The following is a 144,179-nucleotide window of genomic DNA, read 5'->3' as shown; positions in this document are numbered from 1 at the left end:
TATTGTTTGTATGTTACCACTCTCCATGGTTCTGAGAAAGATGGAAGTTGGTTACAAATTCAAGTTCACGCTGAGAGTTGCTGAAGCATGGAACAAACTGCCGGCATCAGTTGTTAGTTGTCGGAGCACTGCATCCTTCAAAACTTCCATGCTTTCTGAGATTCGCCAACACTACACCTGATTTTCTCCCCTCCATACACACACAAGCATGTATCTGACTCATACATTGTTCGCTTTCCAGACATTTGTACATTACTGCATATACTCTATACGCACTTTCTGACAAGTTGTGGTGCACCTGAGCACTGTATACAATAATTTCATTATTATTATTATTATTATTATTAAAACATAAGACCAATCAATCACCTACAGTTTATAAATGATTTGAAGCTCTATGGAGCTAGCAGCAGTCAATTGGATTCCATTATCCAGTCTGTACAAATTTTTTCTCAAGACATCCAGATGGCATTTGGTGTAGAGAAATACACTGTTACAGAACTGAGGAGAGAGAGAAAAGTCAACAGCAATGGAGTACAACTTCCAGATGATGAGGACTTGTATAAATACAGAGAAAAAGTCAAAACATATAGTAGTAGTAGTAGTAGTAGTAGTAGTAGTAGTAGTAGTAGTAGTAGTAGTAGTAGTAGTAGTAGTAGTAATGCCCTGATGCAGTGGCTCTCATGGCTTTTGATCTTAACTGATTAGAAGTGTTATCATGTACATTGTTTTGTATTGGTATAAAAGATGGGCTATAGCAAATATTCTGCTCAGTACCACAGATTTGCTTGTCAATTGTTTGACCATAATCAGTTGAGCTTGTCCTTTAGTGGCTAACAATATGTGCATATCTGATCATGAGCAGAAGTAGTGGAGGAGCATCATAGCCATGTGCTGAGAGGAATTCTTTGGAGTTTGGATAATTCACCTTTGGAAACATGGGTGTTTCATTCAACATACTTAAGGAACCCTTATTCAGGAACCTTTTGAGTGGGGTGGGCTACTCAACCTGAAGAAAATTCTAACTGGAAACCTCACCTGCAAGGTCATGCACTGTTTATTTTGATATGAAATCACCATGTCACACACATATGGTTGTGATGTATGTGCCTGGTGTACCCTTACCAGACGGGTATCATGATGGGTATATTGGCATGCACTGCTCTCTCACTCAATAATAATAATAATAATAATAATAATAATAATAATAATAATGATAATGATAATAATGATGATAATAATAATAATAATAATAATAATAATAATAATAATAATAATAATAATAATAATAATAAGGGCAATACTCAAGACAGAGCTAAATGCAAGAAACAGGATTGAAACAATCAATACTTTAGCCATACTGGTCATGACTTACAGTTTCAACTGGTCAGTTACTGAAATATGTAATCTTGATAGAAAAATATGAAAATTGCTGACAATGCATAGAATGCACCACTCTAAGGCAGATATAGAACAACTTTACCTGCCAAGAAAAGAGGGTAGCCATGGACTTTTACAACTTCAATTAACAATGAAGATTGCCACAATTGGCCTAAACACCTACCTGAAAAACTCTGATGACTGGATGTTAAAACTTGTCTTATAGTGTGAAAACAAGAAAACATCATACTCAGTAACAAACAGACAAAGAAATATCTAAGTTAATACCAAATACAACAAATCCCAGAATTAGACGTAGTGGAAACAAGCACAGAAAAAGCTAACCATATGAAGACCCGTGCTAAAACTGCTGCCTTAGATATTCTTACTGGTAAATGGCAAGAAAAACCTTTCAATAGCAAATACCTAAAGAGAACTAATAATACCAATATTGACAAAGCCCTTACCTATCAATGGTTAGTGTCTTCTGGCTTAAAATCAGAGACAGAAGGATTTATCATAGCAGACCAAGATCAATGCTAACCTACAAGGAACTAACAGGCCAACACATTAAAGAACAGCAATAGCCCAACATGTTGTGTATGTAAACAACAAAATGAAACCATCAATCATAGTGTCTCCATGTGCAGTCTTCTTGCACCTACAGAGTATCTCAACAGGCATGAAAGAACAGTGCAGGATATTCACTGGGTAATTTGCAAAGACTTTGGACTTGCACCATGATAAAAACTGATGGGAACGTAAACCACTTCCAGCGCTTGAAAATAACCACATCTCACACCTCTGGACAGAAAAATAGATGCAATTAGGCCAAACATTATATTGAAGGACTTCAGACAAAAATCATGCCTCCTCATTGATATAACTGTCCCAATCGACATAAATGTACCAGTCAAGACCTACCAAAAACTGAGCAAGTATAAAGATCTTAAAATAGAAATTAGCAAAATGTGGTACCTCAAGACTAAAGCAATACCTGATGTCATAGGTGCCCTAGGAATGATAGTAAAAGAGGCTGATTGCTACCTAGCTCAGATACCAGGAAATCCAAAAATGGCAGAAATTCAAAAAATAGTGTTCATGGGAACTGCCTACATCCTACGTAAAATACTGTCTATTTATTCCCAAATTTTAAAACAAACTTATAATTTTCTTATGTTTTATCAAACATTCTCTAGAACTATGTGCAAAACCATATATATGGCACCCTAGTCATAACACCAACTTGAATGGCTAACTTGTTGTCTCTTGAGGTCTCTGGGTGAGACTTGGAGTCATCTTGTACAAATGCTAAACAAAAGTCAAACATACAACAATAATAATAATGTATGCCTTGATGCAGTACCAGGCACAAGTCTTCATAGCTTCTGATGTTAACTGATTGGAAGTGTTATCATATACATGTTTTGTCTTGATACAAAGGATGGGCTGCAGCAAATATTCTGCTCAATGCCACAGATTTGCTTGTCAGTTGTTTGATATCTGCATCTCTGATCATGAGCAGAAGTGGTGAGGGAGCATCATAGCCATGTGTTGAGAGGAATTTGTTGCGGTTTGGATAATTCACCTCTGGAAACATGGGTGTTTCATTCAACATCCTTAAACAACCCTTATTCAGGGACCTTTTGAGCAGGATGTGTTACTTGACCTGAAGAAAATTCTAATTTGGCCCCACCTGCAAGGTCATACACTGCTAATCTTGATATGAGATCATCATGTCGTGCACATAGGATTGTGATGCATGTGCCTGGTTCTCCTTTATCAGACAGGTAGTCATGATGGGTATATTGGGCTTCATATATTTTACCCTAGTGTCACTTTAATGGCATGTGCTGCTCTTTCACACACACAACAACAACAACAACAACAACAACAACAAATAATTATAGAGCAATCACTTGCTTACCATTAGTGTGGAAGCTGTTAATAGGAATACTTTCAGAAAGCATTTATGAGCACCATGACAGCCAGAATTTACTACCTGAAGAACAGAAAGGTTGCAGAAAGAAGGCCAGAGGAACACATGATCTATTATACATAGACAAAGCAGTTCTAAATTAAATAAAATCTGGAAAGAAAAATTTAACAATAGCATGAATAGATTATAAATTTTAGCAGAAGAATGGGAAGACTTTAGCAGAAGACTACTTTAGTGGAAGAATGGCCAAAAATTCCTTTGGAAACAATTCAAACTTTGTACGAGTCCATACCTCATAGAATTCAAGCTGTAATTACTGCCAAAGGCGGTCCTATCCCATATTAAAATAAATTTGTTTGAAATTTTAAGGTGTTTCCATTATTTAGTCCATCCCCTGTAGATTGTATTTAGACATGTTTGTATTAAATAAACATAGCATCAATAGAAAGTAATCATGTCTTAACATAGAAAGGAATTACAGATTTTAGCAATAGACTGGAGATAATTGCTGAGATATTCTGAGTATCAAAGTGAGAAGGTATTTAACTTACAGGGTTTGGTCTGAAAGAAGTGACTAAGCCCTTGGCATTCATAACCCTCTAAGAACAGTGAGATCAAAGCTGAAAATGTTCTTCTTGAACAACAGCAGAAAAGACATGTGCAAGGAGGGAACTCCACACTGCTGATATTCAGGGGAGAAAGACTTGGGTATAAAACTCTGTGTGGGGCTTGCAGGGTTTGACACAGTATGGGTTATACCTGTTACACTTTTATCTAGTGAAGTGAGATGGAACATCTAAGATTATGATAGAAGACTCTTGTCCAATGTGTAGCACAGTGGTATCAAACCCAAACCATGTTGTTATGAAGCACACATCTTGACCATATATACATGCCTACTGCCTCAAACATAACATTTGTTGTCTCAGTTTGTTCACATATATTGTTGTTGCTGTTGATTAACTCTAGAGCAAGCAAACCTATGAATAAAGATATTTCAGTCATTACAATTCTTTTATTTTCGGGCACAATGTACCCATGACTCATAACCCTGTAGGGTCTCATTTACGTGAGATTTGGCTGCTATTTCTAACAGAATGTGTGATCATATAGAGGCTCACATAGTAGCTGGTTTGTTTACATATCATATCTTAGTAGAGATTTAGAAAATTAAGTGTTAAAGATATGACTCATAAAAAATCTTTAGAGTATGCATAGCAATCAAGATATGCAATGAATAAGGATCACAATAGACTGAGCAGGATCTCATAGAAACTTGAGTTTATTCAATATTATTAAACTACTTAGATTGCATAAACAAAGTTGGTGGATTATTTTCACACTTCAAAGGGATGGTTGTCAAGTTATGTTAAAAGTAGAAATAGCCTTGATGTTAGGTAAGGTAGTACTTATAAAGCTCTACACAGTATAGAATTTATTCAAAGGGATTTTAAGTACTGGTACTATAAACCAGTTTCATAAAACAGATAAAAGATTTTTCTCTGGATTTCTCTGAATAAGACACTAGTTCATCTCAGGTAATACTCCCAGCTGATCTACTATTTCCAACAAGGTGGAATAAGAATGTAGAATTGTCCTGACCAGATATACATTAAAACCCCTGCAGTAAGCTGAAATCACAACCTATTGGTTGGTGGCTCACTACAATATCCATTCAGCCATTTCTGTATCCACTCTATACAAAGTAGAATTAAGGGATGTGAAATTTATGAAGAGATATTTAGACTAGTCTTCAGAAAGTTATGCTACATTGTCACCATCACCATTTAAGCATCCCTTTCCCATACTTGCATGGGTCGTACAGGTCTCAATGCATCTCACTCACTTTGTAGCATGAAGTGGCTTTACCATACTACAAGAGAGGCTGTCTGCAGCAAGACTAAAGAGCTTCCTCTGCTAAATATGAGATTTTATTTGGAGTTACTTTTCTCCTAGATGGATTGTCAGCAATGCAGCTTGAGCAGCCCAAGTTTCCTTCATTTGTTGGAGAGGGTGTTGTTTTCCTTGTATAGTTTTTACAACTGAATATCTTTCATATCACATAGTGGGGATAAAGACAGCTCACAAAAGTGAGATAACACTGGACAGTCATGTTGAAAACTACATTGGAAAGCATGGTTGATTCTTTTATTAATTGGTCAGGAAGAAGGGGCTGTGCCTATGCAATTCATAGTCATCAGGAACAGTGAACCTGAGCTATTAATGTTCTACTTAGATGGTTGCAAGTCAACTACAGTAGTAAAGAAAGGAAATTTTACAAAGTCAAAGATCTGGGCAGAAAATGCAGTGTATTATGATTAGTGTGTGTCTAAGTGACGGATAATGGGTTTAATATGAATCATGAAAAGAGGAGAGATGAGTAAGTCAGGAAAACCTGAATGGAGATGGTAATAAACTGGGCAGCTCTAAACAACAGAGTTTACTGTAAATGCAACAGAAAAGTCAGAGAGAAGACTGTGCATAAATAAACCAGCCGTTGGAGTGTGTTGCTGAGCAATTTAATGTCAATCAGTCAAGAAGTATTCTTTTGAATGTATGTCCAGCAGTATCACCATCCTAAATGTGGGGGCAATACTCTACTGTAAGTCTCTCCTGAGTTTTGTCGAGAGTTAAGAGTTATTAGGGCTTAAAGTTGTTTTTTTTTTCTTTTTGACATTAAGAGAAAGTCTATTATGATATCAAGTCATAAGATGACAAACTAGTAGAATTATTAGAGTGTCAGAAAAAATACTTTGTGATATTTGTTCTGGTTCCTTATGTTCTGAGTTCAAATGCCACTGACATCAACCTTGCCTTCCATCTTTTCAGGCTTGATAAAATAAAATACCAGTCAAGTACTGGAGTCAATGTAATTGATTAACTCCATCTCCTAAAAATTGCTGGCCTTGTGCAAAATTTTAAACAATTGTGACATTAAGTTAAAATCTATTTAGAACAGTGGTTCTTAACATGGGGGGTGTCCCCTCCTGGGGGGGGAGCGTCAGTAATTTCCAAAGGTGGGGGTGTGAGCCCTTGAGAAAAAGCAGGAATTTTTCCAATTATATTTGTTATTCTCTTAATAAGAGCATGGTCAAATAATAATTTTATGAAAAAATGAAAAAGTATCGCCTTATACCTTTAGTTTTCTTATTCTACTAAGTACCACTTACCATTTTCTGTATTTCTTGAACCCCCTTCATATCCCTCAAAACCCTCACTAACTCTGAATTGTAGCTTTAACATTTTCCTTTATTTTGTAATTTTTTTTTTTTTTGTTACAAGACTCAGGTTAAGAACCACTGGTATAAAGCTTAGATATTATTATCATGTAAAGACAAACATCTTTTTTAGTTAATAGATTATAAACAAGTTTGATCCACAGTTTTCATATATATGAAATAATGTGGTTCTTAAAAATCAAGAGATGTGCTGAAACATTATCAAATCATTATAGTAACACACTAAGAAATATTAACTTAATTAAAAAAATTGTGAACTAGTTTTAAATTTTAGCAAGAGGAAAAGTATGATATATTTAAAAATAGGAAATAAAACAAAATGTATGTAATAAGTTCTACTATTGCTCAATTTAATAAAGTCTCAAAAAAATTAAAACACAGATTGGAAAAATAAAAAAAACTTTAACAATAAAACCAAAATTTTTAATATTAAATGTTAATGTTGAAAATATAGTAATTTTTCTTTGTAAAAAAAGATTATTATACAGAGCCAAATGTTAAACTAAAGTCCTGATTTTAAAATTTTAGAAAGTACTAGGTAAAACTAAAAGCTATGCAAAGTTTTTTTTCTTTTTTAAAGAAACTTTTTTTTATATATTTTCATACAAATAAATGCAATATTTTATTGTACAAATTTTTCATTTAATTTAACTTTTATTCCAAATTTTTTTGTTTTAATTTTTTTCAGAACTTTTTACTCCAAGTGTTCTAACTTGGGCCTTGACTTTACCTTACACATGCCTGATCCTTTGTTCACATATCTGTGTTGTCCACTGCACATCAAATAATTCACAACAAGTGCAAAGAAATGGAAGTATCTTCACGAATATATTCGATTTGGATTCATGTCCTTCCAAAAGGGTGACACAGAAGTCCCCCAGTGTGTGATATGTTACAAAACTTTGAGCAATGATGCAATGCGACCCTCACACTTATAATGCCACTTGAGTACAACACATCCAGCTCTTACAGACAAGCCCAAGGCATTCTTTGAAACAAAAAGACATTCCTTGAAGCAAGCTAAGTTGGACAGTAATGGGGCATTTTGGCAACAAATTTCAATGGTTGTTAAGGCCTCATATTAGGTCACCATATTGATTACAAAGAGCAAGAAGAGCCTTAACATAGGAGAGTCTCTCATAAAACTAAGTCTACTCCATGCAGCAGAACTCGTTCTGGGGCAAGATAGCATAAACAAGCTTTCCTAGATTTCACTATCAAACAATACAATCAAGAGAAAGATCAACAACTTGTCTCAAGACATCAAAGATCAAATTCTCGATCAAGTAAGAGATTCTCTTGTCTTTGCCATCTAGTGTGATGAAATGACTGATATTGCTCAGTGTTTTCAGCTAGTGGTATATGCTCGTTTTGTGTCAAGTAACTGTGTAAAATAGGAAATGTTGTTCCGTCACCCTATGGATAGTTGTACAACAGCAACAGCTATATCTCGTGATGTATCAAACTTCTTTCAGGAAAACCAACTTTCATGGGATTCACTGGTAGGGATGTGCACTGATAGAGCTCCAGCCATGCTTGGTCTGCAGTCTGGATTCATTACTAGGGTGAAAGAAAAAAATCCATCTATTGTAGGTGCACACTGCATACTTGACCATGAAGCATCCAGAACCTTACCTACTGAAATGAGAAATATCCTAAATGTGGCTACCAAGGTTGTCAACTTTGTTAAAGGTGGAGCCTTAAACAGTCATCTTTTCAAACTGTTGTGTAAAGATATGGAATCTGAACATGATGCAATGCTTTTTCACACAAACATACAATGGCTATCAAAGGGGAACATGCTTGGATGGCTTTATGAACTACAAGAAGAAATAGCAATATTTCTTGATTTTCAGCAGAAGACAGATCTTCATGATAAGTTCCAGTCTGAAGGCTTCCAGCTATCTCTAGCTTACCTAGTGGACATCTTCAAAGTGTTGAATGCTCTCAACCTTAAACTACAAGGAAAACATCAACATTTTCACACACCATGACATTATTCGAACTGTCATGGCCAAACTCAACCTCTGTAGATGTTGAATTCAGCTGGGAAATAAAGCCACTTTTAGTTACTTTGATTCTGCTCTCATTCACGGTAACCTTCATTCTGAGTTAAAGAAACAAATAATCACTCATCAAACAGACTTGAAAACAGAATTCATCAGATACTTCCCAAATATAAATGAAAAGCATGAAGCTTGGAAATTCATCAGGAACCCATTTCAGTGTGAGGTGACTGATGTTTTGGATGAAGTGCAAGAGGAATTTCTTGAGCTGAAGTTCAACTCTCCAGCTAAGGAAGACTTCAAAGAACTGGATCTTGAAACGTTCTAGATCAAGTAACTTCCTGTTTACCTTCTGATCTCACATCAGGCTCTTCAGATTTTAGCTATGTTTGGATCCACATATCTTTGTGAAGCTGCATTTTCCACGCTCATTGTTGTCAAGACCAAGTACAACAACAGGCTGAACGTTGAAAGGGACTTACATTGTGCACTCTCTGGCATTCAACCACGCATTCAAGATCTTTCAGCTAGGCAGCAGTGTCAAATATCTCATTAATGTGACTAATTCATATTGAATAAAAACACATTTTTTTTTTTGCTAAGAAGCAGTGTTAAGTACCTTACTTTTTGTATAATGTGATTATATATAAAATTATACATATTTTGTATAATGTGACTAATTCATATTCAATAAAAAGACTAAAAGCATATTTTAGATTTTATTTAAAATCTGAGAGGGAATTTTATTCATAAATGCAAGGTGGGTGGGTGTGGAGAGAAGGACAAATTCCTAGGGGAGGCATGGTAGTAAAAAAGTCAGAATGATGAAATGGAAAATGCATGATCTTTTCACTTCTACAGTATTCTTCTTGCTGCTTGTACTTGATAGTCTATCAATATTCATCATCATCATCGTCATGTAACATTCTTTTTCCATGCTGGCATGTGTTGGATGGTTTAATAGGAGTTGGCTAATCAGAGGACTGCACCAGGCTTCACTGTCTGTTTTGGCAAGGTTTTTACAGCTGAATGCACTTCCTAACACCAACCACCTTAATTTTGTTTTTTATTTTATTTATTTATTTATTTTTAATTCATCACTTTTGATGAATGAGGGTTCAGCAGGACACAACTGCACAGTGCCCATAGTTCAGTTTTGCTATGTCATCTCATGTGGGAATTCAGATCTGATTTCAGTAGTGGACTCCATCATTTGGGGGATATATTGGATTTGGCTCTATGCTGGGCTCTTTTCAGTGTTGTCCTCAACTGAACATGGTATAATCAAGGTGAAAGATTTGTGAGTCACACCATGTTGTTCAGCTTTCCAATCACATGGTTTACAGTTTAGTCCCACTGCATGGCACCTTGGTCAACAGTCTTTTACTATAGCCCAGGGCCAACCAAAGCCTTATGAATGGATTTGGTAAATGGAAAATGTAAAAGCATAGCTTATATATATATAAGCTATGCTTTTACAATTGGAATACAATGATTACTTAATGCACTTTATATATACACTTTATATACTACATGCACAATTTTATAGACTTAAAACACAGCACTCATAAAATAAATATTCACTCTTATTTTTCCATTTTTCCCATAAACAAAAAAAATCACTGTACATATGATACAACCTTTAGTTAAATTGTACGTATCCGCTATGTAAATGAGCATGAATATTTCAAGGAATTGCACTTCTGTGCATGCATTGAGTGATAGGTGATATTAAAAAATGCACTTTTCACTAAACACTCATCACCACTACTATTATCATCTCTCTCTCCACTTTCTCTCCCTCCTCTCTTTTCTCTCTCTCTCTTTCTTTAACCTCACCATCAGAACAGTAATAATTTCGTGCTGATGCAAGATAATGATTCTAAACATACTTCTAAGCTATGCAAAAACTATTTACAGAAGAAAATGGATGAAAAATATTCACTGTAATGGAACGGCCAACCCAATCCCCTAATTGCAATCCCATCAAAATTGTGTGGGATGAATTGGATCACAGAGTCAAAAAGTGACAACCAAGTAGTGCAGAAACCTTCTGGACACTCTTACAAGAGGAGTGGCAAGATGTAGCCAGCTAATATCTGCTTTCATTGGTCAAAAGAATGTCCAGATTGTGCTCCATAGTGATCAAGGCCTAGGGCAAATATTTCGATGAGTCTAAGATTTAGAGTTTTTCTCTGATTTTTTCAGTTTTGTTTAGTTGCTGAGTTAACTATGTCATTCATTGAATGCAACTCTTTCTCTTTTCTCTTTTACTTGTTTCAGTCATTTGACTGTGGCCATGCTGGAGCACCGCCTTTAATCGAGCAACTCGACCCCGGGACTTATTCTTTTGTAAGCCCAGTACTTATTCTATCGGTCTCTTTTGCCAAACCGCTATGTATTAATAAAATATTTCACCAGAATCTCTCAGTTATTTCCATTTTGTAGATGTTTTTTCAAAGTAAGTTTAGGTGCTCTTAAACTTTTAGATAGTAGTGTATGTATACATATCAATTAGGCATTGCAAGACTAATAACCTGATGTAGAACTCAATATACATATGCTTAAGAATAAATTCTTAGATGAGTATAGAGCAGTAATACGAAAATAAGATGACACACGAAAAAAACGGTTGTTATGAACTTCATAAACTTACAGCTGTTTCTGCTATAAGATGCAGTGGATGCAGTTGAGTGTCTGAATAACATTCTATAACTTCAACAGAGTCACAAATATGAAGTGTAATTCGAAAAAAGAATTACATTTGTGCAATATATGGGGAAGACATTACCTGTGAGAAAGTCAGTACTGATGCATATAAAAAGTGTATAAAAAGTGTATATCCAAAAAGTAGTTAGATTTAATACCAGAAATATATGTGTGTATACTCATACACATGCACTCAAAAATACACACAGACAGACATACACACAGACATATACAGGGTGACCAAAAAAAAAGAACCCACAATGCAGAGGGATAGACAGAGATGAACAGTGGTTCCAGCAAGATGCCCCTCACCCCCCACCCCCACCCGCATCAAATTACTTCTTAGCCTGACAGAGAGAGCAATGTCAAGAGAGACTGATCAGCAGGAAGTGTGATGTTGAGCGGGCACCATATTCACCAGACTTAAACCCGACAGATTTTTATCTGTTAGGGTGTCTCAAGGATGATACTTACCAGAACAACCCTCAAACGATTGGTGAACTGAAGACAGTAATCACAGCAGAAATCAGGGAAATCTCCAAAGAGGAATGTGTTTGAGTAATTGACAATTTTGCGCAATGTATGCAAGTGCTTGCGCGATGTATGCCATTTGGAGCATATTTTGAAAAGAACATGACTTTTATGTAAAGGGAATGATCCTACACAGACCAAAGTTTAAGTCCAACAAATTCCAAGAAGCTTGCTGGACCTTTGTAGGATTTAATAAAATTTTTATGGGTTCTTTGTTTGGGTGGGGGTCACTCTGTACATCACACAGATGTACACACACACATATACACATACAGACATGTGTATGTGTGTGTGTGTGTGTGTGTGTGTGTGTGTGTGTGTGTGTGTGTCTGTGTGTGTGTGTGTGTGTGTGTGTGTGTGTGTGTGTCTGTGTGTCTGTGTTACTGTCTCTTTGTCTTAAAATTGCATGATAGTAGTAAATGAGTGCCACCATCATGCAAGCAGTGTTCCAATCTTCCATGAAAACATGTCTGGTCATGAGGAAATATTACTTTATTTGGAAACAGATGATGGTTAGTGACAGGAAGGACATCCAGCCATAGAAAATCCATCACAACAAATTCTATCCAACCCATGCAAGCATGGAAATGTGAATGTTAAAGCAATGATGGTGATGGTGATGATGATGAGGTAAATTAATATCTTACATGTATGGCCATGCCTGGAGAAATATTATCTTGCTTGGAAGCAGGTGGGAGTTGGTGACAGAAAGGGCATCCAGCCATAGAAAATCTGCCTCAGCCTGTTCTATCTGACCCTTGCAAGCATGAGAAAGTGAATGTTAAATGATGATGATGAAGATGTCATTCATGGATTTTACTTAAACTTTTAAGTTGATGTATTGTGATAACTAAGCTAAAGTAAGAAGTGTGAACTTAACCTACCATTTCAAAAAATTGGAGGGACACATTAGATACATACGGTACTTCATATTTTACATGTTCAATCTGAAAGAAAGGGCAGTGCCCGTAATATGGCTTTTTGCAGGTCCTTCTACATTGGTGTACTTGGTGCCATTAATGTTAAACTGTTGCAGGTAAACATTTTCAGGAAAGCTACAAGCAGGGAAAAGATTTCAGAAAGACAACTTTCTGGGGAGGAAGGACTGAACATTGCAGTCTGGGTGGTAACAAGGGTGATAAAAGGTTGAGAGATGGGTGGAGAGAGAGAGTGTTTAAGTGGAGGAGGTATGAGACTAGCCTGATCCCAAGAACAGAGTCCATTATAGTAGTGACAGAAAAGACACAGAGATGACAGTACTCTTGTAAACCAAAGGCTGAAACATGTCCATTAGCAATTGATCAAATCAGTCAAGTGACTTTTCTCTTGACTCAGTTTAGAATGTTTGACCACATAGCATCCTAGATGCACTATGCTTGAAAACAAAAACAACAAAGGGTTGGTTATAGCTGGAATACCTTTTATCATGGGTCAAGTTCAATCAGGGCTGAATATAGTTAATCAACAGGAATATAGTTGCTTTTGAAAGAAGTCTTGTTGTATTCCATGTTAACTACATTCTATCCCTATAATTTTTAGCTAAATAAATGCATTCCACAATCTGACATCATTCATAACTTAACTTGGTGTATTTTCAAACACATTTACTTCAAGAAAATTCCTACATTTATGTGTACATTAACACAGTAAATATGAATCTACACAGCTTTATTTTAATGATCACTGCTTTGAGTACCTTTCATTAATTAATTCCAGCTTAACAAAGCTTTGCACATGCCAGTAAATTAATTTTTTCCTGTGTACATATAAGATAGGCAGTTCTTAGTGGGTTATAAATGATGGATTCAGTGTTTGTAGCTGATGAAGGCTAACAATGCAGAAATGTCTCCTACAGTCTGATGTCTCAGTTCAGTGTGGTTTCACACACACATTGTCTATAAGGAGAATTTCTCTTCCAAGACATTTGCCACAGTGGAATTCTTTCCACATTTGAGTATACACAAGCATATTAAGTATAAACATAAATGTACCCATTTTATTGTAATCATTATTGTTTAGTGTACTTTTAATTAAATAAAGTCCATTTTTTTATCTCTATAACAACTTTCGTGTGACACTTTTCTAGCAAGCTATGGTATGCAACCACATTCTACCTGTGAGCTATAATTATATAACATTAGCTTTTATACTGTGTAGAATTACATGAGAGAATATCATGTGTAGACTATTCATTACACAGATACCCTCTGAAACAATATACCAGATATAAAAGATATTTTCTAAATATAGAACTTGAGTATGACTAAGGCACTGATTATAGTTGTTAGTTATGTGAAAAACATTGTTGCTATTGTTCTTGCTGATATCTAACCCAAAGTCAGCCCTGATTCAGCAAATCTTTACCCAGCACAATAGTCAAATAATTAGATATAATTCACAGATAGCTTCTGATAAACCTTGAATATGCCTTGTTAAAGATAGCATTGCACATTTGGAAATTGCATGGGGTGCAATGTGATAGTCTGGACATGTTATACTCTCTCCTCAATTCAATCTATTTCTGCACACCTGCTCTTGCGGTTTGACAGCACCACCACGCCAACCCCAGTCAGCACTTGTCAAACTGACCAATGATCAAAGCATTCCAGCCATGTCTAGTTTATCTAATATTCAAACAATATACCCAAGACTATCAAATATATCCTCCCTCTTTAAAGCTGGTATGATGTGGTTTAAGAGGAATTAGGTTGCTATTTTTAACAGGTCAAGTGAACATGTAGAAGCACTCTCCTTAGCTACAGACATGGGATTAGAATGTCACAGGAAACAATTGCAAGACAGCTCCTTCAAGCCAAGCCAATCAGCAGGAGATCTAGGGGTAGACCAAGAATAAGCTGGTTGGGTAATATCCATAATCTCAGTGGCCATGTTTAGGAATGCAGAAAGTCTAATTATAATTACTTCCAATAGGACCTCTTGAAGGGAGTGTCTGAGGACTCTACCCTCATGAGCCTCCCAGAAATAGTAAGCAGGGAAGATAGATTGATGGCTGGTTTAAACTTTTTACAAATGGATGTTAAGAGACTTCATTTATAAATGGTTTCTAATTTGAATACCATTGACATTTTGCCCATGATTAAAGAGTTCCACACCCCTAGTCTTCAATGAAGGAAAGAGATAGCGTTTTCAGGATGGAGTTGTAGTAGTGTGTTGTAGCTGCTGAAGGGACTATGAGAGTTGATGCTTACTGCAGCAAAAGTAAAGCAACATTAACAGCAATAAAAAAGTAGTAAATACAAACAATGAGAGAATTTTTATGCTGTCGTTTGACCAAATAGTGAGCAACCACATTTTCTTCAAACTTTGCATTGGTATTCTATAAATGAATGAATATAATGAATAATTTGATCATGGGTTTCATTTTTTTATCAATCTCCTATCCTGTCCTCAAAGACCAAGCCATTTTGCTAAACATCTTGATCCATCATTGTCACCTTCAGTTTGTGAATAGAATCCAATCCTATGTCCTCCTTCAGATTGTCAATAAATGTAAGATGACTTCTCTCACATTTGCCAGTATTGTGCTGTCAATTCCAGAGTACAAGCTTTGATGTTTGTTCCTGGTGCAACATGCAATGACTTCATATGTAGTGACATCGTTCTCTGAACTTGTTAGTCATTTTTGGAAGGCTTCCAATACATACCCAATGCTCATTGGGCATGTATTGTTGCCATTTTTTATCTAGGACTATTCACAGTGTCCTTGTGAAGCAGTCTTCTCAATTCTTCTTTGCTTGTTTGATAAGTGTCCATGCTTCACTGCCTTACTTAACAGTACTAACTCAACAGTAGTAAAGAAGCCTGATTCTTATTCCCCTTGACAGTCTTGACTTGCATATTCTCAAGAGTGAATTTGTGGCACACTGTCCAAGCTTGTGCTTTTCTGATGTTGTCAGTATCAGAACTGTTTACCCAACTACCAAGATGCCTGAAATCCTCAACTAAATTCATCTTTGACCACTTCATTGCATGTAGATCAAGATCTTTGTTTTGATTGCAGGATACATACACTGTTCCCTTCACATTTGTATGTGAACCAATTTTACACCCATGCCAGCATGGAAAACAGATGTTAAACGATGATGATGATGATGAGATGAAGTTCCAGATATGGAAGCAAGAGCTTTGGAGTTAACCTAGTAAAAACCAAAATCTTAATAAGTAGGAAGGCAGACTAATCGCAAATCCCTTCAGGTAGATGGCCTCTATCCCTAGTTTCTGCAATGACCACCAGGTAAGTTTGTTCCTTCTCGAGCCATACCTGGCTTATAAGGGCTGGTTTCCCAGTTTCCTTGGTGTATAGGTTCCCCACCTAGATGGGACACCAGTCCATTGCAGGTGAGCTGCAAGATGCAGGGGGAAAGAGTGAGAGAAAATTGTGGTGAAAGAGTCAGCAGAAGTTCGCCATTACCTTCTGCCAGAGCCGGGTGGAGCTTAGGTGTTTTGCTCATAAACATCGCCCGGTCTGAGATTCAAACCCACGATCTCTCGACCACAAGTCTGCTGCTCTAACCACTAGGCCATGTGCCACCACACCACCAGATAAGGGAGAGGGGAATCCTGTTGAAGGCTTTTTCCATGTCAACAAAAGCCAATTACCAAGGTTTATTTTTGGCTAGGTACTTCTCCTGCAGATGTGTTACCAGGAATGTAGCATCATTGGGGATTCTCCCTGACACAATACCAAACTGCATCTCATCTAGACTAACTCTCTTCCTAATTAGTTGGGTTATGACCGTCTCCGCAACTTTCATTACCTGATCCAACAATTTGATACTTCTGTAATTATTTTTGTCTAAGACATCACCTTTGCCTTTTTAGTATTTGACTATGGTGCTGCTACACCAGTCACTGGATATGACTCCCTCGTGTACAACCTGTTTGACTATACAGGTAACTAGACCATAACCCACACTGCCAGATATTTTAAGCATCTCAGCAGTGATTTCTGATGAGCCATGGGCTTTCCCCATCATCATATTCTTCATGGCTTTATCTACCAAGCTATTGTCTATTCAAATAGCTGGATCCACATTACAAAGACTCTCCTTCTGCTATGAGTTCTCAACATTTTCACAGTGGCACTTCCAAGCCTTTTTCTATGCAAAGTCACTAACTACAAGCAAACCATCATCCATGCAAACTCACATCTCTCCAACATCACAATTTTCCCTGACACATTGTCTTGCAAACCAAAACACTTCAAGCCACTGGTCCACATGCTGCAGAACATTGGCAAACTTCTTCCTTTCTGCTTCACACTTGGCTAGGTATACCCGCCTCCTAGTTTCCTTTCTTGCTACCTCATACAATTCCTTGCTATCACTACTCTTTCAGACTTGTTTCTTTGCTCTAATGGCCCTGAACTACATGTGAAGTCTCATCTTATTTTATCTAATTACATAAATCACTATCAAACACCATAATATGGTGTCACAATCAAATAACCTCTCACCACAAAAGAAGCCTGGCACAAACATAAAGATGAGCATATATTCTCTCCATTAATTTTATTTGTTTCCTGAATATTGTTTACACCACATATATCTTCCCAAAGATGAAAATGCACCTCAATAACTGCTATTTTAATACCATTGTTGAGATCCCAAGCAAATAGTAGAAGGTCCTTGACTCACTAACAGTAAATGACTTCCAGGCCAAATTCCAAAAGGGACAGGAACACTGGGACCAGCGTATGTGCAAGGTGACTATTTCAAAGGTGATGATGTTAAAACAGATAAATAAGTTATCTTTTATTAAACTTAACTAGTACGGGAACCTTTTGATACCTACACTCACATGCAAAGAATGACTCTGAATGTCACTTGGAGAGATCATCTAACCAATGAGTGATTGTGCAGGAACCTTCATCCAGTATCAGACAACATAAAAAGTACATTATTTATATTATTTACATTTGATGGATATTTGTCCTCATTTTGTTTGTTGTTAACACAGCATTTCAGCTGATATAACCTCCAGCCTTTCTTGTGGAAATTTCGAACCTGGGTTCTCATTCCTAATGCATTTTTCGATGTTGTTGTTGTTATTATTATTATTATTCAGGTCACTGCCTGGAATTGAACTCAGAATCTTGGAGTTAACCATTACGCCATATGCCTGTCAAATGTAAATGATGTAAACAATGTACATAATTCCTCATCTCTTAAATATAGAACTGTATCATAAAAAGTATAATCAGATTCACAAGGCATTTCTGGAGAGCTAAATATGAAATTGCTAGTGAAGGTCTTCTGTGAGAGCCTACCAAAGGAAGAGCTAGCAGAGGACAACAAATCAAGATTTATATCAAGCAGATTTGTGATGACATAGATTGCAATCCCTTTGGCCTGCCAAATGTGATAAATGAAAGAAATGAATGGCGACAAAAAAGTTACAAGAATCTGTTCAAGCAGTGCAAATGGATGATGGTTTCTGCTTAACTGCTTATGATTCCAGTGCCCCTTTTGTGTGTTTGTATTTTAGATTTAGTACATTTCTATCTATTACATTTCTACATATTAAGCAAGGGAGCCAGGCAATAACAGAGTCCTGTCTGTTTTTCTACTTTCTAATATTCTAGTCTTTTCTAAGTTTACTTTGAAGCCTTTTCATTTCAGATTTTGTTTCCACACCTAAAAGATCTACTCTAACCTTACAACAAATTTAGCTATAAAAATGAGGTTCAACATATAGGAATTCCCACAATATAGTCTTACACTCCTCTGTTGAAGCATGAAGGATTATGATAAATAGAAGAGGACTGAGCAATGGACCTATTATTATGGCCAGGTTACAACCCAGGTTGCAGAAACAAAGTCCATCTGCCACACTTCTCAGTCCATCATCACAGCCTCGAGATCCTGGATATTGAATGGCCAAACTGACAATGAACTTAGTTGATCCCTACCTATATATTAAACTTGTTGCTGTACTCATTGCTAACTTTCACTTTGCTGACAGCATCATGTATATGGCTTGGATGGATCACACAAGCCATTCACTTACTCCTAGCTTCCTTAGTGTTAGCAAGAGGCTCTTTTTAAGGCCTTTTCCAGGTTAACAACTGCTACATACAATATCGTTCTCTTAGCTAAGTACTTTTCCCATAGCTGTCTCACTAGGAACATGACATCAGCAGTACTTCTCCCTAGCACAAAACTGAACGGCATTTCATTTAGGCAAACCCTTTGCTTAATCAATTGAGTTATGGCTTCCTGTGACATTCATGATTTAGTTCAGCAATTTGCTACTCTTATAATTACCTCTCATAAAGCCATTTGCTAGTCTACTAGTTGTTTTAAACCTCTCAGGGTAATCTCTCATTGGCCAGGGATTTTTTTCTGCAATCATATCCTTAATTGTTTTATCTCTTTACTAAAAGGGCTGGTCCTTCAGCTGAGTCTATGCTGAAAAGATTCTCCCATACATTCTCTATATTTAATAGCTTTTCATAATAGTACTTCCAAGCCTCTTTCTTTTCAGAATCACTAGGTACAAGAGTACCATTATCTATCCATACTCATCTCTTACAATGTTTTGATTCTCTCTAGATTATCTAGCAATCTGAAATATCTCATGCCTCTGATCCTTACACTGTAAAACATGGGTAAACTTCTCATACTCTGCTTCTCCCATCAATAAGTACACCTGTCACTTAGTATTCCTTCTAGCTACCTGGTATAGATTACTGATGCCACTTTCTTTCCAATCTTTCTAAGCCTGTCTCTTCTTTTTTATTGTTCTATCAACCTTGCCAACAGTGTCAATTCCAGCAACAGCAGCTGCAGCGACGCTGACACCAACAGACACACCACCATCAACACCTGACCACAGAGATACATCAGCTGTTCCAGGAACTCATTTAAGCAACACCTCTCCAACCACAAATTCTCCTTCAGGATACAGGAAAGGAGATTCATCATGTCATTAGCTAGCCATGTATGGCAGCTAATAGACAACGGGATTCCATACATAATATCATGGAGAATCATAGAAAATCCGCGCCCCCTATATCAGCAGGACCAATTGCTGTAAATTATGCATAGTGGAACAGGTGAGGATCTTAAAAGACTCCCTTGACGCAGGGAACATCCTGAACTCCAGAATGGAGGTCTTCAGACCATGCTTACATTTCAGGAAATTCCTGCTAACCTATTGGAACCCATGGGATAATAGGGTCACCAGCAATCGATAGACAAAGGGACACAACCCCTTTTGTTGATATCAGCAATCAAAAGCCATGAGAAGACAATCCCCTTTGTTGACATTAAGTAACGGGATCCTTTCCTCCTCCCTCCATATTCTAGAGAGGCCACTTGCTAGAAAGGCTTTTAGCCAACAGGTTTTGGGAGTTGATGACACGCCTTAAAGCCAAGCTCTTTAATGACATGAAATCTAAGGTAATTCCATAAATCAGCCTTATTTAACTTCAATATATATATATATATATATATATATATATATATATATTTATATACACCAATGCCAGCATGGAAAGCAGAGATTAAATGATGATGAATATTATAGGAAGATTCTTGAATTAAAGATCAAAGTGACCAGAAATCTGAAATTAAATATAACTACAGAGCAAATATTTTACAGACATAATGTTTTAGAAAAGAATCCCCATTTCATTAATTTATAGATAACTCCTCTAAAACAGAATGAACAAATAAACAACCATACATACATATAGACATAATGACATACTTATATATGTTAATCACATAAAATAATTTATTGTGTGTTTTTGCACATGATCACCCTAGTAGAGATGTCTGAAACGACAGACGGAGAGAGAGTGAATGACAAATGGAAATATTAAATGCTGGATAGTTGGGTCCACTCTGCTGGGTTGTTGGTGTTAGGAAGGGCATCTAGCTGTAAAAACCATGCTAAAATAGACACAGAAGCCCAATGCAGTCCCTTGCCTAACCAGCTCCTGTCAAATCGCCCAACGCATGCCAGCATGGAAGACGGATGTTAAACAATGATGATGACGGTGATGATGATAATGATGATGATGATGTAAATGAAAGAATTGTCGTTACAGTGAGCTGTAATGAGAGATTTTGCAATATATATATATATATAGAGATGGTCATCATCATCATTTAATGTCTGTGTTTCATGCTGGCATGAGTTTAACAGTGTTACAGGATCCAATGGATCCAAAGACTGCATAATGTTCCAATGTCTATTTTGGCATGGCTTCTATGGCTGAATGCCCTTCTGATGCCAATCACTTTACAACATTTATTGGGTTCATTTTTCATAGCACCAGTACTAGTGAGATAACCATACAGCTTGTAAGGCTAAGATTCTCTTTAACTGAATGGGGCTAATGTAGTGGGGAGGTGGATTTATGCTAGAGGATCCAGGGTTAGAGTGTGAGAGGAAGAGCCAAAACAAGTTTTTGCTGTAAAAATGCTACATATCTACTCACATAAAAGAACAGTGGGTGGAGCTCAAAAGAGATAAAAATAGTGGAAGTGAGTGGGCGCAGGAGACAAGAAGTGTGTGGTAGGTAAGTTGAGGTTGTAAGCATGTATGGCAGAGTGAGAACTGGTTTGAGTTAGGAAAGGGAGGATGTAAAGAAGCACAAGTGAGGGAGAGAATATTATGAGGGAGGAATATTATGAGGGATGAATATTATGAGGGATGATAAATTGGAAAGGTAAGGAAAAGGGAAGAGAAGGGTGATCAATGATACACATGGTTGCTGCGGTAGTAAGGGAAAGGAGATAACTTAGAGTGTGATAAAAGTGGGCTGAAGAGCAGCAAAACAACAATAATAATAATCCTATTTACTAAGGCAAAAGGCCTAAAATTATGGGAGAAGAGGCTAATCAATTATATAGACCCCCAGTGCTCTAGAGATATATTTAATTTATCGACCCTGAAAGGATGAAATGAAGTCAATCTCAACAGAATTTGAACTCAGAATGTAAAAAGCTGAAAGATTAGCTGCTAAACGTTTTGCCCAGCATGCTGACAAAACATGGCTGTGTCATAAGAAGTTTACTTCACAATCACATGATAGAAAGAGTGTGGTGGTAACTGTAGTAAATGAAAAGAGAGAGAGAAATATATGGAAATGGAGAGGATATAATTTGGCAGCTCAAGACAGCAATCAATGTAAAAATAGGCTATGAGGACAGAGGACAGTATTAAGGAAGAAGGATAGGCATCAGGTAAAAAGGTTCTGGGTAGTATGGTACGTTGGTGAAGTAACCAGTTCCACTGGTATTTAATTACATCAGCATAATACTGCAGTAAGAGAGAGATGATGTTTGGTGGAAATGTCATGAAGAGAAATTGGCAGAGATGGTCCCCAGTGGTGCATCATCATCATCATCGTTTAACATCCATCTTCCATGCATGCATGGGTAGAACAGATATATATATATATATACATACACACATATAATAATAATAATAATAATAATAATAATAATAATAATAATAATAATAATAATAATAATAATAATAATAACTGGTACATCACATCTTAACTGGTACATCACGTATTGAGAAGAGCATTGTCGATGTGAGAACTGTTGCTGCTCATGTATTTTAATTTAACTTTAAAAAAAAATTTTTTTTTAAATGAACGAACTATTGAGTTTGGTTTAATGGCCTACCAATGTATACTATGAGTTTCTTTGCCCTAGGAGTCGGGAAGACACTCGGCAAGAAATGGAAGCAAATTTGCCAACCACTCCGCGAGTGTAGTGGGTGCTTTTTACGTGCCACCAGCACAGGTGCCATTGGAGTCTGGCATCGGCCACGTTCGGATGGTGCTTTTTATGTGCCACCGGCACAGAAGCCGGTCGGGGCTTCTGTGCCGGTGGCAAATATATATATATGTATGTATATGTGTATATAATATATATATATATATATATATATATATATATATAATTAATCAATATAGGGTGGCAAGGAAAATTTTGTAGAATTTATTGCCACCAGCGGCCCAGTGGGAAAAATTAAATAGTCATAGACCATTTTTAAGTTCAACATTAACAATTAATTGTTAATGTTGAACTTAAAAATGGTCTATGACTATTTAATTTTTTCCCACTGGGCCGCTGGTGGCAATAAAATTCTACAAAATTTTCTTGCCACCCTATATTGATTAATTATGAATTTTTTGGTTAATTCCGTAATGGAATCGACGGCTGATATTTATTTGCTGCCGATAAATTTGGCGCGAGTGCGACGATTTGAAAATTTTAGGTCAGATATTGACTTGGCAAGATTGGGTATGCCTCGTGTAAATATCTGTTCCGACTTGAGCTATTTCTTGCTGAAGAATCCGAGGGCTTATGGAAGATTGGCTTGATTTAATTTAATCAGGTTAGTTTACCATTAAACAGCGGATGAAACGGTATATACCGTACAAGAAATTACAGGGTAAATGTTTTTTTTAATTTTCTCCTGTTTACGGAATTAATCTTTATTTGCGGTAGAAGCTTTGGCTGTTATTTCTAGTGGGTGAATGGCCTTAATTGTTAATATATATATATATATATATATATATATATATATATATATATATATATTATATATATATATACATATATGTATATATATATATATATGTGCATATATATATATATGTATATATATTTGTATATGTATATGTGTATATGTGTATATGTATATATATATATGAATATATATATATATATATATATATATATTATATATATATATATATATATTATTGTCATCTGCTAGCCCCCCCCCCCCCCGACCTGGTTGTTCTATGCATACACAAGAAAACTTTTACCTCACCCTATCCCAACAAACCAATCTACATTTCTTTTCTTTCTTGCATTTCCTCCTCATTCACTATGCTTAGCTCTCACTCTCCAATCCTTTCCTCATGCATCTGTTCATCTGTATCTTTGCTATATATATACCCACGTCCTTTGTCACTTACTCACACTCTTTAATTGCACTCCCTTCACAATATCCTGTCACTTATATTATGGCATTTGAACCTCAAGGGTATGCCCTGGCTCTTGCCACTATCTATATGTCTCTCTTCCTTTACTCAACCATCTCATTTATACTCTGACCCCCCCACCCCGTTCCTTATGAGTATGTCCAGCATTTTGCCACCCTCTCCATACTGCGGTCTCCCACTCTCTCTCTTCTTCTCCTGCCCTTCCCTCAGGTTGAGCAACCATTTATTTTCTTTGCAGTAACACACCTATTTCTGTCTTCATTCCTGATTTTTCTCTATCCAGCTGGGTAACCTTGTACTTCCTCTAAAACAAGATATCAGTATCTGTCTCACTATAACCTTTTCATCAACACCCTCCAATGCCTCCTCTCCGCCCAAAAGTTTTTGTTTTTTTTTTATGTTTTGCAAGTTCTTGGTGACCCTGTCAGTGCAAGTGCCACTTAAAAGCATCCAGTCCACTCTGCTGAGTGGTTGGTGTTAGGAAGGGCATCCAGCTGTAAAAATCCTGCCAAAGCAGTCACAGAAGTCTGGTTCAGGCTTTGGCCTGGCTGGCTCTTGCAGTGCCATCCCACTCATGCTAGCATGGAACACGGATGCTAAATGATGATGATGATATTTCAAATTAAAAGTGGCTCTAATAATGTACACATTATCAGTTAAACATTTATAGAGTATGTGTTTCATTTATATGTCACTTTGCTGCAGGACAACATCCTGAGAAAAATCCCTACACAATGCTTAGTGTTAAAGAACACTGCGTGTCTCAGATTAGGCAAGGCACCTCATTCTGAAGGTGAACAAGAATGACAGATGTTGATATTTAGCTATCATTTTAACTCTTCAGTATCTTATACTCATCTCACCACAAAATGAAATAAATCACTGTTCTGAGACATTTATGCAAATAGTGTATTTAATTTTCTTTCACTTGTGCTATGCCACAGCACATCACCCAATAGATTTTACACTATTTGAATATATGTCACAGACCAGCAATTCATTTCATTTTGAGTATACAATACTGAAGAGCTGAAATGATAGTGAAATATTGATTTCTATCATTCTTGTTCACCTTTGGAGTGAGTTGTCTTGCTTGGTCTATGACATACAATGTTCTTTAACAATTGGTGTCATATAGAGATTTTTCTCTGGATGCTACCCCACAGCAAACTGGCATATACACAAAGCACATACACTATGTATGAGTGACCAATAATGTACATACATGTATAACCATAAAATATACATACATGCATGTGTCTGTATGTGTGTGTGTGTACATGTACATGTATGTGTGTGCATGTGAGTGTATGTGTGTGTGTGTGTGTGTGTGTGTGTGTGTGTGTGTGTGTGTGTGTGTGTGTGTATTATCAAGCCTATGTTTTCTGTGTCTTTGAAACCTCTCATCTCTCTAAAATGGTATCACTCATCCATCCTTTATACCACTTATCTCTCTGTTAATTATACTTTTATCACTCATCTCACTCTTCTTTTCACCTTCTTTTCCTTCTCACCATATTATGGTAAAAAGTTCTCAAGTCATGCCAACTCATAAGAACTGGTTTCCCAGTTTCCATGGCATATAAATTCCCCACTTGGATGAGACACTGGTTTGTCACAGGATTACTCAGATTTTGCCAGCTGAATGGACTGGAGCAATGTGAAACAAAGAGTTTTGCTCAAGAACATAATGCATCACCCAGTCCAGGAATCAAAACCACAATCTTACAATCATGAGCCCAACACTATAACCACTAAGCCATGTGCCTCAACCACTATATTATGCTATTCATATAACTAAGGATGACAGTGACTCTCTTTCCTCCTCACTATATCCATGCTTCCAGTCAGGGGTGGACTGAGAATATTAAGGGCCCTCGGACATAACTGTTTACTGGGCCCCTTTGAATGTGTGTTTTAGTAGAGTTAACATGTAGAGTGTGGGCCCCTGATGGCCCAGTTCGCCCCTGCTTCCAGTGCAGTTAGGGATGTCACCATCTTGGTTCTTTTGTCATTGCTGTCTTTCCTAATTGCCTCCTCAGTCACAGAGCCTTGAGTAAATGAATACATTAGAGTGATGAGGGCACTCTGATCTTATAGGTATAAGGCAACAGCACTAAAGATGGTGCCACTATAAATCCACACAGATCATTTTGCAAAGTGGGTTAATGAGCAAGCAAAGATGTGGAGCTGAGCCACAGCAACTTCTCTAGCATTAGTACCATGATAACATGCAACACATTGTAAAGTGATTGGTATTAGGAAGGGAATCTCGCCATAGAAACCACCCCAGAAGTATAACATATGAATAAGTTGTGGTCTTCTAACTGCATCAAAATATTAAACCCAAATAAAAATTCATATGTATGAGTGTGTAAATATACCTGAGCACACACACACATACATACATATATGTATTATGTGTGCATATGTGTGCATATGTGTATATGCATGTATGCATGTATGTATTTGTGCATATATGTATAAATGTATAATTACACACACCAATGTATGTGCGTGTATTTGTGTAAACTCTATTTTACGTTTCTATGAATACCTTTGTATCTTCCAAGAAATACAATCAGGTCAAGGATGAATAGTTCAGCTACTTGTAAAAGTAAAACTCTGATTGGTCAATAGCTTCTCGAGGTTCCTGGTTGTACTTCGACTACTACTTAACTGGTTTATTTATATTTGCATTTCTTTTTATTTTGATTTCATTCCAAATGGGATCCAGGTAAAATTATCCCAGCAAAATGTTGTTAAAGAAGCATATACAAGCAATATATAGCAACAATGCTTCAGATAACCACAGATATTTCTTTGTAAGTTTAATCGTGCTGCTAGCATGGATAGGCTATTTGCAATGGTGTGTGATAAACCTTTCAGATAGGCTCCAGCAACTGAAAATCCAGGATAAAGTGCAACCAGTGTATGAAGTAGTCTTGAATCACAATAACAACATTGCAGAAAATACAAGTAGATCTGTGGGAATACAGCAACAGAATATAACTCAAGCAGTGAGTTGATATTTCTTTTCATATTATCATTGTTTATTTTTTTGTGCTGCTACTGATGACGGTTGCAGTGGTGATAGTAGTATTAATCAACTTCAAAGGTTGTTCTTTGTTGTCCTATATTATTTTCATCTATCCCCTTATGTTACCCTACAGACAATAATAGACATTGCTACTATTATCATTTTTATTATTATTATTTTATGTTTGACTTTTGCTTTACATTTGTACAAGTTGGCTCCAAGTCTCACCTAGAGACCTCAAGAGACAAGTTAGAAGTTCATGCTGGTGTTATGCCTAGAGTGCCATATATTTGGTTTTGTACATAGTGTTATTATTATTATTATTATTATTATTATTATTATTATTATTATTATCATCATCATCATCATCATTATCATTATTATTATTATTATTATTATTATTATTATCATTATTATTATTGAGTGAGAGAGCAGTGCATGCCATCAAAGTGACACTGGAGTAAAATATACGAAGCCCAGTATATCTATCAGGACTACCCATGCACGACATGATGATCTCATATCAAGATTAGCAGTGCATGACCTTGCACGTAGGGCCAAATTAGAATGTTTTCAGGTTGTGTAGCCCATCCTGCTCAAAAGGTCCCTGAATAAGAGTTGTTTAAAGATGTTGAATGAAACACCCATATTTCCAGAGGTGAATTATCCAAACCGCAAAGAATTCCTTATGGCTATGGTGCTCCCTCACTACTTCTGCTTGTGATCAGAGATGCACATATCGTCAGCCACTAAGGGACATGCTCAACTGGTTAAGATCAAGCAACTGACAAGCAAATCTGGTATTGAGCAGAATATTTGCTGTAGCCCATCTTTTATACCGAGACAAAATAATGTTGTTATTATTATTATTATTACCTTTGTATAGCTTCTAATGTTGATGTACTACGGTGTCAGCTGTTCACTACCAGTGAACTAAGGTAACACCTCTTATTTTTTAAGTAACTTCCAGAGTATTCAAGTGGTTCCATGCTTTAATTCACACAAGCTGCACCCAAGTCTCAACCAGAGACATCCAGAGAAAGAGGTTCTTTGGCATCAAAAGATGCAGACTGGAGAGGCACCATGCAGCTGAAAATATTGTCTGCATCTTATACAAAAAAAATTCTCTTTATAAAATTAATAATACAACTGACTGTATAAGATTGCATTTACCTAGAGAGAATTTATGTAAACTATGTGCAGTATCAATGAGTATGATCGTTTACAATTCACTTATTTTGGGGTTACCAGGAATTTAGTCTACATATTTGATTTTTTTTATATCATTTCAAGTGTCCCAATAACAATAGATAATGTTGTTGCTTTGAGATTCCACATTCTTTTGATTTCTCTCTCCAAGAAATGAGCTGAGAGAAAGCTGCCTCTTAAAGGTTGGGCAGGGGTGATAAATGCATACACTGTCGTATATAACCACCTGGCCATTGTGCCTTGCTCCAGTTTATGCCTGACCAAACTAGAGCACATACTCTTCCACTTTTTGTGGAAGGGACATTTTCCACTGGTCGGGTGCTTTATTCATTGTCAACACCCACTGACTGGAGGACTGGGGATGTCATGGGTGCTGATGTGCAGACATCTCTAATATTTCCTTAATCGTAATCAGGTGTGGTCACTATTTGTAAGACTTGCTCTTCCAAGGCTCATTTCTTTGATTGAGCTGCAGTTCTGGATTAAGCATAGACCGCAACAGAGCACCAAGTACCTAGAGTGTCATAAAGTGCTCACAGTTGTCTGTCAGTTGGGCAATGTGATCAGTGGAAGTTCTACTTTGGCATTCTCTAGAGGGTTAGTGGTAGGTAAGTGTGACAGTGTTCTTAGGGAAACTCTGAGCATCAGTGAGAATCAACTGGCTGGTCTGTTCCAGAGGGCTTTCAGGCCAGGGGGAATAATAATTTCCAGAAATCCCTGGCATGGCAGTGCTACGAGGAGAGTATTGTCAATTCAGAATAAATTGTACAGGCATGGAAGTGTCATCAGTCAGGCTTGCTCAAGATGTGCACAGAGTAACAAAACTGTTCTGCACACTCTCATCTAGTGCCTGAGCATTACTGACTTGTGGGTTTATGTTCAACACCTGCTGTGTAGGATGAATCTGGCTGTTGGCTGAGTCCATTGTGAAGATCATCCTGCTACTTTCCTTTGGTAAGAAGGGCAGGCAGAGTTTGGTGTCATTAGCAAAAGAAGTTATTTGGTGGACTAGATTGAAAGGGTTGAAGATAGAAACATTCCTCTTTGACCAAGCCCTCAGCCTTTTCAAGTTTCACTTGAAAAGAAGGTGAAGATGGAGAGGGAAGTGCTGCCTCCCAGCAATTTTATCAGAAGATGAGTGAATGTGGCACCAGTGGTCCACATGAAAGGGCCTACTCTAAGAATGCACCTGTAGATTGAAGGAAGACAGTGTGGAGAGGATGCTTGCCCTAGTGGTCAGGATGGCCATGGTTTTGTGGAGTTTTACAAACAGTCCTAGGAAGTTTAACACTTTTGGGGAATTTTTCATTGTAAGAGTTTGTTACCATTATTTATCATTTACACTCTTTTATTTATGGAACCCCACATTGTATTGCCCACTACCATCTCCAAAGTTTTTTCGTTAACCCTTAGTGGCAAATAAAGAAAGCATTGTTATTGTTGTTGTTGCTGCTGTTGTTGTAGTTTTTGTTGTTGTTGTTACTATTATTATTATTATCATTGTTGTTGTTGTTATTTAGGTGATGAGCTGGCAGAACCTTTAGCACTCAGAACATAAGGATGACATTTTCCCTGTCCTTATCTTCTGAGTTCAGATTCTGCCAAGGTCAACTTTACCTTTCATCCTTTCAGGGTCGATAAAATATTATAGTATCAGTTGAGCACTGACAACTTAGCCCCTCCCCTGAACTTGCTGGTCTTGAGCCAAAATTTGAAATCATCACCATCATCATCATCATCATCACCACCATTGTCGTCATTTAATGTCTGTTGTCCATGCTGGCATGAGTTGGATAGTTTGGCCAGAGCTAGTAAGCTGAGGGGCTGCACCAGACTGGTTTAATCTTATATCTCTATGAAATACTCACGAGTCATGTTTTACTTGCTGTATTGGTGTTTATTATTTAATAATTGGCACAAACATTAAACACATTGCAGAGTTCAAGTATATTTTAATGGATGATTGTTTCACTTCAATATATATTGGTATATTTTAATATAGTATATGTTAAAGAAGAAAATAGAGAGTTTTAACAGATAACAGCAATTTCTTAACATATTGTCAATTTTCATTTGCCTACAATTGTTTCCATATCCAACTCATACAAATTACAAATTAAAATTGCATTTTGAAAATTGCGAGTTACATATTTCTTCAGAGCAAAAAATTGACACAAAAGAAGTTACATCTTAATTGATTGAGTTTTCTCAAGACTCATGAGAAAACTCAATCAATTAAGATATAATTCCTTTTGTGTCAAGTTTATGCTTTGAAGAAATATTTAACTTACAATTTTCAAAATGCAATTTTAATTTATAAATTTGTAATTTGAATGAGTTGGATATGGAAACAATGGTAACCAAATGTAAATTGACAATATTGATGTTATCTGTTAAAACTCTCCATTTTCTTCTTCAACATATACTATGTATGCATGTATGTATGTATGTATGTATGTATGCATGTATGTATGTATATGCCCGTGGTTATAGTAGCAGTGTCATGCAATGGGATTGAACCTGAAACTATGTGGTTTGGAGGCAAACTTTTTACCTGCACAGCCATGCTTATGCATATGGCTAGTAGGTCTGTATGGTTAAAAAGAAAAGGAGACTTGGAATAACGAGAGAGAAGTTCTCTTCTTTAGCAATTTTTTTAATAGGTAAGAGTGATAAATATAATACAGAGAATGGTTGACCTTGAAGTTTTGTCTACAGAAAACTGCAAAGATTAGACACTTTTCTAGAAATAAGGGTGATAAGAGAATAGAGTTTCATTCTATAATAAAAATAAGAGCAGTAATTTACTACATTTGCATAATACTGTTTCTGTTCTTAAATTTAAGCATCAATGAGCAATATAATATTCCCACCTTTTTAAAGGATAAGATGTTTCCAGCTAAGAATTGAAAATAGATCAAGGATTTAATTAACTGAAACATAGATATTACACAGTAACATTCATACTGTCAATAGTAAACTATTAAAGTAATGAAAGGGAAAATAGTCATGAATCAATAATTGTTAAAGCAAGCTAGAATAAATGTGAGAGGTACAATGCACTTTTAAGTGTGCTATTTGCTTAATGGGTTAGGAAGGTTTATGAAAACTATTTCAACAATGCTATAAGATGCTTTATGTAAAATGAATTAGAGTTAAAAGTTAGACCATGTCTACATGCCTGTCTATACACAATTTTAATGCTACATGTAATATATAAATAGAAATCTTTAATTACATAGAAAATAAGTATACAAGTGGCAATATTTTAATCATCATCATCACCACAACTATGATTTCACTTGGCTTAACAGGTCTTCTCATATTTCCCAACATTCAAAGAGTGCCTTTTATGTGTCACTAGCACAAGTGCCAGTTACACAACACTGGTATCAACCACGACTACAATATCACTTGGCTTGAGAGGTCTTCTCAAGCATGGCATATCACCAAAGGTCTCAGTCACTAAATTTAGTAATAAAGTTTGTTGAAAGGTTTCAGCTTACTTAAGAGCTTATCTTCTGTTCTCAAGAAATTACCAGTATATAAACATGCATCAGCACCCAGAGTGTAAGAGACTAATAGAACCTGCATCATGAAATTACAACCTTGCTGTTTTAGCACAGAACTACTCTAACTATCCTTCATTTCATTAGAATATTTAACTTATATAAAATATGTAACAACTTTCCTGTCACAGCTGATATCAAAATAATGATCTTTGAAATCTCAAACTATAATGAGCTGAAAGTGATCTATTGATCTAAATTGATCATATCTCTTCAGTCAGAGCAGGGAAATGACATAATCAGTACAAATGCCATGCAGTATTAGTTTCATTCCTCTACATTCTACATCTGAATTATGCCACAACTGACTTTACCTTTATTCTTTCCAAGATTGATACAAAAAAAAGCATCAACCTTATATTGGTGTTGGTTCAGTCAACAATATTTATTCCTTAAAATAATGTCAGCTTGTACCAACATTAGAAATCATTATCTCTTCAGTTAATAATAACCCAACTTCATACCCAAAATCCTTTCAAAAATAATTTTTATCAGATAAGTTTTATCAGATAATTTACAAATATTGGTTTCAAAGTTTGGCACAAGGCCAGCACTTTCGGGGAGGTTATATATGTAATTGATTACATCGACTCCAGTGCTCAGCTGGTACTTATTTATCCACTCTGAAAGGAGGAAAGGCAAGGCTGACCTCTGTGGAATTTGAACTCAAAACACAAAGATGGATGAAATTCCTTGCATGCTGACAATTCTTCCAGCTTGCTGCCTTGGATAATTTACAAATACTAACTGATGAGCAAACTAGAGGATTTCTAGGCATTCATTAAATTTGCACCATCTTTATCATCATCATTTCATCATTATCATTTAACATACATTTTCCATGCTGACATGGGCTGGATGGTTCATCAGAAACTGACAAGTCACAAGAGTACACTAAGCTCTGCTGTCTGCTTTGGTATGGTTTTACAGTTGGATGCCCTATGCATTTTACATGGTACCAACAGCAAGAGAAGACCTCACAATTGAGGTTGAGAATAGTATTGATGGACAGAAAAAGGAGTCTTGCATTAAAGGGGTTAACATTGTTACTTCAAGTGGGGGAAGTGAAGAGAGAGAGAAAAGAGTGATAGATGAGAGAGAAGATGGTAAGGATGTAATTGGTGGGGAGGCAGGAGCCATTCACCCAAGTTACTGAGAGGTGTATATAGGCAACAGATGGCATAAACTGCATCTTGTGTTTATCATATTATTTTCATATATATATATATATATATATATATATATATATATATATATATATATACATATATATATCAGATGTAGTATGCAAGATAGATGACTGCACTGATATGACCATGTAATGCATATGAATGAGGACAGTTGCATCAAGAGGTGCCAATCACTAATTGTAGTGGGAACATGTGAAAGAGGCAGACTCAGGAAGACGTGGGACAAAGTGGTGAGAAATGATCTACAAACATTGGGACTCACAAATGGCATGACAGGGAACCAAGACTCCTGACAGTTTGCTGTGCTTGAAAAGACATGCCAAGCTAAGTAAAGTGTGGTTGCCCTTGCATCAAGATTCATCCTTTGCACCCTTCTCCAGCTGAACATCACTAATCTTGTGGGCTCGTAAGTGCTGGTGCTATGTAAAAAGCACCCTTACCAGTGCTGTGTAAAAGCACCTAGTATACTCTGTAAAGTGGTTGGTGTTAGGAAAAGCATCCAGCTGTAGAAAACACGCAAAAACAGACATGGAGCTTGAACAGCCCTTCAATTGATCAACTTTTGTCCCATTGGCCAACCTGTGCCAGCTTGGAAAACGGACGTTATATATGTATACTAGACTACCCATGAGCCATTAAGTCACTGAGAAACTTTCCCAGCAACGGAGTTTTGTTTTGTGAGGTTATTTCGCATGCTTTCAATTAATGTGACATCGAAATCACGTGTGAACAGCTCCTTTCTCCCAGGAAAGGGAAGATTTGGCAGCTATTTCTGGCACACCCTGTTACCACGTAACAGGTACGTTGGATCCTTTATCACAAATAGCTGTCACATGGTAGCAGGGTGTGCTAAAAATAGCAGCCAAATCTTTGGAGATGAGATAATGTTGAATACACTGAAAAAAAAACCTCATGAAAAAAACTATTTCACACCGAGGTTACAAAGTTCATGATATATGTGTTTATGTATGTATGTATGTATGTATGCATGTATGTGTGTGTGTGCATGTATGCATGTACATATGCATGTGTACATGCGTATGCATATGTACATGCATATGCATGTATATACGCATGTATGTATGTATGCATGTATATATGTGTGTATGTAGGTATTTACATGTGTGTAGATGTGTCTGCGTGTGTATATGTGTATGTAAACGTATGTTTATGTACTGATATGTGTGTCTGTTCATTCAATCTCTGTCAAAGATTTTTTTAATTAATGAGTGGCTGTGTGATAAGTAGCTTTTTTACCAACCACATGGTTCCAGGTTCAGTCCCACAGCGTGGCACCTTGGGCAAGTGTCTTCTACTATGGCCTCGGGCTGACCAAAGCCTTGTGAGTGAATTTGGTAGACGGAAACTGAAAGAAGCCTATTGTATATATGTATATATATATATATGTATGTGTGTGTATATGTTTGTCCCCCTAACATCGCTTGACAACCCATTCTGGTGTGTTTATGTCCCCATAACTTAGCGGTTCGGCAAAAGAGACCGATAGAATAAGTACTAGGCTTACAAAGAATAAGTCGATTTGCTCGACTAAAGGCGATGCTCCAGCATGGCCGCAGTCAAATGATTGAAACAAGTAAAGAGAGTAAACAGTTTGAAACTTCGGATATTGGTTGAATGTGTCACGTAGAACATGGTTTACTCTTAACGTTTTTGAAGTTATTTCATGTTAAAGTTGTCGTATTTGGGTAATTTTAACCAATCAATGATGTGTATTCAGCTGAAGAAAGTTACTGCAGTTTGCGAAAGTGATGGAAGAGCAACAACTTCTGAGTCATCAGGTTATGAAAGAGAGAGAGAGAGAGGTGGGAGAAAAGTATAAATAAGAAAGGCAGGTGAGAAAAACAGAAAGTTCTTTTATGGAAATGGGTGATGTGTGTGTGTGCATTTTTTTTCCATCTTATACAATGTGTCCTTTTGTTTATGTAATGTTAGCATGTGACAATGAGAGAGATTTGGCTGTTATTCCCAGCAGGTCAAGCAACTATACAGATTCTCATCTTTTCTCACACACACACACATACATATATGCACATACATACATACTTACACACATACATACATGCACACATACATACATGTACATACACACAAATAGGATCTGTTCAATATAATTAATTTTTTTTAACTAAACAGTTTGAAATTTTGGATACTGGTTGAAAGTGTCATGTAGAACACGATTTACTCTTAGCTTTTTTGGCAAAATTAAAATTAATTGAAGAATCTGTGCATGAGATTGAAAAGGTCCCAGTTTTGACTAAAAAAAATGTAAACATTCAATTCAGTAGTTTCTGTGACCATGTGCTGAGATGTCAACTGTCTGTTGCCGTATGGAAATGGGAAGAGAAAGCGAATGGGTTGTGCTTGCATGCTTGTTCTTGTTTGTGTGCGTGCTTATTCCTCTGTGTGTGTATGTGTGTGTGTGTGTGTGTGTGTGCTTGCTTGTTCCTCTGTGTGTGTGTGTGCTTGTTCCTCTGTTTGCGTGTGTGTGTGCATGTGTGTGACACAGAGAAACAAGCAAGCACACGTACACACACGCACACAAGCAAAAAAGAACAAGCATGTAACACAGAGGAATAAGCCCGCACGCACGCACGCGCACACACACACACACACACAGAGCAACAATCACGTGCACAGACACACAAAAGAACAAGCACACACACACGAACAAGAACAAGCATGTACACACAGAGAGAGGAACAAGCATGCTCACACACACACACACACACACATAGAGAGGAACAAGCAAGCCTGAAGAACCCATTTGCTTCTCTTCCCATTTCGATACATCAACTGACAGTTGACAAGTCAACATGTGGTCACAGAAACTATGGAATTGAATGTTTACATTTTTCAAGTCAAAATGAAGGATTGCCTATGTTTTAATCGCTTTCAGTTAACTCATTTAGTGATTGCGCCTGATATTTTTCACATGACAAATTGGAGAGAGAGTGAGGGATGGGGAGAGAAAGAGAGAGAGAGAGAGAGAGAGAGAGTGGTGGTGTATTGCCGATCTGAATGACAGCTTATATAAATTTACCAAACCCCTACCACTGCATATTGATTTATTAAACCCTCTCCTTTTCCTTGCTTCTATTTGGGGTTTTATCAGTTTTACATGTGTGTGTGTGGAGATGGATGTGTGTATTTATTGGTGTGTGTGTCTGTGTGTATATATATATGTATACATGTGTCTGTGTATTTATGTACATATATTTTATGCAGCATCACGCCGGGCAAAATGCTTAGTGGTATTTTGTCTGCCGTTCAAATTCCGCCAAGGTCGACTTTGCCTTTCATCCTTTCGGGGTCGATAAATTAAGTACCAGTTACGCACTGGGGTCGATGTAATCGACTTAATCTGTTTGTCTGTCCTTGTTTGTCCTCACTGTGTTTAGCCCCTTGTGGGTAGTAAAGATATTATGATATTATATGTCAGGTGTGGAAACAAGGATTAGAATCGAAGGGCCTTAGAATCAACCTAGCCAAAACCAAAGTCCTAATAAGTAGGAAGGTGGACCAACCACAAACGACTTCAGGTAGATGGCCCTGCTCGATCTGTAAAAAAGGTGTAGGTAGAAACTCTATAAGGTGCACCAAGTGTAAGCTATGGACACATAAGAGGTGCAGCAATGTCAAAGGAAGGCTAACTAAGAAAATAGTTTTTGTCTGTGGCAGATGCTCAGGAGAAATAAACACTGGAAATGTGCAGAGTCCAACTTCTACCACGTTCCAGGGAGACAAACTAGAAGTAGTTGATAGCTTCCGCTACCTAGGAGACCAAGTCAGTAGCGGGGGTGGGTGTGCTGAAAGTGTAACTGCTAGAGTAAGAATAGCCTGGGCAAAGTTTAGAGAGCTCTTACCCCTGCTGGTGACAAAAGGTCTCTCGCTAAGAGTAAAAGGCAGACTATATGATGCGTGTGTACGTACAGCCATGCTACATGGTAGTGAAACATGGGCCGTGACAGCTGAGGATATGCGTAAGCTTGCAAGAAATGAAGCCAGTATGCTCCGATGGATGTGTAATGTCAGTGTTCATAATCGTCAGAGTGTAAGTACTTTGAGAGAAAAGTTGAACCTAAGAAGTGTCAGTTGTGGTGTGCAAGAGAGACGGCTGCGCTGGTATGGTCATGTGACGAGAATGGCTGAAGATAGTTGTGTGCAAAAGTGCTACAACCTAGCAGTTGAGGGAACCTGTGGAAGAGGTAGACCCAGGAAAACCTGGGACGAGGTGGTGAAGCACGACCTTCGAACTTTAGGTCTCACCAAGGAAATGACTGAAGACCGAGTCCTATGGAAGTGTGCTGTGCATGAGAGGACCCGGCAGGACTAGTCAGGCCATATCCCGTGGCCCCTACCTGGGACGTAGTCGATCCACCTGTGCATACCTTCCTTCTTGTGACACTTGTGAAGACCTGCTGAGGCAAGTGAAAATCAATCAAAATAGATGAACATCAATGGAATTTGTATCTTTGTGGTACCAGAGCCTGTGGCACACAAGAAAACCATCCGAACGTGGCCGTAGCCAGTACCGCATCGACTGGCCTCCGTGCTGTGGGAACATGGTGGCACATAAAAACACCATCCGAAGACCCGGCAAGACTAGTCAGGTCATAACCCGTGGGCCCTACCTGGGATGTAGTCAGTCCACCTGTACATACCTTCCGACTTGTGAAGACCTGCTGAGGCAAGTGAAAATCAAATCAAATCAAAACAAATCAAAATAGATGAACATCAATGGAATTTGTATCCTTGTGGTACCAGTGCCAGTGGCACACAAGAATCCATCCGAACGTGGCCGTAGTCAGTACCGCTTGTGGTACCAGTGCCGGTGGCACACAAGAATCCATCCGAACGTGGCCGTAGTCAGTACCGCTTGTGGTACCAGTGCCAGTGGCACACAAGAATCCATCCGATCGTGGCCGTAGTCAGTACCGCATCACTGGCCATCGTGCTGTGGGCACATAACAAACACCATCCGGTCGTGGCCGTTCGCCAGCCTCATCTAGCACCTGTGTCGGTAGCACATAAAAAGTAGTCAGTACCGCTTGTGGTACCAGTGCCGGTGGCACACAAGAATCCATCCGAACATGGCCGTAGTCAGTACCGCATCACTGGCCATCGTGCTGTGGGCACATAACAAACACCATCCGGTCGTGGCCGTTCGCCAGCCTCATCTAGCACCTGTGTCGGTGGCACATAAAAACACCTTCCGAAGACCCGGCAAGACTAGTCAGGCCATAAACCATGGCCCCTACCTGGGACGTAGTCAGTCCACCTGTGCATACCTTCCTCCTTGTGATACTTGTGAAGGCCTGTTGAGGCAAGTGAAAATCAAAGCCCTGTTGAGGCAAGTGAAAATCAAAAAAAATCAAAATCAAATCAAAACAAATCAAAATAGATGAACATCAATGGAATTTGTATCTTTGTGGTACCAGTGCCGGTGGCACACAAGAGAAAACCATCCGAAAGTGGCCGTAGCCAGTACCGCATCGACTGGCCTCCGTTCTGTGGGCACATGACAAACACCATCCGATCGTGGACGTTCGCCAGCCTCATCTAGCACCTGTGTCGGTGGCACATAAAAACACCATCCGAAGACCCGGCAAGACTAGTCAGGCCATAACCCATGGCCCCTACCTGGGACGTAGTCAGTCCACCTGTGCATACCTTCCTTCTTGTGACACTTGTGAAGACCTGTTGAGGCAAGTGAAAATCAAATCAAAACAAATCAAAATAGATGAACATCAATGGAATCTGTATCTTTGTGGTACCAGTGCCGGTGGCACACACTTTGGGTACCAGTGCCGGTGGCACACATGAGAACCATCCGAACGTGGCCGTAGCCAGTTCCGCATCGACCGGCCTCCGTGCTGTGGGCACGTAACAAACACCATCCGATCATGGCCGTTCGCCAGCCTCATCTGGCACCTGTGTCGGTGGCACATAAAAACACCTTCCGAAGACCCGGCAAGACTAGTCAGTCCACCTGTGCATACCTTCCTTCCTTCTTGTGACACTTGTGAAGACCGGTTGAGGCAAGTGAAAATCAAATCAAAATAGACAAAATAGATGAACATCAATGGAATTTGTATCTTGTGGTACCAGTGCCTGTGGCACACAAGAATCCATCAGTGCCGTAGTCAGTGCGGTGGGCACATGACAAACACCATCCGATCGTGGCCGTTCGCCAGCTCATCTAGCACCTGTGTCGGTGGCACATAAAAACACCATCCGAAGACCCGGCAAGACTAGTCAGGCCATAACCATGGCCCCTACCTGGGACGTAGTCAGTCCACCTGTGCATACCTTCCTTCTTGTGACACTTGTGAAGACCTGTTGAGGCAAGTGAAAATCAAATCAAAACAAATCAAAATAGATGAACATCAATGGAATTTGTATCTTTGTGGTACCAGTGCCGGTGGCATGTGGCACATAAGAAAACCATCCGAACGTGGCCGTAGCCAGTACCGCATCGACTGGCCTCCGTGCTGTGGGCACGTAACAAGCACCATCCGATCGTGGCCGTTTGCCAGCCTCATCTGGCACCTGTGTCGGTGGCACATAAAAACACCATCCGAGCGTGGCCGTCTGCCAGCCTCGTCTGGCACTGTGTCGGTGGCACATAAAAACACCATCCGAGCGTGGCCATCTGCCAGCCTCGTCTGGCACCTGTGTCGGTGGCACATAAAAACACCATCCGAGCGTGGCCGTCTACCAGCCTCGTCTGGCACCTGTGTCGGTGGCACATAAAAAAACACCATCCGAGCGTGGCCGTTTGTCAGCCTCGTCTGGCACCTGTGTCGGTGGCACATAAAATCACCCACTACACTCTCGGAGTGGTTGGCGTTAGGAAGGGCATCCAGCTGTAGAAACACTGCCAGATCTGACTGGACTGGTGCAGCTTTCGGGCTCCCCAGACCCCAGTTGAACCGTCCAACCCATGCTAGCATGGAAAGCGGACGTTAAATGATGATGATGATGATGATGATGATGTATGCAGCATCCAAAACAGATGACCTGATGACCCAGAAGTTGTTGCATTTCCATTACTTTCGCAAACAGCAGTAACTTTCTTCAGCTGAATACACATCATTGATTGGTTAAAATTACCCAAATATGACAACTTTAACACGAAATAACTTCTAAAATACAAAATTTTGTCAAAAACGTTAAGAGTAAACCATGTTCTACGTGAGGCAGTCAACCAACATCCAAAGTTTCAAACCGTTTAGTTAAAAAAAATTAATTAAAAAATCTGCGACTGAGATTGAATAGATTCGTTGTATATATGAATGTTACCCTGTCAAAGGTTGTATGTATGTATATTTACTGTAAAAAAAACAAATTGTATTTTTTTGTTGTTAAATCAGTCTAATCGAAAGGTTAGAGTTCCTTCACATTTTCCCATTTTGCACTGTTTTGGGGTATTTATTCACCCAAACCCCAAATATTTCAATAACTACTGCTCCAATTTACATGAAACTTGTTTCATTTCATTCGTATTAACATTTCAGGGTAAACTTAATTCATAGTATTTTCCCATAATGGCCCAGTTTGGCTGGGTAACATTGTAAGCAAGCAAGATTGAAACTGACTTTTAATGTATTAAATATATATATATATATAATATATATATATATATATATATATATACACACATGAAAGAAGTAAATAGACACCCCTATAATGAGTGTGTTAATAATAAGGCACAAAAAGAAAATGACTCTCCCCGGACACAATAGAATATGCTTCAACACATGAACTCATATAAAGAATCTTGCAAACCAAATCCAAAAACGAAATACATACATACATACATATATATATATATATATATATATATATATAGGGAGATATATATATATATAATGCAAATAAGAAAAACAGAACTCAAAACATGACTATAAACACACACACACCCACACAAAATACAGTATTAACAGATCCAATTCAGCTGATTTTACCAATCTATTTTGCACGTTAGTTTGGGGAGGAATCCTAATACTAGTTGCTCACCAGAAGAGCTAGTATGAAAAGTATGGCAACAACTTTCTACTACTTGAGATCATCTATCTTGTAGGTTTGGGGAAAAAGAAGAATAAAAAAAACCTGTGTTGAAGAGTTCAGAGGAGAATTCTTCTAGAGTGATGTCCCTTGCACAAGAGTCTGAATATTTTCATGATGTAAGATAGTGGTTCTCAACCAGGGTCCATATGACCCCAAGAGTTCAGTATAATATTTTTAGAGGTCCACACAAGCAAAATAATGAATTGGGGAGCCACAGTAGTATTTTAGAGGTCCATGAAAAAAATTTGCTTTAGATGCATCTATTACAAGAAGCAGCTAAGTTTCTTTCTGTAACATTATACATAGTGCAAACTACACAAGTGAATGCCTGAAAAAAATAAAATAAGAATTTTGAAAGAAGTATATAATGTATTGATGAGAAATACTGATAGTGGAGGAAGTTCTTACTCTATTATCCAAGCACATATTGCTTTTTATGTGGGCAGGATTGGAAAATTTCGCTAAATTCTAAAAACATGATAGGGAAGCAAACTTCACAGAATCTTGTCTATGCCTATCATAGGATTATAATTTTAAAAAAAGGCTCTTTTATATATTCTGGAATATAAGAAAGACAGGTCAAGTGAGAGATGGTAATTGTCTTATAACTAAGAAGATAAGATGTAAATAAACTATTTTTTATATAGATATGAAAAGGAAGTTATTATTGTTTCATCCCACCACAAATATATTCGCATGATTCAAAACAAAAGCCTATGACTCAGTTATCCAGTAGAGGTATTTCTTTATAAGATGGTAGTGTAAACTTTAAATGAGTTTTGATAGCTATTTCTAGAGCCTGATCAGAGTTGATCTGAAGCTACACAATACACACCTTACCTGTGAGGTTTAGGTACAGGATGACCAGTTATATGTTCATGAGTACAAATCACTATACCAGAGCCATTGCATTGTCATCTCTCTCAGCAAGGTATACTTATTACAGTGCTTGTTTCGATTTACTTAAATGACATTAGCTTCCACTCTTTCTTCATCTCTTATATAAAATCCGTTCTGTCTGTCTGTGTGTGTGTCTTCTCGAATCTCAGGCATCCTCCATCCGATTGCGCTCAAATTTGATATGTAGATACCGACGGTATCAGGGCATGTATAAGTCTTGAAAAAGTTACAAAAATCGATTTCAGGTGAGAATGTGATCGATAAAGCCGTTTTTGTCCTGCTTTTCTTCCGTCAACCTGTACATAACTGCACCTTCCATTTTTTGTTGTTTTTGTACTACTTAAAGGCATCTTTCTTTCCTGCCAAGCTTACTGTTTAAACTACGTTTGTGTTCTCCCAGTCAACAGCCTTATCATTACTGGTACTTTAAACTCTTCGGTTGCATATTTGTGTGAATAAAATCGTTTTTCTTTGGAATAGAAAAAAGTCTATCATTATTTCTTCTTTTGCTGGTGTCTCAAATTTAAGTTAAATCAGTGTTTCTCAAAGGGGAGGCCTATGGGACGGTCGGACATGTTGTTTTGAGAAAATTTGGTTTAAATGTTTGACAACACAGCACCGTCCATTGGATGGGGGCATTTTACTCGTATGTAATGAATATCATCTAGCAGCAAAAACAATTTCTCTAATGTTAGTTATACATGCTCATATTTCTTCCATCCATTCCTTTTCATATGCCATTAATATATATGCTTAGCCTTCACTCATAAGTAAGTATAGAAGCTAGTACCATGCTTTTACTATTTTAGATGCCTGTGCAGTTGCAAGCAAACATATATTGGCTCTCGTCTTTCCTCACCTTTGTTCTACAGAACATCAAGGGTGTGACAGCTAGAGGAAAGAGTGCTGCACCAGCACTAGGATGGTACCCATTTTCTACTAAGTAGACTGGAGCAACATGAAATGATGTGCTATGCTCGAGGATACAATGCATTACCTGGTAGAAGAATTGAACCCACAACATTATGGCTATAAGCCCAAAATCCAAATTATTTTCATTGATAAATGGATATATAGTAGTAATGAAAGATGACTTTATTTTCAAAACCTTTTGTTATAGTTGATCAATTCTTTATGAGTGGAATTTAGTAGACAATATGCATATTTGTAGTTGGATACACAAGTGATAAGCTGCATTCTTTTACATCAAAAGATAATTTAGCCAATCAAAATAAATCAATAGAATAGACACCAGGGATGATAAGATTGAATAAGATCCTTGAAGAGGGAATTGAAACATCAATCAGCATGAATCTAATGACTGTGACTAGAAAAAAAATTATTGGTTTCAAATTCTAGCTCAAGGCCAACAATTTTGGGGAAGCAGGTATTTCAATTAAATCAACCCCAGTACTCAACTGGAACTTATTTTGTTGACTCTGAAAGGATAAAAAGCTAAGACAATCTCAACAGAATTTGAACTCAGAACATGCTGTTAAGTATTTTACTTGGCATGCTAACAATTGTACCAGCTTGTCACCTTAGCCAGTAAAAGAATATTAAGTGCACCTTACTAATATAACTTCTTTTTTTTTTACAGAAACCACATATGAGATTCCGACGAAATAAGAAAAAAAGAAGTATGTACTGATTTGCTTTTATTACTTTGCATCTGTTATTTTTCCCCAGTGCTTGCATGGAGTGAATTTATTGAGTGGCTGTTGACTCTCAAGAGTACCTCCGCCCTTTGACGGGTTTTGTTTTTCATCCCGCAGGGTGTCCAATAAACACCCTCCTCGGTGGGGTTGCCAGTTTAGTCGCCGACGACCCGACCATGCAACAGGTTGTACTGGGTTACATGTTACCAGTAGCATGCATCCATACATGGATGCATACATACATACATACATACATACATACATATATGAATTTTTCAATGTGTACAAATAACATTAAAAAAGGAAATAAACAGTTACCAGAGTAGCAAAACTTCACTTAAGTGCCAAGGATATTACAGCCTACTTATAAAGGTAGAAATTCCAGGGTTAAGTGAAATGTTTTTGTATGACATAAATAAATTAAGAAATGGAGTCAAATGCAAGTGTTATTCAAAGCTTTATACTTCCGACATAAGTTTCAAAGAAAACATTGATATCATTCCGGAGGGAATAAAATGATGTAAAACAATGTAATCATCACGTCAGGAAAAAAAAGAGAAACAAAACATATCAATAAGTCATTTTAACCGAATGTGATTACTGTGTATATGATGAAGGGGAACGCTGGCAAATTATTTTTTAAAAAACCTTTAATAGATTTAACGTCAAAGGCAATTTAGAGGAAGAGAAGGAGGAGAAAGAAAGAAATTAATAGAAAATTAAGAGAGAAATATAGTGTGACAGATGAATGGGAATAAAGCTTAAAAGTGTGAAAATAGATATATGTAGTGGAAATGAAATGTAAGAAGACAGTTAAAGGTAAAATGTTATAGATTGGCAGAAATTATTTATAGGAACTAAAGGTATGTTTTTACCAATGTTTGCAACAATGAACATATTCTTTAAACATGTTTACAAAAGAATTCTCAGAGAACAGGGTGAGAAATTGTTCTTTGTTACAGAGCAGACAAAAAGATTTACCTTTATCATATGGGAAGGATCTAGATAGAATATTCTATTCCAAATTAAATTGTTTATTATGTTCCTTTAGAGACCAAATTAATTTACTAAGCCCAGTGTTGTTGCATTTATTGATATGTCTAAATGTAGAGTAATGGTTAGATATTCTTTTTGACAACTCAGATGATGAATTACCTATGTAAAAAAAAGAATCAGAACTGGAAGTAATTTTTATTGATAAACAGAGTTTCTAGCCTTAGAATTACTGCTAAGGAAATGAATACGATTTGAATTTATATCAGAAATATTAATATTGCTGTTATTATTGTTCAAAGAATGGTTAGTGCTAATAATATCAATATTATTATTTTCATTAATTGAATTTGTATTTAACAACTTATTATTATGCAAGGAGATGATTTTTTAAAGGTTTTTGGTAGTTGAAAACCCTATTCTAATTCGGTGTGAACCAATAATGGAATGGTATCTTGAATTTTTGGGGAAATTCTCATCTATATCTTCATGAAACTGGTAAGGGAGGTTGGATTTGATCTGCTTATCATAAGGAGTTATCAACCAAACAGTTTTACTAGGACACACCTTGTTATTAGAGTAATTATCTTTAAAAGTCCTAGACTTATTTTTATTACATATAAAGGGACATAAAGAACGGTTATTTCCTTTATGCTGTGGTGGTGGTGTGTCCATAATGGATAGTGGTAGTAGTTGTGGTGGCGGTAGTGATGGTTGGAGGCTGTCGTTAAGGTGGTTGTGGTTGTGGTAGTTGCAATTGTTGTTGTTCCAGTTGATGTAAATGACAGCTATGATAATGATTCTCATTATCAATTTCTTCCTTCTTCAATGACTTAGTCACCATAATCAATGTCGTCCTCAACGTTATCATTATCTTTCTCCATCTTTCCAATTACAATAACAATATTATCATTCCTGCTGGCACTTTTCATTTAGTTACTGCTGTTGTTTAGTTAGTGATGTTGTTGTAGTTGTTGTTATTGTTGGGGCAAACAATACCTTTGTTCTTCCCCTTACTATCATCGCTATCTAGACTATCAAACCATCATCACCATCATTCTCATCATCACTATTGTCATCATCATCATCCACATCACCATCATTGTCAACAAAAACAGCAACGACAATATTTATAGCAAACGCAGTAGTAGCTGTCATCATGATAATTTTCTTCATCATAATCCCATACCATTATCCTCCTCCTCATCATCATCATAACCATCACCATCTCTTTCAACATTAGCTTCATTACTATCATCATCAATACCATCATTTTGATATACTACTACTACTACTACTACTACTACTACTATCATTATTATTATTATTGTTGTTGTTGTTACTATTAATATTAATCAAGAAATTATTAATTATTAATTAGTGTAAGGGATATAACCATTTTTTATGTCTCTTTATATGTAATAAAAATAAGCCTAGGACTTTCAAAGATAACTACCCTAATAACAAGGTGTGTCCTAGTAAAACTGTTTGGTTGATAATTCCATATGATAAGCAGATCAAATCCAACCTCCCTTGCCAGATTCATGAAGCTATAGATAAGAATTTGATTTGGATCTAGATCGCGGTTGGAATTCCTTCCCATATGATAAAAGCAAATCTTTTTGTCCACGCTGTAACAAAGAACAATTTCTCATTCTGTTCTCTGAGAATTCTCTTGTAAACACCTTTAAAGAATGCACTTATTGCTGCAAATATTGGTAAAAACATACATTTAGTTCCTATAAGTAATTTCTACCAGTCTATAAAATTTTACCTTTAACTGTCTTTTTACATTTCATTTCACACTTTTAAGCTTTATTCCCATTCATCTATCACACTATATTTCTCTCCACTCTCTATTTTCTGTTAATTTCTTTCTTTCCCTAAATTGCCTTTGATGTTAAATCTATTAATGGTTTTTTAAAGAATAATTTGCCAGCATTCCCCTTCATCATATACACGGTAATCACATTCGGTTAAAATGGCTTATTGATGAGCTTTGTTTCTCTTTTTTCCCTGGCGAGATGATTGCATTGTTTTACATCATTTTATTCCCTCTGGAATAATATGAATGTTTTCTTCGAAACATATATTGGAAGTGATAAAGATTTGAATAACACCTACATTTGACTCCATTTCTTAATTTATCTATCTATCTATCTATATATATATATATATATATATTGGGACATCCCATATATAATGCTGTTTTTTTTCAATTGCGTGAGGGACAGGATAAACTACCTGCATCAACTTGCTATAAAAGCAGATAATAATTTTACCTTGTACTTATTCTTATTGCAAGGTTTGAACAGTGCAGTTTGATTTTAACAGTTACTTTTTCAAAGCAATAATGGAAGTGACAAAGGAGCATATTTGGCATATTTTACTTTATGGGTTCAATAAAGACAACAACACAATGGAAAGTATGAGGAATATTAATGCAGTATATAGGGACAGAGCAATAAGGATAAGCCAGTGTCAACATGGTTCCAGAAATTCTGAGCTGGAAACTACAGCCTAGAAGACAAGCATCATCTTGGAAGATCTGTAAATCTCGACAAGGATATCCTGCAAAGCCTAATGGAAGAAAATCTCATCATAACAGTTGAGGAACTAGCAGAAAATCTTGGATTTGGTCATTCAACAATTCATCGATACCTTTGGCCATCAGAAAAGTCAGCAAATTGGGACAATGGGTTCCTCACAAACTTTCCGAGTCTAATTGCATGCAGAGGGTGAATGTATGCTCTTCTTTGCTGTCACATCTCATGAATGAACCTCTTTTGGATCGAATAATGACTTTTGACAAAAAATGGGTTCTCTATAAAAGTGTCAAGCACCAAAGACAGTGGGTAGGGAGGGGAGAAACACCGGCACTCCAGGCTAAAGAAGGTTTTCACTCATGTAAGGTGTTATCTGTTTGGTGGGATATGAAAGGTTTAGTCTACTTTGAACTTTTAAAACCAAACCAAACGATAACAAGAGAGATCTAGTGTGGGCAGCTTGAACAGCTTAAGTCAGCATTAGAAGAAAAATGACCATTTTTGGTTTCAGGACAAAAGGTGTTCTATCTGGATAATGCTCGACTGCCTACAGCGAGGATGACATTCCAAAGGCTGGAGTAGTTTGAATGGGAATCAATGTCCCACCCACCATATTTGCTGGACATTATCCCATCTGATTATTATTCCACAGTCTTCAAAATCATTTGGATGGAAAAAATATGAACTCTGTAGATAACGTCAGAACAGTACTGGAGGAGTATTTTTCATCAAAGACAAGTGAATTTTGGAACAGGGGGCCTTGCAAGTCTACAAGATAGATGGAAGAGCATTGTAGAAAATGAAAGGGAGTATATTCTAGAGTAAAAGAAAGAACTTTGTTATCTTAATTTTGAAAAATAAAAGTATAAAAGAACTACTTTATTTATGAGACGACCCAATATATCAATATATATATATATATATATATATGTTACCACCCCTCATATATATATATGTACATACATACATACATGCATGCATGTATACATACATACATACATACACACACACACACACACATACATACATACATACATACATATGGGATAGGGAATAACATACATTTAACAGGTTCTTCATATACAAATATGACAGGCTTCCAAATCATAAAATAATATTTTGCATGTTTTATCCTGTTACACTTCCATTTCCAAGAGACAGAGATTTCAATTGAGCACCTTATTTTCAATGAAAGTATCGGTACGTTTATATTCTCTTTCTAGCACCATGGCCAAGACATTTCAAGTATCTCAAAAGCCCGGTCAACCAAGCTGTATACCAAAAAATGATTATTTACTGTTGTAACAAGTACTAAGATTGAATCTATTTATGATCCCTAGAAAAATAAAAATGGAAACTTCTTTAGAACTTAACTTCAAACTACCAGTCCTAATCATTTCAGTAAGACTTAGATCCTGTCAAAGCATCAAACTGCATCTGGTGGTGACACTCCAGTTAGGGTATTTAGGAGTTTGGGGAAGTATGGAGTTACCCCTTTTGTCACCACTATTTCTCAGTCAATTCTGGCTTTGTCAAAGGTTCTAGTTATGGACCAAATAGCAAAAACTTATTCTATGACTAAAGCATATCAGGACGACTCAAAGGAGGGCTGGTCTCAAGATATGTGTCCTACAAACCTGCTTGTGTTGGAGTATACCCTCATAAAACATGAACCAGATCCTTCACTGAGATAATCAAATCACTAGATTCTATAATTCATTATGCATATGGAGAGAAATTATTATGTTTCCAGCAGAGTACATCATTGCATCAAGGGAAGTTTCTAATTGTCCAGTAACAGATTCAGTTTTGTAGGGATTTTTTCTATTGTAGTGTTGCCAGTGCAAACCTAATATGGTATAATGAATTCATAATGTTAGTAAACAATCCCATAGCTGATGACCCATCATCCAGTGTTTAAGCAGACCATATCATTAAGCTGCTACATGCTCACATGATTTACAACAATCATGTGAGCATGTTTGATGATCAAACCTCTCCACTCTCTTAGAAAAGGAAGAATACATTGGATGATGTAGTCCTTGGTACACTATGTCTGAATAAAACTTAGAAAAACCTTACATATGATGTGCATTTGCTCTGTCAGTACTGACATGGAGCTAAATGATAAGGCAAATAAATTGACGGCAACTTAATAAGTTTCATAGAATGCAAATTTCTATTTTTACTGGAGTCAACTTAAATACCCTTGTAGTATTGATATACAACCTGTAATAACTCTGCAGAATGCATACTATGTAGTTTGATCACATTTCTCTCAAAGAACTATCATCTAGAACTCCTTTGTAGATTTTCAGGTTGTCACTCTGAAAACATACCTTTATCTTTTCAAATGGAACATTAATTAATCTGTTATACAAAAACTAAAACTTGGGTTATCTTATCTGTAGATTATGTTCATTCATTAATTTTCAGTTATGCAAACAATAGCTACTGACACTTTGTTTGTAAGTTCAAATCCTGTGCAAGAATTCTATTGTGTTTCTGAACAATCTATATATTTTACTTTGATCAGATGGCTATCACTATAAACTACAGAAATGGCTAATTAGTGGAGGTGACACCTCAATGTAAGCATATGGAATTCTCTTCCATATGCTTCACAAAGAAACTGAATACAAGAATTAGCTCACAGTAGCCTCCTCAGGAGGCTGTAAATATGTTCATTTGAAAGTATAACATAGTTGTAACATACCTGGATCTTATCCCAGGTATTACAACAACAGACACTACTTAATGTCTCTCTGCATGAATATGCATACCTTTTTGAAGGTTATGTGCATGAGTTGATTTCAAGCCCTTACTAAAATCTAACAAAATGCATAGATGCAAGTACAGCATTAGCAGATGAGTCATGAGTTAGGAGACATTTTGACAGCATTATCCATTCATTCATTCGGGACACTCAACATAACAATACTCTTCTGTAGTTAAACAATTTTTTATTCGATTATTTTATGCTATTCTTTAACTGTCACCTTTGTTCTTATTACAGACACATGGCGAGAAATACAAAACTATATAGATGTAAGTCAGTATTTTTACTAAGTTAAAATTTAGTGTATGCAAGTGTGTGTGTGTATGTGTTTATGTGTATGAATGTAAACCTATGTAAAGACTAAGCGAAACAAAAAGCATAGTCATATCAAGCGTATTTGTTAAATATCCCAAAGTAATTGCTGATGTAAATGTGCTGAATCACTGAGGATTTGATTACAGTGTACATACCACATACAACTTGTCTATCTAGATAAAACATGTGTGTTTACCTAATGAAACAGTTTTTCACTCCTATTTCAATTCAATGTTTAGCAATAAAAAAAAAGATTAGCCTGACTGCAATGTTACTTGATTTAATAAAATTTATTCCACAATCAAACAAATGTAAAACAAAAAAGATAGGCTTGTTTAAGCTAAGTTATTTGTATGCTCTAAGTAGAGGAAAGATGCTTGAGCAAGGTCAACTTTGACAGATTCAAAAGCTTGGATGGCTATAGGACACAGCGCTATCGGGGAGTCTTCTTTCCGTAGATCTTGCAAGAGCTGGGTCAAGGGAAGCAACTTCTTCACACAGGATGAAACGACAATAACAATTAATTAAACCAATAAAATTTCTGAGTTGTTTTAAGAAAACAGAGGAGACAAGCGTTTTTTGATGGCTTCCACTTTAGAGGGAAGCAGACAAATACCAACAGCATCAATGAGACACCCCAAGAATTCTAAGCTGGTAGAACCGCATACACACTTAGCTGAATTGATTTTCACATCATAGGAAAGTAGACACTTGAACTGTTGGATTAAGTGTTGGAGGTGCTGGTCTGGAGTATCACTGGTAATCAGAAGGTCATTGAAATATGTGAAGACAAAATCTAACCCACGACTGACCTCATCAATGACCCTTTGGAACATGCTGGCCACATTGTGAAGACCAAACGGCATAGACAAAAATTCAAACACTCCAAAAGGCGTGGTGACAGCTGTCTTTGGAATGTCGTCAGGATTGACAAGGATTTAATGGTATATGCATACCAAGTCAATTTTAGAAAAAAATCTTACAGCCATGCAGGTGAGACGAAAAATCCTGCACATTTGGTAGGGGATAGCGATCTGCAATAGAGAGTGTTAAGACGACTAAAATTTCCAACTGGTCGAAAATCAGATTCATTCTTCTTAGCCATGTGTAAAGGTACTGTCCACAGGCTTGTGGAGGGACAAATAAGGCCTTTCTGGAGCATGTGCTTGAACTCAGCCTGGATGATCCAGATTTTCTTTGGAGATAAGGGGCACGGTCAGGAAAAAACTAGAGGTCCCTTAGTTGTGATGAAATGTCCTGTGGAAGGGGCTAGATTCAATGGATGAAATGACAAATCAGTCAACTCTGGAAACAAAGCGAGTAACTGGTGGTAGGAGTCACCCGAAGCAGCCACAAAGAAAGAAGGGCTCATAACTGGAACAGAAGAATTCTTTCTGGAGACAGTGAGTGAAGTGGTGTCATCAATGAGTCGGTGTCTTCTAACGTCCAGAAGAAGAGAATAGTGATGTAAGAATTCAGCACCAAGAATGAGATAGGGCAGGTCCGCAATGATGAAGATCCACTTGAAATCCCTACAGAGTGATAAATGCAGGATAAGAGAGATTTGTCCATAAGTTTTGATGATGGAGTGTTTCACCATGTAGAGAGAGATGTCAGAAAGACCAGGATTGGTGGAAGTAAACCTTCGAGGCCAAATGCTTATGCTGGCACCCATGTCCACCTTAAAGGACTTTGAAGAAATAGCATCTCGGATGAAAAATACATGGTAAGATGAATCGATGGGGGAAACTACTGTTGTGCCCAGTGCCTCCTTGCCTAGTTTCCCTGAGAAGAGTAAGAGCAGGGCTGTTTACACTTTTCAGCCTGGTCCTTGAATTTCCTATGGTACCAGCAAACTGACGGATCAAGAGGCAAGCATCTGTGCAAGAAAGGATGACGTCCGATTCTACTTGCAGAATGATTCCATGAAAAAGAACGGTCCCTGCACAAGTGTGTGACTTGATGGGTCAGTTCTCCAATGGCCTGCATGATTTCGGAGGATTGCGTATCGTCTGGAGCAGAAGTACAAGCTCAAGAGGAGGATGAAGAAGCACATTGAGACAAAGAAAAAGGACTCATCTTGATGATAATAGGAAACAGAATGCCACAAAGAACAAGCTTGTTGAAAGAAATGCCATTAGAAATAGCAGTCAAACACTCTAGTTGAAAGAAGATACGACGAGCATCAAACTAGGATTTTCTTATTTTTCAGTAGGAGAGGATGAAATAGGAGAAGTCCTTGCCAACAGATGAAGAAGAAAACATATCCAACATGTGGATAATCCAGGTGGGATTGAGAGAAAGAAACTCATATAGGAAAAGTTGTTATCCATGTGAATTCTGGAGAAAATTCCAGATGAATTTTTTTTTTTACACGCAAGAAGAAATTCTCCTGGGATGCTGTGTCTTCGAAGGACCAAGTTGTATATTCAATTACAGCACAAGGAAAAATGATGTGCAGTTTCCTGCTTGAAAATGACGCCAAACTTTTGTGATGAAGTAGACAATATGGAGACGAGAGATATCAGTGGTATGTTCCTATATGAGGAATGGCGGTCTGGTCGAATAGATGAAGTCAAGAAGGAGAAAAAGGAATACGTATCCACTGGTCAGAATTCGTCTGGGATTCACCACTTTAGAAGAAATTGTGATGTGTGCTGCATTGGGTCACCATTTTAGATGGTGGTTTGAATCAGGGTTGTGGAGCCATCTAAATATGACTCTACTCAGAAGGCTGCAATATCATTTGACAGGAACATGATACAAAGAAATACATAGAACAAGGCTGTAACCTTAAATACCTTTAATGTCAACCTCACACATACGAGTATATACAAGATGAATGATAAATGGAAATGGTTTGATTCATGGAGGCCATGATCCTCTTCTGTGCATTACCTCCTGTCTGCTAGTTGCTGCGTTTGTGAGAGAGCCAACTAGATTATGTCTTCAATGTCTGACATCTAGATGCCGAAAGAAGAGGTGAGTGTCTGAACCTTAATGTTGCGTGTGCCCTCCATTGGCAGCCGCTGTCAGGGGAGATAACTGCACCTACACACTCAACTACAAGCGCATTGCATTTTACGGCAGACATTTTTCTCTCATCATTTTAATTTCTTATTACTGCTCTGCACTCAACTGATGTTTTGTTCTGTTGTACTCAACTGATGCATGCTGAGTTCTAATACTAGGTTATTAGTACCACTATGCCTAAGTGAAATAATGATAATAATAACAATAATAATCCTTTCTACTATAGAAGGTGAAGACAGTGCTAATTATTGTTGGGTCCTTAAGATCAGTATCAGAAGGCATTAAGAGGAATATAAAGGAAATTGGAATAGAGTACCCAGTAGAACTGTTACAAAGGTTTGCCTCCTTGGCATAGCCAGAACAATCAAGAAAGTATTAGATAGCTGAAAAGAACAAATAGCATGATACCGAGGGTTGCAGGTAGTAAGCCCGCTATGCATGGAAAACTCCAGGAGCTCCAACAAAACCTGTGATAATGAGAAAATGATGATGATGATGATGATGATAATGATGATGATGATGATGATGATGGTGGTGTGTGTGTTTTGCTACATGGCAGTGAGACATGAGCTGTGACTATTGAGGACATGCAAAGACTTGAAAGAAATGAAGCCAGCATGCTCTGCTTGATGAGTAATGCTAATATGCAGGTACAACAGAGTGTAAGCGATTTGAGATGAAAAATGGGTATATGGGGCATCTGATGTAGTGTGCAAGAGAGAAGACTGCATTGGTATGGTCATGTGATGAGCATGGAAGGGGACAACTGCATCAAGAAGTGCTAATTGTGAAAGAAACATGTGGAAGGGGTAGGCACAGGAAGACACGGTATGAAGTATCCTTACATACAGGTATGTTCTCTACATCCCTTTCTCAGCTGAGGGGTCCTAGTCTTGCAAGCTCATAGGTGCTGGTGATACATAAAAGCACCTGTGCCAGTGTCATGTACAAGTACCCATGCTAGAGCCACATAAAAGTGACCAGTACACTCTATAAAGTGGTTGGCATTAGGAAGGGCATCCAGTCATAGAAACCATGCCAAAACAGACAACTGGAGCCTTGGCAGCTCTCTTGGCTCCTGTCAAACTATCCAACCCATGCCAACATGAAGAATGGACATTAAATGATGATGATGATGGCATTACATATGTGAGTGATATATAAATATATAATGTATAGAAGGGGTTATAAACCAAGTTCTGTCTACATGAAGCATATCTACATGTTGCAGTAATCAAATGTATGCATATAAATGTTTTATTACAGATAAAGCACATAGCATTTGAAATTTCTGGTGATTTCTGTTTGCAGATCAATTACTGAGTAATTTATCTGGAGAATCACAGATAGGAAATCCTATACATGTTTTTCTGCATGTAACTCCTATCATGCAATGAAACATGTGTAATGTGGAATTTAAAATTTACCCAATTTTTCCAGTTCCTTGTTTGTGTGTGTGTGTGTATGAATATCAAGAACGTGCCACCTAGGTAGGCAAGGTAAGCAGTACCTACCTTGAATAAAATAGATTGATAGCAACATTTTACTTGTATGGCAAAATATGTGCCTAATTCAATACAATTATGATTACTATGCATAACATGCAAAATATTTTATTTGTTTGTAGATTAGGTAGGCATATTTTGCCCCTGCTTTTCAATATCAGTATTTAAGCTATGCTTGGTATTACTGTAGTACACATGCTGAGTACACTCTTATAACACCATTTTCTTTACATGCTATAAAGGTAGAAGTAAATCTGCCTTCAACTCAGTCGTGTGCCTGTGCTTCACTTATTTTTTTGTGTGTTTTACTACATAAAGGTCAACAACTGCCTATCCTGAATAATTACTGATGGCACATATCTGATATTTATATATATATATATTTATATATATATATATATATATATATATATATATATATATATATATATATATAATATATATATATATATATAATACAAATAAGAAAAATGGAGAAACAATTTAGTTGGTTCATCAGCTTTCGGATATTAGAATGTTGACTTATTTATTCATTTAACAAAAATGAGAACCTTAATAGCATACATATATACATTATAATTTAATTTGTATTATAAATTAATGGTAAAATATTTCTTTACCTTTACCCATTTAATACAGTAAATAAGCTGGGTCCCAGCTGATACAATCAACAGAGCAGCTTGCTCATGAAATTAACAAGTGTCTGAGCACTCCACAGACACATGTACCCTTGTAGCTCTCAGGGAGATTCAGCGTGACAAGGCTGGCCCTTTGAAATACAGGTACTACTCATTTTTGTCAGCTGAGTGAACTAGAGCAACGTGAAATAAGTGTCTTACTCAAGGACACAATGCGTCGCCGGGAATTGAACTCACGACCTTACGATCGTGAGTAGAATGCCCTGACCACTAAGCGACACTCCTTCACAATTACACACTACTGCCTCTATCAATCTCCAAAAGTTAGCCGCCGGCCAGAAAACCGATGAACTTCTCAAACTTCAAAATTCTTCTCTCTCTCTTTCAAACTTTCTCCTTGTTATATTTGGTGCTACATTTCTACTGGGCACGAACGTCCCTCTGTTCCAAAAAAAGCATAGACATATGCCTTTATTTTATTTCTTTTCTTTTCTTTTTTCTGCTCTACACAATTTATCACATCCTGGAGTAAATTCCACCCTGAAGTTAAATGCTGCACGATTTATGTGTGCTGATATCGACAAAGATGTCAGGGACTTCACCAAGAGTTGCGTCCCTTGTCAAAAAGCGAAATTTTGTCAAATCGCTTCAGGGAACTTTCTCATTACCAAATGTACGTTTTCAACATGTGCATATAGACATCACCGGCCCACTGCCACCGTCTCAAAATTGCATATACCTTTTGGCCTGTGTGGATCGTTTCTTTCACTGGCCTGAAGGCGTCCCTCTTCGTGATACCACAGCAGAAATGATAGCTAAAGCTCTTCTTTAATATTGGACTGCCTATTTTGGCACATCTACCATTACAACAGACACAGACATCTCTTCTCAGAATTGACTCGCCTCTTAGATTGTAAAAAGGTTCCCCACAACTGCTTACCATTTTGCAGCCAACAGCATGGTGGAACGGTCCGACCGACAACTGACACCCGCTCTTAGAGCTTATCATGACAACAGCAACTGGCTGGAATACCTACCACTCGTTCGTCTTTAAATTAGTTCTTATTATTTCGTTCAATTCACCATGACTGAAAATTTCATTGGCGATTCGCTAGAATATTGCCGATATGATCAACAAAATTTCACCAATCATGATTTCGCATTCAATAGGCTCCAGTGACACACTGTGAATACTAAACAGAGTTTTGGGACACAGTAGAGAGAGCATTGACAGTCACAAATGGAGTTGGTCAACTGAGACGGTGGACGAACGACATTAGAAGTCAGTATTGTTTTATCGTTCTGAGCAACAATCGTTTATGTGTGTGTGCACGAAATGAATGAAATTTTGTTTATCAAAAATCTCAGCAGACTCCAGTGCTCTTCTTTGTAATATATCTCCAATAAAAAAATATAATCAACTGAACTAATTCTTTTATTCTTTGTTTCATTTTCTCCAGGAACAGCTTTTTAGAGAAATGATATACATACGTGGAAAAAACCAGCCAGGAAATAATGGTAAAGATTTCCCTGTTAATGTTCACACTTTCTGTATCTTTGTTTCTGTCTACTATGATGGGTTAACTTTTATGGCTTACCTTTGCTTAGTATCAGTTAGCTAAGACAAGAAATTTCAAAGGCATCTATTCTTCCCTTGTCACCAATTCAGTTCAGCAAGTGTAAATATCATAGGTAGGTAGCACTTGATATTGAAGGTAATGGACTTTTCTATACCTAGCATCACATATCAAACAGTCCAGCATATCCTTTCCATGATATCTCAAAATTAGTGGAAACCAAGAGGAATTTAATTGTCTCATTCCATAAGGTAAAGAAGTAGCAAACAACATCATATCAACTCTTTTTATTGTTAGCTGGTTTCCCTTTTTTTGTTTTGCTATGTAGTAACTGTAGTTTGATTATTCTCAGTGCAGAAAATAAACTAGTATCTTTCAAACTGGAAATTAATGCATTATATTACAACATACATTAAATCAAGAGTTTGTACCAGCTCCAGTAACCTAATAATTGCTTACAACTCCACAGCTTTGGTCTTAACTGGAATGCTACTACTGGGCTGGCATAAAGATAAACATCTCACCATTGTAATTCATTTAGTGTAGGGATCAAAATTTCCAATGGGTTATAGCATGGACACTCACTCAAATAGAATTGTTCTGTACTTCACCACCTTGGGATTAAGTATGATGCCCGTGTGAGTAAGAAATTCACTTTGCATTCTTACTTGTTTCAAATTTTGGCACAAAGCCAGCAAGTTCGGCAGGAGGGGTAAGTTGATTAGATTGACTCCAGTGTTTAACTGGTACTTACTTTATCAACCCCAAAAGTATGAAAGGCAAAGGCCTTGGTGGAATTTGAACGTGAAGATGGACAAAATGTGGCTAAGCATTTTGCCCACAGTGCTAACAATTCTGCCAGCTCGCTGCCTTTACTTTGCAGTCATAGTGTTCCATGTTCAATCCAACTGTGTAAGCACCTTTTACCATAGTATAAGAGTAACCAATACTTTCTAAATGGAATTTAGTAGGTAAAAAAACTGTAAAACTAAAATAGATATCTTTTTACTTCTATGTCTAATTGATAAATCTCAAATTTGAACATCTCTTTTTTACTGTTCTAAGTACATTAACTGTCATGTGATATGTAAACATGTTAAAACTAGTTTGTCAAGGAAAAAATTGGAACCAAAACAGAGATATATAAAGTACTTCCAATTCTTTTCTCATGTGAAAATTTGACTATGACAAGAAAATAAATGCCACTAACATATTTTAGCCTAATATACCTCATTACCAAATTATTATCTAGGAACCCTATCTTTTTAATGTGGTGAGCTTGTTGAACTGTTAGTATGCAAGGCAAAATGCTTAACAGCATTTCATCCATCTTTACATTCTGAATTAAATTTCAGACAAGGTTCACTTTGCCTTCCATCCTTTTCAGAAGTCAATAAAATAAGTACCAGTTTAGTACAGGGGTCAGGATAATTGACTATGCCCCACCCGCAAAAATTCAGGCTTTCTGCTTATACTAAAAAAGATTCTCTCGGAACTATTTTACCCAAATTTGTTTCACAGGCTTTTTAATATCTGTTATAATTCACATTTGCAATTGTGTACACTAATACCATTTTAACTCTTTTAAGGTGTAAAGGAATTATGTGCAAGCCATATATATCATAATCATCATCATTTAACGTCCACCTTCCATGCTGGCATGGGTGGAACAGTTTGACAGGAGCTGGCCAGGCAGAAGCCTGCACCAGATTTCTGTATATATAAATAGCTTGATGAAAATAGCATGCAGTTCAATGCTGAGAGGTTTCAAGCACTTCATTATCAACTCTGAAACAAACTATACTCAGAATACGCAGGACCAAGAGGTAGTGCAATCACAGAGTCACAGTTGGTGCATCACCTGGGAATGAGCAATGACACATTCCATGTGTATTACCAAGATGGCAACACAGTGCAGGCAAATAACTGGATGGATTCTGAGATCATTCAGAACCAGAAAAAAAATATCATGCTACTCCTCTGGAGAAGTTTCATTCTCAGTCATCTGGATTACTGCTCCTAACAGTGGTCACTGCAGAGCATCAAACTGGTGGTGGAACTTGAGGCAATCCAGAAACACTACACAAAGATTGATTCAGTGAAACAGATGAGCTATTGGGAGAGCTAATGGAACTGAAGCTCTACTCCTGAGAGAGAAAGCATGACAGATATGCAATGATATACATATGGAGGGTCCTGGAAGCTCTAGCTCCCAGCTTTGGAATTGGAAGCTATGCCAACCACCAAACTGGTCAGCACTGCATTGTACCAAAGCTCCTGTCTTCTCCAACCTAGAATGAGGGTCCAGTACTGTAACAGCTTGGATTTCAAAGGTCCACAGCTATTCAACATTCTGCCTAACAGCCTCAGAGATTTGCAAGGCGTAAATGTGGAGGTCTTCAAAGAACATCTGAACAAATTTATTGTGGCAGGAGGCACAAAGAAGAGCAGCTCTATCAGAAGAAATGCAGAAAAGAAACCCAATCACACTGAAGTGCTCCGGCACGGCCTCAACTTGAAACCAGTAAAAAATATAAAAAATGTATCTTCAATATTATTTAAGAGTATATTTTTATTATGGACTTCTGGTAGTAAAGTATTCATGACCAAACTACAGTTTATGTACCTGCACTAACACAACCTCTTATTTGAATTTCTATTTGGCAAACATTGCATGTTTGAATATCTCTACAGCTTCATTTGCAATTTGTTTATGATATAAGTCATTAAAAAATTTCCATAATTTTATTCTTACACATCATTATTAGTGTGTATTTTCCTCTTGCTTCATTAATACTAATGTTTTGTATTAAACCTGTGTGTGTTGCTGACACATTTTCAATAGTAGGATTCACACTTATAATTACATCTTATGTCTCAGTCTTTTTTTCAGTGAATATTCTTCATTTATACATCATTGTTTTTTAATATTAAATGCACATTCTGTTAACAACTGCTTTGCAATATTTCATCTTATAGGTCTCTGCTTTAAATTTTACATTTTCAACTGTTGCATGCTTTGCCAGCATTCTACAAAGAATTAATATTTCATTGCTTTAACAATGGTAAATGCACTCTTAGCATTTTTCCTTTCAACATAAGCAGTATTGGTTTCAAATTTTGCACATGACCAGCAAGTATGGGGAAATGCATAAGTTAATTACATTGACCCCCAGTGCTCAACTGGTACTTATTTTATCAACCCCAAAAAGGATCAGAGGCAAAGCTGACCTGGGCAGAATTTGAACTCAGAACATAAAGATGGACAAAGTGCTTAACAGCATTTTGCCCAGCATTGCAAATGATTCTGCTCACTACCTTAAACATAATAATATTGATTTTGAATTTTGGCACAAGGCCAGCAAGCTCAGGAAAAGAGTTAAGTCAATTATACTGACTCCAGAGCTCAACTGGCACTTCTTTTATTAACCTTGAAAGGATGAATATGTGTGTGTGTGTGTGTATTAGCATGCCTGTGTTGTCAAAAATGCTATCTTTTAATGATAGAAAATGGTGCATGAAAACAATGGGAGAAACAATTGATAAATGTCAGCTATCAAGTAAAATATATGTACATACACAGATCTGAAGCACATGAACAGATACAGTTGTAATGTCTCAGTTGAAAGTGTCATCCACATATGTGAAACATCCACTTCAGCACACATGGATCAAATAGATTTCATACAATCAGATGCCCTTCCTATCACCAACCCTTACCTATTTCCAAGTAAGATAATATTTCACCATGCCCAAACATGATTACATTGAAGACTAAAAACAAAGAACACCTCTTGCATGACAGTGACACTCACAACTATTGTTTATTTGATAAAATAAATATATTTTACAATAAAATTGAGTTTCATTTTGATTAAAAATACCAACCACTTCAGAGCAAAACATATCACAGTTTGCCTGCATTTAGCATCTCTGTCACTCACTCCCAGTTTTATTTTCCTTTTGCTAGCATAATCTATGTGAAACACTTTGTATTTCATTATATGCAAGATAAAATTAGTCGAGCATTAAGAATGAACTTTCACATACAAAGATAAACAGAATAAGTAGAGACAGTTGTATCAAGAGAGTAGAAACACTTTGATAATTTGTTTTGTAAAAATATGTTAACAGAAATGTATCCTTCAGCATTCTTCGTTCGAAAAAATTTTTAAACTATTTCATTAAGCATTATGAAACAAATGCAAAAAATAAACAGAATGACTTCAGCTCCAAACGAATGATTTAGTATAAATTGGAACAAATTCAACAGCTTCAAACACTACAGTATTACAAAAAAGTATATGTGTGTGCATATTTATGTATGTATAGCTGAAAATAAATTTTACAGAGATTGCCAAATGGGTAAAATAGCACAAGTTTTAGTTTCGGATTGGTGGTACCATCTCTAAAGGATCACCATGCACACTTTTTTTTTTTATTCTTTTGTTTCAGCCATTTGACTGTGGCCATACTAAAGCACCACCTCGAAGGATTTTAGTCAACAAATGCCCCCAAGACTTATTTTTTAAGCCTAAGTTACATGGATGTAAAAACACACCAATACTGGTTATCAAGTGGTGATGCAGGTACAGACAGATACACACACACACATATATATGTGTCTGTATGTATCTGACTGTGTCTTTGTGTCTGTCCCTGCATCACCACTTGACAACCGGTATTGGTGTGTTTACATATATATACAACAGGCTTGTCTACCAAATCCACTATCAAGGCTTTGGTCAGCTTAAAGCTATAGTAGAAAACACTTGCCCAAGGTGCCACCACGCAGTGGGACTGAACTTGGAACCATGTAGTTGGGAAGCAAGCTTCTTACCACAGCTACAGTCCTTGGATATATTGGATCCTTTCAAACTGTCCACCCCATGCCAGCAAGGAACATGTATGTTAGATGACGATGATGATTTATAATTTTTGTGAAAATGTTCCAGAATATAACAAAAATAACCAGAGTTGATGATGACAAGGCAATGATGAACATGATTGTTTTGTATATGTTTATATATATATATATATATATATATATATGCATGCATGTGTGTGTATAGACAGTAGATTGATTACATATTTCTTTCATTATTTTACCAGTTTTTTTATTTCACCCAACAAATTCCTAAATAATGAAAACATACACTCACTATCTGAAGCATATATGTAGAAAATTTGGTAAATTTAGTTTCACACCAGACTCGATTTCGGTAGAGATAATTTTTTCCCCAGTTTTTTTTTTTTTTTTGCGGGGTGCAATCGTTTTACTTCACCTCATAAGCAGTCGGAAATGCATTATTCCCACAAAAAACGGAAGGGGTGGGGGCAGAACCTCGAAAATTCCCCTTCCCAACCCAGGCTCCTGCGTTTTTTTTTTTTCATTGCAATCGTCTTAATTGAAGTGTGGGGAATGCATTTTGTCTGTGGAAAACGGAGGGGATGGGGTGAGGCAGAACCTAGGGCAGTCCTGTATATCTTGTCTCCGGATTTGTGCTGGGATTGATTCCTTACTGGCGATCCGGGAGGGGTGTATGTAATTTTGCTGCCTCAATAAGAAATTCATGCAATTGTTTGTTTTCTGTAGCAGAGATGAATAAATACCTGGCCTTTTCACCCATTCCTTTAAATCTTACTTTTCCAACAGCTTACGAGATCAACTAAGACGATTGCACCAAAAAAAGAAAAAACGCGGGAAAAATTATTTAGTACCGATATTGGGTCTGGTGTAAAACTATAAATTTACCGAAAATTATACGAAGAAACAAAGCCTGCCAATATGGGAATTTTTCGAAACTCTTCCCCACCCCGAGGAAATACTTTTTCCCCCCAAATTGCGACATAATCAGCAACTACACCTTTTGAAACGTATATGTCGAAAATTTGGTCAATATAAAGATCCTCACCCGGAAAAAAATTTACCAGTCCGGGAGGTGTTAAGAAGTATGTGGAAAACGGATATGAAAAAAAATGCGCACTTTCGGAAAATTCACAAGATCCGACTTTTCCGTCATAACTTCCGGTAAAATGGATATATATTGATCTTTTTTTTACGAAATCCCACGTTTTTTGGTTATAGAGGATCCGATTCTGAAAAGAAAGTTTTTAAAAAATCGCATTTTCAAAATTTCCTTTCCCCTCCTTCCCGATTTTTCACTTTTCCCAGAATGTTTTTTTTTTTGTTTGTTTTCTTTTGCTAAATACGTAGAAAAATACGAAGATTATGATTCTGAAAAAAATTGGCTTGTAAAATTTCAATTTTTCAAAAAGAAAAAATATATACCCTCAGGCCTTCCACATGCTAAAAATAACAGCCAAATCTCACAAAACTTCGATAACATAATGCAATCAATCTACTCACCTTTCTTTCAGAGTAATTTCTCGCAATGACAAAATATTCATGTGAAATTAGTGGACTTTTTGGCAATCTTTCATCTCTAGTAGACCTTTCCGTCGATTTCCGTAAAAAAAATTTTTTTTTTTTACATATGGGCTTGCGGGAACTTTTGAAGTAATGAGAGCGAAAGAGACTAAGAGAAAGCGATTGTATGACGAGGGAAATTCTTTTGAAGTTACCGTGCATGGGAAGCATTGATGTACATGTGTGTGTGTGTTTGATGGGGTGTGGGAGACAGACAGTATGTTGTGTAAGTGAAGTGCTTCTGTTAGTGTGTGTGAAGAGACAGAGTAATGTGTGAAAGAGAGAGATAACTGAAATTTTTTACTCGGTGTATGTGTATATGTATGTATATTACTTCAAAAGTTCCCACAAGCCCATATGTAAAAAAAAATTTTTTTACGGAAATCGACGGAAAGGTCTACTGGAGACGAAAGATCGCCCCTTTTTATGAAAAACTCCTACCCAAAATCCCCCCAGTCATCCCGCTGTCTAAATGTGAAAATGAACGCTTGTTGTCTGTATACGTTCTAGTAAAAGGCCTGAGGGTATAAATGTGTATGTGTGAGTTTTGAAAAATTGAAACTTTACAAACCAATTTTTTCAGAATCGGATCCTCCATAACCAAAAACGTGGGAATCCGCAAAAAAGATCAATATATATCCATTTCACCGGAAGATATGACTGAAAAATCGGATCTTGTGAATTTTACGAAAGTCCCCTTTCCACCCCCAGGGTCGTCAGCGCGCATTTTTCATTTTAGTTTTCCACACCCCCACCCCCGGCTGGTTAATTTTTTTTTGGTTCCCGAGTGAGGATCTTTATATTGACCGAAAATTTTATTTAAAAATATCAATTTTTCTGAAAGTTAAAAGGAAAACACAAGGGTACACTGGTGTAGGGAATACACAATAAAAGGCATTCGAAACGGTATGTACGTATGTGCCAAAAAGATTGTGAGATGTGGATAGCCTGGCCGTAGAATCGGGAGAGGAGAGGGTTTAGGTAATTTTTAAAGTTGATCTCCGTATTTCGCCAAAAAAAAATTTGGAAAAAGTGAAAAATGAAGAAATGGGGTGGAATTTTGAAGTTGCTATTTTTGCCAATTTTCTTTTAGAATCGGAATCTCCATACCCAAAAACGGTCCTTGCCCCTTCAAACGTCTCAAACCCTAATGGCTGGAAGAAATGGTTATCGACAAGTCCAGATACTTAAGGATTTGGTTCCGTTAGGCTACATTATATGGTTGATTTAAATTCTTAGTATATTAGGAGCCTCAGAACAAAAGAAACTTAAAATTCTCCCAAATATCAACAAAAATTGCCAGCACGGCACTTAGAATGTTCGGTATGGATTCTGCAATGCCTTTACTGCCTAGTCACGTTTCAATTATTTAAAAAGTTTTTGATGTTTGTGGAAGATCGAGTGGCTACTAAGTCTTTCCGAAAATAATTGTAGATCCACCACACCAGAACAACCAGCAGTGCAATCTCAACGTAGTCGATCTGCCTTCTAGAAAGCCAAATCTCTCCGACATAGTAAACATAGAAAATTAGGATAGTTATGGTCGTTATGTTTTTTAGTCTCGAAGAGCTGACTGAATGCTGTGCAAATAACAGCGAAACAAAACGAGCTAGAAACATCAAACCGGGGGATACTTTATCGCTCCGTAAGGCTGGTTATTTTAGAGAAAAACACCAAGAGGCTGATACTAATATACATTTTAAAAAATAACTAGAAAATGCAAATTATGCCTAGCTGTTAGCAATCGATCAGCCTCCAGAGTACGTCCATGGAAATATATCTGCAAAACATGAAACATTTTCATGATTGTTGCATATTATAATTTTCAGCAAGCATGCCTCATTCAAATATCAATACCATTGTTATTATTCAAACTGACCTCCGAGTTTTTTTCTAAATTTTAATATCCCACACTTCAAAACACGGAAACCATGGACGCAACGAAAAAGCGCCAAAATGGTTGCATGTAGCTTTCTACTAGTTTCCGAATTCGTATTTCGCGCCTTCACACTTCCATTCTTTTTTTCTTGTAAGCCAATGGCAGTAATTGAATGCTTCGGTCAGCCAACAAGGAGTCTCACTCGCAACTGATCCATTTTAATAGTCCCTATAAATAAAATCAAATGTGGATATGACTGATCATTCTAAATTGCTTGCCAAGTAAGCCCAATGGGACTTACCATGTTTTAATCACACAGAATGCCTAAAATGTTTGTGGGTCGCTTGGCAAATACCTTTCAGATGGTGTAGATTACAATCATAGCTAAATTTCTTTCAAAAACGAGGCGGAAGAATTTGAGAGCAAGATGCTTGGCACTCTGGGCTGGTTGGAAAACAGGCATAAAATTAAAGAAATAATATTCACATGGCTTAACTGTTTCCCTATAACTTTAAAGCGTACATTTAATGAAATTTTCTACAAATGCCCTTCAGATAGTGTATATTTTACTTTCAATTTGTCATGTCTAACACTGGAAATAGCAGCGAATGAGTTCTGGAAAAATTGTAATGTTCCGTGGTTTCACTTTGTTGCCCAACTCCTGCACAGGAATGCATTTCAAACTAGCCAAATGACTTACAATAAGTAAGTAACTTATTCATTATTTAGAGCGCTGAGGGACATGCAAAAACACGGGTAAGATACGTAAAATATGCACCCAAAATGGGTACCTATAAAATTTTATAATACCTCAGATGGTGTAGATTGCGCGAAATTCTCGAAATGTAGATTGCGCGCCTAATTTTTCTTTCCAAATTGATATAAAATCAACCAATTGAAATGTATAGAAAATTCTGAAAGTTGAAAAAAATATCGAGTGGAACACACTTGAGTAAGTATGCCATTAGCAAAAGCACGTAAGGAAAATATTTACAAGATTACAATAGAGACAAAGATCAAAACACTTGGTAATCGGCCATTAGACCAAGTCAGATATCATTCATAATCGAAATGCGACCAACTCAAAAATTTTGTTGGCCCTTAAAAGGGCCGTTTGAAATAAAATGCGAACAATTTACTTCTTAGCCTTCTTTGGTTTGCTGGCTGGTTTTTTAGCAACCTTCTTCTTGGCAGGGGCCTTTTTAGGCTTAGCAGTTTTCTTGGCGGGTTTCTTTGCCTTTACAACTTTCTTCGCTTTAACAGTTTTCTTAGGTTTAGGAGATTTTTTGGGTGTCTTTTTTACTGTCTTAGCAGCAGGCTTCTTCACCTTAGCTTTCTTGGTTTTAGACTTGGTAGCTTTCGCCTTAGATTTACCTGCAGCAACCAACTTGAAAGATCCCGATGCTCCAACACCCTTTGTCTGGACAATATCGCCAGAGGAAATTCTCATCTTCAATGATTGCTTTACGTTGTTAGCAATAACTTTATCGCCACCTCCGAGATTGAAGTTGGCTTTAATATACTTGATTATAGCTTGGCGAGAACTGCCCGTTCGTTCATGGAGTGCAGTTATTGCTTCGGCTATCATTTCCTTGTATTTAGGATGACTTTTAGTAGTTCTAGCTTTCGCTTTTACAGCTTTCTTCGTCTTAGCTGGAGTAGCTGGCGGGGCAGCAGCAGTCTCAGCAGCAGCTTCAGTGTCCGGCATGATTAACTTGTTAGTGATGAATGTGATGCAGGGTGACTGACTGATGCTGTATTTATAATGCTTTCGCGGACGTAGTAGTAGACAAATTCGAATTTACAGCGGGTATTATGGGGAAAGATGTTTGAATGTGCTTAGACTGTTCAAAAAAATGCTTAGTTTTTATTGATGACGAATAGAACAAATATTTTTATTTTTATAATTCTATTTTACATTAATGGTACTTTCTTAAAATCTACTTTAATAATCAATAAATTTTGTTGTTACAATTTTCATTCAATTTTTCTTTGACATGTTGGTAAGCAGATTACTACAGCCCATCTGAAAAATACCTTTTTATAACTTATTTTTTGAATTTTTATAAAATTTATTGGTAATATATAGAAATCCATTCTTTGTTCTTAAATAATTAATTTGGTTTGGGTATTTTCATGCATAATGGCTTTGTAGAAAACCATGCACATTGGAGATGCGACGCACATACATTTGGGATAAACCAAGAAATAAGTGGTTGTATTAGAACTGTAAAAAAGGCTTATATCACACCTAAAAAATCAATGGATTCTTATCTATAGGATATTTTTGTTAAAATATATCTATTCTAAGTGTAGAATGTTTCACTTCAGTTCGCGCAGAAACGATTTTTCTTAAATATCGAAATAATTACGAGGAATTATAAGCTGGTGGTTAAAACATTTATTATGAGTGCATCATCATTGACAATAAATCAAATCACTCAATACAAAATATATCAAGTGAAATACAATATAATATGCAAATTAAGTTATTACAATGGACTAAATAGGTTATTACAATGGACCAAATAATAATAATGACGATGATGATGATAATGAATGCTTATTCAATATAAGTTACCGAGGTTCCTTCCTTTGATCGCTTCTCTTTTAAACAATTTTTGTTTATTTTATTTATTTATACAAATTAAATTCAGTCAACAAAGTTTGAATTATTATGGCCAATATGATTACCATCGTCATAATTTTTAGAATTGTTGTCGTCGACATCATCGTCATAAACAACACTATTGGAGGTATTGAGCTCCAATCGAGGAGACCCTACAAATATTTTCCATCTTCAGACAATATTTATTTAAGATTACATCATCCAATATATGCTCTCATTTTTTTATAGACTATGAGAAAATAGAATATTTGGCTATTATTTCTAGGCGGGTGAGTGGCCTCGTAGGGGCTCTCTCATCGCTCCCGTCATTGTCACAGATGAAAATGAAATCGTGTCAATTGCCTGTCAATGTCAATTTCAGTGTGTAATAGATATCGTCTGCTTTTACTTTTACATAATGTTTATTTATAACGATAATAAGAAATGCCATGAATTGATTACAACAGTGTTTTGGTAAATGAGAATCAGAAAAAACAACAAACAAATAATGAGCGCCTTTTTTCATCTCTAGCAATATTATCGGAGCTTCACTTAGGAAATGATAGCCGAAGCAATAACTGCACTCCATGAACGAACAGGCAGTTCTCGCCAACTTTTTGCTTAATGATAAACAATTTGACCACTGTATACCAAACTCTGTTATAGCAGCATCATATATTGCTTTAAAAAAAACGTATTGGTGGTGGTGGTGGTGACGATAACGATGATGATATGGTTGGGATGGCGGTGGTGGTGGTGGTGGACAATAAATAAATTTATGTCATTGCAATTTTATTTATCAAAGCAAAATTAAATCAATGATATATTTAGAACACACAGACATTCTAGACTGAATTCCAAGAAAGGTGCCTCGAATTTTTTTTTTTTTTCTACATGTGAAGAAGAAACAGAGCCCACGACCCTTGTCAGTCAACTGGTGAGACTGATGTAAATGTTCTACTTACACTATTGCAAATCAGCACCAACTTCTGAAAGTCACGAACAAGGAAGAGATTCCAGAGAAATGATCTTCCAAAGAGAAATGACTTGGCATATCAATGGTTAGTGCAGGGCCTGGAGGAGTGGTTACAACAAAGTCGATAAGAGGTGGAGAGATGAGTTTGTAAAGATTGGCTGTAGTTGATGGCTTGGCTGTACAGTTATAAAAATTTTGCAATCATGTGGTTTGGGACTCAGTCTTACAGCATGGCACCTTGATCAAGGGTTTTCTATTTTGTATGTGTGTGTATGTATGTATGTGTATATATTATATATATATATATATATGTGTGTGTGTGTGTGTGTGTGTGTGGAGGCGCAATGGCCCAGTGGTTAGGGCAGCAGACTTGCGGTCGTAGATCGTGGTTTCAATTGCCAGACCAGGCGTTGTGAGTGTTTATTGAGCAAAAACACCTATAGCTACACGAGGCTCCAGCAGAGGATGGTGGCAATCCCTGCTGTACTCTTTGGCCACAACTTTCTTTCACTCTTTCTTCTGTTGGCCTGCTCGCTTAGCCACCGGGGTGGTGTCATTTGAAAGCTAAAACAATGCGAAGCGCATTGTGACCAGCGATGTGTATATGTGACCAGCGATATATATATATATATGTATGTATTTATTTATGTATGTATATATATCATCATCATCATTCAATATCTGTCTACCATATTGGCATGGGTTGGATGGTTTGACAGGAGCTGGTAAGCCAGAGGACTGCATCAAGCTCCACTGTTTTGGCATGGTTTTTACAGCTGAATGCCTTTCCTAAAGCCAACCACTTTATTAGAGTGGATGGGGTGCTTTTCACCAGCACTAGCAAGGTTTATTATGCCATGGTTTTCGCAGCTGGATGTCCTTCCTAATGCCAACCACTTTACAAAATGGGCTGGGTTTTTTTTCACATGACATCTGCACTGGCAAGGTCTGTTTTGGCATGGATTTCCATGGCTGGATACCCTTCCTAATGCTGACCACTTTACAGAGAGGACTGAGTGCTCTTAATGTAGAATCAACACAGATGAGGTCACCAAGGAACTCACAAAACAAAAATCCTTTGAGGTGGAGAGTGGTATTGGAGTTTAGAAAAAGATTTGGAGGCTTTGTGCCAGGTGATGAGGGGTTAGCATATGAGTCTAACAGAAGGACAGAAACAGGTGTCTTGCTATAGAGGAGATACATGTTACTCCAGTCAGAGAGGGAGAGCAAGAGTGAGGGTGAGAGAGAGCAAGAAAGATGGTGGCAATGTGCTAGGGTAAACTTTCAAAGTATAGGAATGAGAATATGAATAAGGTGGCAGAGCATTGCCTAGAGTGCATGAGTAGGGAGTTCAAGTGAATACAAAGAGAGGGCAAGGGGGAGAATGCAGTGACTGGTGAAACTTGGGTATACAATTCTCACATGATCTTGTCATCTTTTTCTTGTCTAGAATAGAATACCAGTTCAACAAAGTTTTGTCCAAACCATGCTTGCATAAAGAAAAACAGATATAAAATGGTTATGTGGATGACGTAAAGCCCTAGCTCTAGTTTAAATTATTTTGTCAGGAGAGTATCTAATATAAATCCAATTAAGTTACTTATTTCAATTCCATCAAAGCATTCCATAAGGATATTGAATAGCTCTATCTCATTAAAACTGACCCAAGAATGAGTTATTAAAGAATAGAAGTGGGTTTTTTTAGTATGTATGATCACATCAATGTCCATATCACTAGACATATTGGAATTGTCACTGAAATCTAATGCTCTCTGGAAGAGAGGTTTAGTTACTGAATGCCTCCATGACTGTGCTTGTATGTGTGTTATCTTACATTTATAGGAGTATTACCATATGAGAAAGTATATGTATATTACTGAGATCGTTGAGATCCATTTAGCCATGTCCTTCACATGCTTATCTCTTTAATGCTGATGCCACAAGAAAATACATGTAATATAATCTGTAAAGTGTGAAATTGTAAAGACAATTAGTCTTGTCTCAGACATAACACCCCTCTAGAGCTGGCAGTCATAGAAACCAAGCCAAAAATAAAGTACACAAATGTGATGCTGTCTTCTGACCCATCTAGTTGAGCAGTTTCTCTGAATATGTGCTGACTTTAACTAAGGTGACCTGTCTGACCCATTCTATCATGGAAAGCAAACATACAACTATGACGATGATATAAGAAGTTTGCTTCCTAATCATATGGTTTTGGGTTGAGTGCCACTGCATGGCACCTTAAGCAGGTGTCTTCTACTATAGTCCCATGCTGACTAAAACCTTGTGAGTGGATTTGGTATTCAGAAACTGGAAGTATATATGTGTGTGTGTATCATAAGTATATGTGTGTATGTATATATGTGCATGTGTCTGTGTGTTTGTCCCCTACCACTGCAAGACAACCAGTGTTGCTTTGTTTACATCCCCATAACTTAGTGGTTTGGCAAAAGAGACCAGTAGAATAAGTACAAAACTTTAAAAAAATAAATGCTAGGGTTGATTCTTTTGACTAAAGCCCTTCAAGGTAGTGCCTGAACAGGGCCATTGCATACATTATATAAGCAGCCCTGATTTATTTTAATGGAAGAGATCAGAATATATCCATTACTGTCCCTATACTTGCAAATAAAGATCACATTTTACCTGTAAAATTAATTCCTAATTGCTTGAAATTATCTGCTGACAATCGTAATTAGATTCTTCCTCTTACAAAGAATGAAATTTCAATTGGGAATATTTTATATACACGATTTAGTACTTCAGTCCCTACTTTATTTATATAGTAAGTATCTTTTAACTTTAGAGAACTTCAAAATAAAATAGGATTAACATCATATAATACACAAATATTTCTTCAATTTCATAAATGTTATATATAAATATTTCTTCAAATTCAAGAATTTTATATTTGGTAGCTACATTCTGTCAAGGTTAACTTTGTCTATTGTTCTTCCAAGGTTAATGAAATAAATGCCTGCAGATTACAAAAATAAATCTAATCTATTATTTCCTTAAAGTCACTAACATGTAGCCCTCTGGCATCGTTAGAAATTTTAAAATTTTCTAGTAGTTTCACTTTTAAAACCTGATGTCATTTATTTTATTATCATATGTAATATATTGTTGCTTTTCTGATCTTTTTTTCCAGGGCTCTTTAGATGGGACCCTTCATCTATTGGAACTCAGAGTAAAATAGCATACAACGAAAACGGAACTCTTACCTTTCAGACAAGTGGGATTTTTCTGATTATGTCACAGATCGTTGTTAGAGGACAAAGCGAGTAATTGCAATTTTTTTTATTTTTCTATTTCTTTCAGTTATTAGACATTCAATGCTGGGTCAAAGAAAAATTAATACATATCACCATCATCATCATCATCCTCATCATCATTAACATCATTTAACATCTGATTTCTATGTTGGCATGGGTTGGATGGATTGACAGGAACTGGCAAATCAAAAGACTTCACCAGTCCCTGCTGCCTGCTTTGGCATGGTTTCTACAGTTGGTTGTTGATTCCTAATGTCAACCACTCTACAGAGTGTACTGGGTGTTTTTTTTACAAGGCACCAGCAATAGTGAGGTCACCAAATAACTTGCAAGGCATGACATCTCACCTGAGGTGGGAGAAGTATTGAGGGACAGAAAAAAAATGTTTTGCATTAGAAGATACACATGGCTGCCTCACATAGGGAAAGAGTGGAGAGAGAGAAGATGGTGAAGATGTGACAGGGAGATGATGGTGAGAGTGAGTGGACTAGGGATTCAAGAGTGCGAGTGGGTGAGTCCATGAGATTGTGTGAAAGGGGGGTAGTAGATGGGAGGGAGGTGATTTGTTGAGTGGGCACAAGGTGGAGGAAAGGTGTATTGTAGAGGATACGTTGCGAGGGGGGGGGAAGTAATTCAACAGAGACATATTGTGTGCAGGTAGGTACAGAAGGGAGAATAGAAAGGAATGCAGTGGGTGGTGAGCATGGGTAAGAGAAAAGGGCTTTGGGAATTTGGGTCATGGAGGTTTGTTGGGTGAGGGGACAGATTGTGTGTGGTAAGGGGGCATAGACATTAAGGACATGCCTTTATGGCCTTGATTTTACTTTGCTGGACAGGTCTACTCAAGGATAACAAATCACCAGTTCTTTGACATACCCAGTTCATTCAGTGTCGCCATCTTTCGGGAATCTCAGGCATTGATGGGTGTTTTCACACCTTTTTTGCCATAAAAGAGATTTTTCTCCATGATTACTGCAGTGCATTTGCCTTTAGCAGTTGAAATATGTGACAAACATATTTCAACTAACCTAAATTGTGATTATAGTGGAGGCACATGGCCTAGTGGTTAGATCAGCGGACTCGCGGTCGAGGGATCACCGGTCCGAATCTCAGACCGGGCGATGTGTGTGTTTATGAGCGAAGCACTTAAGCTCCACACGGCTCCAGCAGAAGGTAATGGCGAAGTTCTGCTGACTTTTTTGCCACAACTTTCTCTCACTCTTTCTTCCTGCATCTTGCAATTCACCTGTGACGGACTGGCGTCCCGTCCAGGTGGGGAACCTATACGGCAAGAAACCGGGAAACCGGCCCTTATGAGCCAGGCACGGCTCGAGAAGGAACAAAAAAAAAAATTGTGATTATATGTAAACACTGCTTTGTGACGTTACTCCAATATTTTTTCTTGATTGGGCAATCTACTAGCACAAATCAGTCAACATGCTGGCTGAAATATATATAAAGCTATAAGCTTTATTTAGTTCATTCAGAGTTTCTTTTCTTTGGCCATGCCACGGAGAATTTTGTTGGGAGGGCACAGACATGCACCATTCCAGGCAGGTCAATCTAGGATAATCTCCATCTCCTGCACTACCCCTTAGAGAGGATTGGTAAACTATCTGGTAAAGGTGGGGCACTGGTCCATTCAGACCAAAGTAAATCTTTTGATAGAGTAGAACACCAGTATCTGGTGGTGGCTGAGCTAGGCCCGGACTTCTGTGGTTGGATCACTGCCATTTTTGGCAGTATCAAATCCACAGTCCCAATAAACAGTCAGTGCCATTTAGGATCGAGTGCACAGTTCATCAAGGGTTCCCACTGTCTCCACTTCTGCATGTATTGGCCCATGAGCCATTGCTGCAGAGGCTGGAGAGTTTGTGGGGCGGCATCTCCAATGAATTGGGATATAATAAGTCTGTTTTGGTATATGCGGATGATGTCACCATCACCGTGTCCAATGAAGCTCAGCTACATTGTGTAGAGGATGCAATCAAAGGATATGAGTGGTAGCAGGAGCGAAAATTAACAAGAATAAGTCCATCAGCTTGTGACTTGGCACCTAGAGTGGCAAGACAATAATGTCCAGCGACATGGGGCACTGGACGGATGGTCCTGTTAAGTTGTTTGGAATCTAGTTTGGACCAGATTCCCAGACAGAAGAATTGGTATGAGGTGGCGGTTAGGGTGGAAGCCCTCATCCAGACCTGGTCTGGAAGGGCACTATCCCTGAAAGGGAGGGAAGAGGTGGTGCACGTGTATATTGCATCTTTTATTACCTACCATCTGACCATTGTCCCTTGCTCTGATTCATGGCTAAGCAAGTTGGCACGCTTTCTCTTCTGCTTTTTGTGGAGGGGAGGAAAACTGCCTGTGAAGTGCTCTGTTTGCTGCCAAGGACCACTAAAGGGTGGGTTAGGAATGCCATGGCTAATGATGTACAGGCATGCGCTGAGGCTAAGGCACCTCTGGCTCTATTTGAATGGTGACCAGGTATGGAATTCGCTGGTGGAGGAATTCTTTCCACGACTGGCCTCCTTGGAGGGACTCAAACCTGACTTCATTAAAAGATACAACATGACTGAATGGCAAAAAGAGTGCCAACAGGCACTCATGCTAATCCATAAGGCCGGTAGTGGGAATATCACCTTGGTATTCTATAGAGAGATGGTAGAGTATAAGAGGGACTCGATGAGGGCCAGCTAACCAACCTGTTTCAAAGACCTTTCAGGCCAGGGTACCTGATAACTACCAGAAATCCCTTACCTAGCAGTGCTATAGGAGTGCATTACCTGTTCACGACAAATTGTCTAGGCATGGAATGTCTGTGCCACCAGCATGCCCAAGGTATGGGCAGGATGATGAAACTGTTCTGCACATTCTTGTACAGTGCCTGGAGCTTTCAGACTTGATAATTCACATAGAACACATACTGTTGCATCTAGGACGAGTACAGCTATATGCTGAGTCCATGATCAAGATTGTACCGCCACCCGGACTATCAAAGGAAGATGCGGCATGTTTTTGTGCACAGTCACAGTGTTGAAAGAGTTCTAGTTCTAGAATGAAAGGAGTCATGACGGGAACTTTTATCTCCAACCCTGGTTTGCTATATTACTTCAGATATCATCTGAAGAGCAAAATAGGGCTGGAGAGGAGACACCTGTCGCAAATTATATTCAGGAAAAGATGGAAGGATGTAGCAAGGAAGTTAGGTGTGAATGACCCTACTTAATCTCATCCTTGATAAAAAGAAAAGTATGGTGCAACTGTTGGGCTTCACAGACAAGTGTAAATTGTAAAATCTGTAAAACCACTTTAAAAAGAACTCATAAACACACTATTTGTTTGTAATGTCCTGTATTGTCCTATCTTTGTATGAAAAAATAATTATCGTAATAAAGAATCATCTCTTAGATACATCTCATCAACAAGAGACAATAAACTTGAAACATCGATATCTGAGATTCCCGAGAGATGGCGACACGAACTGGGTGTTTTCACACCTTTTTGCCATAAGGGAGATTTTTTTCTCCATGGTAACTGCAGTGTATTTGCCTTTAGCAGTTGAAATGTGTGACAAACATATTTCAACTAACCTAAATATATATATATATCATGCCAGTGGTACATAAAAAGCACCATTTGAGTGTGGTTGATGCCAGTACCACCTGACTGACCCCTGTGCTGGTGGCACATAAAAAGCACCCACTACACTCTTGGAATGGTTGGCATTGGAAGGGCATCCAGCTTTAGAAACCTTGCTAGATCTGACTGGAAACTAGTGCAGCCTCCTGGTTTGCCAGTCTTCAGTCAAACCATCCAACTCATGCCAGCATGGAGGGTGGACATTAAACAATGATGATGATGATGATATATATTGTAGCTGAAAAATGATTAGAAATCTAATCTCTAATCTTCTGTCAAACAGAAGATAAACTGTTTTTACTTCAAATTTTTATAAATTTTTACTGATTTAATAAGATGAGTTACATCAAAACCAGTAATATTTTCTTTATAAAATTTTAAAATCCATTTTTATTAAATCCCCTCTTAAACTGAAATGTCTTCGACATAGTTCTGTGCCATTTCCACCTCCATCTTTTATATATATATATATATATAATATATATAATATATATATATATAATACATATATATATATATATATATATATATATATATATATAAAAGATGGAGGTGGAAATGGCACAGAACTATGTCTAAGACATTTCAGTTTAAGAGGAGATTTAATAAAATTGAATTTTAAAATTTTATAAAGAAAATATTACTGGTTTTGGTGTAACTCATCTTATTAAATCAGTAAAAATCTATAAAAATTTAAGTAAAAACAGTTTATCCAGAAAATTACTAACTTGAACCCGGACATACATATGTACCACTCTGGATCCTAATGTAAGCGTTATTAATAATATTATGAATTATAATAATGGTAACATTAATGGTATTGACAACGATAATGATGCTAACTTTAATGACACTTCAGAAATTAGTATGAAGTAATATAATGTACTATTGACTATGTACTAATTTTAATGACACTTCAGAAATTAGTATGAAGTAATATAATGTACTATTGACTATGTACTAATTTGTGTATGTTTATTATCACAATATTAAGTCGAAAAACTGAGACATTGAATGTGGAACACATATATATGTTTACTAATTTATATTATTTATTTATATCATTATGTATATGTATATTTTTATATGTATAGGAGTGTGAGTATATGCACTCATATGTATATGTATATGTTGTATTATGGGTATGTACCCACACCCATGTGGGTATATATGTAGACTGATTTATATTACATAATCTCCGAAGAGGCCTTATGATATTTTTGTAAATGTCTCATTTATATCTATATATTGACCTACCATAAAAGGCTAATATTGGTAAAATGAGACATACTTATCTACATGGCCAAAACAGCTGTAAGATGTAATCTATACTTATATTTATATTTACTTATATTTATATTCTCTTTTATATATATTCTACTTATTATACAACATTACTCTTTTATGTACACCTTTTTATGTACATTCCTTTATGTACACTGATTTGTTCTGCTTTTTATATTTAACCCTACAATCTCTTATGTGGTGGTTTAATAAAGTATGTGATTGAGTATTATCTGGTAATTGATATTTGATTTAGATGTATTTCTCCATTTTCTTATCTTGTATATATATATATATATATATATATATATATATATATATATATATATAATATATATATCATATATAGATATAATATATATATATATATAGATATATATATATATATATATATATAATATAATATATATATATATATATTGCGTATATATATATAAGTGTGTGTGTGTGTGTGAGACCCATCTTTTTTTGCCTGTCCTTCTAATTGTTGTTCCACTTGTCCACCTTTCTATCGTCTATCTGTCCAAATGTTTTATTTTCCTCTATTGCGTTTTTGTCCCATTTTTATATTTATATGCCACCACCCATACCATCATGCACACACCCACATGTCAAGGTCACCAGTCCCTAACCATATGCACACACATGCTCTCACACACAAACACACATGTGCACCTTCATTTTGGGATCACCACCACTTTATTATCGCCCCTTCTTCCTAACTCTCCTGTTTGACCACCTCTGTCCAGCCATCGCCATGATTGACCGCTAGCTATTAAAGCTTTCTTTTTTTAATCTCTCTATTTATTTTCTTGTGTTCCCTTCTGTTGAAAAGCGTAGGCTCGAAAAAGACTTTCTCACCTTCAGGGGATGTAAACACACCAGCATCGGTTGTCAAGCGATGTTGGGGGACAAACACAGACACACAAATATATACACACACATACATACAAACATACATATATATATATATATATATATATATATATACACATATATACGACGGGCTTCTTTCAGTTTTCATCTACCAAATCCACTCACAAGGCTTTGGTCAGCCCAAGGCTATAGTAGAAGGCACTTGCCCAAGGTGCCATGCAGTGGAACTGAACCCAGAACCATGTGGTTGGTAAGCAAGCTACTTACCACACAGCCACTCCTGCGCCTATAATATGCAGCTTAATACTGTAAAATTCCAAGCCCTGCACTACCAGTGCCCAAACTGAATGTAAAACTTACAGGGTACACTGACCTACAGGAGATTACAATCCCAGAACCTAAATCATTGCAAGACCTGGATATTGACATGAGTGATGATGCCTCTTTCCAATTGCACATTACCAAGTTAGCGACAAAGTGCAGATGGCTAGCTGGCCAGATCCTGAGAACCTTCAAAACTAGAGAGAAGGGAACCATGATGGTCCTCTGGAGGACATTTGTTCTCAGTCACTTGGACTACTGCTCCTGGTTATAATCACCCAACAGTGTAAAATTAACAGCGGACCATGAAGCAATCCAGCGAAGCTTCACAAAGATTGTCTCATTGTAACAGCTCAGCTACTGGGAAAGGCTGAAACAACTAAGACTCTACTTCCTGGGGTGAAGATTATTTGGAAGATCTTGGAAGAGATTGTGCCAAATTTTGGCATTGAAAGCTACACAAATGCCAAAATGGGTCACCACTGCACAGTGCCAAAGATTCCAACAATGCTGTTGCACTTAGGACCAGTTACTGTAACATCCTGGACTATACCTCAACTTCAACTCCCGCCATCCATACAGTGTAAAGAGAGGGATTGCTCAGTGCCTAAAACATCGAGCAATGAATATAAGTAGCGATCTTGATACCCACCACAAAAAAATAATCAAGCTCAGTAACAATCTATTAAGTAACAACTACCTCAAAAGCATACTCTCCACTCCAGTTATGATGAAAAGGGAGGATGAAACCGATAAACGGTCCACAGACTGTCTACCCTATGAGAAAGGCCTCTCCGAAAAGATACAAAAGATATGTGGCCCATATGACATCAGGACAGTATTCAAAAGTAATACAACACTTTGCAAATATCTCCTTTGAGTAAAACCACCAATAGAAGAGAATATGACCAAGAAGTGTGTGTACTCCATCCCATGCAGCTGTGGTAAGTTATACAAAGGCAAAACATGCCGCCAACTCAAAATAAGGGTAGAGGAACATCACAAAGCTGTGACACGGGGAGATATTGATAAATCGGGTATGGAAAAATGGAGACCACCTCCCCCTGTGGGATGAAGTTAAGATAATAGACAGAGAACTCCACTGGAAAATATGAAAACTAAAAGAAGCAGCACATATGCTAGGACACATCAACCTCCTAAGCAGATCGAATGCAGATATGAACAGCATATGGGAACTGGTATTAAGGAAGGATAGGAGAATATTAGATTTATAAGCCCTAAAATTCACTCCATAATTGCCCACGAGCATAGTGGTTAAGAGCGCAGGCTACTAACCCCAAGATTCCAAGTTCGATTCCAGGCAGTGACCTTAATAATAATAATAATAATAATAATACCTTAGGAATGACATCGCAGGTTCAAAATTTCCCCACAACTGCTGATGAAGGCTGGAGGGTATATCAGCTGAAATTGTGTTAACAACAAACAAGATGAGGACAAATATCCGTCAAATGTAAATAATGTACATAATTCCTCATTTCTTAAATATAGAACCAGAGAGATAGATAGATAGACATGATATACACACACACACATACACACACATACATACATAAAGAGTGACCAAAAAACTGTATACACATTTTGAGTGACTATACTGTCAGTGTTTATTAACATACAATTCATTTTCAAAATTTGATTGAAAGAATTTAATTTTTTCTATGAAAGCCTGATTTCAAACTAATAAACATTTCAAACTAATGAACTACTGATAATGCAAAGTAATGGAATCCCAAACATCAAGATACTTTCTGCTTGGTGTTTGTGTACATTCTCTATCAATGGCTGTCTTCTATTCATCAACCATTGTTGGTTTCATTCTGTAAATATCATCTTTTAATTATCCCTTTGAAAAATGTCTAGTGTATATAAAGAGTATTCTGAACTTCTTCATCCAATCCACATCTTTGGCAAAATTTCATCAAGGTAGGCTTTTACATTATTGTGATAGTGTTGGGTGCCTCATTTTGATGGAAATAAAACTCCATGTTTCCAAAGTTATCTTGAATGCTTGATGAGACAGCTTGTTACATTAAGTTGAAGTAAATGAGATCAGTCACAGTATTGTCAAAAAAGAATTGTCTAATTAATTTTTTTGATAAGCCATACCATAATTCTAGTAAATTAACATGATGTTCTGTAATATGCAGATTCCAAAACTTAGTTTATGGCTATGAAACAAAACTCATCAAAAGTACAGGAACTGAAGAAATTCTGATGTCTAGCTATATCACACAGGAAAACAGGTAAACTTTGTTCATAATTCTATTCAAATACAAAATATTTCTCTTTAAATTCTTATACCTTCAACATTTAAATAGGTATTTTATAGTTATAAAATTTAAATAACTATTACTGTGATACTGGCTCCCATCTGAATGTTTTCCTACCTTGAGGAACAGATGATAGTTAGATGGAGCCAAATCAGGAGTATAGGGAGAGTTGTCAACCAGTTCAAAGCCAGTCATGCATATCAGCCATTGAAACCAAGGATTTGTGTGCTGGAGCATTGTCCCTGATGAAACAAGACTCCTTTGTCAGTTTTCTTGGACATTTGGTCTTGATAGCCTTTTGTAACTGCCTCAATAATTGACATACTCTTCATTGATGATGTGGCTCTTTTGAAGATAGTCAATTAACACGATACCTTTTGTAACTGGAAAAACTGAGGCCATAATTTTCCCTGCAGATGAAACAAACTTGGCCTTCTTAACAGCAGGCAAGGAGGGGTGTTTACACTGCATGGATTGTCCCTTTATCTCTGGTTTAAAGTGGTGAAGCCAACACTCATCCAGGGTCAGGAAATGTTCAAGGAAACCAGATGGATCTGTCTGAAACAATGTCAGATTTTTCCGTGATGGGATCAGCCTAGTGCACTTTTGATCAGATGTTTGAAAATATGACACCCCAAGCAGAAAATTTTGTGATGCCAAGTTTATTGTGCAGAGTATTCTCAACTCTCTCACAAGATATTTTAATATCATTGGCTATTGGATTTATAGTCAATCACCTGTCATCCATCACCATGTGGTGAATACAATCAATGTTTTTCTTGGTGGTGGCAGTTGCAGGATGTCTAGACTTCAGGTCTTCTTCAACACTCTCCCTTCCCTTCTAAATTCAGATGTCTACTTTTACACTGTTGATAAAACTGGAGCATCATCCCCTGGGGACTAAACCCATTATGATGCCAGATTTTGTCCATTTTCTAGAGACATCACTACTAGTTACTTTTGAAATGCCCTATGAACAGTCAGATGTTAGTTTATCTGGCAAGAAACAATACAATGATTAATAAGAAGAGAATGAATAAATGCTTTCAAGATTTCACATCACTAGCATCAATCTTTCATTGTCAGCTTATAAACTTTTTATCCATCTTCGTAGATCCTGTATCACATGTTTATTTTGTCATGATGTTAGTACCTTTCTATGGCAATCATACTTAATCATATCAGAAACCATTTTTAGATATGAACAGTTTAAGTTGTTTCAAAATTTTTTTAATATATTTATTTTCTTTGCAGAGGCAACATCATTGTCCTACTACATTCAGAAAAATATGCTGAGGATACCCTCTCACATTCTGTTATACATCATATCAGCACAAATGACCAAATTGGAATTGCAAAATCACCACACAACTCTAAGGTAAATTATACACAAAATCAGAAGGCAGCTTACCTTAGTATTGTTCAATTGGATACTGATTATTAATTCCTTAACCATACACAAATAAGCAAAATACACATACACGAACAAGCACCCACATCCATCACACACACACACACATATGTATACATATGTGTATGTGTGTGTGTGTATACATACATATATATAATATGTATGTATGTATGTATGTATATATATGTATGTATATATATATATATATATATATATATATGTGTGTGTGTGTGTGTGTGTGTGTATATATATGGGGAATAATAATTTCAATAAATTTTCCAACTTCTTGTTTTGTTATACAATAACTATGCAAACAATATTTCCAGAATTTTTCAATTTTAATATGTTGCAACGACACCAACTTCTTATTATATCATAATAATGGAATAAGCAGATGTGCTTCAAGAGGAAACAGCTGGGATTTTACCTCACCTATCTACATATATATCTTCTACTATGTAAATGCAAGTATGTGGTTATGTATGTCAGTTTAGCCTTGAAAAATTCTGAAACAGTTCTCCTTGAGAAAAACAATTTCGTTTTTCGAAATCTACATCCTAAAGAGAATGTTGTCCGTAAATAACTTTAAAAAAATATAATTTGCTATGAAAAATAACTCCAGTTTTATATCTACAAATCTCACACTCTTTATTATGCTACCATCACTCTATTACTCTCTATTAGTTATCACACACTTTGTCACACTCTCTCTCTTTCTCTCTCTGTATATGTGTTAACGCTCATGCATTACTTTCATTTTGTTTAAAACCTTGTATTCTAATGTTTATTTTTAATATATGACAGCTATCATGTACAAATCCTGTTTTCTGATTGGGTAAAAATGTCCAAAGTTTAAGCCTCTGTAACAGTTTTCTAAACTTTTTCTGGAATAAATGAATCACAAAATTGGATTCAGAGTGAAAAAATATATCAATATACCAAATTTGAAAATTTTCAGTTCACTTTAAAATTTCAAAATAAATAACAGCAACAGAAAAGATCTCTCTCTCTCTTTCTCTATTTGTCTATCTCTTTCATTTTCTCATGGTAAAGTTTCTCACTCTCTATAAAAGTATATCACTCATGCTGAGTGTGCGTTTGTCAGTATGTGTGTATGCATGTGCATCAGGAATTTCATTAGCGTGACAGAGTGATTTAAAAAAAAGATGATTTATGTAAAACATGATTTATTTTAATAGCACGCTTTTCTGTTAGTAAATATGTTTTTACACACACACAATTCCGAATAATCTCAATTCCTTACAACCTGCAATTGTTTCCATACCTATAATTCAAATAATCTCTAAGATGCATTTGAATGTAGTAAATTGAGTATTTTATCAGGGTTAAAAATTGATAAAGAAGGAATCACATTTCAATGGAGTGTTTGATCATTGACCGATTCAGTTTATTAACATTAATATTCATTTAGTTATGTGCACATGCATATGTTAATATTTTTAAAAACTGTTACATGTGTTTATGCAATTTTGTTTTTATTATTATTATTATTATTATTTGTGTGTGTGTGTTAATACATACATACATACATACATACATATATATATATGTATAAATACATACATATATATATAGTTTGTAGAAAACATAAATCTGGAAAATAGACAGGACACTACCCATCTCAGGCAAACCACACTGAACTGCACTAAACTGTACATAAACTTTAATACTTGATCACTTATTCAGAATGTATATGAAACTTTGCAACTTACATCGATAGATAGTTTTGAAATCCCACCGTGACTTTATAGACATACTGTATATATACATATATACTTACATACTTATATTCTTGTATATATATACATATATATATACAAACATATATATACATATGTATACATATACTTAAATATACATTTATGCACACACACATATATATATATGCCTATCTATATTCATATAAATATATACATACATATACAAATTCATATACATTTATATATATATACGTATGTATGTATATATATGTATATATATATATATATACATACATATATATTACATACATATATATATGCATATATATATATATGCATATATATATATATATATATATATATATATATATATATATATATATATATACACTCTTTACTCTTACTCTTTTACTTGTTTCAGTCTTTTGACTGCGGCCATGCTGGAGCACCGCCTTTAGTCGAGCAACTCGACCCCGGGACTTATTCTTTTTGTAAGCCCAGTACTTATTCTATCAGTCTCTTTTTGCCGAACCGCTAAGTGACGGGGACGTAAACACACCAGCATCGGTTGTCAAGCAATGCTAGGGGAACAAACACAGACACACACACATACATATATATATATATACATATATACGACAGGCTTCTTTCAGTTTCCGTCTACCAAATCCACTCACAAGGCATTGGTCGGCCCGGGGCTATAGCAGAAGACACTTGCCCAAGATGCCACGCAGTGGGACTGAACCCGGGACCATGTGGTTGGTTAGCAAGCTACTTACCACACAGCCACTCCTGCGCCTATATATATATATATATAAATATATATGCATGAGCGTAGGCTCAAAACGTAAAAGACTTGTTTTATTTATATTCCTGAGCGCCATACTAATACAATTGTTTGTTTGTATTCCACCTGCCTTTATCTTTTGTTTATTTTCATAAAGCTTCCCGTTATATATATATATATATATATATATACATACAATCATACATATGCATATACGTATATAATATATATATATATATATATTATATATATATTATATATATATATACCAAACATAGTAATAATAACAATAATCCTTGGCTGGAATTTAATTTATAAACATTTAATACATCGCTACGCATGAAATGAATCCATGAAGATGATCTAGCTGGTGTCCACCAATACTACAAACTACACTGTAATCATCCCAGGAATACAGACTGTGATCTTAAGAGACATATGATTTCTGGAAACGTGCACAGGGATGCATTAAATTTTTATAAATTCTATTGAAGGATTATTGTTATTATTACTATATTTATTCTACATTATATTGGTACAGCTCAATGCCACCCCCAAAACTGGTTCACCAGTCAGCACCATTACACTGTGGCCAGCATAATAGAATAGGAGCTTTATTTGCATATTCAAAATGTTTCCCATAAACAAACTTAAAAGATATACATATACATACACACATACACACACACACACACACACATATATATATATATATAATACATCATACATATACATATTTATACATACATATATGTACATATATACATATATACATATGTTTATATATATGTATGCATAATTGTATGCAATACATAGTCAATGTAGTTCATGACAGCAGCTGCATAACTGAAATATAGAAAACAATAAAATAAAAGAATATATATATGCTTTTATATACATATATATGCATTTGCAAATGTATACATACCTATATACATGTGTGTGTGTGTGTATGTACATGCTATACACATATAAATACATAAATATACATTTATATTTATATATAATTATACATATATACATTTTCATATAAATTTATACATACATAAATATATTTTCATATACATATTTACATGTATATATATTCATCTACATGTGTGTGTAAACACATATATATGTGTGTGTGTGCATGTATACACACACACATATCCATATATGTATATGTGTGTATGATGATATATATATATATATATATATATATATATACACTTAAATCTATGCATATATATGTAAAAACTGGCAATTACAACAACAAGGGTTCCAACTGATCCAGTCAATGGAACTGCCTGCTTGTGAAATTAAAGTGCAAGTGACTGAGCACCCCACAGACACGTGTACCCTTAAAGTAGCTGAATATCTTAATCACTCAGTCACATGCCTTCGCAAATAAATAACTATATAGCATGGATATATATATATATATATATATATATATATATATATATATATATATTATATATATATACACACACACGTGTGTGCGTGCACGTATGTGAGTGTTTGTGTGTATTTTTATTTAGATAGACAGACAGACAAACAGATAGATAGATGTGTACATACATACATATGTGTGCGTGTATGGATGTAAATATATATATATGTTTATGTGCTAATATATACATACACACACATATATATATACGTACATATTTCCTTTTTGTAATAATGATTCTCAAAGCACATCACGCACAATTATAAGAAATACCATATACATATTGTAAATATGTAGATTAGGCATAAATATTTCACATGAGCATTCAGCTCTAAGTCCATGCATTTTATTATAAAAACAAGTGTAAGCTACTGAAAGTGATTACGTGTGTGTGTGTGTTTGTGTGTGTGTGCATACAGATATATAAATACATATACACACATAAATACATACATACATGCACACACACACACACACACATAAGTAAAGATATATGTGTATGTCTGTATATGTAGATAGATAGATAGACAGACACACACACACACACATGCATACACACATGTGTATGTCTACCTAACTGTACCTTTTATGGCTAGCTGCCATCCGCAGATCATTCTCCACTTAAACTCCTCTGTATCCTTCTCACATCTTTCTTAACAAATTCTCCATAATTCACAATTTTTCTGTATTCAGTGTTCATATCACACTACCATGTTACATAATATTTCCTACATATTTTTAATGGAGAATTCCTTTTGCATCTGAACAATTTGCTTCCAATCCTGGTGATAATTACTAGAAATTATTGTCTTTTGCTTTATCCTTGTTATAATTATTTCACTAAATTCACTTCCACCAATAACAACTGTTGTGTAGTGCCATTCCAGACTTTACGTGATCATTCAACCTGTTCAAGCTACACTATTGCTGAAAAAGGAAGAATTTTAAAATTTAGTTTGGAAGATTCTTGATGTGAACATGTACATTGAAACATATTTTGTTGTATCTCAAAAGGGTCATTATATCAATAATTAAGACACACTGTGGTTCTCTTCCACTTCTTTTATTATTATTATTATTAGTCAATTTTTTAACACTTAACCAAGTTAACTAGGTTTAACAGATAGACCTGAAGTAGGCCTGGAATAGAAAGGACTTTATTATTAACATAAGCTGTTTGTGGACAAATGCATCACCATGCATTTTGGGAAGAAAAGACCCAGTTTTTACATACTTCCTCAACAACACCAATCTTAAGAAATCTGTTAATGAACATGACTTAGGTATTATTGCCAACAGTGATTTGTGTTGAAGAAACCACATCTCTAAAATTGTCAAGAAAACTGAGGGTGTCTTAGCATCACTCAGTATGACCTTTGTTTGCCACTCTCCAGCTATCTATTTAAAGCTGTATATGGCTATGGTACATCCACACTTAGAATTTACATCATCAGTCTAGAAGCTCTATCTTGCTCAGCATATCAATCTCTTGGAAAGTGTTGAGAAATGTGCAACCAGATGAATACCTAATGTCAGGTATCTACCATACTCTGAATGTCTCATTTCCTTTGGCTTGGGAAGTTCCAACATCTAACAACTAACTTGGTAGACACCCACAAGATTGTCCACCAGCTTTCCAACTACTACCTTGGGCACTTTTTTGAATTTCATATGTCTAACACATGTGGACATGGTTACAAAATTGAAAAACAACACAGCAGCCATGACTTTCAGAAACATATTTTCATGCTCAGAATTGCGGAAGCGTGAAGTAAACTATCTGCATCAGTTGTTAGCTGTTGAGACACTGCATCTTTCAAAACTTCCATGCTTCCTGAAATTCACCAACAGTACACCAGATGTCCCCTACCCCCGTTTTTGTGGGGAGGGGGCTAACAACTTATTTACTGTCACATTCTATGCATATTCTATGTACTGTTGATGCAATTTTGCTTACATTTTTTGATGATTTGTAATGTGCCTGAACATTGTATACAGTAGGTTCATTATTATTATTTTATAACAACTCTCCTGAGATACCAAAAAAATAAACGTGAGGTAGTCATAGCTGGAATAGCTTTGACTATAAGTTTTCCCAGCCAGGACAGAAGCAACAACAACTGGATTCCCTATGGAATGAAAAGTGTTCAAAAATCCTAACATATACTGAAACCAGTCTTATGTCTTTATATTCTTTGAGGTTGATGCATTGATAAAATGATAACAGTCAGATTAAAGGTTTTGTGACATTTAAATGTGTTTCTTTATGTCCTGAGTCAAAATTCTATCAGCATAAACTTTGCCTGTATCCAAAATCAACTTGCTTTACAAATTAAGTGTCCTAGTACCAAAGTTAAAAATCATTGTCATATACCATTCTCAAATACAAAAATTATATGTATGTCCACTTGTGAAGACCCGTTGAGGCAAGTGAAAATCAAAATCAAAATCAAACCAAATCAAATCAGATATCAGAAAGCAGAACGAAAATCGAAGTCGATCAACATCAATGGAAATTGCAGCTCTGATACCAGTGCCGGTGACAAGTAAGCGAACCATCCGATCGTGGCCGTTGCCAGTGCTGCCCCAACTGGCCCCCGGTGGCACGTAAAAAGCAACATCCGTTCGTGGCTGTTGCCAGCCTCGCCTGGCCCCCGTGCTGGTGGCACGTAAAAAGCACCATCCGTCCGTGGCCGTTTGCCAGCTCCATCTGGCACCTGTGCGGGTGGAACGTAAAAAGCACCCACTACACTCATGGAGTGGTTGGCGTTAGGAAGGGCATCCAGCTGTAGAAACACTGCCAGATCAGACTGGGCCTGATGCAGCCTTCTGGCTTCACAGACCCCAGTTGAACCGTCCAACCCATGCTAGCATGGAAAGCGGACGCTAAATGATGATGATGATGATGATGATGATGATGATGTTTCAACATACAAGTTCACATCAGGAATTATGTATGTATGTATATATCTGTATTTTTTAATGCTGTTCTTATATTATGCTCAGTTCTTATTTTCCATTTTATATGAAAGAATATAAATCCAAAAACTATTTTGTTGTTGTTGTTATTTTTGTCTTGGCTTTGCTTTAATTTATACAAGCACCCAAATATCAACCTGAGATATCAAGGGACAACAAAATTTTGCATTTAAAAATGCTAACAGGTGAAGTGCCATGCAATTGAAAAAAATTGATTTCTGTGTAAAAAAAAAATAATGATTGAAACCTATTTTGCACCATTATTTTTCTCTCCCCTCCAGATCAAAAGTTATGGAAAGAAATGAAGAAAAGGGTCAAGTTGAAGATCACATTTTGGAGCCAAGAAGAAACAAAAGACAGGGAAATGTCAAGAAGATGCATAAAGGTTGTAGATAATGAATTTCTCAAATCTGTGGAGAGTTTTGTGAAAAAAAATTGACCTAGGAACCTTACCAAAGAGGAGAAGTTGGATATTCTCTCTGTGCAAGCCAAATTTTGTCATGAACATGTGCTGCTCAGTAATAAGAAACCTGATCGAAAAAAGAAGAATGTAGATGCCACAAACCATACTGCAAATGTCCTTGATTGAAGTAATAAGCTCTGCAATGAAATGTAGACCAAATTTGTTAAGACTGAAGAAATTTCTGAGCAGAAGATGACTGGAAATCAAAATCCATAGACTTCGGTAGTTCTTGATCTTCATCATTTGACTTCCGTAATCCAGAAATTTGTCAGAGATCGTTGGACAATTCACACTAAGACTGTTGCTTAGGATGTGGTGGACTGTTGTATCAAAAATAGTTTTATTGCTATTAACTGTGATCAACTAAAGCAAGTCCAAGCATCTCTGAGATCTGTGCTAAGATTACTGAAGTGAAACAACTACCATCATGGAAAGAAGAAAGGAATAATGTGCTACAAGCTCCGAGTCAAGAACATTCATAAGCAAGGTCTCTATACAGTCAGATCAGTTTCTCTCAATGCAGCAAAGAAGCGACAAATTATGTACATGGATGAGAGCCATATTTACAAGAATTATGCTCAATAAGATGATAGTTTGTATAATCTGAATGATGAGCAGGACCAACAAGTGAAAACACAACACAAAAGAAACAATACTGTTTCATCATAGCCATTATTGATGCTGACTCCACTGTGCCAGAAGAAGCTCAAAATGAAAATCAAATGGCTCACTTAATGGTGGACACTCTGCATGTCTTTGTAGGAGGAAAGCAAACAAAAGACTACCATGGGATGTTCAACCACAAGTATTTTGTTGAGTGGATAGAGAAGCACTTCAAAGCTCTTGATGACTGGGGGATTAGAAATGCTATCATTGTGATGAACAATGCCAAACATCACTCTAATCTCCCTGAATCAACACCAGAAGGATGGTGGAAAAAGGCTCAAATGCAGGTGCCATGTCAAGAACGAGAGATTCCATTCAAAGCAGACCTGAAGTGTGTGCTTTGGGAAAAGCTGAGGGAGTACAACAAACTACACATCTTTCCAGTCGTTTGTTCCATGGCAAGAGAAAGAGGTCATGAGGTCATCTTTTCTCCACTGCATCATTCCAATTTGCAGCTGATCGAGCTCATATGGGTCGTTGTCAAGGATGAAGTGGGAATATAGTACACCATGAACACCATCATCAAGCAGGTGCTGGCATGACTGTATGCATCATTTCAGAATCTGGAGCGCAAAACAATCCAAGGATGCATTAACAAGGCTAATTCACATCTGAACAAGCTTTACGAGCATATTAGAGCCATTGAAGATGATGAAGAATCCAAAGATAGCGTCAGTGATGGTGAAAGTGATATTTCAGGCAGTAGTGATGAAGATAACTGCAACAAATGATAAAACACACTACTAATGACCCTGGTTTCTTTTATTTTCTCTCAAAATCAAAACACATTCATAACATTCGAACCAGAATTGCAAAACTACTGAACTATAATTTATTCTACTTATAAAAGCTATATTTATCTCCTAATAACATCAAAGCATTGTGTTACAAAAATTGCCTCATTGTCATCATGGACTGTTAATTACTCACAACACTGCTTTCATGTGCCTATTACAATATTTTGTTATAGTCTAGGCCTGTGTCACATATAGTCAGTTCATGTTTTGATACAGATTTATCTTAAGTGAAGACTTTCTGAATCATTTCAGACTTGTCTCTCTAATGGTGCACATAAATGACCATAGCCAAGAAGCTAGAAATGCATTGTTGTTGGTATTTTAGCACCTACTAACTCATGTGAAAATTTCTCACTACAGCAAGCAGTTTTATAGTTCAAAATACGTCCCAAGTATATATATATAAGTGAAGGCGTATGGCTTAGTGGTTAGGGCATTCCACTCATGATCTTAAGATTGTGAGTTCAATTCCCGGCGATGCATTGTGAACTTGAGCAAGACACTTTATTTCACATTGCTCCTGTCCACTCAGCTGGTAAAAATAAGTACTACCTGTATTTCAAAGGGCTAGCCTTGTCACACTCTGTGTCACACTGAATCCCCCTGAGAACTACGTTAAAGGTACATGTGACTGTGGAGTGCTCAGCCTTTTGCACATTAATTTCACGAGCAAGCTGTTCTGTTGATTGTATCAGCTGGGACCCTCATTGTCATAACCAACAGAATGGTCCGATGTGTGTGTGTGTGTTGTGTGTGCGTGTGTATGTATATATATGTGTGTGTGTGTGTGTATGTCAGTGCTGTCTGACTGGTTCTGTGCCAGTGACACATAAAAGCTACCATTTGAATGGTGTAATCATTGCCAGTGCCGTCTGACTGGCCCTCGTGACCAGTGACATGTAAAAAGCACCATTCAAGCATGGTCAATGCCAGTGCCACCTGACTGGCCCCCATGCCAGTGACACATAACAAGCACCATTCGACCATGGTCGTTGCCAGTGCTGCCTGACTGGCTCCTGTGCCAGTGACACATAAAAAGCACCATTCAAGTGTGGTCAATGCCAGTGCCTCCTGACTAGCTCCCATGCTGGTGGCACATAAAAAGCACCATTTGAGCATGGTCGATGCCTGTACCACCTGATTGACCCCCATGCCGGTGGCATGTAAAAAGCACCCACTACACTTTCAGAGTGGTTGGGGTTAGGAAGGGCATCCAGCTGTAGAAACCTTGCCAGATCAGAATGGAGCCTGGTGCAGCCTCCTGGCTTGCCAGTCCTCAACCAAACTGTCCAACCAATTCTAGCATGGAAAGCGGACGTTAAAAGATGAAGATGATGATGATGATATATATATATATAAAAGGCAGGATGTGTGTGTGTGTGTTTGTGTGTGTACATGAATGTAATTTATGCACGTCCACAAATTAGCATGCATGTCGCTCCAATTTTAGGAGAACCTTCGTTATGACCCTAGCTGTATTTTTGTCAACTTATTTTTACCAGAGGCACCAGCAAAAAGCAGTAAAAATAAATTTTCAACCAAAACTTTTAACAATGTTCAAGTCAGAGAAATCACCATTGTTTGCAAACAGGAGTTAAGTCCCCTTCTAGCGACGAATAAGTTTTTGTTAAGACTTTTGTTGGTTTTTTTCCATCGAGGAAAAAAGTGTTTTGTTGATATACAGGCAACACACACACACACACACACACGAACATATATGCATGCAAAAAATATGTATGCAATAGGTGTACGTACATACATGTGTGTATGTGTGTTGCCCATATATTTATATATATATATATATACATATAAACCAGTTTCAACAGATTTTGCCCAAATTTGATGTCAATGTTACTTAGCTTGGTTTGAAATAAAGAACTTGATTAGCTTAATAATCCTAACTTAATCCCGGGCAAAGTCGGCTTATACTGCTAGTATATATATGTATGTATGTATGTATATACATACACACATGGTGGTTGTCTACTCCTTATACAGAGTTTGACCACCTGTACCTACACCTTATCACCATCATGGCGTCTGATGTGGCTTTTCAAACCAGACAATGTTCTGAAAAGACACTCGCATAGATTGCACCTCTGATTTGGACCACCAATACCTACAGATAAGTTCTGCTTTTTGTGGATCTTAACATGTCTTTCGAGGCCTCCATTGGGTTTACAAACCTTCTGGCATACACTGCATTCAAAGGTGTTCACAGACATATAGTCAGAATAGATGATGGAGGTTCGTTTTCCATGCATTCGCAGATGCAATTTGAGGCCAGCCAAAGACAGGCATGGTCTGTTACAGATATTGCACACAAAAAGGTCATTGTCATTCACCTTCTTGACTGTTACATTCTTCTTTAGATCTCTTTTGAGTCTTACTTGCATTATCCTAGCTGCCCTTTTGGCTACCTGACATAATTATCTGCTTCCACCATTTTTCAAGTCTTTCCAGGCCTGTCAACTTCCTTGTTCCACCACCAGGTCACTCTTTGTCCGTTTTCCATGCTAGCATGGGTTGGATGGTTCGACTGGGGTCTGGGAAGCCAGGAGGCAGCACCAAGCTCCAGTCTGATCTGGCAGTGTCTATACAGCTAGATGCCCTTCCTAACACTAACCACTCTGTGAGTGTAGTGTGTGCTTTTTATGTGCCTCTGGCACAGGTGCCAAGGGAGGCTGGCAATGACCAGGATCGGTTGGTGCTTTTTATGTGCCACCGGCACGGAAGCCAGTCAAGGCAGCGCTGGCATCATCCACATTTGGATGGTGCTTTTTACATGCCATCAGCACAGGTATCGCAGCTACAATTTCCATTTGATGTTGATGTACTTGACTCAATAGGTCTCCTCAAGCACAGCAAGTCACCCTATGATCCAGGGTAAGCACAGCAGGCCGTCCTGCAATCCAAGGTACTTTGGATGGGTTGGGGCTGCTATGTGAAGCAGGTGCAGGAAACAGCCATGAACTCACATTATTTGTCGGGTCTCCACAGTCACAGCTTATCTCCAGAGATCTTGGTCTTTCGTCATTGCCTCTATGAGGCCCAATGTTCAAAGGTCATGCTTCACCACCTCATCCCATGTCTTCCTGGGTCAACCTCTATCCCAGATTCCTTCAACTGTTTGGGAATGGCACTTCTTCACACATCTCTCCTCATCCATCCATAGTACATGACCATACCAGCACAAACGTCTCTTTTGCATGCCACATCCAATGCTTCTTATGTCCAGCATTTTTCTCAGGGTGCTTACACTCTGTTGTGTGTGCACACTGACATTACACATTGAACGGATCATACTAGCTTCATTTCTTTCAAGCCTATGCATGTCCTCTGCAGTCACAGCCCATGTTTCACTACCGTGAAGCATGGAAGTTTGCACACATGCATCGTACAATCTACCTTTCACTCTGAGCGAGAGACCCTTTGTCACCAGTAGGGTAGAAGCTTTCTAAACTTTGCCCAGGCTATTCGTATTCTAGTGGTGACACTCTCTGAGCATCTACCTCCACTACTAATCCAGTTTCCGCATTGCCCACCATATAAGGGATCGGGGACCCTGTCAAAGGCTTTCTCCAAGTCCACGAAAGCTAAGTAGAGGGGTTTATCTTTAGCTAGGTATTTCTCCTGCAGTTGTCGAACCAGGAGTATGGCATCAGTGGTGCTTCTACCTGGAACAAAACTGAACTGCATCTCATCTAAACAGACTCTTTCCCTAATGAGATGGGCTATGACACTCTTTGTTTATAATGTTGATATAAAATTATTTAAATTAGTATTGAATTATAGAGGTATTGGCTGCTGCTCTATAATGCATTCAGTAATCATTTGGCAGTTGATAGAAATATGGTTCATATTCCACTAATGCACCTGTTTCTCTTTTCTGATTCATCAAAGAGCTTATAATGGTTAATAGCACTTAATGTTGAAAATCTTAACAGTTAAACCTTTCATAGTAAAAAATCATATTCATTAAACCATTTCTTTTTAATGTTTTAATTGATTTTTTCTGTGTCTGAGTAAATTGTATGGGATAGTCCGTTTGGTGGACCATGGTTTTAACTGTTAGATATATGGTCAAGAAGTTTGCTTCACAACCACATAATTCCAAGTTCAGTTAGTCAAGTGTCTTCAACAATAGCCCCAGGTCAACAAAGCCTTGTAAGGAAATTGAAAGAAGCATCCGGATGTGTGCGTGTGTGCACACGCGTGCATGCATCTTGTATGTTTGTGTCTCTTTGTCTTGACTTCACGTAATTGTTGTGTCATTCATTTCCAATATTCTATGAAAATGTCTGACGGTAGGGAAATATTACCTTACTTCCCTACAAGAAGGATATCCAGCCGTAGAAAATCTGCCTCAATAAACTCCATTCAATCATGGTAAAGGGAACATTAAATCAACGATGATGTCCTTTTCTTGCTAATCTAGCAACTATAAAGTAAGGGTAATATTTATCTATGGAATTATTTTCCCAGTTATCTCCCTTACATAGCCAGCTAGTTAATAATATTAGCTAACCGGAATGGACATGACCAGTCCGAAGGAAGCGGCAAGGATAGAATGACTGGAGGACACTTATCCAACGAGTGACCGAGAGTCGACTTCGACTGAGCGGATAGAGGGAGAGAATCCTTAGTACTGTTATATTTCGGGACAGTCATTTTTTACTTGCCAAATAAACACACGCACTATGTATTCGTTCTTCACTTCAGTTTTATTTTTGTTTTTATTTTAGTGCTCTTAATATTTTTCCTGATAATCATCATTATTGTATTTATGTCTGCTTTATCTGTACCAGTATAAATTGGACAAGACTTCTAATGCAGCGTTCTACAGCCAGATGTAACTTTACTTGATTTTAGAAGTAAAGCATTCTATTCGTTACACATCAAACTGTTGTCAGGTATTTTATTAACAGAAGATATAAATAATTTCTCCACGGGCGTGGCAGTGTGGTAAGAAGCTTGCTTCCCAACCACATGGTTCTGGGTTCAGTACCCTTACGTGAAACCTTGGGCAAGTGTCTTCTACTATAACCTCGGGCCGACCAAAGCCTTGTGAGTGGATTTGGTAGACGGCAACTGAAAGAATCTCATTGTGTATGTATATATATATATATATATATATATATATATATATGTGGGGGTTGTGTGTTTGTCCCCCCACCATCGCTTGACAACCGACGTTGGCGTGTTTATGGCTCCAAAACTAGCGGTTCGGCAAAAGAGACCTATAGAATAAGTACCAGGCTTACAAAGAATAGGTCCTGGGGTCGATTTCTTCGACTAAGGGCGATGTTCCAGTATGGCAGCAGTCAAATGACTGAAACGTGTAAAAGAGCACTGAAGTAGTGTCAATGCGATGACACACACATACATGCACGGATGGACACACACACACACAGAATCGCACATAGACGCATAAACATATATATATCTTTATGTGTGACATGCTTAATGTATGAGTATGGTTAAAAAGCGAAAAGCTGCAGTTTTCTTCTGAGAAAAAATATATAAGACTTTCCTGAAAATGACCACGAGAGCAATGTGCAGCACATTTCGCCGTTTTTACGACTCGTCAATGTCACATACTCATGTAGTTTCCGAAACAAATGCATATATACATACAAGCAGACAAACTCCTATATCATACAAGGCGAAACAACTCTGTTCGGCTTCATTGCCAGAACTTGGCAAACCTGCGGTTTGTCAACATACATACCGTAAATCCTCGCGTATAATCCGCATTTTTTCCCCAAAATTTAAAGGTCAAAACCCCTAGTGCGTACTATATACGAGGTTAAAAAGGAAAAATATTTTCTAAGCAATGTCCGAGTCTCTATTTGCTGTCTGGCAATGTTTATTCAGACACATTTTGTGATATCGGGTACGAAAATACCTTAAGCTACGCCTGAAAGCAATGAAGTCATAAAAGAATCATCCATAACTTGCAGTAAGCAACATTTATTAAACGTTATTACTGTTATTTCTTTATTTTCTGCAAACAAAATGCCAAAAAACGCTACACGTTTGCATTATGTTATATATATAATAATAATAAAGGACGTTACCGTATACATTTTTACAAACCAAGGACGTTATAATAACCGCCTTGACTCAAGTTAGAGAAGGGGTGCGTACTATACACAAGGTTTAGGTTTTTCAGAAGTACAGCCCCCTAAAATTCCCCTACGTATAATACTCAAGGGCGGACTATACTCGAGGATTTACTGTATATACATACACACACAAGCATGTATCTGACTCATACATTGTTCGCTTTCCAGACATTTGTACATTACTGCATACACTTTATACGCACTTTCTGACAAGTTGTGGTGCACCTGAGCACTGTATACAATAATTTCATTATTATACGTACATACATACATACAGACACACAGACAGACAGAGCCGGTCTTAGGAGATATGGGGCCCAATTCAGAACAATTTTGGTGGGCCCCAGGTTCCCAGTCTACTTGCACCTCAGAAATTCCTTTCCCCCGCCTAGGAGTTATTTTTTTGTTTTACCTCAATTTGTTTTCAGGTGCCATCAACTAATCTTGCCTCCTAATAAATTACAGAGGACTTTTTTTTTCGCCCTTTGCAACATAGTGGTTGTTTTGTATGTTTAATAACTGCTATTTCTAGTATACTAAACAGCCATGTTAAGGATGGGCTGCCTTTCAGTTTATTTAAAACAGAGTATAATGTGTGTGTGTGTGTGTGTGTGTGTATATGATGTATATGTGTATGTATGTATATGTATATATATATATATATATATCATCATCGGTTAACGTCCGTTTTCCATGCTAGTATGGGTTGGCGAGTTGACTGAGGTCCAGCGAACCAGATGGCTGCACCAGACTCCAATGGCACCACATTGGTGTCACATAAAAGCATCCAGTCCACGTTGTAAAGTGGTGGTGTTAGGAAGCGCATCCAGCCATTGAAACAATGTTTCCATGTGTTGCCACGTAAAAACCCTCAGTCCACGCTGTAAAATGGTGGCATTAAGAAGGGAATCTAGCCACAAAAAACATGCCAAACCAGACAGGTGCCAGACGTAGCCCCTGGCTTGTTGACCCCCATCAAACAGTCCAATCCATGCCAGCATCAAAAACGGAGTTTAAATGATGATGATGATCTTATGCATATACATACATACACATATTATGTATGTATATATATATATATATGTGTGTGTGTGTGTGTGTGGTAACTTTCAAGAACATGGATAATTTAATAAAATTTCCTACATATATATCTCAGATGGTGTAGATTACGATTATATCGGAATTTGCTGTATAAAGCATTTTTCTCTTTCTTTTAGATAAACTCAAAGGTTGCTGGACCTCAATGTGGTTGTTTAATATGCTAGAAACAGTAGTTATTAGGCATAAGAAAACAGCCACTATTCTGATCTCCTAATACTCCACAAAGGGGAAAAAAATCCTTTTCAGTATACTAGGAGCTGAGATTAGTTGATAGCACATTAAAAAAAATGGCGATACTAAAAAAAATAACTCCGAGGCGAGGTGGTGGGGTGGATTCCGAGGGCCCACCCACCTCCGATTTTGGTGGAGATTAGTTGATAGCACAAGAAAAAGGAAAATGAGGAAAAAACATTAGCTGGGTGCCATTAAACTATAAATTTAAGCTACATCTAAACTATGCCTTTTAAAAATATTCTGGCAAAAGTCGGAAAGTAATATAACAAGATCCCAAAGAAACTTTAATTTGTTGCTTGTTACGCTAGAAGAAATATACATAAAATGCAAATTAATAATAATTATTAATTAGAATTTTTCAGAAGCTGGTTACCAATTATTTTTTTCTATAAGCTCTGTTGTAAGACACAGTCCTGTCTGTGTGGTAAGAACTTTGTTTCTTTGCTATATGCTTCTGGATTTAGTACCAGTGTGTGACACCAAATGTCTCCTACTATAGCCCATTGTGTGTGTGTGAGTGGGTGGGTGTAAATAGCTGTGTGTTTGTGCTTGTCCAGAACCTGAACAGAACGCTATTAAGTTGTTGTTTTTTTTTAATGTTCATAAATATAATGTCAAAGGTAGCCTATAGAAAGAGAAGGGGTAAAAGAAAGAAATAAGCAGAAAACTAATAAAGGAGAAATATAGAGCGATATGTGAATTAAAATAAAAGCTTAAAGGCTTGGAAATAGATATATCTAGTGGAAGTGAAATGTAAGAAGAAAATCCCTTGGATAGGAAAATGAATGGGTTATTTCCCTTGGCTATTAATAGTTATTTATGTGGATCCCTTCCAGAAGCCCTAGCCATCCAATTATAGATTCTTATTAAACTTCAATGAGCTTAGTAACAAACTGGATGTTACTTTAGCATGTTTGCAAAGTTTCACGAAAATTTGTTAACAGGTGTAGATGGCAACTTGACACAAACAGACAACTTTCTTTTATATATGTGTAAGATAAGATATATATATATATATATATATATAACACACACACACACACATATATATATATATATATATATATATAAAATACACAGTATTGAAATAAAAAAGTTTCTCCAAAATTAAACATATTTATAAAAACTGACATATATTCCTAGAGAGCTAACCTTAACAAAAGCATGAGTAAAAGCAGCAGCAAAGTACAAAGAAAAGAGAGTTGGGGCAAGGATGTCACCCTGCTTGACACCATTCTCTACAGGAATGGGTCCTTTCATGGATCAGAATGCTGGACAGACCACAGTCTGGTATGAGCAAGGTCCCAGATGATGAGTAGAGTGAAAGAGAGAAGTGCGCCAGTCGGCATCCACAAGATTTATGATGCTGTGTAGAGGAAAGAGCTTCAGAGTTGCTTGTCCAGCATGGGAAGATTTTCGAGACCAGGCTCTTCAATGTGCTGCTGAAACACTGGGATATACTACTACCAGACACAGAGACTGGTTTGATGAAAATGATGCTGAAATTCAGCGACTACTGGCTGTAAAGCACCATGCTCACAATATATTGCTGGACATCCAAGTTTGCTAAGTATTTTCCATAGCAAGGCCCTATTCACAGTATCAAAGGCTTTCATTAAATCAATGAATACCTGAACAAGATTCACATTCTGCTCATAGCACTTCTCCTGCATCTGTCTTGTGAAAATCATATCCATTGTCCCTCTATCAGATCAGAAGCCACATTGAGATTCAGACAGGACATCATTTATGAAATACTCATTCAGGCGGGTAAGAAGAATATTTGCCAGAACCTTATCAGCAGCTGATAGTAGAGCAATACCTCTGTAGTTTCCACACATTGTTCTGGCTCCTTTTACTTTATAGTGAGGAAGAATAATTGCATCCTTTCAGTCCTTAGGCATTGCACTATCCCTCCAGACTGCACTAATAATTTCATGAAGGGACTGTATGATGTAATCACCACCAAATCGCAAGACCTCAGCACAAATTCCATCCTTTCCAGGTGCCCTACCAAGATCCAATTTATTTATTGCTGTCATTACCTCATTTATTGAGGGCATGGAATTTAAGGAGCCAATGATAGGTCTTTGTTGCATAGTATCAATCACTGTTTCATCAACAACTGACTCATGGTTTAGGAGTTCAGAGAAGCTTTAGATATAAAGCTGCTGACAGCCTGCTGAGTTGCCAGGCTTAGACCAGCCTTCATATTCTCCAGATAAGTCAGTAAAAAAGAATTACATCTTTGGTTAGTCATTTGATAACGTCATGTGCTATGCTTGTTTATTTTATAAGCTGTTATGGTTTTCTCTTAGTTCTGTAGTAAGATTGGAAACTGAATCAACAAATTGCCAAGTTAAAATCAGGGTTTTAGTAACAGCTTTTTCATGTGAGCAGCTGAGTTAGGGCACAATCAGCAGCCAGATATCATATGATAGATCATTCTAGAAGCCTGCAGAACATCTCTATCAAGACTTATAAATAGGCATATTTTTAGCGCCAACTTGACAGACATGTTGAAGACTTCTGAGAAAATGTCCCCACTCTTGCCTGCTTTATTTGTGGAGACCAGTTCAGTTCACACATCTCACATATGGTGGCCTACAGCTAAGCTAACCACATGCTCATTTTGCTGTGTTTAATTGTCGTCATCATGGCCCTTACTGAACCTAGATATGCCACTACAGTTTGCCGACATAAATCCAGTCTGTATATTTTCTCCTGTTTTGGCAGCTTGGTTATAAAGCCTTTTTAATCAACTATTTGTAAGAGCTACATAATATTCTTCCCAGCATATAAACTTTGTAGTTTGTTCGAATTCATGACCAACATAAATTATTTGTGCGATAAAATAAAATTTTGTTAATTGTTCATGTGTGTTGTGCATTCATTATACACAGCCCAATTTCAATTCACCTACCAGCATCTCATATCATTTATCCTTTGTCTATCATTACAGCCATCCCCTACACCTTCATGACAGTTCCTTCTGATGGATAGGATTCTTCGTTGGTTGGTGTTAGTAAGTGGAGTGCGGTTGTATTTTGATTTTGTTTTGTTGCACTGCCCTGTTGCTGTTTATTTTGCATTCATTTTGTGCCTTTCAGATGGTGGTAGCTGCAATCCAAGCTTGGGCATATCCTTAGAATCAGAATTCTGGCATAGTTTAAAATGGAAGAAGGCACACCTATTGCTTTTTGTGCATCCATACCTAGGGTCAGGGCCATGGACTTTGTATCTTGGATAGCATTTAGGGTGAAGATGGGAACAGTCTTTTCCTGTTATACCATATGGACAGGTGTCCTTTATAAGTGTACTGCATAAGGGAGAATGGAAGAAAGGGCAGATTCCTTTGTTGTTGGTGTTGCTGGATCCAAATCTTCAAATATCTTGAGAATGATAACAACAGAAAGAAGTTTTTCTATATTGGCATGTGGGGTGGAAAGAGAACCGTTTGGTCAATGTTCCTAATGTAGTAGTAGTGGTGGTGGTAGTAGAAGACCGTTGTTGTTGAAGCAAATTCTGATCTGCTGTAATGATAGTAGTCTGTTGCCGTGAATTCCGACTTACTGAGGTAGGGTTGGTTGGAATGAGGTCAGATGGTGAAACCAAAGCAGATGCTATTCACTGCTGGCTCACGGGTTGTTGAGGTGACTCTTGACGAGTTTTCATGGGGTCAGGTGGTGCTCTACACTTATTGACCAGTGCACTTCTAGGTTTTCCAATGTGTGTGTGCCTGATATAGAATGCACTCTTAATTTCTTTCATTTTATTTACAGTTAATGCAGAGAACCATCAGGATATAGTAGTAAACTGCCCATTGTTGTCCAAAGCCAACAATGAGTGAGAGGACATATAAACATTAAAAAAGTAAATAAACTAAAATCGAGGTGGTATTGAATTCTATATTAAGACTTCTTACAGTGGTTAAACATTTACTGAACAAGTCAAAAATAGCTAAGCCTAATATATATTCCAAGTATTACCAAAATATTACTATTTAGGTCAGCTAATTTACTAACCCCAAAGACTATAGAAAAAGTCACCTATGTGGAAAGCAGATTAGTTGATTAAATTTTAAGGAGAAAAATAATTTGTCTTTATTCTATTTATATTGGTGGTGAGGGTTCTTCACATTTATATTTTGAGTCAGACTAAATAGAGCAACAATATTAGATATTGAGCTTTCAAGTTTACTACAAAGCTAGTGTATAGTTTACATAGTCAATTGTTGTCATCCAACACTTACCCAACCATTATCTAACACACGCTCAGCCTTGAGTAAATCAATGGATGAAAATGGTTTTCTAGTTACCTCCCTTGCTTCACTAGCAGGAGAACAATATTACCTAACTTAATATTATGCCCAATCCAGGGTCGATAAATCAAATATCAGTTGCGTTCTGGGGTCAATCTAATTGACTGACCCCCTCCCCAAAAATTTCGGGTCTTGTGCTTAGAATAGAAAAGAATATTTTGCCTAATCATCATTGTCGTCGTAGCATTTAAATGTCTGTAATCCCCCACTGGGCAAACCTCTGAATCCCTTTTCCTTGCCAAATGTAGAGGAGATGCCCAAGGGCCGGGGGAGGGGGTGAATAAGGCCGAGCTCAGAATGAGCCTTTTTGAGCCAATCAGGAGCGAGTCAGCGTGGATGCAAAAAAACAAGTGGTCCAGAAGTAGTGATATAATGGCGAGTTGAGTGTGTGAAAGTCAGATCCACCAGCACTGGGAAAGAAGCTAAAAGGGAGCGGAACTGGTCACCAGCAGTGGCGACAAAAAATGATGGACTGAAAATAGCATTAGAAGTAATACGAGTAGGCTTGAACAAAGACGTAGAATTGTTCACGAGTCTCTGTCACCTGACATCTACTAATAAGTGAAAATGGTTTAAGAAGTCCATGCCCAGAATAGGATATGGTAGATCTGCTATAACAAAAAACCCACCTAAAATCCTTTCGAAGGCTGAGATCTAGATGTAATGGGACCTGACCTAAGACTACAAAAAATAATTGTAATGGGAGAAGTAGATACTCCACAGGTATCATGAACCTTCTAGTCCCATTATACTCTTTCTGTCACTTTCATGACCTGGTCCAGCAATTTGATGCCTCTGTAATTACCTCTATCTAAGGCATCTCCCTTACTCTTGTGGCAGCTGACTATAATACTGCTACACCATTCACTAGGGATGACACCTTCCTGAATAACCTGATTAACTATTCAGATGACTAAGCCTATTGCACCAGATATCTTAAACATCTCATCAGTGACTCCTGATAAGCCAGGGGCTTCCTCTGTCTTCATACCTTATCTATCATACTGCTGTCAACTCTGTTGGGTTCACATAGAGGAGGTTCTCTTTCTCCCATTCATTCTCCTTATTTAATAGCCCGTCCACACCTCTTTTTTTTTTCAGAGTCACTGAGTGCAAGCATATAAAAAAAATATGATTTTCCATGACAGTTGCCAGTACCGCCTGACTGCCCCTTGTGCCACTGGCATGTAAAAGCACCCACTACACTCTCGGAGTGGTTAGCGTTAGGAAGGGCATCCAGCTGTAAAACTCTGCCAGATCAAGATTGGAGCCTGGTGCAGCCATCTGGTTGGCCAGTCCTCAGTCAAATCGGCCAACCCATGCTAGCATGGAAAGCAGACGTTAAATAACGATGATGATGACACACTTCTCTCCCACAACACCTCAATTCTCTCTGACACACTGTCTAGCAATCCTGAACACCTCTGATCTTCATGCTGTATGACATTGGCAAACCTCTTCCTTTGTTTCCCCACTGGTTGATAAATCTGTTAACTAGCTTCACTCTTGGCTGCCTGATATAGCTCTTTACTGCTTCCAATTCTCCAGTCTTTCCAAGCCTGACTCTTTACTATTATGGCCCCACCTATCTCACTGTTCCACCACCAGGTCACTCTCCATCTAGTAGAAATTTTACCCCATATATATATGTATAGGTGCAGCTGTCTGTGTGGTAAGAAGCTTGCTTCCCAACCACATAGTTCCAGGTTGAATCCCACTGTGTGGCACCTTGGGCAAGTGTCTTCTACTATAGCCGCAGGCTGACCAAAGTCTTGCGAGTGTATTTGGTAGACAGAAACTGAAAGACGCCCATCATCATCATCATCATCATTTAGCGTCCGCTTTCCATGCTAGCATGGGTTGGACGGTTCAACTGGGGTCTGTGAAGCTGGAAGGCTTCGTCAGGCCCAGTCAGATCTGGCAGTGTTTCTACGGCTGGATGCCCTTCCTAACGCCAACCACTCCGTGAGTGTAGCGGGTGCTTTTTACGTGCCACCTGCACAGGTGCCAGACAGAGCTGGCAAACGGCCACGAACATATGGTGCTTTTACGTGTCACCGGCACGGGGCCAGGCGATGCTGGTAACGGACACGAACGGATTGTGCTTTTACGTGCCACCGACATGGGGCTAGACAGAGCTGGCAAACGGCCACGAATGGATGGTGCTTTTACGTGTCACCGGCACGGAAAAGCACCATCCGTTCGTGGACGTTTGCCAGCTCTGTCTGGCCCCGTGTCGGTGGCATGTAAAAGCACCATATATATATATGTGTGTTTGTGTGTGTGTGTATACATATATATATATATACATACATAAAATAAGGATAAAAATCACATTAATGATAATTATCACATAGTCAGCATGGAAATAAGCAATTTATATATCAAATTAATGATTATATATATATATATATATATATAATATATATATATATATAATTATATTAAGGGAGAAAGTTGAAACATGACTTATCTCCTCCATACGGAATTAATGCCTAAAACATTACATTTCTTGGTAGCTTCGTAATGTTTTAGACATTAATTCAGTATGGAGGAGATAAGTTAATTTTCAACTTTCTCCCTTAATATAATTATATGTATGTATGTATGTATGTATGTATGTATGTGTGTCTTTATGTCTATGTTTGTCCCTCTACCATCGCTTGACAACTGATATTGGTGTGTTTACGTCCCTGTAACTTAGTGGATCAACAAAAGAGATCAATAGAATAAGTACATACAAAGAGTAAGTCATGACGTCAATTTCTTCGACTAAGAAACCTTTTAAGGCAGTTCTTCAGCATGGCTGCAGTCAAATGATTGAAACAAGTAAAAGAATAAAACAATAAATATATCATCATCATCACTTAATGTCCGTTGTCCATGCTGGCATAGATTTGATGGTTTCACCGGACTGGCATACTTGAAGGCTGCATCAGAGTCAAGTCTGATTTGTTATGGTTTTGTTCAGCTGGATGCCCTTCCTCATACCAACTACCCCAAGAGTGTAATGGGGGATTTTATGTGTTACCAGCATGGGTGCCATTTGTATGACACTGGGGTACTTTTATGTGCCACCAGCACAGGTGCCAATTTGTGTGATACTAGTATCTGCCATGACCATAATTTTGCTCAGCTTGATGGGTCTTCTCAAGCATAACATAATGTCAAAGGTCTTGGTCATTGCTTTCATGAGGACCAACACTCGAAAGGAACTCAGCTACTTTGCCTCTGTGATGCTCAACGCTCAAAAGGAATTCAGCCACTTTGCCTCCATGAGGCCCAGTGCTCGAAAGGAACTCAGTCACTTTGCCTCTGTGAGGCCCAATGTTTTAAAGGTGTTCTTTATGTGACACCAGCATGGGTGCACTTGGCTTGCCAGGTCCTCTCAAGTGTAGCACATTGCCAAAGGTCTCAGTTACTAGTCATTGCCTCTGTGAGGTTCAAAGTTTAAAGATCATACTCCACCACATCGTCCCATGTCTTCCTGGGTCTACTTTTACCACAAGTTCCCTCCATAGTTAGAGATCAGCACTTCTTTACACAGCTGTCCTCATTCATATGCATCTCATCACTATACCAGCATAGTTGTCTTTCTTGCACACCACATCTGATACCTCTTATGCTTAACTTTTCTCTCAAGATGCTTACACTCTGACAAACATGCACACTGACATTGCACATCCAGCCTCATTTCTTTCAATCCTACGCATATCCTTGGCTGTTACAGCTCATGTTTCTCTGCCATGTAGCAGAGCTGTTTGCACATGGGCATTAAACACTTTCACTCTGTGAGAGATGCCCTTTGTTGCCAGCAGGAGTAGGAGCTCTCTGAACTTTGCCCAGCCTATATATATATATATATATATATCATCATCATCATCATTTAGCGTCCGTTTTCCATGCTAGCATGGGTTGGACGGTTCAACTGGGGTCTGGGGAGCCCGAAGGCTGCACCAGGCCAGTCAGATCTGGCAGTGTTTCTACAGCTGGATGCCCTTCCTAACGCCAACCACTCTGAGAGTGTAGTGGGTGATTTTATGTGCCACCGACACAGGTGCCAGACGAGGCTGGCGAACGGCCACGCTCGGATGGTGTTTTTATGTGCCACCGACACAGGTGCCAGACGAGGCTGGCAGACGACCACGCTCGGATAGTGTTTTTATGTGCCACCGACACAGGTGCCAGATGAGGCTGGCGGACGGCCACGATCGGATGGTGTTTGTTACGTCCCCAAAGCACGGAGGCTAGTCTATGCGGTACTGGCTACGGCCACGTTCGGATGATTTTCTTGTGTGCCACCGGCACTGGTACCACAAAGATACAAATTCCATTGATGTTCATCTATTTTGATTTGATTTTCACTTGCCTCAACAGGTCTTCACAAGTGTCACAAGAAGGAAGGTATGCACAGGTGGACTGACTACGTCCCAGGTAGGGGCCACGGGTTATGGCCTGACTAGTCTTGCCAGGTCTTCGGATGGTGTTTTTATGTGCCATCGACACAGGTGCCAGATGAGGCTGGCGAACGCCCACGATCGGATGGTGTTTGTTACGTGCCCACAGCACGGAGGCCAGTCGATGCGGTACTGGCTACGGCCACGTTCGGATGGTTTTCTTGTGTGCCACCGGCACTGGTACCACAAAGATACAAATTCCATTGATGTTCATCTATTTTGATTTGATTTGATTTGATTTTCACTTGCCTCAACAGGTCTTCACAGGTCTTCACAAGTGTCACAAGAAGGAAGGAAGGTATGCACAGGTGGACTGACTACGTCCCAAGTAGGGGCCATGGGTTATGGCCTGTCTAGTCTTGCCGGGTCTTCGGTTGGTGTTTTTATGTGCCAGATGAGGCTGGTGCCAGATGAGGCTGGCGAACGGCCACGATCGGATGGTGTTTGTTATGTGCCCACATCACAGAGGCCAGTCGATGCGGTACTGGCTACGGCCACGTTCGGATGGTTTTCTTGTGTGCCACCGGTACTGGTACCACAAAGATACAAATTCCATTGATGTTCATCTATTTTGATTTGGTTTGATTTGATTTGATTTGATTTTCACTTGCCTCAACAGGTCTACACAAGTGTCACACACTTGCCTCAACAGGTCTTCACAAGTGTCATAAGTAGGAAGGTATGCACAGGTGGACTGACTACGTCGCCGGGTCTTCGGATGGTGTTTTTATGTGCCACCGACACAGGTGCCAGATGAGGCTGGCGAACGGCCACGATCAGATGGTGTTTGTTGTGCCCACAGCACGGAGGCCAGTCGATGCGGTACTGGCTACAGCCACGTTCGGATGGTTTTCTTGTGTGCCACGGTACTGGAACCACAAGATACAAATTCCATTGATGTTCATCTATTTTGATTTGGTTTGATTTTCACTTGCCTCAACAGGTCTTCACAAGTGTCACACGTGTCACACACTTGCCTCAACAGGTCTCCACAAGTGTCACACACTTGCCTCTGCCTCAACAGGTCTTCACAAGTGTCACACACTTGCCTCTGCCTCAACAGGTCTTCACAAGTGTCACACACTTGCCTCAACAGGTCTTCACAAGTGTCATAAGAGGGAAGGTATGCACAGGTGAACTGACTACGTCGCCGGGTCTTCGGATGGTGTTTTTATGTGCCACCGACACAGGTGCCAGATGAGGCTGGCGAACGGCCACGATCAGATGGTGTTTGTTGTGCCCACAGCACGGAGGCCAGTCGATGCGGTACTGGCTACGGCCATGTTCGGATGGTTTTCTTGTGTGCCACCGGTACTGGAACCACAAGATACAAATTCCATTGATGTTCATCTATTTTGATTTGGTTTGATTTTCACTTGCCTCAACAGGTCTTCACAAGTGTCACACACTTGCCTCAACAGGTCTCCACAAGTGTCACACACTTGCCTCTGCCTCACAGGTCTTCACACAGTGTCACACACTGCCTCAACAGGTCTTCACAGTGTCACACACTTGCCTCAACAGGTCTTCACAAGTGTCATAAGAGGGAAGGTATGCACAGGTGGACTGACTACGTCGCGCGGGTCTTCGGATGGTGTCTTTATGTGCCACCGACACAGGTGCCAGATGAGGCTGGCGAACGGCCACGACCGGATGGTGTTTGTTGTGCCCACAGCACGGAGGCCAGTCGATGCGGTACTGGCTACGGCCACGTTTGGGTGGTTTTCTTGTGTGCCACCGGCACTGGTACCACAAAGAATACAATTCCACTGATGTTCATCATTTTGATTTGTTTTGATTTGATTTTCACTTGCCTCAACAGGTCTTCATAAGTGTCACAAGAAGGAAGGTATGCACAGGAGGACTGACTACGTCCAGGTAGGGGCCACGGGTTATGGCCTGACTAGTCTTGCCGGGTCTTCTCACGCACAGCATACTGTTGCATAGGTCTCGGTCTCTAGACATTTCCTTAGTGAGACCTAAAGTTCGAAGGTCGTGCTTCACCACCTCGTCCCAGGTTTTCCTGGGTCTACCTCTTCCACAGGTTCCCTCAACTGCTATATATATATATATATATATATATATATATATATATATATATATATATATATATATATATGTATATATATATATATATATATATATAGGCACAGACATGGTTATGTGGTAAGATGTTTGCCTCCTGACTACATGATTCCAGATTCAAATCTAACATGTAGCACCTTGGGCAGGTGTATCCTGCTATAAACTCAGTGAATGAATTTGGTCAATGGAATCTGAAAGAAACCTGTCATGTTATTCCTTTCCAATATTGCTGAGACAGATGAGAGTTTACAACGTATAGTTGTTGGTTCATCTAATACAATTTAAAACTTAAATTGTGCAACAAATAACCAGTACTTAGAACTCCATGTTTATTTCAGTTTATGTTTCACAACTGTATCCTTTGTTAAGAGACCCAGGTTTAAATGTTACTTAGAATACATGTAGGAAACAAAACAAAACATGAGAGATTGCTTATAACAAATTTAGTTATACCATCTTACATTTCATTAACATGAGGTAGTTATTATAAATTGAATAATCAAGGCATAATGTTGACTCATCAGAGACATGCAACTTTTATATGTAACATTTCTGGATTAAAAACTTGACAGACTTCATCATTATGGAGATGGTTAGTGACTACACTAACTTAGAGAAGCAGTTTAGATTTGGCATCACATGGGCAAAATTAACATTTAACAGACAGGAGATAAAATGTTGCCAGAAAGGCTATTGATATAGACATGCCAGGCCATTTTCTGATTAACAGACTTATTGGGTTTTCTTATCAGTTGTTTTAGTCATTTAACAACAGTGGGTGGTGGGCATATATTGCCTATTCAACTATATATTATGCATACATTAATCTCTGCAAAGCACCCACCTACCCAAACCCACGCACGTATGCTCTCTCTCTCTCTCTCTCTCACACACACAGAGACAGAAAGGAGAAAGCTGATTCGAAAACTACAGAACCAAGCCATCACTGGAATGGTAAAAATCTGTGAAACTTTCCAGAAGTTTATCATTTAAGTATATATGAGCATGTCTAGACATGCAACTATATGCATGAGAATACATATATAAAACAAAGCATACAAATCTGCACATATACATACATTCATACAAAAATATCCTGTTGGTATTATTGAAATTCCAATGAAGGAGCCTTGGATCTAGGTTAGAAACCGACTCTTTTGCTATTGGCAAAAAATCTTGAAAAAAAAACTGAATAAAGACTGACTGACTGACAGACAGACAGACAAACATAAAGGTAAAAATGAAAACACCTACCCTGGACTATCAAGAAACTTAGTTACTCTACTTGGATTACAAGTTCAGGTTTATACCTGTAATTTCTGGAGCACTGGGATATATAACACACTGCCTAAGTACCAATTGTGAGAAATTAAGCTTCTCACAACTAGAAAGGAGAAAGCTAATTTGAAGACTAAAAATTCAAGCTATCAATGGAACTATAAAAGTTTGTAAGATTTTCCAGAAGTTTATCATTTAAGTATATATGCACATATCTAGACATGCAACTATATGCATGAGAATACATATATTTTTAACAAAACATACAAATTTACACGTGCACAGACTCCACATTCTGCACACACACATGCACTAATACCCTGTTGATGTTGAAATTCCAATGAAGAAACCTTGGATCTTGGTTAGAAACTGGCTCTTTATTGGCAAGAAAATTTTAAATAGAACTAAATAATGGTAACACACACACACATACATACATACATACATACATTCATACATACATACATACATGATGACCTTGCTCTAATTGCTGAGTCACTATCAGAACTGGAGAAGTTCCAGGTGTGGAAGGAGGGATTAGAATCGAGGGGCCTTAGAGTCAACCTAGCTAAAACCAAAGTACTAATAAGTAGGAAGGTAGACAAACCACAAATGTATTCAGGAAGATGGCCCTGCTCGATCTGTAGAAAAGGTGTAGGTAGAAACTCTGTAAGATGTACCCAGTGTAAACTATGGACACATAAGAGGTGAAGCAATGTCAAAGGAAGGCTAACTGGGAAGATAGTTTTTGTATGTGGCAGATGCTCAGGAGCAATAAACTCTGAAAATCTGCAGAAAACAACTTACGTCGCTTTCCAGGGGGAAAAACTAGAAGTAGTTGATAGCTTCCGTAATCTAGGTGACCAAGTCAGTAGTGGGGGTGGGTGCGCTGAAAGTGTAACTACTAGAGTAAGAATAGCCTGGGCAAAGTTCAGGGAGCTCTTACCTCCGCTGGTGACTAAAGGCCTCTCGCTCAGAGTAAAAGGCAGACTGTATGATGCATGTGTACGAACAGCCATGCTACATGGCAGTGAAACATGGGCCGTGACTGCTGAGGACATGCGTAAGCTCGCGAGAAATAAATCCAGTATGCTCCGATGGATGTGTAATGTCAGTGTGCATACTCGACAGAGCGTTAATACCTTGAGAGAAATGTTGGACCTAAGAAGCATCAGTTGTGGTATGCAAGAGAGACGATTGTGCTGGTATGGTCATGTGGCGAGAATGGATGAAGATAGGTGTGTGAAAAAGTGCCAATCCCTAACAGTTGAGGGAACCCATGGAAGAGGTAGACCCAGGAAAACCTGGGACGAGGTGGTGAAGCACAACCTTCGAACTTTAGGCCTCACTGAGGAAATGACCAGCGACCGAGACCATTGGAAATATGCTGTGCGTGAGAAGACCAGGCAGGACAAGTGAGTCCAGCCTACTTATGCATGCCTTTCCCCCTTGGACACACAAAGACCTGTGGAGGCAAGCAAAGTCGATATCGAACCTCATCCGACGACAGGCACCCATGCCAACCCCACTTTGCTTGTGAAGACCTGTTGGGGCAAGTGAAATCGAAATCGGAATTGAAATTGAACCAATCCTATGACTGGCATCCGGCAGATGCCAGGACCCCTGGAATGGTGGTACATAAAAAGCACTATCCGAATCGTGGCCGATGCCAGCGCCGCCTCGACTGGCTTCCGTGCCGGTGGCACATAAAATACACCAATCCGACTGTGGCCGTTGCCAGTTTCGCCTGGCACCTGTGCAGGTGGCACATAAAAAGCACCCACTACACTCACGGAGTGGTTGGCGTTAGGAAGGGCATCCAGCTGTAGAAACACTGCCAGATAAGACTGGAGCCTGGTGCAGCCTTCTGGCTTCCCAGATCCCCGGTCGAACCGTCCAACCCATGCTAACATGGAGAACGGACATTAAACGATGATGATGATGATGATGATGATGATGATACATACAAACATACATACATACATACATACATGCATGCATGCATATGGGGCAGGGAACAAAAGTCATGCACTATTGTAAAGGTCAGCTGTCCAGGGAACATTTCTGGTTAATTAATGCAGAACTTAAAGCTCTTTTACCTTGACTATGAATTATTGTTTGTACCTATCATCATAGGTGCATTAGGTTATGTACCAACAAATTAGCACAAAAATCTAGAAATACTTGACTTCACAGAGAAAGCAAAAAAAAAAAAATGACGCAGATTCTCCAAATTCAATCTATTAGTGACATAGTAAACATTTTGTAAGTTATTCTAAAAATTCTGTCTGAGATTCTTATGTGAATAGATGCACACACCTGAGTGTATGCATTGACAGTTCAACCAACACACCAACTCAACTACATATTTACAAACAATAAGAACTTTCTTTACTTAAAATGCTTTGTTGCTTTGAACCATCTCAAGAACTTAAATAAAACTCAAATACATACATAACATACACACACACAAATGAACATGAGCTGCTGAGAGAGATCTTACATGGTTATTTGACATGCAAGAAATGGCAACCAAAATTTTCATAAAATATATCCTGTTGACTTTTAAAAGGAAGAATAGGTGGGACAAACTAGTTGTAGAAACTCTGTTTCCAAAAGATGGGATAGTCAGGCTGATAAACAATGACAATAAAAACTAAAGCAAACAGTTATTGACATTCTTCTATTGTCCAAGTATGACAGCTGGTCTACTTAAAATATTTCATTCAACTATTCAAGCACACAACACCCATTGTGTAAATAAAATGATATATGATGATATATATCAACTTCTGAAAGATATTATTTACTTGAGTGGCATTTTACATATTATCAACATCATGGTTTTAGCATCCACTTTTCCATGCTTGTATGGGTTGGACAGAATTTGTTGGGGCAGGTTTTTTACAGGCAGATACCCTTCCTGTCTCCAGCCCTTACTTGTTTCCAAGCAAAGTAATATTTACCCATGACCAAGCATGTTTCCACAGAAGACTGGAAATGAAAGACACCACTTGCATGGCAGTGATACTAGCTTATAACTATTACATGATGTCATGGTAGGAGACAGTAACACACACACTCATGCATGCACAAACATACACTCACACACACACAGATAGATATATAACAGACTTCTTTCAGTTTCCACCAACTAAATCCACTCCCAAAGCTCTAGTTAGTTTAAGGCTATAGTAGAAGACACTGGTCCATGGTACCACGCAGTGGGACTAAACTTGAAAATATGTTGGGAAGCAAACTTCTTACCACACAGCCACACCTGCACCATGTACCTATGTACAAAATATATAAAATTGAAAAATATTTCTGTATGGATATAATACTTTAAACTTTACAATCATCAACATCATCATCATCATTTAACGTCCGCTTTCCATGCTAGCAAGGGTTGGACGATTTGACTGAGGTCTGGCGAACCAGACTCCAATCTGATCTGGTAGAGTTTCTACAGCTGGATGCCCTTCCTAACGACAACCACTCCGAGAGTGTAGTGGGTGCTTTTACGTGCAACCGGCACGAGGGCCAGTGTGATGGTACTGGCAACGACCACATCCAAATGGTGCTTTTTATGTTCCACCTGCACAGGAGCCAGTCCAGCAGCACTGGCGATGACCTCGCTCGAATGTTTCACGTGCCACCAGTACAAGTGCTAGTAAGGTAACGCAGTAACGATCACGCTCAAATGGTGTATTTAACGTGCCATCGGCACGAAGGCCAGCTTGTTGCTCTGGCAACGATCTCACTTGTATGGTACTCTTAGCGCTACAATATGTAAGATAAAGAGAATGTTCCAGTTAAATCTGTTATGAGACATGTATCCATTATTACTATAGGAAGAACAGAAAATAAAGCTAGATGCATGTATGTCAACATTAAACACAAGTTTAATTTTACCACATCAAACATGTATTTTCAGCATATATTATATGACAAGTTAAAGGTGATGAAAGAACATCTTGCAGAACAAAGTGACATGGTTCTGTGAGGAATTTGAGTTGGCTCTGCTCAGGAGTTCAAATCACCAACTTTTATAACCCTGGGCAAGAACCTTTGAAATATAATTTGGCAGGAAGTATACGTAATGTTTCTTTATGGTTTGCTGCTGTTGACTGATACATACCAGCTGGTACTGATTGGCTGGAAAACAATTATGTGGGTGTTCCGCTTTCTCGAAGAACCTGTCATACTTTTATGGTGATATAATCAAGCTGTGGTTCTAAATGGGAAATCTAAATGCAGTAGATCAAATCAAAACTGAGAGCTGCAATAAACAAAAAAGAATATGCACATAGATAAAAGATAACAGTCCAGAAAGGCAGAAAAACACAGTTAGGCTCTGGTTTTATGTAAAAAACATAAAATTATTCAGAATTGATGAATATTGACACATCATGGCTTTTGAAACAGGTTGGACTGGATACCATCAGCATAATGTAAACTTGAACATTGTTTTATAAAGTAAATGTCTTACATATAATCAAGAGAATATTTATTTAAGTCTACAAATCAGACATAAATTGTGAATGGAGTCTAAAAGTCAAATGAATCATCATCTGCATTCAACATGTTTCTGATGCTGACATGGGTTCAACAGTTTGGCCAGAGTTGGCAACCCAGAGGACTGCACCAAGCTCTACTGTCTGTTTTGGCATGGATTATGCAGCTAGATGCGTTTCCTTTTAAAAGGGCCTGAGTGCTTTTTACATGGCACCAGCATCAGTGAGATCTGCTTTACCATGTTTTTTTTCAGCTAGATGCCTTTCCAAATACCAACCACTTTACTGTGTGGACTGGATGCCTTTTATGTGGCACAAGCACCAGCAGATGCACCAAGGAATTTGCAAGACAAAGAAACAGGTGTCTTGGTTTGAAAAAATTTTAATATATTAAAATAATAACATGCATAAAAAAGAACCAAATGTTGTAGGTGCTATTAACAGCTTTAAGAAATAGTAACTAAATACTGAAGTAAGATAGCTTTGAGATATGGTTGATTCTATTTTTTCCTTCAGTGTTATCATCATCATTTAACTTTCATTTTCCATGCTGGCATGGGTTGGACAGTTAGACAAGAGCTAGCAAGCTAGAGGGTCATACTAAGCTCTATTGTCTGTTTGACATGTTTCTGCAACTGGATGCCCTTTCTAACACCAACCACTTTATAGAGTGTATTTGGTGCTTTTTTCAAGGTACTAGCACCTATGGGATCACCAAGTAACCTGGAGGAAAAGACAAAGCTCCCTCAACTGGGAGGGGGAACAGTATTGAGTAACGTGGGTTTTTGTGCCAGTTGATGAGTGATCAAAAGATAGAGAGGGATAGCAATAGGTGTCTTGTTGTAGAAGAAATACAAAGGATAACCCAGTTGGAGAAAGGAGAGAAAGAGACATCAAGAGAAAGACAGAGATGGAGAGAGTGAGAGAGATGGTGGTGGGTGGGTGTCAGGACATACCCTCAAGGAACAGGTGTGAGGATAAATATAGGTGAAGTAGTACAGAGAATCAGACTGGATGAATGGGCAGGGCAGGGGAGAGAGGAGAAAATTTCATAAGAACACAAGGAAAGATGGTTAGATGAGATAGAGGTGACTGTATGATTAATGATGAGAAATATAGGTGTAGCTCAGTGGGAGAGGCTATGTTAGATATGTGCCAGTATTGGAATAAAAGAGGTAGGTGTTATGGATAAAGTATAGCAAAGAGAGAGAGAGCATGGCTGGAGGAGAATAATGAGGAATGGAAGTTGTTCTATGGTTGAGGAGAGTAGAGGAAGGCAAAAAAAGGGAGGTGATGTATGTACCTATTCTACTGACAGGAGATTATGGTAACAGAATAATAAATGACTTGCCCAACGACCTCACACAACACACCCTTCTATTTGCCGATGATGTCAAACTGGTTGCTCCTCGTGGTGATATAGATGATCTTCGTCGATGCCTCCACCAAATTTGGAGATGGTCTAATGAATGGGACCTGTGCCTGAACGTGTCAAAGTGCTGTCATCTGCCTGTTGGCTCTTCTCCTGCAACTCAACTTGATTTTGAGCTGGGTCGTCTGCTGCTGGAGAGGACCGACCAGGTAAAGGACCTGGGTATCTTGGTGGATTCTTCATTTTCGTCTTCGGCCCAGTGCGTCCATGCTGCCAGCAAAGCACGCGGGAGTTCTGTTTTTGATTCGATGGTCATTCAGAATGCTCACAGCAGCCATATTCCTACCGCTCTATGTCATGCTGGTGAGACCCATATTGGAGTACGGGATTCAAGCCTCTTCTCCTTATCTCCTCAAAGACATACATCGTCTCGAAAGAGTCCAGAAGCTGGCTACCCGCATGGTTCTTGGTCTCAAGCATTTGTCTTATGAAGAAAGGCTGAAGACACTCGACCTTTATTCTCTAGAAAAACGACGACACCGTGGTGATCTCATTCTTGCTCACAACATCATAAGTGGAAAGTGTAACCTCTCGAAAGAGTTGTTCTTCACTCCTGCTCCAGAGCATTGGCTGCGGGGTCACTCCGAAAAGCTCTATCTGCAACGATTTCATCTCAATCGAAGTAGAGGGGCTTTCTCCGTCCGGGTTGCGGATCCGTGGAATAACCTGCCGGACGAGATAGTGAAGATGCCGACAACCGCTCGATTCAAAGTCTCTCTGGACCAGAAATGGCCTGAACTCTTTGCAAGACCACCACTCTGTACATAAACTCCATGTCCCCCTACATGGCCTTGTTTTTTACTTTTTGAGCCAAAAAATTAACTTAACTTAACTAATATCAGATAAAGAAGTGATTAGTGTCAGAGAATGAGCCATAGGGGAGGCTTGAGAGGGCAGTGAGAATGGAGGTGGGCAGAGCTCTGCAGGTTCAACTATGTACCAAGGCAGTTTTAGGATAACAATTAAGTTGTTGTGGACTGGTCTTCTCAAGCACAGCAAGGCGCCAGATGTCTCAGTCTTTTGTCATCATTAATGTGTTGTAATTTAATAACACTGAAACATAATGTAAGTAGTGTAGTGGTACTTCATGTAAATTTTTCATGCTTTAAGTGGAAATTTAATTCCGCTAGCTCTCTATTTACATTCTGAGTTCAAATCTTGCCTTTCATCTTTCTGGGATCAGCAGAATAAAGTACAAGCCAGGTTTTATTAAATGTATCATTAGTTTTATCTCTTCTTAGCTGATCTGCAGCAAGGAAAATTGCCTCACTCCAGTAGAAGCTATCAAACTCTACTATGAACTCCCTAATGGCTTAGAAAAGTTTAATACAGAATTGAGAAACAATATTCAATTCAAGTATTTGAGGGATACTCATGCAGACAGTGATAATTCTGGAAATAACTATTTATAAGCAAACTAAATGTAACTATTATGTATGATTGGTGTGCCTAACCCAAGTTACAAATGACGAATAAACATTGTCCTTTTATCATAAAAATTGATTTATTCCTTTATAAGGAACAAGAATATTAATTTTTGAGTGAGGGGCATTTTGATTATATGACATTCATACCATTCTAAGGTCAGTGACCTTAATGAAAACTAAATATATATATAAAAAAATTCAAGAATCAGCTTGTAGAAAAGATGTCTGTTAACGAGATATGGAAGATACTTTGGTTGCAAAGTTCTCTATTGTTTATTTATCTACAGGTTGACTCATAATAATGGTTTTAAATATTGATACAAGGCCAGCAATTTTGTGGGATGAAGCTAAGCAGATTACTTATTTCATCGACCCGAAAAGTTGAAAAACAAAGTCCACCTCAGTAGAATTTGAACTCAGAACATAAAGACGGACGAAATGCCACTAAGCATTTTGTCCGGTACAGTACAAGTCTGTCAACTTGCTACTCTCGATTACTTCATAATAACCCTTTCTACTATAGGCACAGGGCCTGAAATTTGGGGGGAGGGGTTAAGTCGATTACATCGACCCAGTACTACACTGGTACTTAATTTATCGACCCCCGAAAGGATGAAAGGTAAAGTCGACCTCGGCGGAATTTGAACTTAGAACGTAGCACCAGATGAAATATCTATTTCTTTACTACCCACAAGGGGCTAAACATAGAGGACAAACAAGGACAGACAAATGGATTAAGTCGATTATATCGACCCCAGTGAGTAACTTGTACTTAATTTATCAACCCCAAAAAGATGAAAGGCAAAGTCGACCTCGGCGGAATTCGAACTCAGAACGTAGCGGCAGACACAATACCGCTAAGCATTTTGCCCGGAATGCTAACGATCGATTGCCTCATAATAATAATAATACTTAACCTATGGTCAAATTATTTTCAGCAGTGACCATCCTTTCTTTCTCTTTTTAGGATAGCAAGGTGTGATTTGAAGGAGATTCAGATGTTTTTTTCTAGTCGGTAGAGCAGACATATAGTGGCTCCTTCACAGGCACGTAAAGATCCTTGTATATCCACAAAGTGGTGGATGCCTGCACTCCACTTAAATATGGGTTAGATCGTATAACAAAAAACAACCCTGTAATTATATTTTGTTAATCGAAAAGAAATCAAATAGTAAATTGTACATTGTCTTGTAGTTAATTACTGCAAGAGAGACCAAATCAACGAGAGTTAAACATCTTCATCACGGACAATATAGTTGAACTTTTAACCCCTTGAATTAACTAGCTGAAACTATTGTGCCCAAAAGCTCTACAAAACATCTGGCGCTTCTTTAGAAACGCACCCCTCCAAGAAAATGACGCTTACTTGTAAAAAAAAAAGTAGGTAAGTGAGAAATATATCCAAAATAAATGAAGTATGCAAAAAATTAGGAAGATTCATCAATTTTTAAATATTTTATACTAAAAAATAATAGGGTTAATATAGGGCGTTACGATTATCAGAAAATTAAAAAAAACGGAAAACGGGCACTCGCGAATAAATAAACATGTCGGACGACACAAGGGGCAGTAACTTACTTTTACCAGTCAGATATTATTGATACGAGGGGCCTGACAATGTCATCTGCGAATTGTAAGAAGACCGTTTCACAATCTTTTTCTTAAAAGTTAGTTTATAACTAATATATTTACTATTTACTGTTTTATAATTATTTCTGTCGAATATCATCATATCATAAAATTGGCGAAGGTAAAGCGAGTGTGCACGACCTAACCCTAACCAGTGTGCGCAGTAAAAAATCTGATTAAAAACAATCAAGAATTTGCAAACGGGCCCCTTGTATCATTAATGATATCTGATACAAGTTACCGCCCCTTGTGTCGTCCGACATATTTGTTTATATTCGCGAGTGCCCATTTTCCATGTTTTATTTTTTAGTATAAAATATTTAAAATTAGATGAATCTTCCTAATTTTTTGCATACTTCATATATTTTGGATATATTTCTCATTTTCATAATTTTTTTAGAAATTAGGCGTCATTTTCTTGGAGAGGTGCGCTTCTATCGAAACGCCAAATATCTGAAATATATTTTTGTTTTCTTTTCTAAATTTCGTGTTTTAATCATTATATTCTTGCATTAGTACAATCTTAGGATCTTTTCGGTTTGAACGGCAGTTTTTTCTAGCGGTGTCATATGAAATTGTCACCCATAATTATGACCCTAGAATCGATCTATTGCATTTCAATCTCTTTCAGGGTTAGGGTTAGTTAGGGTTGGGGGAAGGGTATCTTTTTTTCTTCACAAATATAAATAAACCCAATCTGTTTCTTAAACGAGGGACATATTCATACGGCACAGAATGCTTTTTAACTCAATAGACGTCACTGATTGGTTGAAATTGCAGAAATTGAAGGAAAAAAACAACAAATATCTTACACACTATAGAATTTTCTCAATAAAGCCAAGAGAAAAAGATGTTTTATAAACACATTCTACCAGTATACGAAGTTAAAATTTTTTAGTTACCTAGAAATTATGTTAAAAACTGCCGTTCAAACCGAAAAGATCCCTGTTTCTTTAAGGAGGGACATTCATTATGCACAGAATATTATTTACCTAAATGGACTCCAGCGATTGGTTAAAATTGCCGAAATGCTCGAAATTAAAGACGAAATATCTCACAACCTATAGAATTTTCTCAATAAAGCCAAGAAAAAATGATGTTTTTTATAAACACATTCTACCAGTATACGAAGTTTAAAAGTGTTTAGTTAACTAGAAATTGTGTTGAAAAGTGCCGTTCAAAAGGAAAAGATCCAGAAACAGATTGGGTTTATTTACATTTGTGAAGAAAAAAAGATACCCTTCCCCAACCCCTAAATCTAAAATAGATTGAAATGCAATAGATCGATACTAGGGCCATAATTATGGGTGACATTTTCATTTGACACCGCTGGAAAAAAAAAATCCCATTTTCCGTAGCGGTGTCGCATGAAATTGTCACCCATAATTATGGCCCTAGTATCGATCTATTGCATTTCAATCTATTTTAGATTTAGGGTTAGGGTGAAGGGTGGGTAAAGGGTATCTTTTTTCTTCACAAATGTAAATAAACCCAATCTGTTTCTTAAAGGAGGGACATATTCATTATGCACAGAATGTTATTTATTTAAATGAACTCCAGCGATTGGTTAAAATTGCCGAAATGCTCGAAATTAAAGACGAAATATCTTACAACATATACAATTTTCTCAATAAAGCCAAGAAAAAATTATGTTTTATAAACACATTCTACAAGTATACGAAGTTTAAAAGTGTTTAGTTAACTAGAAATTGTGTTGAAAAGTGCCGTTCAAAAGGAAAAGATCCCTCAATTCATTTATTCCGATAAAAAAATCAAAGAAATTTTAGAGTGCGTATGTACCTATATACGTATATATGAACAGATAAAATAATTAAAAAATATTGTCGAGGGTTCGTAACAAACGTCAAAAGAAGTAAATGCATCTGAGATCGCTTGTATATGACAGAAGTTATAATATTTATTCCTTTTTTTTCCCCCGCTGAAAATCGCGACTTTGTCGTACCTCCTTCAGAGTTGCAATCAATTGAACAGGCGCCATCACATTTCACGAAGTAAACAGCATAAGCGAATTAGTTACATTTCCACCGAATATCATTTCATATAACGTCTAACTATCGTTTAAAAAAGAAATGAATGCTCTAAGCATCCCGTCCCATAATAAATATGAAATATAAACGCAACTTCTTCAACTGTTGTTACAAATATATTGTATATTTGTATGTACCTGATTTCGATATGGTTTTTGAAGCTTAGCTTTTTTGGAGAGAAAAGAAACTTCAACAATGATTCTCTACAACTAAAATTAACTTCAGGCAGAGTATTTTACGCTGAAACAAATATTGAAAGTTAGCAAGAGCTTTTTCACCACACCTTAATAGCTATTGCTCTTTAAAATGGGATTGTCTGTTAAATTCAACATTAAAATAATTGAGAAAACACTTATTTAGATAATCGAAGTTTGTTTGCTGTGAAGAGATGTAAGTGCTGATGTTTCGGACAGGAACATTTTGAAGAAACTGACAAAATATAATTTTTTTCTAATGGCCCTGACACCATTTCTCAGATTCTAGATTTACCTTTGATCTTTATACGGATATATGAAGCTATTCTATTTTTTCTTTTGATTTGTAGGTAAAAATAATGTAGTTTAAAAAAAAAAGTTTTTTACATAAAATTGTTTCAGACAAGTATAAAATACCCAGAGATAAAATAGCAAAAAAATACACGAATAATAATATAGAATAATTTATATCTATTTTGCCAAATATATTTTTAGACATTTCTTTGACAGCTCCGACCACTTGATTTAGGAGCGATCATTGCATATAAACAACAGTGTAACAATTAGCAGTGTTTTAGGTGTTAGTACTTCTTTACCAAACAAGATGTTCCTATTTAATTATTTTTTTTATTTTTGCTTTTAAGTAATTTGATTTTTACCTTTTAAGAATGACTTAAATGTGTGTTTTGTACTGTTTTTCTTGATATTTAAGAATTACAATTAACAAGCGATCCCTGTTAAGAAAACAAATAACGAACTCTTCAGTTATTGAGGATGGAAATGACTGTGTTTTCTGGTTTAGATTAATTTTGATATATTTACAAACCAACTTCTACAAATATATATCTATCTCTAGATACAGATAGATATAAATATTATATAAGCTGATCACTAAGTAAGTACATCTATAACTTTATTACATTTCATCTTTATTTACAGTTAAAATTTTGTGTTTATATTTTTTGTTCTGAAAAACGTACTATTTATTTTCTCGTTTTGCCCTAATTTTAACCTCCTACCTTACATTTCTTCTTTCGCCCACAAATAATTCTACGTATTTCTGTTTCTCTCTATGCCTACAACCTGTAGTCTTACAATATTAATCTAAAACAATACTTTTCTTCTGAATAAACCTCACTTTGAATTTTATAATATTTGCTGCAATATAAATGTTGTTTTCAAAACCCAGACAATAGTTAAAAAATATCAAAAAGCGTTTTATATATATATATTCCATCTAAGTTATGTCATAGGTAATACTATACTTGTTTGAGAAGCTTTCTTTGATCGTGGATTCTTGAGGTTATAAACGAAAATTAGCATATTTCGTGACTTAAAAGTTATAATATTCATAAATTGTATACATACAGATATACCTTCTTGTCACTAATTCGTATCTAAGATTATTGTAATAGTACACCTTGTGTGTATTTGCTCTAACTGTACATCTGTTTTTAGCCATCCTATTAGGGTCTTCGGCTCCCTTCCTCCTTCACTATATACACCTGTGTCTAGTAAAACGCGTTACGTGACATTTAGACTGCTGAGGCATATCCTAGTAATTCCTCAGTAACTGTTTATATCGTCTCTACAACTATTTGAGGAACTTTTGCTTCAGATATAGTTCGTTTAAACAAGCTCAAAATTCTATATTGCTTTAATAAGTAATGTTTTATTTTCTTCTTAATTTTGGGGAAAAGTATTCTGTAAATGCAGTGCATAGTAATATAAATACATCGGTATAACTGGACGATTTTAACATACCTTTTGCACATTGTATCACCTTGAATTAAAAAGTATTTTTTTACAAAATTTTTAGTCTTGTGCCTATAGTAGAAAGGATTATTAAGTCGGCTATATATCTGTCAACTAATAGATTATTTAATGTAATATTTTGCCAAACGTTTTGATCTGGACCTTTTTGTTTTTTGTCTTGTTCAATTTGTCATACAAATAAAAGTATATAAACTTGCAATGTCATATGACACTGCAATATATATATATATTGCTATATTAATATTTGGCAGAAAACACAATATACATATACTCATATTTTCAGATCTACTCTTCCTGTTTGCACCAACATGCCTGTATATATATATATATATATATATATATATATATATATATATATATATACACACTTTATTGATAAAGCTGCAAAGACCTCACAAAAACTGATATATATATATATATATATATATATATATATATATATATATATAAAAACTCTCTTACACAATTAACAAGCCAATAAATTAGTGTCTTACGTGATCACTCAACTTGATAGGAGCTAAATATCCATAACTTATAGTTTCAAAAAAAAAAAGACTTGGATAATATTATCGAAGAACACAACAGTATTCGTATATGTAATGTTTCTGATTATAAGTCTGCTCAGTTAGAGCCAGTTGGGACGAGGTGGGGGGGGGGAGGACTAACAACTCCGCTTAAGATTTATGTCTTACTCCACTGCCAGCCACACCCTTTTTCGTATTCTAGAAAGTGTACCTTGTAGACTTCTTTCCTTACAATCGTGCTGTTTGAAGTGTGAATACCTTGAGAGTTGACGGTCTCCAAATTATCTCAATCACCGCAACTTATCGCCGACGATCTTGAATATATATCTCTTAAAGCATTTTTTGTTGAAACATTTACTACAGTTATAATTTACGAAACTATTATATGAATATTAAATAACTGAGTTTGTAAGCTTTGTCAGTGTTTTCTCTCGAAGAAAGCACTATTCTAAATTTCTATTATTAAATCAGAAAATATATTTGTCGTGGTGTGATTTAATCTCTCGGAATTCGCGGACAATTTCTGTCCATAAAACATTGACTCACTTAGAATACATATATACTATTAATATATACATAAAATATTTTAGGCCTGCAGTTTTCGGCTTAAACTTTCTTGTTAGATTTAACCAATCCTATACACGCTGAGACTCTTTAATACTGGTTTATAATAATAATAATAATATAAAGGAATGTATTCAAGGTAAAATCTGTCTCAATCTGTGAGAGTCAGTGAAATAAATTAGTCTTGCTGATTAAAATAATTTTGTGACAGCTGATAGATAGTTGGGTTTATATTAATTATCCGGATTCTGTACGGTTGATCGCGTTTTATGATAATCGTATCCTAGGGCGACATACTTCTGACTCAATATATATTTACTCACTATAGACTTTGGGATTGACTTACTTCACAAATGTCCTTGAGTAAAGCGTGGACGTCACAATCTCATTTCCCCTCAATAAAAAAAAAAAGATTTGCGCTTATGTAAGAAATTATTTATTTACTGAATCTCTTTAGACCAAATCATGTTGGGGTCGACTTTACCTTTCAACCTTCTCGCAGTCAACAAAATAAACGTCAGTGAAGTTTTCCGGTGAATTCAATCGCAAATAACCCTCTCCTTGCATTAACTAACGTTGGGAACTTACAAAAGAACACTGAATTTTTCTGTGTATATATTCATAAAAATATTAGTTTAAATGTAAACAACTTCAACATATCTGAGACAGTGATTTTAAACAAAGGAAGTTTTCAGGAAATTATCTTAGCGAAATCGGTACGTTTCTTTACGGGCTCTTCAGCGAAAAGCGATCATACACATATGTACTTGCACACGCTCTCTCTCTCTCCCTCTCTCTCTCTCTCTCTCCCTTCCTCTCTCTCACACAACACACTCATTTTGAGCAAGTATTAGAGAACTAAGGAATGAGCACTCAGTTTTAGAAACCAGAAGTGTATATAAGATTGGAGGCATCTGTTAGTCTCCTTTGACCATGGATCTGCTCCGGGGAAAATCTTGTGTCAGTCTTATAGGAGGAATGAATAACAGTCAAAACGTTAATTGAAGACAGTGTGCTGGTTTTGTCCAGGTGCTGTTTCTTCATCAAATATGCATTTTTATTTTTCTCATCAGCAACCTCTCCTCTCTTCTTTTTAAATCCCTGCCTAAAACCAGTCTCCAGTGGCAGCAAACACCAGCAATTTCCTCCTATCTTTCTTCATATCTCACTTGCAAACAGCTTTGAAATGAAGATAAAGAAATGAAGTTACTCTTATAGTTTCTTGCCAGAGGCCAGCTCCTAAGCAGAAAATTTTTCAGGATCCTCAAATTTCACATACTGTGTACATTCATTCATTTAATGTTTTCCCATGAAAGCATGGCTTGGATGAGTTTGTATTTAAGGTAGGATTTTACAACTTGGAACTATTCCATTTCCCACCTCCAACATTTTTTTCAGTTACACACAAACTTGCATATGCGCATTGCATGTATACATGCTTATCTATATGTATATTATATGTATGTTTGAGGATTCATAGTCTGTGGGGATTGTTTACTTGAGTATTGTTTAGGTTTCTTCATAGGTAACCTTACTTAGGCTTGGACAATGCTTTGATATTGGTGTCTAGTTTTGAGAGGTTCTGTGACAGAGATATGTTTGTTTCTATGTATGTATATACATATATGCATTTATGTATTTCTGTGTGTATATGTACATCTATGTGTATATATGTATATATATTTACATATATGTATTTATGTATCTACATATTTATTAGTGCAAGCCTGTTAGTGTGGTAAAGAAAATTCGCTTTCAAAAAAAATTTGAAAGACTCTCAAGATGCCTACATCATCCTTATCATCATCATTGTTTAATGTCCATTTTCCATGCAGGCATGAGTTGGACAGTTTGACTGAGGACTGGTGAGCCAGAAGGCTGCATGAGGCTCCAATCTAATCTGGCAAAGTTTCTACAGCTGGATGCCCTTCCTAATACCAACCACTCCGAGAATGTAGAGGGTGTGTTTTCTGTACAGGAGCCACTCAGGCAGTACTGGCATTGACCACACTCGGATGGTGCTTTTTATGTGCTACCTGCACGGTAGCCAGTCAGGTGACATTGGCATCAACCACATGTGAATGGTGTTTTTTACATGCCACCAGCACAGACGCCACTCAGGTGGTACTAGCAATGGGCACAACAATGATTTCACTTGACTCAACAGGTCTTCTCAAGCACAGCATATTTGCCCAACGATTGAAGGGTATTCTTAAATAGGCCGGTTATGCTGCACTGGCATAGGCCATGGCTATAGTCTCACTTAGCTTGCCAGATCTTCTCAAGCACAGCATATCACCAAAGGTCTCGGTCACTTGTCATTGCCTCTGAGAGGCCCTACATTCGAAGGTCATACTTCACAACCTCATCCCAGGTCTTCTTGGGCCTACCTCTTCCATTGGTTCCCTCCATTGTTAGGGTATGGCACTTCTTCATGCAGCTGTCTTCTTCTATGCATAACACATGACCATACCAGCACAGTCATCTCTCTTGCACACCACATCTGATGCTTCTTGTGTCCAACTTTTCTCTGAGTGCTTACACTATTGTGTATGCACACTGACATTACACATCCAGGAGAGCATACTGGCTTCATTTCTTTCAAGCCTACACATGTCCTCAGCAGTCATAGTCCATATTTTACTGCTGTGTAGTATGGATGTTCATACACATTCATCATACAGCCTACTTTTCACTCTGAGCGAGAGGCCTTTGTTACCAGTTGAGGGAAGAGCTCTCTAAACTTTGCCCGAGCTATTCTTATTCTAGCAGCTACACTCTCAGAGCATCCACCCCCACTACTGGCTTGGTCAACTAGGTAACAGAAGCTATCAACTACCTCTAGTTTTTTCCCCTGGTCAGTAGCCCTAAACAGGTTGTCCCGTAAGAACCTCCAGTTGTCTTTCACATTATGTGAAGCTATATCCTCAAAAGCTTTGAGTAATACGTCTCTAAATCTCAGTCCATTCACAGGTTCCTTAATCTACCAGACCCTTCTTTTCCATGCTGGTCATCTTCTGGGCAGCCATTTAGTCCTGATCTTGAAGTCACTAACTACTAACTTATGTTGTAGGGTGCCTACAGCATTTATAAGTAGCCATCTTTCCCATTTCCTGGCGAGAATGTAGTCAATCTGACTAGTGTACCCACTAGACTGATAGGTGACTGGCAGAATTCCTGAAGTTAATATTACAGATCATAAGATCATTTGCATCACAGAACCCCAGCAGCCTGGTTTCCTCCTCATTGCAGGAACCAAATCCAAAACCGCCATGTACATCATGGAAGCCCCCTGGATGTTGTCCAACATGCCCATTGAAGTCGCCAGCCACAAAGAAGGTCTACATGCATATAAATGTACTTTTGCATAAATCAGTGGGAATGAATTTGAGTGATTGTTAACATAATTTACTATAAGGTAGTCATGAATTAAGTTTAGCTTTAACCTCTCCATTCTTATAAACACCAAGTAGCTATTTAACTTGCTATGTAAGTGTATATGCATCAAACCATGCATGTGTATGCTTACATCTTCGTGGATGCTTGTATGAGCAAGTGTACATGCGCCATACAACTTTTGTGAGGACATTTATACATCCATGTCCATTAACGGTTATTTTTAATACTTTCTTGCTGTATTGCATGCTCATTTCTTTTTTGCATCTGCTCTTTTATTGTTGACCTTCTATATAAATGAAGATATATCTCTTAATTTGCTGCTTTACTTTACATGAAATGAGAACAAAAATTGTGGAACTGTTATTTTAACAAGTTATATCTGTTTATCACCCAAAGAGATAAATCTGCACTGTTGGATGCTCCTGAACCAGTTGTTAAGTATACAACCAGTGAGAGATCGAAACAATTGTAGTGATTAATAAAAATTCTTGTATCTTCTATTTTTCATTTACCATATACATAACGAACACTGTGAAAGTGATCATGCTTTACCAGTAAGCTACCAGGTATAAACCATTTGTTTTATCTCATATACATATATAAAGCATGGTTATATCATAAAGAAGTTATCTTTGCAACCATGGCTCCTTCAGCAAGCGTCTCTGTATGTTTGTGTCTTACAGCATTGTCCTTTCTTTGCAATCCTCCATGCAAACATGCCCATTTATTGTGCTGTTTGTGTTTGAAGGACAAGAAGAAATATTATCTTACTTGGAAACAGTTGAAGATTGATGGTTGGATGCTCTTCCATCTAACCATAGAAAATCTACCTCGTCAAATTTCATTTAACCCCTGCAAGCATAGAAAGGTGGACTTCAAAAATACATTGATGAGTATGAGAAATACGTACATATATGCTTGTACACACCAGGTCACATGCACCCCCCCACACACACACGCGCACACACACACATGGGTATGTTTGGATGTGTATCTAAGACAGGTTTCCTGCTGATTCCATCAACCAAATTCTCTCACATGGCATTGCTTGACCCATGGCTATAGTAGAAGCTACTCCAGTTGCTGTGCAGTTGGTCAAAAACTAAAACTACAAGGAATTCTTTAATCACATAGCCATGCCTGCTCCTATATGTGTGTGTGGGGGTATTGTATGGTTAAGATGTTTGTTTCATAACCATAATCTTTTTGGTTCAGTCCTACTTAATAGCATCTTCGGTAAGTGTCTTTCAGTATTTTACTATAGTTCTGGCCAACCAAAGTGTTGTGAGTGGATTTGGTAGATAGAAACTGAAAGAAGTCTGTCATATGTATCATCATTATCATCATTGTTTAATGTCTGCTTTCCATGCTGGCATGGGTTGGACGGTTTGACTGAGGACTAGTAAGCCAGGAGACTGCACCAGGCCTTTCCTAATGCCAACCACTCCGAGAGTGTAGGGGGTGCTTTTTATGTGCCACTGGCACAAGGGCCTGTCAGGCAGCACTGGCATCACCCATGCTCGAATGGTGCTTTTTACATGCCACCTGCATGGGAGCTAGTCATGTGGCACTGGCATCGACCATGTGCAAATGGTGCATCAGCCACGACAATGATTTCACTTGACTCAACAGGTCTTCTCAAGCACAGCATATTGCCCAACGATTGAAGGGTACTCTTAAATGGGCCAGTTATGCGACACTGGCATAGGCCACGGCTATGATCTCACTTGGCTTGTCTAGTCTTCTCAAGCGCAGCATATCTCCAAAGGTCTCGGTCACTTTTCATTGCCTCTGAGAGGCCCAACATTTGAAGGTCATGCGTCACCACTTCATCTTAGGTCCTCCTGGGTCTACCTCTTCCACAGGTTCCCTCTACTGTTAGGGTGTGACACTTCTTCATACAGCTGACCTCATCCATACTTAACACATGACCATACTAGCACAGTTGTCTCTCTTGTACACCACATCTGATGCTTTCTATGTCCAACTTTTCTCTCAGAGCACTTACACTTCGGCATGTATGCACACTGACATTACACATTCAGCTGACCATACTGGTTCATTTCTTTCATACCTACACGTCCTCAGCAGTCACAGCCCATGTTTCACTGCCGTGTGGCATGGCTATTTGCACACATGCATCATACAGTCTACCTTTCACTCTGAGCAAGAGGCCCTTTGTTACCAGTTGAGGTAGGAGCTCTGATTGGTTGAACAGTTTGACTGAAGCTGGTAAGGCCAAGGGCTGCACCAAGCTCCATTGACTATACTGGCATGGTTTCTACAGCTGCATGCCTTTCCTAATGCCAACCACTCAACAGTGTACTAGGTACTTTTTATGTGGCACCTGCACTGGTATCATTTCTGTTGTGGAAGACAAATCTCCTTGAATACAGCAGAGCGCTAGATATCTTGGTCCTTTGTCATTTCCTTCATAAGGTTCAATGTCTTGAGATCAGCCTTCAATATTTCATCTATCTATCTATCTATCTGCCTGTCTGTCTATCTATCTATCTGTCTGTCTATCTCTCTCTCTCTCTCTCTCTCTCTATAGATATATATATATATATATATATATATATATATATATATATATATATAAAATATATTTAGTGGAGGCGCATGGCTCAGTGGTTAGAGCGTCGAGCTTACGATCGTGAAGTTGTGAGCTCGAATCCCAGACCGGGCTGCGTGTTGTGTTCTTGAGCAAAGCACTTTATTTCACGTTGCTCCAGTTCACTCAGCTGTAGAAATGAGTTGCGACGTCACTGGTGCCAAGCTGTATCGACTTTTGTCTTTCCCTTGGATAACACTGGTGGCGTGGAGAGGGGAGGCCGGTATGCATGGGCGACTACTGGTCTTCCATAAAAACAACCTTGCCCAGACTTGTGCCTCAGAGGGTAACTCTCTAGGTGCAAACCCATGGTCACTCATGACCGAAGGGGGTCTCTCTATATAATATATTTAGAGGGAGTGAGAGAGGGACAGAGTTGTTTTACATCCATTGTAACTTGCATAAAGAGTATATTGCTAATCTCAAGAACTTGCACTATCCTTTGGTAAATAAAACATATTCAACAGGACATTAACAACAAGCAAAAATATCAATGTGAGAATAAATGCATGTCTAATACAGTTAGGGAACTTTCCTCATCAAATCAAAAATTGTAGAAATACATATCTGAGTAAAATCAAGTATGTTATTTATAATTTGGTTTATTTTCAGTGAAGTTGTTACCGAAACATGTTAGATCATCATCATCATTGTTTAATGTTCACTTTCCATACTGGAATGGGTTGGACGGTTTATAGGAGCTGTCCAGACTCCAATTGTCTGTTTTGGCATGGTTTCTATGGCTGGATGCCCTTCCTGATGCCAACCACTTTAGTGTGTGCTGGGTACTTTTGACTTGTCATTGGTACAGGTGCATTTACATAGCACTGGCACAAGTGCATTTTATGTGGCACCAGCACCTGCTAGACAAAGACCTCTCAACTAGGAGAGGGAGCGGGTGTCATGGCTATAAAGCACATGCCTGTATGTATGGACGGATGTGATTTTACTTAGATTGATGTATCTTCTCAAGTATAGCAAATCTCCACAAGTTCTAGTCCTTTGTCATCTCCTCAGTGAAGCCCAACATCTGATGATCCATTCTCACCGCTTCGTCCCTCATCTTGGGTCTACCCCCTTTCACAGGTTCCATCCACAATTAGAGATCAGCACTAGCATATAAACTTACTCTCTAATGTAATCTACTACACAAGGCAGCAAAAAAGAAAAGTCCATTATGTCGTGTAATCTAGAAAAACCGGCAATTGCACTGAATTGTCTTTCAACAGTGCTTTTAAACATTTTTTTTCTCTAATAATGATTGTATGTTTCTTATTTTATGATAATCTTTGCTCATCATTAACATTGTAAAATTTGACAATCTTAGAACCATATATATTTGTTTCATTTTTATACATCCACTTTTCCTTGCTAGCACAGGTTAGACATATATTAGCAAGGCATTATTTTACAAATGGATGCCCTTCCTGTCACTAACCCTTACATGTTTGTTAAGTGAGGGATGTCCTACACATTTTCAAAGACTAATGCCAGTGAACATTTTGTTAGAGCAAATTACTTTCCTGTGCCTGTGTGCACACACAAAACACACACACCAGATTTCTTATAGTTTTCACCTATTGAATCCACTCTTCTGCTATAACTCTGCTTGACCAAGACTATAGCAGAAGACACTTATTCAAGATGCTATGCAGTAGGACTGACGTCAAAACCATGCTGGTAAATGAACTTCTCAACTACACAGTCAATATATCTATCTATTTGTCTATCCATCTATAATATATATATATACACACACACACACACACAGAAGTACAAAATAAGATGGAAAAAATAGTACTCGAATACCTAGGGTAGAATAATATATCTTTTATTAAAGCTGCAAAATTATCATGGAACTGTTTCTCAGAGTATCCTGTTCCCATTTGTCAGTTGTAAGAGATAGGTATTTGATGACATATTTGGTAATTTAATAAAACAACCTAAGCTAACAAAAACTAAATATATTTAAATAAGAATTTGTGTTTGTGTTGTCAATAAGCTTTCTTATAAGACTATTCTATGAATTGTCTTCAGCTTCATTGACTGCTTTAATACTAAACCAGAATTATTGACATGTCTATGCTAAATGGCCCTTTCAAACTTTACCTAGACCAGTGCTTCTCAACCAGAATCCATATGACCATTGGGGGTCCATATATTTTGTTGTTAAAATTTATGTGCAGTAATTTGGTTATGCACAAAATATTTTAGCAAAATTTTTTTTGTGTGTAATTCTTTATGATAATTAATTATAAAAATATGATAGGATTTTTAAACATCAAATGGCTATAAGGCCCTACACAAGTAAAATAAGAATCAAAGGGGTCCATCAATAAAATAGTTGAGAACCACAAAAGATCATTCAGCATTTAGAAAGTTGCTGTGTTCTGTATATATGGCAACAATGACTGCATGTCTTTTCATGTCTTATGTTAGCATTTCATCTGTCATGAAGGATCTGAAAGAAAATGACTTGTTTTGAAGGGAGTAATATATTGGTAATTAAGTATCCTCAAATACTCTTCACACTCTGTTTGTTTGTGTGTGTCATCATTATTTCACATTTATTTTCCATGCTGGCTTGGGTTGGAGGGCTTGACAGAAGCTAGCAAGATCAAGGCCTGCACCAGGTTCCAGAGTCTGTTTAGGCTTGGTTTCTACACCTTGATGCTCTTCCTAAAACCAGCCACTTAACAAAGTGAACTGAGTGTTTTTTATGTGGCACATGTTTTCTTGAGTACAGCAATGCACCATATGTCTCAGTCCTTTGTCATCTCCTTCATAAGGTTGAGTGTTTTGAGATCAACCTTCAATACTTTGTCCAATGTCTTCCTGGTTCTTCCACTTCTACAACTGTCATTCACTTTAAGTAAATGATACTTCTTTATGCAACTGTTCTCATCCATCTACATCACCTGGCCAAACCAGCACAGTCTTCTCTCTTTACACTTTGCATCTAATTTGTCTATGCCTAACTTTTCTCTATTAAATGCAATAACTAACACTCTGTTGCACATGTACACTGACATTGCACATCTAGCGGAGCATACCAGCTTTGTTACTCTCTAGTCTTCACATGTCCTCTGCATTCAATGCCTCTGTGTGTGTGTGTAGATATATACTGTGCTTACTCCTAAATTTGAACTGGTTTCTTCTTTTGTTCTGAACTTTTGCATAAAAATCAAGTGAAATCTGTAGAACAGGTTCAAAAAGATCATTGTCTATGAAATGACCTTATCGCTAAAAAAAGCATCAAAGTTTGATTCATTATAAGATTTTTCAAAATAACTCTAGCCATTCTTCTTAATTTAGCTTTTCATCATTGTTCCATCCTATCAGTTCATCATCAGTTTTTTAAAAGATCTTGAAACCATATGTTCAACCAAAGTATTCCATCTGGTGAGTAGTTAGTTGCAAGGCTAGCCACTTTTGAGATAACTTCCTGCTGTTTTTTTTTTTGTTATTTTTTTTTCCTCACTTCATCAGATGACTTCCATAGCATCCAGTTCTTTCTTACTTCTTCCTTAAATGGTTTGTTCAAAATATCAACAAGCTAAAAAACATGTATCAAACCACATGAGATTACAGACTGACTAGTTTTCATACCTTTCACCATTTTAAACTAGTACTTACCAGTACTGTAAGTTTCTTTAAAAGAATTCCAGATTGTTTATCTCATACTCTTCTTAGTTATAGATCTATCCGGCCAGCCTTCAGATTAAGTAAGTATTTCACTTTTCAGACTTGCCCTTTAAATATAACCATAGGATTTCACTAGGTTTCATTAGTTAAAGAATGCAAAGCTGCAGTGATTTTTTTTTTGTTTTTCTTTTTATGGCCTGTTATTCAAACATAGTTTTACTTCCTACTTTATTCAGTGTTTTGTTTCTTGGCATGTCAAAAAATATAGATGCCTCATCCAAGTTTTCAATTTGACTCAGTTCAAAGTCATGTTGCTTTTGCAGTTATTAAAAGCTGTACAATTTTATCATCCAAATTAGAGGGTGGGTTTTGTAAACTTTTAATTTTCTGACTTGGTGCTTAAGAAAGGCTTTTGAAGTATCACTGGCGCTGACTTATTTGAATACTGGAAAGATTAAGTATATATACATTTCTCGTCTTTTGACATTTTCTTTGCTTATCACTTTACATACAGTGTGGTGATGTGTTATGCGTCTTTTCTCATATTTTCAACATGTTCACTCTATTTTTTTGTTTCAGTTCTAGATTATGAACTTGCTTTATTCTTTCTCCTTAGTTTAATTTGGTTCCAACATCAAATTTCTTACAGGCTGCTCAGTGTTGTTCTCTTTATCAAATTTAAATTTTGCACTCTAAACAATATGTCTACTTTTCACTACCATACTTTTTTTGTAAGGGTGTATACTGAAATTGTTTTATATATATATATATATATATATATATATATCAGTGATATAACTTTTAAACTGCAATGTTTTAGATTAATAATAATCGCTTTTACACAGTAAAGTATATATAACAATACACACCAGCAGGCTAATAGAATTAACTATTACCATTGGATGTATACATTATGCAAATGCTGTTTCATAGCTGCAGACAATGAAGTTTATACTCCAGTTGTTAGATGTCTGGAACTAGCATCTTTTAGTATATTCATTTTGTTATTGCATTTAATTTCTTTTACATTGTAGTATAATGTTACCTCTGTACATATTTTGATCTTGATTGTATTTAGCGATAAAACAAAGTTTCTTATGTTCATTCATTTTGGGAGAAGAGTTTCTGGCATTATGAAGCAAATCTTTCATCAGAATGTGAGAAACATGGCAACTTAACTAGTGATGGTGGCATGAAAAAAAGCTCCCAGTGCTCGCTGTAAAGTACTTGGTATTAGGAAGGGCATCCAGTTTTAGAAAACATGCCAAAGCTGACATGGAGTACAATGCAGCAGATCCTGTCGACCCATCCAATGTATGACAGCATACAAAATGAACATTATGTGATGATAATGATGTGTGTGTACCTGTATCTAAACACAACTATATGTACATATACAAATATATATGACTGGGAAACATCAATACAACCCAACACATATGGACATAGATAATAAACAAAAATAGGGACTGGTTAAGAGAAAGAGGAGAAACATTCATTTAAACTTCAGGTAGCAGCAATAATGCATTGTTCTTTGAGTCTCCTAGAGTATGATTCTGGCAGTGTAGGAAATACCAAACACTGAGAGATGTGGTTAATGAAATGACCATATGTGTTTAAATGATGGACCTGAAGAAGGATGCAGTCTAAAATGTCTTCTTCCAACAGCATACAAACACTAGAAGCTTTATACTTTACATATATGTATCTGTGTGTGTTTGTGCACGTGTGTGTATATATTTATATATATATATATATATATATATATATATATGTGTGTGTGTGTGTATTATTATAAAACATTCAGTCCACACTGTAAAGTGGTTGACATTTCGAAGGGCATCCATGTAAAAACCATGCCAAAACTGACCTTGCCTGTGCTTGTGCCACATAAAAAGCATTCTGCCCACTCTGCTGGGCTGATGGTGTTAGGAAGAGCATCCAGCTGTAAACACTGTGTCAAAACTGACACAGAAATCTGGTGCACTCCTGCCTGGTCAGCTTCTGTCAAACCACCCAACCCATGCTGGCATGGAAGGCAGACATTAAATGATGATGATGATGTTGGTATTTACATTTATGAATTTGTTTTGCAAGATTCCTGATGTGAAATTGTGTTGAAGCAGGTATTGTTATATTTCAGGATGGTCATTTTTTTCTCTTGCCAAATAAACATGAACTTTATATTCGTTCTCCACTTGTTTATTATTGTTCTTACTTTATCTTATGTCTATTGTTTGGAAATCTTTCATCACACATCTCTGACCTCTTGAGCGACTCTTCCATCCTATGTCTTCTGTTTATTCCATTCTGTCTTGGTGCCCCAGCATGACTGCAGCTTTAAAGTTAAAAAAAGTCAAAGAGTTTATATATATATTCACACACACACATCATTTTAATGTCCCCTTTTCCATGGTCACATGGGTTGAACAGAAACCTCACCTGTTTCTTCCAAGTAAGGTAATATTCTTTCATAATAGACAAGTTTCACACAATACTGGAAATGAAGGACACAGCTTCCATGACACTCACAACTATCACAGCATGGAGGTGGTAACACACACATATACTAAATAAAATCATGGCTGTACATACAGGCATAATCAGTATGTCACCCCCATGCACACTGAATTTTGTCTCCTGTCAAAACTCCCCCCATAAACCATCTTTTCAACACCCCTTTCCCCCTATTCATGATCACTCGCTGGAGGCCCTTCCACTTTTCCTCATGTATCTACCTGTACACTCTCCATGCCTTCACACATCTACCAGAGCCCACACACTACACACCAGTCACATCCATTTCTCTCACCCTCGCTTGTTACAGTCACCTCTTCTCTAGCTCTCAACATCTCTCCTCACACTCTCCTCACACTCTTATTGAACATCCCCCTCTATCCTCTCTGAACCACTTACATTCACTCCCACTGTACCTTGTGAGTATGTGCTGATGCATCCCCAACACCATCTTTCCCTCTCTCTCTCTCTTTCTCTATCTTTGTTTCTGACTCTATCTCTCCTTCCTCTTCCTATTGAGGTAGCGAAGTATCTACTCTATTAGTATGACACCTACCTCTGTTATACTTTAACCTCTTAATCTGTACAAAGCCACCTCCCTCAGTACCACTGCCTCTCCTAGCCAAGAGGGCCTTTGTATTGTGAGTCACTTGACAACCCCACCAGTGCTGGTGCCACATGAAAAGCACCCAGTACTTTCTGTATAGGGGTTGGCATTAGGAAGGTTATCCATCCATAGAAACTAAGTCAAAGCAGGCAATGGAACTTGGTGCAGTTCTCTGGCTTGCCAGCATAGAAGGCAGCCATTAAATAATTATTATGATGATGAGCTTCTTTCAGTTTCCATCTACCAAATCCATTCTCAAGGCTTTGGTTGACTACAATTGCCTTGTAGTGAGACTGAACCTGAAACCATGTGGTTGCGGAACAAACTTCTTCCCAGGCAGCCATGCCTTAACAATAACATTGAGAGTTGACTGATGGAAGACTACATAGCCAAATAAGGTCAGTGTTATTGCAAAATATATAGAACTGGAATCAACAAGATTAAACATTACTTTGAAGAAAATGATAAATTTTAGGATTTCTGTCACTTGACATAAATAGATGTTAGCTGCAGACTTTTAGGTTTCCAAATTTTATTCCTGTGTCCATCTGCTTGAAATAACACCATTACTAAGTGTCTATTTATACAGGAATCCTGCTCATTAATTAACATTCTAGTTTGAGCTGTGTTCACTTTAGCAGAAACAAGTAAAAGAAAGAAAATTATAAAAAAGTTAGATGAGATCAACTTGCTGGAAAGATATTTGCATGAATTGTGTGTTTGTGTGTGTGTGTATAAAATCATACATCTACCCACACATATCATCATTTAGCGTTGATTGTCCATGCTGGCATGGGTTGGTTGGTTTGACCAGGGTAATGGGTGCTTTTACGTGCCACCAGCATGGGTGCCATTTGTGTGACTGGTATCTGTCACAACTGTGATTTTACTTGGCTTGATGGATCTTCTTCTCAAGCACAACTTCGCCTCAGTCATTGCCTCCCTGAGGCCCAAAGTTCAAAGATCATGCTTTACTACCTTGTCCCATGTCTTCTTGGGTCTACCTCTACGACAGGTTCCCTCCACAGTTAGAGAATGGCACTTCTTTACACAGCTGTCCTCATCCATATGCATAACATGATCATACCAGCACAGTCGTCTCTCTTGTACACCACATATATATATACATATGCATAAATTCATTTTTCCATTATTGAAGCCTTGTTTTACAGCCAGTTACTCTTCCTGTCTCCAACCCATACCTGTTTTTCAAATAATAGGTTTCTTATTCCGTTTCTTCAAAACCACATAGTTCTAGGTTCAGTTCCACCACTTGGTACCTTGTATTAATATCTTCTACTATAGCTTAGGCCAACCAAAGCCTTGTGAGTGAATTTGGTTGACAGAAACTGAAAGAATCGTATTATATATGTATATTTGTATGTATACGTGTTTGTGTGTCACTGTCTCCTTGCCTTGACACTGCATGATAAACAAATATCACCATCTTGCAAGCAGTATCCTTCATTTCCAATATTCTGTGAAAACATGTCTGGTCAGAGGGAAATATTATCTTACTAGGGAATAGGTGAGGGTTTGCAACATGAAATCATCCCACTTCTCACCACCACCACCAATGTCCTTCAAGGGCATGTCCCAACATGTCTTCACCATTTGTCTCACTGTTGCTGTCTTTACTCTTTTTATCTTGTTCTCTAACCCACCCTCCTTTCTTTTCTATCTGGGGTATCCTTGTATCTACTCTTCAGCAAGACACCTATCCCTGTCTCTCTATACCTTTCATCTCTCATCAACTGGCACAAAACTACCTCCCTCTGCCTCAATACTATCCCCTCCCCCAGCCAAGGGATTTTTATCTTACAAAGTACTTGGCAACCTTGTCAGTGCTGGTGCCATGCAAAAAGCACTAGTGTTGGAACCATGTGAAAAGCACTAGTACACTCTATAAAGTGGTTGGCATTGAGATTCAACATCCTGAGGTTTGCCTTTACCATTTCTTCCCAGTTTCCACTTCCTACACCTTCTGCAAGTTCCTACCAATTGAATTGCTTGGCATATCTTCACTTATCTCTCATCCTGCATACTCATAATATGTCCGCCTCAGCACAATCTCCTCTCATGCAGACTAGACCTGGTTGTTCTTATATGCACTCTTCCTCTTCACTCATTTCTTGTCCATTATTCATGTATGCTAACATTAACATTTCACATCCAGCCGAGCCTGCTCACACCATCTCTTTCCAGCCTTTACATATCCTCAGCATTCATTGCTCTTGTTTTACTACCATGTATTATTGTATTGATACATCATATTAATGTTTCTCAACTGGGGTTCCCTGGAACTCTAGGATTCCATAAAAGGTTCCATGGGATTGGGGTTCTCTGAAAAAGAGTGAAGTAAGCAAATGCTAATTTCATGATCATAATATTACTATACATGCACTCATGATTGTAATATTATAATATAAACATCAGCCTATCTAACCTCTTATGTTATCAACAAATATATATAACAACCATATATATACATATACATATATATATATATATATATATATATATATATATATATATATATAAGAAAGATATGGTATATAATTTTTTTTGTGCAGGGTTCCTTGAGACGTGTATTTTATTTTAAAGGTTACTCAAAAGTAAAAAGGTTGAGAATCACTGCATCATGTACAAGCATCATACTATCAATCTGCTCTTTACTCTGAGAATCTTTGTTGCCCAAAGAGGTAGTAACTCTCTAAATTTCTTCTTCCCTGTTCTTACACTGGCTACTATGTGTTAACAACACCCACCTCTACTGCTGACTAAATAACAGAAAATGTCAATTACTTGTGAGTCTTCTAGGCATTTGAAAAAATACATTTCATAGACACACTTACCAATAATTATTTCTGCAAACTACAGAGTATTTCTTCTCTGTCAGCCTATGTTTTCTTTTTTTTCTGTTTTTCCATTCATCCCTTGTGTAATCATAGTTTACTTGAGTACACAATATAGAATCTATACTTGCTTCTTTGCTGCATATTGAGTAAAATCTCTTCCTAGATTGCAAGTAAGTTCCTCTTGATTTTTTGGCTCATGTTTCCACATTTGAGGTTTTTCCTTGTTAAGTATCATCTCTCTATATATAAACAGCAGTTTGTCTGTCTGTGTGTCTGTCAGGTTGTACTCTCACCCTGACCACGGCTTTCGACCGATTCTGATGAAACTTGACACACACAGCCCAATGTCATAATTCAAAACTAACACAGCGAAAATTTTGAAAAGTTCCCCCAGTTCTGAAAAGAAATTGATAAATTCGACACGGGTCGAGAATCTAAGCTTTTTATATGCAACACATTTTCTACACACTGTCTAGGGGACGCAACTCGACCTTTTTAACTCTCGGAACACGTGGGGTAAGTATCCCAAAATGTATAAAAATGTACAAAAACGGCAAAAAAGCGGGCAGCAATGTGAGTGACAACAACGAAAAAGTCAAAAGTGACCAAACTGAACAAACGAATGGAAAAGGTTTTTTGGTGCACACGACAAAAGCGGTTTATAATAAACCAAGAGTTTGCAAGTAGTGTCCGAGGACCCTTAGGGTATGTCAAAAATTTAAGGTAAAACGTTTGGGGTGGTAGTTATAAAGAAAGTGTAAGCAAAAAAAGTATTCGAATAACTTGCGGCTGCAGCAGCTATTAGCAGAAGTGGGGGTAAAGTCTCGAATGTAATTTCTTCCTGGTAGGAATTGGTTGGGTTGAATTATCGATAGCTATTTGATAGTTATTTGGGAGTGAAGAGAAGATATTGCAACCTACACATGTGCCTTCGTTCCCTAGAGGGAAAGGACTAGATTGGGATTAGTCGTTGCCTACTAGGGGCTCTTACATACCCAGGCAACGCCGGGCTATGCTGCTAGTTACATTAATAGGAGTTAGGTATCTAGTTTACTGTTTGATACTAGTTCTGCCTGAATTGAGGTCAGCTTTTTGTGAATGTCAATTGAAAATTTTGCTTTCATTACACTATTTATGATTCATATATTTCTTCTATTTCTTCCAGATTTTTATTCCAAGGTGTTGCAATCAAGAATTTAAGAATCGCTTATGTTGCTGGATTGAATTCTATATCTTAGCAGTGTAACCTGCAAAAACAAAATATACAAAGAACAATTTTTTTTTTTCATATAATCTAAATTCTATCTTAATCTACTTCCACTGAACGAATTATAGAAAAGAATTAAATATGACCATGGGTGATGAGTCCCTGTATGCTGCAATGACCATTCCCGTTATTATTGGACCCATTTTGGAAAGGGTATGTTGTAATTTTTATAAAATTCTGAATTATCTCTAATTGCTGCTCATTGTTGTATATTTATAGAGCATTAGTATCATAAATTAATTTCTACTTAAGATTACCCTTTTAGTGACCATATTTTTTAATGAAATGCACTGCCTGTGTGCTTAAGTTTATTTCTAAAATGAGAGTTTGAAGATATTTAGTAAAATAATAAAACTGTTCATTATTAAACTGGTGTCAGAAGCATAGCAAAAAGTGTTTACATAAAATTATGATAATAGGTTATTATTTAAATATGAATTATTTTTTAATGGGCAGTTTTGTATTCTGACAGTATCACCTGTAATGACAGTGGCTCCAAAAAGTCATTGACCTTTCCCTTGGTTAAACATTAATAGCATAGGAAGGAGAGACCTCCATGCAAGGGTAACTACTAGTCTTCCTCAAAAGAAATCTTGCCCAGATTAGCATTTATATGTGCTGATGCAACCTTGGCCAACAGAAACTCTATTTGTTTTTAAAACTTAAAGAATAGATGCTGAGCATAACTACGTACTTTGAAATGCTAATAATTTTGGAATCAATTATATAGTGTGTTAATTTTTCAAGAATCCCACTCATACATGCTGAAGATAGGCCTAAGCCAGTAAGAGAATTAGTATGCTTATTGTTTCTCTAACAATTACTGCTGCCTTATAAATTCTTACTGTGTTTAACCCTTTCGTTACTGTATTTATTTTGAGATGATCTGTGTTTCCTTCAATTATTTTAAATATATCAAAGAATTTAGTAAAATAACTTAGTTATCATTAAGCTAGTGTTAGGAATATAAATTATGACTAAGGTTTGATGGAAGATTTTAATTCAAAACTTATGAAAACAAGACATTTATACTACAGTGCCAGAGCCAGTTTCAGCTGGGTTGGTAATGAAAGGATTAAACAGTATACCTTCTAATCCCGAACATCTACACAAACTAATTTTGGTAGCCTCTAAGCAGTCACTCAACCTGCTAGAAATAGCATCCAAGTTACACTATTATCTTTAAAAAAAAAAACAACACGCTGGACAGTATAGTCTTGTCTGTATAGAAGGATGGGATGTTCAAAGCTGGACTGTGTAATGATAAGTCTATTAGACTTGTGATTAAACAATAACAACTTTGACAAGGATGCTTACCAAACAATAATTCAAGAAGCATTTTTATGATTAATAGCTCAGAACAATTGTAATTAATTTACTAGTCCTTCATTTGAATCCTATCTTTATAGCATTTCATCTTTCTGCTATATGGAAATTTTGATCAAAATCTTCTTCACCCTATTTCATCTATTAAGTTTGTGGTTTGAACAAACATTCAGTCCTTTATTTGGAAATATCAGACCAGAGTTGATTAGGTTAATTTGGTCATAAAAATGTTTCTAGTCAGCTGAGAATTTATTTTTTAATTAGTCACAGGCGTGGCTGTGGTAAGATGTTTGTTTTCCAACCACATGATTCTAGATTCAGTCCCATTGTGTGGCACCTTGGGCAAGTATCTTCTGTTATAACCTCAGATCAACCAAAACTTTGTGAATGGATTTAGTGGATGAAAATTGAAAGAAGCCCATTGTATCTGTGTCTTTGTGCATGTGTGTATGTTTATGTATGTGTCTTTGTATATATCTTTGTCCCCCACTATTGCTTTACAACCCCATAAGTTAGTGGTTCAGTAAAAGAGTCTGATAGAAGGACCAGGCTTTAAAAAAAAAGTACTAGAGTTATTTCATTTGACTAAAATTCTTCAAGGTGATGCCCCAGCATGGCTGAAACATGTAAAAGATAAAAGACAAAATATATTATCTGACTGTTTTATATCCAAAAGAAAATTGTTTTAGAAAGAGATCTATAATTGGCACATCCAACTGTGGTAGACTGTGCTCTATTGAAATCAATATCACCATACTCAGTATCTTAACATTTTTCATGAAATAATTAGTTTGTAAGAGCTAATTTAGAATATTTTTACACTGAGTTATTGTTTGCCTACATTTTATTCAGTTATCATCTATAATACTATAAACATTGTTCTGCTTCTTTAAAACAACATATAAAATATTGTTTGTTGAAAAATATGTGTAACAGTTTTATCCTTTTCTCTCTTTAGCTTGAGCAGGAAGACATGGCAGCAGCCCAGACTCTGAGAGCAGCCTTTTGCAAGGTATTTATATCACTTCATTTCTGTTTTTATTGCTTTCAATGCAATAATAGTTTGTATCATCATCATCATCATCGTTTAACGTCCATTTTCCATGCTAGCATGGGTTGGACGGTTCAACTGGGGTCTGGGAAGCCTGAAGGCTGCGCCAGGCCCAGTCTGATCTGGCAATGTTTCTACAGCTGGATACCCTTCCTAACGCCAACCACTCCATGAGTGTAGTGGGTGCTTTTTACGTGCCACCTGCACAGGTGCCAGACTAGGCTGGCAAACGGCCATGATTGGATGGTACTTTTTACGTGCCACCGGCACAGGGGCCAGATGAGGCTGGCAAAAGTGCTTTTTCGAATTTTCTTATTAGACATTTTTGGCTACATAAACTTTCAAAATCTAGCAGTTTTAGTTTGTAATTATACTTGAACAAGCCTGTAAAATTGCTTCTCTCCAGTTGTTATTACAATTGATCTAAATGTTACATAATGCCCTCCAGATCTCTCCATTTCTCCGGTCTGTAATCCTTTTGTTGCTGT

General features: G+C 37.3%; 4 protein-coding genes across 4 annotated transcripts in view; 3 read left to right on the top strand and 1 right to left on the bottom strand.

The window, feature by feature from the left end:
• The first annotated feature begins 7,958 nt into the window (after window positions 1-7,958).
• Window positions 7,959-8,552, top strand: LOC115209479 (zinc finger BED domain-containing protein 5-like). Its single transcript, XM_029777903.1, has one exon. It carries the CDS (start codon window positions 7,959-7,961, stop codon window positions 8,550-8,552), a length of 594 nt encoding a protein of 197 aa, XP_029633763.1.
• Window positions 8,553-26,488: 17,936 nt separating this feature from the next.
• On the top strand, window positions 26,489-81,979 carry LOC115209654. Its single transcript, XM_029778120.2, has 7 exons — window positions 26,489-26,825; window positions 43,405-43,444; window positions 50,018-50,049; window positions 56,732-56,789; window positions 71,896-72,028; window positions 80,314-80,409; window positions 81,691-81,979. The coding sequence occupies exons 1-7, from the start codon at window positions 26,562-26,564 to the stop codon at window positions 81,878-81,880; spliced, it is 813 nt and encodes a 270-aa protein (XP_029633980.1). The 5' UTR covers window positions 26,489-26,561; the 3' UTR covers window positions 81,881-81,979.
• LOC118762478 (histone H1-delta-like) lies at window positions 65,837-66,882 on the bottom strand. Its single transcript, XM_036501089.1, has one exon. It carries the CDS (start codon window positions 66,863-66,865, stop codon window positions 66,293-66,295), a length of 573 nt encoding a protein of 190 aa, XP_036356982.1. The 5' UTR covers window positions 66,866-66,882; the 3' UTR covers window positions 65,837-66,292.
• A 40,264-nt stretch (window positions 81,980-122,243) lies between the features above and the next one.
• LOC115209112 (programmed cell death protein 10) overlaps window positions 122,244-144,179 on the top strand; it is a 44,091-nt gene continuing 22,155 nt past the window's right edge. The window contains exons 1-3 of the mRNA XM_029777239.2: window positions 122,244-122,438; window positions 141,213-141,467; window positions 143,599-143,652. Of these exons, the coding sequence (XP_029633099.1) occupies window positions 141,396-141,467; window positions 143,599-143,652 (126 nt within the window). The 5' untranslated portion in view covers window positions 122,244-122,438; window positions 141,213-141,395. The remainder of the gene's footprint in view (window positions 122,439-141,212; window positions 141,468-143,598; window positions 143,653-144,179) is intronic.

The sequence above is a fragment of the Octopus sinensis genome, linkage group LG3 (assembly GCF_006345805.1).
Source record: "Octopus sinensis linkage group LG3, ASM634580v1, whole genome shotgun sequence".
NCBI classification, from domain to species: domain Eukaryota; kingdom Metazoa; phylum Mollusca; class Cephalopoda; order Octopoda; family Octopodidae; genus Octopus; species Octopus sinensis.
This window is presented reverse-complemented; position numbering and strand designations above follow the sequence as displayed.

What these genes read in the sequence shown, in the direction of transcription:
- LOC115209479 (XM_029777903.1), top strand. Translation starts at nt 7,959, where the DNA reads ATGTTGTTCCGTCACCCTATGGATAGTTGTACAACAGCAACAGCTATA.
- LOC115209654 (XM_029778120.2), top strand. Translation starts at nt 26,562, where the DNA reads ATGTTGTTAAAGAAGCATATACAAGCAATATATAGCAACAATGCTTCA. An exon ending in AAACCAGCCAGGAAATAATG is followed by an intron (nt 56,790 to 71,895) that starts GTAAAGATTTCC and finishes CTTTTTTTCCAG; the next exon opens with GGCTCTTTAGATGGGACCCT. An exon ending in TATATCACACAGGAAAACAG is followed by an intron (nt 80,410 to 81,690) that starts GTAAACTTTGTT and finishes TTTTCTTTGCAG; the next exon opens with AGGCAACATCATTGTCCTAC.
- LOC118762478 (XM_036501089.1), bottom strand. Translation starts at nt 66,865, where the DNA reads ATGCCGGACACTGAAGCTGCTGCTGAGACTGCTGCTGCCCCGCCAGCT.